The following is a 144179-nucleotide window of genomic DNA, read 5'->3' as shown; positions in this document are numbered from 1 at the left end:
AACCAAAAGTCTAACAGTAAATTATATGAAGCACAGTTCTCTCACTGCACTCTTAGGAACACAGATGTACAGCCTGTTTCTCCTCTTGGACACTTGGTGGCAGGGCAGTCCTCAGTTCTCTCTCAAGGGGTGTTGTCAGAGCAGGAAAGGGAATGACATCCTGAATCAGCTGGCTCATTGGCTGGGTAGTTAGGGCCTATTCGCCCTGAGGAATTGAATTATGTAGAGGAAGATTCATCCAAGAAATTATGTGGTTGTTGAGGATGGTGCTCTGCAGGGGGCTCCTGAGGTGGAAAATCATTCTGCATGTGGCCCTCTTCCTGGTCTGTGGAAATTTCAGCTCTTGCTACCATTTCTGGGACCTGGAAGAGGAAGGCAGATATTAAGATAGAGGCTTGGTGGGGACATAAATGTCAGCTGTCAGGCTGCTGCCTCCCACTACCTCAGCAGGAAAGTTATCATTGATCTTTGAACTGACACCATTGTTGTTATAACTGCAGGCAGGGCAAAATATTCAGCAACACTCACAAATACATAGGCTGAAAAATGTCACTCAGACTTTTATCAGAGCAAACCAATAAATGGGCAATGGGAAGAGACATCATTGGGTTCCCCCCAAAAAGCAGAAGGACACATGCCACCCTGATCAATTAAAATGAGGAGCACTCAATAATATTTCCATTTGGTTGTTAATCCTTCAAGTTGTTTCCCACCTGGGAAGTCACATGAGCCTTGCATGACCTCTGTCACAGGACCTAGAAGTTGCTAAAAGCTCTGCATGGCATCTCCCCTATAATGAGTACATGTAGGAATGTGTGTGGTTATTCATCTGTCACCCTTATTGTACTGTAGTTTCAAGCAGAGCAGCAAAGTACACTCAACAATAATTCAGTATCTCACAAGAGCCTAACATCCCAGAATACTTGCACATAGACAAAGCAATGTACAACTACATTCCAGGAGGTCAGTGACTGCTTGAGCATGTGGATTAGAAAGGTGCTAGATGAAAGCAAAGATGGATCCAAGGAAAAATGGTATAAAACAGTATTAGCCTGATTGAGCTGCTTGTCCCTACCTGATGTTGGGTTTGGAGGTTGCTGGTCTTCTCATGTTTGTCTTTATCATTCATGTTCAAGCCAACCAAGTATTTCTCTATGAGAGACCAGTCAAGAAGTACTTCCTTGCTCTCCCGCATCAGCATGACCCTTCTCTTCTTCACAAGCATCTTCTCCATGAGGAGTCGGCTATGCAGGTTGCTGGAAGCACACTCTGTATAGTAAGATCCTCCTCCCCTTCATACTTACAGGTCCCATTAAGCCCACCAGGACCCAGGTTGCCATGAAGACCTAATACAATACATCTTAATACATCCATCACAGGTGCACAAATAGCAGAGAGCAACTTGAGGTAGTAAGGATTGCTGCAGCCCAAATACCAATATGTGTCCACGTCTCTCCAAATGAAAGGGGGATATCCGACTATCCATGGCAGCCCAAAGCAATGGGGCAACATCTATTAGTAGGAGGCAAATACCATCAAAGAAGGTCGGTAGAACCAAGAGGAAGGCATTCTGTCATGGTATTATATCACAGTCAGGTCTATAAAACCCTGCCTGAGTACCAGAGACCTAGTACTGCATAATAACCCTCTCATGAACTAAATCACTTTTCTATCTAGAGACTTCTGAGTATGCCTTCATAATACTGGGAGGGGTAACAGTCTCTTACAGACTTATAAAAGGTGAATCTAAAATCCCAAGGCACACTGTTGGCTAAACATCAGAAGGGACAGAACCAGACCTGCAGACTCTCCAGTCCAGAAAGAAAGGAAGGCAGAAATGGCCTTTCCACAGCTGGTGGCCTCCCTCACTGGTACTTACCTATAGAAGTTAATCTCCTTCTTGAGATCCTGGATGTTCTCTTGGGCCTCAATCTTCTCCATCTCTAAGTTGTGAAGAAATGATCTCCTCTTGATCTCCTTTTCCTTTAACTTCAATTGTTCATACATTGGATTCAGCCTCTGGAAGGTCCAGTTACCAGGAACAGAGAACTCCATGAATGTGGATGGTTAAGAATACATCATCTCAGGCTGGGTCCTGTACTACCCCAGGCCCAGAAAACCACATTCTAGATTCTATATACTGGGATATTCTTCAGCTTTGGAAACTTGTTTTCCTGTCTCCAGGGTAGCAGAAGCTAGGCATCCAGGTGGAGGGTGCCATGGCTCCCTGTGTTCGCTCAGTAGGGCTGGAGATGCAGTCTAAGCAGCTATATTGTTAAGAGCCCAGGCCACAGATCTTTGCCCATTAGAAACCTGTGGTTGAATATTTCCCATTTTCACGTCAGGAATTCTAAATCGTGAATAACTTATACCTTAGAGACGGACATTACACATAATTGTGGAGATGAGACCAGACATCACCACATCTTTATAGTCTGCTCAGGAGATACAAATGTATGAACAATTGTGACCCCAGAGCCAAAGAACTGTGTTGATGGGGGCTCCTAGAGTTCAGCGCTAACATATACTTGAAACTGTCTTACAGACAGTAAGACAACACAGACTCCTAGATTCCAAAGTGTGAAGGGAGATATAACCATACAATGTGCATGCACAGGTAGGTGCATGTAAACACACAGAGACAAACAGATTTGGACACACACATACAAGGAGAAATGGAAACAGTTAGAGAATGAGATATAGAAACTGAAAGAGCACAGTGAGATGCAGAAGAATTGCATGCAACATTACTGTCTCAGAGTATAAGGCCCACAAAGAGGAACAGGCAGAGCATCAGGCATCTAGTCAAACACTGAGTTGAACTATGCAGACCAGGCCTCTCCAGCTGCTTCCAGGAGTTCCAGCACTCAGTCCTCTGCCAGACAATTACAAACACTCAGCACAAACTCACAGCTCCTACAAACTCACAAATCCACCTCATGTCAAGGGCTTTCCAAATGCACTATGGGAACTCATTTTCCACTATTTCTATCCCCGAATTCTTTATTCCCACAACAAGTCCCTCTTTTCCATTGGAGGGATCAGAAGAGTCCATTTCCCACACCACTCCAAAGCAAGCTTTAGGTTCTGCCGGTCTTCTAAAGAAGTATTTTAGGACATGACGTTTGGCACAGGGACGTTATGATGGTACAGCTTCCTAGAAAACCCCTCCTTAAAAGGGTAAGATGAGGGTGTCATTGCTGATCCCAGACTGACACCACTGTGTTTGGAGTAATGCATACCTCTTGTTCATGGCTCCTTCTGTGATGGAGATCAGGTGATCATTCACCTCATTTCTCTCCTGGGTAACAAGCTGCAGCTCTGTGGTCAGCTTCTCCTCTTCCTTCTTGGCCTTCTTCTTGCTTAGGACAGTTTCAGAGGATGATGTCTGCCTGCCAGCCCCTGTAGGTAGAATAACACAAGTGAACTTGCATGGTGGGGACACAGAGTAGAGACAGATGACCCTGAGACCCGTACAGAAGCAAAACAGGCCAAGAACCCAGTGACACCACACAGGGTTTGGTTCAGGCTTGAGATGCCTCATCAGTGGATCTCAGTTCTACCATCACCGTATAGAGACCAGGAGATATGAACAGACAGGTGAGTCCTCTGCCTCTCCACACATGCTTATGATGAGCAGAGAGATGGCTTCTCTTGGCTTATTGACAACTACTCAGGGTGCATCTTGGCTTCAGAACCCTCAGTCCTGTAGTTTCACAAATCAGATGATAAATTCACGGTCCAAAAGTATATAAGTATGTGGAGATGTTCAAATCTCCTACCCTGTTACTTGATGCCCGGGACATGGGATTATAACATCATGCAGCATGAGAACATGCTCAACACACTGATCAGATCCCCCTACTGAAACACCAAACACCCCAGAAGTATCAATTGAATCACATCTCTGTCTGGGTGTATCCCCTGTTACAGGTTTTTGTATGTAGTACAGAAATGCCTGCCACCTACAGCTGGTGATATAGAAAGTTAGGGTGGGAAATGTCAGGGAGAGGAGAACATAAGGTCATGGCCTGGAGCACAATTCTTTCCCTGCTACTACTGTCAGATAGCCACTGGTGCTAAACGAAACCATGAGAGTGAAGTGCAGTGATGCCCTGCCCTAAATTTGCATAGGTTAGACACTCTGTGACTCCTGATGCTCTCATTCTGTCCCCTGTAACACCCACTATGCCCACTGAAAGTAAAGACTTGGAGTTCACAGAATAACAGCTTTGACCTTGCCATCTCCTGCCTTAAGGACTAGAGACAATAATGTTCTGAAATCCTTGAATTTCAAGAATTGTGATAATCATGAAAGTTCTTTTCCTACCCAGACACTGCAGTTCCTGTGCCTCATTGTTAGAAAGGCTAGCTCAGGCCACCCCTGCACATCCACTTCCCCGAACTTACTTTGCATTCCCCAAGACCATCTCCTTCGTCCTTCATTACTCTCAGAAGAAAGAGCAGTTTCCTTCCTCCTCTCTCTAGTCTCTCTCCCATCTTCCCTTGCTCTTCCAAAAAGGTTTCTCAGTCGGGCAAACATGTCTATGGAAGTATCCTCTAGACACTGACTGAGAAACCTTAGTGTACGTGTTGTTGCTACAACACTGGTGATATCACAGAGGATGCCAAAACTCTCCAGGAGATAATAGAATGTTCAAGAAGGGAATGCTGATGTCATGGGGTACAGCCTTTGGCTCCCTGCTAATGTTCTTCCTGTACCAACTGGAAGCTGAAGTGCCCTTTCCTGGAGACTCTCCTGGGGCATAGCCATTGAGCCCATCCTCCTTCCAAAGCCAGGGTTTGCTCTAGGCTTGATTGGCACAACCTAAATCAAATCCCGATGTATCTCTCTGAGTGTTTACTTTCCATAACATTATCAGAAATGTCTCATCGTACCTCACATTTCCCTCAATCAGCAATATGAGCCATTACCATCCACTGAGAAATCACTCCAGTTTTAATATGCAGTCAAATGCTCTTCTGTCTCATCATGTACAGGTGGTCGAAATCACATCCAGGCAGTTCCTGCAGGGCAGGTTGTAATGTGTGTGTGTGTTAGGGGTATCAGTCATGATGTCCTGTTCTTAACATTTTGAAATTTCTCCAAGATGCCTTAGGAGAGAGAGAGAGATGCAGTCTTCATAGTGCTGGCAATAGTTTTGAGATCTGTTGTTAGGGGAAACTAGAATATTGGAGCCACCAATGGAAAGGCCCTCAGGCTGAGTATGAGGCTTTCATCACTTCACCACTGTCACCAAAGGAGGATTGCTTACAGCCCTCTGTAAGCTACAAAATGAGATTCTGTCAGAAAAAAATAAAATAGTAACAGCAATAAGGGCGTGCAGGCAGAAGGTATACGGAAATATGATAGATACAGGCGAGTGCCCAGAGCAAGGGCCTAGCATCTCTGTTTGGGTTCATAATTGGCCCCATAAACCACACAAACACTTTTCAGACAGTTCAGGTTTATTGAATTCAGACCTTAATATTGATCGATCAAAATGGTAGCTCAGGTTTTAGTTGCTAAGCAATCACCCCAATCATCTGTCTTTGTAAAGTTATAAATTCAAAACAAAACAAAACAAAATAAAAAAGCACAAGTAGCTCATATGAAGTGCTCAGTTCTGCTCAGGCCATTTCAGTTATAAGAGTGCATATGGATCTTAATTTGATGGGTCCCATGGAAAGGTTTCAGAACATTGTAAGTTTAACAAACATCATACTAAACATAACAGGATGTGATCACCATGACCTTGCTGAGACAAGTTTGTTTTTCTGTGTCAATGATTGGCTGGCATATTGCAGCAACAAACTGAAATAGGGCTCAGACATGGAATAAAATGGCTGTAGCTATACTGGTGGGTACAGGCCTCAGCATTAGAAAACCCAGGTCTCTTTCAGTGACTAGTGCTGACCTAAGAGTCCTAAGAGCCCTGCTTGTAAGCCTATATATTAGAAAGTGGAAGTAGGAATATCTGAGCTGAAGGTTAACCTGGCAAGCCAGGTAGAGGACGACATGGAATATTTGAGACCCTGTTTCAGAAAACAACACTGAAAAATACCACACATCCAAGGCCTCACCTAACAATCCTTGTCTGTTATAAAGCACTTACCATTCTCTCCTTATGTGTCTTTCATTCTTGGAAGATGGAGAAGTATAAATGATCTTTTTATTCTGAAGATTTTGCTTTCTCTTTCCCTGGGTCCACATTAAGAACAATGAAAGTGGGTATCACCTTCTGAACAACTGTCATATGTACTGCTGCTAGCTTGATACTGTGCCAATGACAATCTCCAGCTTCCCTGAGTGCTGGTGCCCCAATATGAAGTATCAAGTGCTGTGGCTAAAGACCATTGAATCTTTCAAGGGGCCAGATAGAAGCCATCAAAGATACTCTACCTCTGTGTCCTGAGATTAAATCAGGCAGACATTTGTGAACTTAGTGGGTTATTTAACCATACATCTTTCTCCCATGCCCACATTTCTTAGTTCAGTACAGGGCAGAGTTCATGTACCTCCATCTCAGATTTATCTTGATATATTTTCCCTGCGTCCTGATTTTTTTATATAATTGGGTGTAGACAAGAAATTGCTGCTCTCAGTAAGATGTGAAGGGTATCAATAACTAGTGAGCACACTGTATGTGCTTACACATGTACAATCATGGACAATGGAGGATAAGTGAGGAGTGGGTCACCAACACTGCGTCCTGGAATTTGTGTGCTTAGACCTGGTTCACAGGAAATGTGGAAGCACACTTGGGGATCCCCTGCAGGGACAGAGTGAGGTGGAATGGGCACTGAGAAGGCTGAGCAGCACTGCTCAGGCCCCTCCTTTCAGGTAAAAAACACAGTCTCTATTCTCCTTCTTAGGAGCTCCTGTTGAGGCCCCGAACTTGTCTAAACATGGTAAGGTCATGCTGTTATTTTCCCTAATGATACAATTCTTCTTGATAAGGCTTGCCCCCTTCCATATCTGTAGCAAACTTGTCATATCACAGCCATCTATATCATGTAATATGCCTCTCATTCATGGATATAAAACAAAAGAAAAATCTTGATTCAGAGCAGAGTCATGCTGACCATGTACCATGGAATGTTCTGTACGTTGTGAGGTTTGTTAATCTTATTAATTTCTACATCTATATACTTCCCATAGCCCCATGAAATTCAAGGTCAGTATTACTATTATGTCTAAAATAGCATGAGTTGGGGTCCATATAGGGCAGCATTTCCAGCCCTTGTGCATGAGCTCTTGTGGTTTTTACACGGAGCTGGCCCTGAGAAATAGGTAGTGCATATTATTGATCTGTTGCCCTGATTGGTCAGTCTTGAGGTATGCATTCAATAAACCATCCCTGTTTAGCTGGATTCAGGGTTTTTTTTTTTATTTTTAGTTATTGTTTTTTTTGAGTGAACCTTGCACAAGAACCCTTCCATTTCGCAGCACTTAGGAGTGTGAGCCAAGGTCAGGAATGGTGACATCTTGCAATATATTATGTGACAGTAGGATGGGTGATCCCTTGTGATAAGGATCAGGGGTGTCCTTGGTGCTTTTTAGATCCCTATCAGCCTTGAGCAACACCTTCAAGAGCCCGGTTCTGATTTTCCTTGGGACCATTTTGTTCCCATGATGATGCACTCAGACATGCCTGGGAACAACCAGAACAATTGACAGAAAGCTGGATTTCTATAATGAAGGTAACATTGCCAACTTATGTTGCAGGATATTTGTTTTGATTGCAAACTATAAGATTGTGTTATTTACTGAAAACAAACAAACAAAACATTGTACAGTTTAGTCCAGCCCTAGCACAGACCTTTAACCCAAGAGCTTTTGGTTCATTTTACTTTCTTGTCCTGTGGCTCAACACTAACACACACCTGTATTGTAAAGCAAAAGAAAGTCATCTCCAGGTCAAGACGCAGAGCAAGTAACCTTTGAAAGGGAATGGATATAAGTAAACCAAAGGAAGGTCTTTAAGTTGAAAGATATTGAGGACTGAGTGGAGTAGGAGGGTCAGGTGAGGGCTTGACCTCTCTGACCTGGCAGGTTTTCACCCCAGCATCTGGCTCCTGAGTCTTCATTGTTAAAATTAAATGACTGGCATATGTGTATTTTTTAAATGTATTTATTAATTATTCCATTTGATTCCATCTTAAATAATATACCACTTCCTGCTTACCCCTCCAACAACCCCTCAAACAGCATCTGCCCTTTCTCACTCCCCTGTGCCTGTATGAGGGCGCTCCCCCACTCACCCACCCTCTCCTGACCTAAGGCTTTGGCATCATACCCTAGGGCATCAAACTTCCACAGTACTAAGTGCCTCTCCTCCATTGCTGTCAGGCAAGGCCACCCTCTGCTACAATGTATCTAGAGGTAAAGATCCCTCCCTGAACACTTCTCAGTTTGTAGTCTAGTCATTGTGATCACGAGGTGGTCCTGGCTGCAGATGTTGTTCTTCCAACAGTGTTTCCATTCCCCTCTGCTGCTCCAGCTTTTCTCTCAGCTCCCCTCCAGATTCCCTGAGCTCAGTCTAATGGTTGGCTCCAGTGGTCAGCTGCTAGCCAACCTTCTGTAAGAACCTTCACAAGAGGATCCTGTCAGCAAGCACCTCTTTACCACAGCAACAGTGTCTGGTTTGGTGTCTGCAGACATGATGGATCCCCAGGTAGGGCAGTCCCTGGATGGCCCTTCCTTCCGTCTCTGGACTATTACCAGTCCCTGTTCTTTTGCTCAGGAACATTTCTGAGTTGCAAATTTTGAAATGAGTTGGTGGGACCATCCCTTGAAGGAGGGTGGTCCCTGGGGATCGTGGGAGTGTGGGGAGGTGTTCCTATCACTGGAGGAGGTCTCTACAAGTTCTATCTCTCCCTTCTCTGTGCATTTCAGCTAAAGTCATCCCCTTTGGGTCCTGGGAGCCTCATGTTTATCTGTTTTCTGTGTCCCTCAGGTGGCTATCCCCAGTTCCTCACCCTCCCTGCTATATATTTTGTTCTATTTCCAGACACTCTACCTACCTCCTATCCTCACCAGTACCTGAGACTGCCCCCTTATATCCTCCCCCTACTCTCTCCCTCCCAGGTCTCCTCTACCTCCACATCCCAACATCATCCTGTTATGTCCACAATGCAGGACTGAAGCAGCCATGCCCTGGTCTTCCTTCCTTCTAAGCTCCATAGTGTCTGTGGGTTGTATCATGGGCATTGTGAAGTTTAGAGCAAATATCCACTTATCAGTAAACACATAACATGTGAGTTACTTTGTGTCTGGGTTTCCTCACTCAGGATGATATTTTCTAGTTCTATTCATTTGCCTGCATATTGTATAAAGGCATTGTTTTTTTTTTATTGCTTAGTAGTACTCCATTCTGTAACCATATTTTCTGTATCTACTCTTCTGTAGAGGGACATCTGAGTTCTTTTTAGCTTCTGGCTATTATAAATAAGTCTGCTATGAAGACAGTAGAAAATGTGTCCTTGTTATGTGTTGGAATATTTTTTTGGGTATATGCCCAGTATTGGTATAGCTAGGTCTTCAGGTAAAACTATTTCTAATATTGTTAGGCACTGCCAGATTGATTTCTAAAGTTGTTTTACTCGCTTGTAGTCCCATCAAAAATGGAGGATTGTTCCTTTTTATCCACAGCCTGGCTATCATCTGCTGTCACCTGTGGGGTGGATTATCAAAGTTGTTTTGATTTGTATTTCCCTGTTAAGCAAGGATGTTGAACATTTCTTTAAGTACTTCTCAGGCATTCTCTGAGATTTTTCTGTTTAACTCAGTACTCTTTTTTCATAGGGCTATTTGGTTCTCTGGAGTCTAACTTGTTGAGTTCTCTGTATATTTTAGATATGTACCCTCTATCAGATATAGGATTGGTAAAAAAAAAATACTCAATCTGTAGGTTGCTGTTTTGTCTTATTGACAGTGTCCTTTGCCTTACAGAAGTTTTGCAATTTTGTGAGGTGCCATTTGTCTGTATTTGATCTTAAAGCATAAGGCATTGGTATTCTGTCCAGGATAGTTTTCCTTTTGCCTTTGTGTTCAAGGCTCTTCTCCACTTTCTCTTCTATTAGAATAGATTGGGAAAGGATCTTCACCTACCCTACATCCGACAGATGGTGGAATCTTGAATGCAACAACATTCCAAATAGGCTAGAAGAAATTCAAAAGTGGGTGTGGTCAAGCCCCAAAATTCCTGCCTGTAAACAGCTGTGGACTGCACGACCCTCTAAATATTAGTAGCTCCCAAGCTTCCAGATATACATACCTGTTTAATGATTTGAAATACTCATTAAACAAATATTATCAGGTTAGAACTAGTAAAAAGGACTGTCTGTCCTGATTTCTCATGTTGGTAATTTTCTTCAAATCTGTGCCCCATGTCTTCCTCCTGTCTTCTCCCTCTGTGCATTGGCCTGAAAGATTTTACTAGCCCCCCATAGCTTCAATCACCTAAACAGGCCAGGTTTTTCTCCTATGTTTGAGACATGGTATTGTTTATTAGATGTAGAATTACCTCAAACATCTCAGGTCCAGCACTTCACTCTATCATTATTCTTAGTTCCTGTTCAGGTGTTGATCATTTGCAGATTAAATTCAGATACTCACAGAAATTAGAGGCCATTACAGGAAAGTCATCTGTGTTTAAGTAACACCTAAAGCATACTTGAAGGAAATGTGTAGACTTGCAGAAAGGCCTCAATGGGTTGACCATTCTAAAACAGCATGACTTGGTGCAAATGCTTAAAGATGTGTGGGAAGAAGGAGAACTGTATACAAGCATGATGACTTGAACCTCAGATCCCAGAATCCACAAAGGCTTGAATGTGCTTGTGGGCATTTGCAGCCCCAGCACTCCTACAGAAAGGAAGCTGGCAGAGACAGGAGAGTCCCTGAAAACTTATGGATCAGCCAGCCTGGCACACAGAGCAGCAGGTGACAAGAGAGCCTGTCTCAAAGAAGGTAGAAGGTGAGACTGAGGTTGTGTCCCATTGTTGTGCCTTCTTTCTTCCACATATGTGTAATGGCACATGTGTGCCTACACTCACATTCACAAATAAAGAATAAAACAAGAAAACAAAAAACTAAGCTATAAGGAGATAATACCAGCTGTGGCCATATGACCATTTACAGAAATGAGGAGTATAAATGTCATGAGTGATTTTGTCCCATTTTGTTAAGGATACATTTGTACATGTATACATAGGATAGATGTCTATGTGTGCCTATGTGTGTCTTCTTGTATATAACATCCATGTTTTCCTTCCTTTCCTTTTATTATATAACATAGCATTGAGTTGATATGAGTACTTAAGTTTTTAATCTATATTAGCATATTTAAACTGTAAACATTCCAAAAGGGACTTCACTATTTTTTCTTGGAGAGTAAGTAATGTGTTTAGGTTGTATGGGGATATTTATATCATGTTAGGTAAAATTACAATACCGTTGTCTTATTGTTTGTTTTAGGACAGGTTCTGATAGATACCCAGTTTGTTTTTATATAAGAAAGGATCAGTAAATATGTAGCTCAGGATAGCTTTGAACTTGTGAACTGCTTAGTGAACATCCCAACTTTAAGCACTACATCTGTGTACCATCATGTCCAACTTATGTGGGGCTGGGACTCAAACCAGGGCTTCATACCTGCCAGGCAACACCTCTCAGTCGTGCTACATTCCAAGCACTTTTATTGTTTTTATTTGGAAATTAAATGTAACATAGGAAGTGGTTGGGTGTCAAAGGGGAAAGTATGTGATGGGTGGTCTCCATTACCAACTTAATGGGATCTAGAATGACCTGAATAATATATTTCTGATTGTGTTTGTGAGAATGTTTCCAGAGATTTGCTGAATGTCCATCCTCAGATTGGGTGGCCTCATCTAATAGGCAGCCCATATGTAGAGAGGGTCAAGGAAAGCCCAATGTGTGCCGGCCAACCTTCAGTTCTTCCTGAGTGCATCTGTCATTACTTTTGCCATGCTCCCCAAATATTATACTCAAGGTTCGGCAGCCTTCCAACATGATCTCAATATAAAGGATCAGAGACTCTTGTGTGGAGTGTGGTGAGAGAGGGAGGAGAGCCTTGTGTCCTGTGTCTTCAGTGCTGAGACATCCAACTCTGTGGACTGAGTAGCCACTGAGTTCTTGTCTGTAAAGTAGTGGTTCTCATAGGGTCCCCAATGGAAAGGACCCAAGGAGCTGAAGGGGTTTGCAGCTCCATAGGAGGAACATCAGTATGAATCAACCAGTGCCCCCAGAGTTCTCAGGGACTAAACCAACAATCCAAGAGTACACATGGCTTCAGCAGTATATGTAGCAGAGGATGGCCTTGTTGGACAGCAGTAGGACAGAATCTTGGATTCCAATGAGTAAAGGTGCTACTCATTGGAATAGTAGTATTTCCATTTTTACTCATGAAAACCTACTTAAGGAAAGCCAGCTGTGCTCCCATGCTAAGTGGCATGAATTCAAACAGGAAAAGTGGCAAGCAAACAGCCAACCAGGACATTCTGTGTACAGAAGTCATTGGTTGATTCCTGAGTTGTGATTGGGCGAGTCCTGGAGCTCTGTGGAAGCTGCCTGGGCATGACTTATGCCCAGCCTCCTGTATCCCTGCCAAGATCACAGCTTCTGACAGGGAGAGCCGCTGGATCCCAGGACTTCATAGCGTGGTAATCTCCATGGAGTAGGAGGCAACAGCAGGCCTCTTTGGAGGAAGACACAGGTCTGGTCCTCTTTACCCTCCCCTGTCCCCAGTCCCATTGTCCTAGGGACCTGCCTAGTGCCAGAAGGTCAGGAAGGCACCATCATCCACTGCTCCCAGACCCTAGTGTAGCTCCCTGCTGCTTCCAGGCTCCTCCCTATCCCTTCAAGTCTCTGTACATCGAGGAGACAGAGGATTCTTGGTGCAATCTTTTGACGTTGTTGACTGCTAACCTCACCCTGGAGAACAAAATCGCATAAAGTAAGTTAAGATTTTACAGCTTTGTGTTTGCCCTGTATTCATAGCTGCTCTCAGCAACATGTTGGACTAGTCTGAGCAGTTAATGATTCAAACTCTTGACCAAGTAATTTATGTCTAATAAAATATTTCGATGAGGGGGGTGGGGCTCAGGGGAGGGAGTGAGGGGAAAAATGGAGCAATTGGCATTCTACTACATTCTTAACTCCACTTGAACCAGCACTATTTCATGGAAATGCTGTCTTTATTCCACTGGATGGTTTTAGCTTCTTTGTCAAAGATCAAGTGACCATAGGTGTGTGGGTTAAATTCTGGATCATCAATTTTATTCCATTGAACTACTGGCCTGTGCCTGTTCCAATGCCATGCAGTTTTTGTCAGTATTGCTCTATAGCATAGTTTGAGGCCAGGGATAGTGATTCCACCAGAAGTTCTTTTATTGTTGGGAATAGTTTTCATTATCTTGTGTGTGTGTGTGTGTGTGTGTGTGTGTGTGTGTATTTGTGTGTGTGTGTGTGTATGTTTGTGTGTGTATTGTGTGTGTGTGTGTGTGTGTGTGTGTGTGTGTGTGTTTGTTATTCCAAATGAATCTGAGAAATTTTCTTTCTAACTCTGAAGAATTGACTTGGAATTTTGATGGGGTTTGCATTAAACCTGTAGATTGCAAGATTGTGAGATGTCATTTTACTCTGTCAATCATGCTGATCCTCAAGCTTGGGACATTTTTCCATCTTTTAGTTCTTTGATTTCTTTCTTCAGGGATTTGAAGTTCTTGCCAAACAGATTTTTCACTTGCTTCATTAGAGGTTTAGAGTCATAACAAGGTATTTTATATTAATTGTGACTATTGTGAAAGGTATAATTTCCATATTATCTTACTCAGCCAATTTATACTTTGAGTAGAGGAATGGCTGATGATTTGGTAGAATTAATTTTACATCCAGCCACTTTGCTGAAGTTGCAGGATCTCTCTGGTAGAAATTTTGGGGTCTCTTTAGTATACTATCATATTAACTGAAAAGAGTGATATTTTGACTTCTTCCTTTCCAATTTGTATCCCTTGTCCTCCTTCTGTTGTCTTATTGCTCTAGCTAGAACTTCAAGTACTATTTTGAATAGGTTGGGCCTTGCCTTGTCCCTGATTTTAATTGGATTGCTTTGAGCTTTTCCCCATTTAGTTTGATGTTGGCTATTGGTTTGCTTTATATTGCTTTTCTTTTTTTTTTTTTTTTGTCTTTTTTTATTCGATATATTTTTTATTTACATTTCAAATGATTTCCCCTTTTCTAGCCCCCCACTCCCCGAAAGTCCCATAAGCCCCCTTTTCTCCCCCTGTCTTCCCACCCACCCCTTCCCACTTCCCCGTTCTGGTTTTGCCCTATACTTCTTCACTGAGTCTTTCTAGAACAAGGGGCCACTCCTCCTTTCTTCTTGTACCTCATTTGATGTATGGATTATGTTTGGGGTATTCCAGTTTTCTAGGTTAATATCCACTTATTAGTGTATTGCTTTTCTTATATTTAGGTATGAAGCTTGAATTCTTGATCTCTCCAATACTTTTAACATGAATGGGTGTTGTCTTTTGTCCAGTGCTTTTCCAGTATTTAATGTGATAATCATGTGGTTATTATCTTTAAGTTTGTTTATAGAGTGGATTACATTGATGGATTCCCATACATTGAATCATCCCTGCATTCCTGGATGAAGCCTACTTAATCAAGGTGAATGATTATTTTGATGTGGTCCTAGATTCAGTTTGTGAGAATTTTATTGAGTATTTTTGCATTGATATTCATAACTGAAATTGGTCTGAAGTTTTCTTTCTTTTTTGGCTCTCTTTATGGTTTTGGAATCAGTATAAATGTGTCTTCATAGACTGAATTCGGTGATGGTCTTTTGTTTCCTTTTGTTTCTGTTTTTTGAAAGCATTTGATAAGTATTGGTAGTAGAGCTTCTTTGAAGTTCTGATAGAATTCTGCACTAAAATCATCTGTCCCTGGATATTTTTGCTTGCAGGACTTCTAATGACTGCTTCTATTCCTTTGGGGGCAGGTATGGTGCTATATAGATGGTTTATCCTGATTTAATTTTCGTAAGTGATATCTGTTGAGAAAAATGATCTATTTCATCCAGATTTTCCACTTTTGTTGAATGCATTCCTTTTTAGTAGAATCTGAATCTGAGTAGAACATTTTTTTGTATTTCCTCAGTTTCTGTTGTTATTTCTTACATTTCTTTTCTTATTTTGTAATTTGGATAGTGTTTCTATGCCCTCTAGTTAGTCTGGATAAGTATTTATCTATCTTGTTGATTTTCTCAAAGAACTAGCTCCTGGTTTTGTTGATTCTTGGTATAATTCTGTTTCTTTCTACTTGGTTGATTTGCATCCTGAATTTCATTATTTCTTGCCATCTACTCCTCTTGAGTGTGTTTGCTTCTTTTTGTTCTAGAGCTTTCAGATGATCAGTTAAGCTGCTAGAGTAAGATCTCTCCAATTTCTTTATGGAGGAACTCAGGGCTATGAATTTTCCTCTTTGTATTTCTTAAAGTCCTTAAAGTTCCTATTCATCCTACTACTAAGTTATAAAAATTCATGTTGGAGTGGGCTACAGGAACAGCTCAGCTGCTAAAACCACAGGTTGGTCTAGTAGAGGACATGAGTTTAGTTCCCAGAACCAGTTTCAGGGAATCTGGTGCCTCTTCTGATCTTTGTGTGCACTAGGCCCCATATGCAGTGTAAATACATACATACATACATACATACATACATACATACATACATACATACAGGTAAACACTCATGCACATCAAAAGTAAACATAGAAATACAACTTGGTGCTGGCCATGGTGGCACATGCCTATGATTTCAGCATTTGTGAGGCAGAGGCAATGGATCTCAGTGTTTCAGGCCAGCCAGGGCTACAGTGTATTGAGACCCTGCCTCCAAAACTAAACAAGTTGGGGATAAAAGGCAATGGGGTGGGGGACAAAAGATGTTCACTGATAATGAGTCTTTTGCTAATTCAAGTGTGATTTTGCCATTTACTCCTCTTGGATGTATTTGCTTCTTTTTATTGTAGAGCTTTCAGGTGTACTGTCAAGCTTCTAGTGAATGCTCTCTTCAGTTTCTTTATGGATACACTCAGAGCTTTGAGTGTTCATCTTAGCACTGCATTCATTGTGTCCCATAAGTCTGAGGATGTTGTGTCTTCATCTTCATTAAATTCTAAAATGTTTTCTTATTTCTTCCTTGACCAAGTTATCATTGAGTAGGGTATAGTTCAGCTTCCATGTGTATGTGGGATTTCTGTTGTTTTTGTTGCCATTGAAGACCAGCCTTAGACTGTGGTGATCTAATGGGATACATGGAATTATTTCAATTTTCTTGTATCAGGTGTAGCTTGTTTTGTGATTGAGAGGATGGTCAACTTTGGAGCAGGTACCATGAGGTGCTGAGAAGATATATTCTTCTGGTTTATGATAAAATATTCTTTTGATATCTGTTATAACGTGGTCAATAACTGCTGTTAGTTTCATTCTGTATCTGTTTAGTTTGGGTTTCTACGATCTGTCCAATGATGTGTGGTGTTGAAGTCTCCCACTATTATTGTGTGAGATGCAATGCATGATTTGAGCTTTAGTAAAGTTTATTTTATGAATGTGGGTGTCTATTCATTTGTAACATAGATGTTCACCCAGGAAAACTTAGAGTTGCAGTTTGAGAAGCTGTGTTTTTGTCTTGCTTTAATCTGGTACTTTCTCAGTATGACATTTTTTAAATGGTGGTATATATATCTTGTGATATTAGATGCCTGTGATTTATATCTTTTGATTTTATAGGGGATTACACTTTAGAGATTGTGTGTATGTAAGAAGAGACTTTGAATTTTGGACTTTTAACATGTTTGAACCTCTTATGATCTATGGGACCTCTGAGTTGGATTAAGAATATTTTCTGTTATGCTATGGATTGGTATGGCCACAATAGACTCATCCATTTGATCAAGCTTATGTTAGCCAGAGAGTGGAATGTGTGGTCTCAATAAGCTTGACCAAGGCAATACCACTGTTAAAAGTTGTGGCCTCCTTGGAGTAGGTGTGTGACAGTGAGATTGGTCTTTGAGACCCTCCATGTAGCTATAAACTAGACAATCTTCTGTTTGCATGCAGAAGAAGTCACAGCTCCTTCTTACAGCTCCTCCAGTTTCATACCATCTTGGACTCTGCCCTACTCTCAATGATGATAATGGACTAATGGACTGAACCTCGGAACCTGTCACCCAGCCCCAATTAAATGTTGCCTCTTATAACAAAGCTGCTTTGTTCGTGTGTCTTTTCACATTAAAGGAAAACCTAACTAAGACACTGGGCTTTTTGTTTATCCATATGAACAGAAGAAGGACTCTATCAAGACCTGTAATTAATTGTGTTGGGATTTTGATTGGAATGTATTGTATCTGTAAGTTGTTTTCCCTCAGATGTCCATTTTCTCTATGGTAATCCTTGTTAACTCTGACCATGGGAGCTCTTTCCTTCTCATGATAAATTTTTCCGTTTTTTTTCTTTGTATGGTTCTCTTTGTTTCTACTTGATTGATTTCAGCCCTGAGTTTGATGATTTCCTGTCTTCTACTGCTCCTGGGTGAATTATCTTTTTTGTTCCAGGCCATTCAGGTGTGTCCTTAAGGTACTAATGTATGCTCTCTTCAGTTTCTTTTTGGAGGCACTCAGGGCTATGAGTTTTCCTCTTAGCACTGCTTTCATTGTGTCCCATAATTTGGGTATGTTGTGCCTCTATTTTCTTTAAATTCTAAGCAGTCTTTGATTTATTTCTTCTTTGACCGAGGTCTCACTGAGTATTGTTCAGCTTCCCTCTGTGTGGGCTTTCTGTTGTTTTTGTTGCTATTGAGGACAACTCTTACTCCATAGTGATCTGATAGGAGGTATGGGATTATTTTGATCCTCTTATATCTGTTGAAATATGTCTTGTGACCAATTATATGGTCGATTTTGGAGAAAGTACCATGAGGTGCTGAGAAAAATATATATTCTTTTGCTTTAGGATAAAATGTTCTCTCTATATAAATCTGTTAAATCCAATTGGTCTAAAACTTCATTTTTTTTCACTGTGTCCCTGTTTAGGTTCTGCTTTCCTGATCAGTTCATTGAGGAGAGTGGGGTGTTGAAGTCACCCACAACTATTGTGTCAGGTGCAATGTGTGATTTGAGCTTTAGTAAAGATTCTTTGACGAATGAGGGTGCACTTGCATTTGGAGCATAGATTTGAAAATCTTGTCTTATAGGTCTTTCATTGCTTGCATAAACTTATACCAAGATACAGTTTTTTTAATTCTGGGTACTGTATGTTGTGGCTTTCCTAATTTTTTTTCAGCTTCTCTATCCTTTCAATAAAAACAGCTACTGACTTTTTTAAGTTCATTATGAATCAAGAGACTTTCCCTGTAGGTGCTTATCAGGTATAGTTCTTTTGTACATCTTTAGGAATCACTTAAATATACTATCATATCATGTGTAAATAGCAATACATTGACATTGTTCCTTACCTTTTGTATGCCCTTGATGTCATTTTGTTGTCTGATTGTTCTAGGTAGAAATTCATGGGCTATATTAAATAGGTAGGAGCTGCAGTCTCCATTCTAATAGAGTTCTACATTTTAGGAGTAGGAGAATACATGACAGCATGGAGAGAGTATGTCAGTGATTACATCCTAAAGTGTGTATCCATGGGAGAAGCGACATTATTCATACAAAAGACCATTGTCTTGTATACCCTAGTGGGCTTTGAAATCAGTCTGTAGCCAGGCTTCCTGGGGCTTACCGAGATCCATCTGTGGTTGTGAGGTCTATGTCTACAGGATAGGACAGAAAACCTGAATAAGTAATATGGTCTCAAAAGTGAGGAATTACAAATAAATTTTTATTCATCAGAAATACATTTCAAAAACAGGCTTTTAAAGATAATTACTATAAACAGTGAAAAGCATAAGAAAAAAAGCAATAACAATAATATATAATATCCAATAACATAACAAGTAACAAAACAGCAGAAAACCAAACAGCAACCAAAACTCTAACAGTAAATTATATGAACCAGAGTTCTCTCAGTACACTTTCAGCAACAGGGACATACAGTCTGTTTCTTCTCTTGGACATGTGGCAGGGCAGTCACCTCAGTTCTCCCCCAAGGGGTGTTGTTTGTGCAGGAAAGGGAATAAATTCCTGAATTGATTGGCTCACTGGCTAGGTAGTTAGTGCCTATTCAACCTGAGGAGTTCAATTATGTGGTAGAAGACTCATCCAAGGAATTTTGTGGCTGTTGAGGATGGAGCTCATCAGGGGCTTCCTGAAGTGGCAACTCATTCTGCAGGAGGCCCTCTTCCTGGGCTGTGGAAATTTCAGCTCTTGCTACACTCTCTGCATCCTAGAAGAGGAAGGCATCAATTAAGACAGAGGCTTGTTGGGAATCTAAATGTCACCTGTCAGGCTGCTGCCTCCCACCCTCTCAACAGGAATGTTATCATTGATCTTTTAACTGACACCAATGCTGTTACAACTGCAGGCACAGCAAAATATCCAGCAACATTAACCTACATTAACAGTAGGGCTGACAAGCTGCTACTCATTTTTATCAGGGCACACCAAGAAATGGGCAATTGGAAGAGACTTCACTGGGTTACAGGAGGAAAGGAAAATGCCACATGCCACACAGATCAAAGAAAAGGAGAATAACATATTTCTTATTAGTGTTTGAATTTTAACCCTGCAAATTGCTAACCACTTTGGAAGTCATATGACCCTTGCATGCCCTCTGTCCCAGGACCCAGAACTTACTCAAAGTTCTGCAAAGCAGCCCACCTATCATGAGCAGGTGTTGGAATGCTGCATGATATTGATGTATCACCCTTATTGGTCTTCAGAATAAAGAGGAGTAGAAAGGTATACTTGCCATATTTCAGCTTATCTCAAGAGGTTCACAACCCAGAATGTGCATAGCCCTAGCAATGGCCCGCTACATTCCATGAGGTGGGTGGCTGCTTGGGACTGTGCATTAGAATGGTGCTGTGTGAAAGCAAAGGTGGATGCAGTAGCAAAATGTTATCAGTCAGTATAAGCCAGGCTGAGCTGCTTGTACCTACCTGATGTTGTTGGCCCTGGAGGATGCTGGTCTTGTCCTGTTCATCTTTAACATTCAGGTTCAAGTCAATCAGGTATTGCTGAATGATGGTCGAATCAGCATGTACTTCCTTGTTCTCCTGCTTCAGTGTAACCAATCTCTTATTCATAATGTTCTTCTGCATCAGGAGCCGGCTGTGCAGGTTGCTAGAGACACAATCTTCATGGTAAGATCCTGCAGGCTCCTCCTCCCATTCCTACATCAAGGTCCCATTAACCCCACCAGGACCTAGGTTCCCAGGAATACCTAATGCAATACATCTCAATACATTCTTGAGAGGTCCACAAACAGCAAATAGCAACTTGAGGGAAGAAATAAATGATTGCTGCAGCCCAAACACCAATAAGGTTGCATGTCTCTCCAAAGAACAAGGTATCTGAAACTATCCATGACAGCCCAAAGCATTTCAGCAACATCAATTAGTAGGTTGCAGATACCCTCAATGCAGTCAGTAGAATCAAGAGGAAGGCATTGTATCCTTTTGTTAGATCACATTTAGCTCTGTAAAACCATGCCTGAGTCCCACAGACCTAGAACTGTACCATAACCCTCTCATGATCTGAATCACTCTTCTAATGAGAGGCTCCTGCTGATGCCTGTACACTGTTAGGATGAGTAACAGTCTCTTACAGACTTTGAAACTGACAGGAGAAGTCCCAAGGCACAGTGATGGCTAAAAGGCAGAAGGGATAGAGTCAGACCTGCAGACTCTCCAGTCCAGAAACAAAGGAAGTCAGAAATGGCCATTCCACACCTGGTGACCTCCATGAACAGTACTTACCGATAGAAGTTAATCTCCTTCTTGAGATCCTGGAAGGTCTGTTTGGCCTCAATGTTCTCCTTCTCTAAGCTGTGTAGAAATGTCATAATCTCCTTCTCCTTTAACTTCAATTTTTCATATAACGGATTTGGTGTGTAGTATGGCCTGTCCCCAGGAAGACAGAACTCTATGAACATGTGCCTTTTTTAAAACACCTTTTTTGAACACATACACATCCAAGTATTATATATATATATATATATATATATATATATATATATATATATATATATATATATATATATATATATATATATTTGTATTTTTGAGACAAGGTTTCTCTGTGTAGCCCTGGCTGTCCTGCAACTCACTCTGTAGACAAGGCTGGCCTCAAACTCAGAAATCCATCTGCCACTGCCTCCCAAATGCTGGGAATACAGGTGTGTGCTACCATGGCCTGGCTGAAAATGTGTTTCTTTTTTTTTTATTCGATATATTTTTTTATTTACATTTCAAATGTTTCCCCCTTGTCTGGCTTACCACTCTCCAAAAATCCCATAAGCCCCCTTCCCTAACCCTACTCCCTCATCCACCCCTTCCCACTTCCCTGTTCTGGTATTGCCCCATTCTGCTACTGCTTTCCATAACCAGGGGCCACTCCTCCTTTCTAAGAACACATGAACATAGACTGGGTCTTGTACTCCCAGCACAGGAAGGTCAATTCCTGGATTCTACATGCTGGGATCTTTTTCATCTTTGGAAACATTTTATCTTTTCCAAGGACAGCATAAGCTATATATCCAGATGGAGGGTGCCCTGGCTCCCTGTGTTTACTCATTAGATCTGGATGGGCAGTCTGGCCCCTTGTGCCCTCAAGAGTATAGGCCACAGGTCGTTGCCAACTAGACACCTGTGATTATATTTTCCCTGTTTTGACAACACGGATTATAATTCCTGGATTCAGAGGCAGAAATTACACATAATTCTTGAGATGAGACCAGACATAACCAATGCTTTATAATCTGCCCAAGAGGTGCAACTGTTTACATAAATGTCCCCATGAAGGGAAGGAACAGTGCTATTTAATGTGGGGGCTCCCAGACATCAGGACTCACATCAACTTGAAACTGCATGTAAATCCTCAGTCCAATACACAGACCACAAGATTCCAAAGTGTGGAGGTAAATATAAACATATGAAACAAAAGCACTTGTATGCACACGTGGAAGCAAATAGACTCATAGACGGGCACTCACAAATTAGGAGAAAAGGACACAGAGCAAGAGAATAAGAAATAAAGACAGAACCAGAGAGAACAGAATGAGAATCATCAGGTGTATATGCAACATTACTGTCTCAAAGTACCCTGGATGTCACAGATCCCTGAATTTAAAAGAGTAGAGAGAAATATAAACATGCAAAAAATTAATTCACAAGAGACACCACAATCATGTGCACACACACATGCATACACACAGAAACAGATATACACACTTGTGTACACACATGTAAGGGAAAAAAGAGACAGAGTAACAGAAAGAAAGAGAGAGTGAATCAGAGACAGAAGCAGAGAGAACCTGAGATGCAGAAGAAATGCATGCAACATTACTGTCTCAGAGTATAAGTCACTCAGAGAAAGAGGAACAGGCAGAGCCTCAGGCGTCTAGTCAAGCGCTGAGATGAACAATGTGGGACCAGGCCCCTCCATCTGCATTTAGCAGTTTCCAGCACTCAGTCACCTGCTAGTCCAGTACAAACACTCACCACAAACTCTCAGGTCCTAAAACCTCACAAAAGCACCTCCTTTCAAGGGCTTTCCAAAAGCACTCTGGGAACTCACTGTCCATTGCCTCTATCCCTGAATTCTTTACTCGGACTGCAAGTCCCACTTTTGACCTGGAGGAAGCAGAAGAGTCCATTTCCCATCTTACTCCTGACCAAGCTTCAGGCTCTGTCTCTCCTCTAAGAAGTATTTAGGGACATGAGGTTTGACCCAGGGATATCATGAAGACACACCTTCCTATAATCAACCACCTTAAAAAGACAAGTGTGGCATTGACTCCAGATGAACACCACAGCATTTGGAGCAATGCATACCTCTTGTTCATGGCTCCCTCTGTGACATAGATCAAGCGATCTCTCAGCTCATTTCTCTCTTGGGTAACAAGCTGCAGCTCTCTGGTCAGCCTCTCCTCTTCCTTCTTGGCCTGCTTCTTGCTTAGGACAGTTGCAGGGGATGATGTCTGCCTGCCAGCCCCTGTAGGTAAAAGAACACAAGTGAACTTACATTTTTGGAATGCATAGAGTATAGACAGTCTACTCTGAGGCCTATAAAGTAGACGACAGGCCTAGAACTCAGTGACACCACACAGAGTTTCGTCCAGGCTTTAGATGCATCCTCAGTGGACCTCAGTTATCCCCTCACTCTATAGAGACTAGGAGATGTAAGCAGCCATGTGTGTCCTCTGTCTCCCTATGTATTCTTATGATGACCACATAGATGGCTTCCCCTGGCTTATTAATAAATACACAGAGTACAACTTGGCTTCAGAGTCCTCAGTCCTGTGGTTTTACAAGTTATACTATAAATTCACAATTCACAAGTACTTGAGTGTTATATGATGTTCAGATCTCCTATTCTGTTTCTCTAGGCCCAGGAAATGGCCTTAAAACATCCTGCAGAGGGAGAACACACTGATTTATTTCCTCTATTGAAACAACAAGCACTCCAGAAGTGGCCACAGGATGGAATCTCTGCTGGGTTTATCAACTCTGATTGGTCTTTGGTTACAGTACAATTATTCCTGCCACCCACAACCAGTGGGAAAGCTAAGGTGGGAACTTTGAGGGAGAGGAGGTCAGAGTAGTTCTGAGAACAAGAGGTTATCAGCAGGGGCACAAATCTCTCCCTGGTACTATTGTCAGAGAAGCTGAAGCTAGAAGCATGGTAGTGAAGGCAGTGATGCCCTTCCCTAAATTGGTGTAGGTTAGATCCTCTGTGACTCCTGATGCTCTCATTCTGTCCCCAAGTAACAACCACAATACTCAGTGAAAGTGAAGAATTGGAATTTGCTAGAAAGGCCAGCTCAGGCCACCCTGATAGGAAGCTCAATATCCACTTCCCAGTACTTACTCCACATTCTCCATGACCACCTCCTTTGTCCTTCATTACTCTCAGATGAAAGGCCAGCTCCCTTCCTCCTCTCTCTAGTCTCTCTCCCATCCACATTGGTTCTCCGAAAGAGTTTTCTGAGTCGAGCAAACATGTCTATCAGTGTATCCTCTAGACACTGACTGAGAAACCTCAATGATTTGCTGTTGCTACAACACTGGTGACATCACAGCTCATGCCAAGAACTCTCTGGAAGATTATAGAATGTTCAAGAAGGGACTACTGATGTCATGGGTTACATACAGCCTTTGGCTCCCTACTAATTTTCCCCCTGTACTGAACAGGAATCTTAAGTGCTCTTTCCTGAAGACTCTCCTGGGGCATGGCCACTGAGCCCATCTTCCTTCCAAGGCCATGGTTTACTCTGGGCTTAATTGCCATCACCTCAGTAATCCCTGTGTTTCTAACTGAGGGTTTCCTTTTCAAACTGTTCTCAGAAATGTCTCATCCTATCTCAAATTTTCCTCAATCAGCAATATGAACCTTTAAAATGTACTGAGAAATAACTCCAGTTTTAATATGAAGTCAAAAGTTCTCCTGTCTTTGGTACAGGTGCATGAAATTACATCCAGGCTGAGCCTGAAGGGCAGGTTAATATGTGGATGTGTTTTAGGAGCTACACTCATGATATCTTGTGCTTAGCTTTTTTAAAGCTGCCCCAAGATGTCTTAACAGAGAGACAGGAGAGAGAGAGAGAGAGAGAGAGAGAGAGAGAGAGAGAGAGAGAGAGAGAGAGAGAGAGAGAGAGAGAGAGAGAGAGAGAGTTGCAGTCCTTATGGTTCTGGCAAGAGTCTGGAGATCAGTTGACAGAGGGAACTAAAATATTGAAGCCACCAATGTAAAGGCCCTAAGGCAGAATCTCATTTCTGCACCAGTGTCACCAAAGGAGGATTGCTTATAGCCCTCTATAATCTATAAATGAGATTATGTCAGAACAAAATAAAATAGTCAAAATTGGTAAGGGTGTATGAAAATATAATAGATGTATGTTAGTGCACAGAGCAAGGGCCTAACATCTTGTGCTTGGGTTCATGATCAGCCCCACAAACCAGAAAAACACCTTTCTCAAATAAATAGGGATGGATTAATGAATGTAGACCATAATACTGATTGAATAGAACCACATATCAGATTTTGGGAGCTGAGCCATGGCTAAAAACATCTATATTCATCAACTTCTAAAGCAAAAAACAAGAACAAACAAACAGAAAACCCAAAATACATGTAGCTTTTATGAAGTTGTAGGAAGTGTCCAGTGCTCATTTCTGATTAGGTCATTTTAGATATAAGAGTGTATATTGACCATTAATTTGATGGATCCTATGTAAATTTTGTTGAACATGACAAGTTTAACAAAGGTCATAAAGAACATAAGAGTATGTGTCAACATCCCCTCTTCTGAGACAAGTTACTTTTCTGTGTCAGTGATTTTGCAGGCACATTATAGCAATAATCTGAACTAGGGAGCTGACATAGAACAAAATGTCTGTAGCTACACTGGTGGGTACACACCTCAGCATTAAAAAACCCAGGTCTCTGTCAGTGACTAGTCCTGTCCTACCATTCCTAGGAGCCCCACTTGTAAGCCTAACAACAGTAAAGTGGAAGCAGGATTATCTGAGGTGAAGGTTAGCCTGAGAGGCCAGGTAGAGGATGAAATGGAATTTTTAAGACTTGGTTTCAGAGAAAACACTGAAACACACCCTCCATTCAAGGTGTCACCTACCATCTTTGTCTATTTTAATGAACTTACCATTTTCTCTCTGCAAGTGTTTCTAGCTGGGAAGATGGAGAAGGGGAAATGTTCTTTCTTTTCTAAGGATTTTGTTCTCTCTTTCCCTGGGTTCACATTAAGAAATGAAGAAGGTTTATGAGACCAATGGGGAGGGGGGATCTGGGAAAGGGGAAATCATTTGGAATGTAAACAAAGAATATAGAAAATAAAAATATTTTAAAAAAAGAAATAATGAGAGTGGGTATCACCATCTGGACAACTGAGTATTATCCAATGCTGCTAGCATGATACAGTGCCAGTTACAAACTCCAGCTTTCCTGAGTGCCACTGCCACATCACCACATATCAAGTGCTGAGGACAAAACCCAGTGAACTTTTCAAGGGACTTGACAGACACCATCAGAGATACTACCCTTCCTTGCCCTGAGAGTAAATTAAGCAGACACAATGTGAACTTAGTGGGATATTTAACCATACATGTTTCTCCCATGCCCACATTTCTGCATTCAATCCAGGGCAGAGTTCATGCACCTCTCTCCTAGCTTTATCTTGATATACTTCCCTAGTGCCCACATATTTTATAGATTTGGGTGTAGTCAAGCAATTGCTGCCCTCAGCAAGATGTGAAGAGTATCAATGTCAAGTGGCCACGCTGTATTTGTACAGTGTTGTACATGTACATTGTTGAAAATGGAGCATAAGTGAGGAGTGGGACACCAGCACTGGTTCCTGGCCTTTGTGTGCCTAGACTGGTTCACAGGGAAGTTGGAAGGACACTTTGGGATCCCCTGCAGGGACAGAGTGAGGTGCAATTGTCACTGAGAAGGCTGAACAACACTGCTCAGGCCCCTCCTTTCAGGTAACAAACACCTTTTCTGTTCTACCTCTAAGGAGCTCCTTTTGAGGCCACAGAACTTGTCTAAACTGTAAGGTCATGCAGAAATTTTTCATAATGATACATTTTTTTCCGATAATTTTTTGTGCCATAGCATAACTGTAGCAAATTTGTGACTTGCTAGCCATCTATTTCATACTGCTGTTGTAAAATGCCTACATGACCTTCATGCAAAACAAAAGAAAAAAATCTTGATTCAGACCAGGGTCATGCTGTCCATGTACCATGTCATGTACTGCATGTTTTGAGGATTTTAATCAGGAAATTTCAGATCTATATCCTTCACCTACTACCCATCAAATTCAAAGTCAATATGCACTATTATGTCTAAAATGGCTTGAGTCGGGGCCCTTTGCTTGTATGATGGTTCTCCCCCACCTATGCACCTTCTCCTCTCCTACTGCTTCAGCACTCCACTCCACTGGGGCATCAATCTTCCATGGGACTAAGGGCCTCCCACCTGTTGAGGCAAGGCCATTCCCTGCTACAATGTCTCCTGCTCAGGTTTGAGCTGTTGCCCTCATTGGTCCATCGTGAGGTGTGTATTCATCAAACCATCCCTGTTTAACTTAATTCAGTGTTTCTGTGGTTTGTTGGGTGACCCCTGGACACCAACCATTCCCTTCAGCAGCACCTAGGACAATGAGCCAAGGCCAGGAATGGTGATATCTTGGCCTAAAATATGTGACAAAAGGAATGGATAATTTATCCCTTGTGATAAGGATCAAGAGTCTCCTTGGTGCTCTTTATGTCCTTGTTGGTCATGTGCAAAAGCTTCAAGAGTCCAGTTCTGATTTTCTTTAGGATCATGGTGTTCCCATCATGATTTCTATAGCAGAGAGAACATTGTTTACTTATGTTGCAGTGTATTCATTATCATTGTAAACCCCAAGATTGCGTTGTTTACCGAATACATTTTGTATGGTGTAGCTCAGACATAGCACAGACCTTTAATCTAAGAGCTTTCTGTTTACTGTAAACAAGTACTTTATTGTCCTTTGGCTTAGCCCAAGTACACACCTTTATTGCAGGGCAAACAAATGTTAATTCCAGGGCATGAGGCAGAGCAAGGAACCAATTGAAATGGAATCAATATAACTAAACAAAAGGAAGGTTTTTAAGTTGAAAGATATTTAAAACAGTGTGGAGAGGGATAAAGAATGCTTTCCTTCTGGGAGGTCAGCAGGGTAGCAAAGTCAGCTGAGGGCTTTCCCTGACTCTCTGACCTGGCAGGTTTTCACCCCAGCATCTGGCTCCTGAATCTTCATTCTTAAAATTAAATGGCTGGCATATGTGTATTGTTTTAAATGTATTTATTAATCATTCCATTTGAATAAATCTCAAATGATATACCACTTCCTGGTTATGCCTCCAACGACCCCTCAAACCACATCATCCCTTTCTCCCTCCCCTTTGCCTGTATGAGGGTCTCCCCCACTCACCCTTTCCTGCCCTACAGGTTCAGCATCCCACTACCCTGGGGCATCAATCCTCCACAGGACTAAGGGCCTCTCCTCCCATTGCTGTCAGGCAGGGCCATCTTCTGCTACAATGTATCTGGAGCTAAAGAGCCCTCCCTGTACACTTCTCTGTTTATGGTCTACTCACTGGGAACATTGGGTGATCCTGGCAATAGATGTTGTTCTTCCAGTGAGGTTACAATTCCCCTTGACCCTTCAGCTTTTCCCCTAACTTCCCCACCAGTTTTCCAGACCTCAGTCTAATGGATGGCACCAAGGGTAAGTTGCCTGCTGGACTTCCCTAAGAACCTTCACAAGAGGTTCCTGTCTGCAAACATCTTTTGACCACACCATCAGTGTCTGGTTTGGTGTCTGCAATTATGATGAATCCCAATGTAGGGCAGCCCCTGGATGTCCCTTCCTTCTGTCTCTGCTCCATTTGTTGTCCCTGTTCTTACTTTACTGAGGAACATTTATGGATTAAAATTTGGAAATGAGTGTGTGGTATCATCCCTTTAAGGAGGGGGGTCACAGGGTTGTTTAAGTGTGGAGGTATACCTATCCCATTGATGTGGTCTCTACAGGTTCTATTTTCCCTTTCTCTGCACATTTGGGCTAAAATCCTCCCCCTTGGGTCCTGGGAACCTCATGTTTCCCTGGTGCCTGGGTCCCTCACGTGGCTAACCCAGTTCCGCATCCCCCCTGCTACATATTTTTGTTCCATTTCCAGACCCTCTTTCCTTCTCTCCTATCCTCTCCAGTACCTAATACTGCCCCTTATTTCCTCCCTCACCTCTATCTCTCCCAGGTCTCCTCTACCTCCACCTCCCACCATCATCCTGTTACCCCTTCACTGCAGGACTGAAGCAGCCATGCCCTGGTCTCCCTTCCTTCTAAGATCCATAGTGTCTGTGGGGTATATCATGGACATTGTGAACTTTAGGACAAATATCAACTTTTCAGGAGATACATACAATGTGTGTTCATTTGTGTAGGTTACCACACTCAGGATATTTTCTATATTGTCCATTTGCCTGCAAATTGTATGAAGTCATTGGTTTTTTAATTGCTTAGTAGTACTCCATTCAGTAACCGTACATTCTGTATCCATTCTTCCATAGGGACATCTGGGTTCTTTCTGGCTTCTGATTATTATCAATAAGGCTGCTACGAACATAGGGGACTATGTGTCATTTTTATATGTCAGAACAATTTTGGGTATATGCCCAGAAGTGATATAGCTGGGTGTTCAGGTAAAACCATTTCCAATTTTCATTGGAACCACCAGATTGATTTCTTCTTATTCAGAAGTAGAATCCACTGTTGACTTTGGAAGCATCCTTATGATTTAAGAAGCATGTGTATGCTGCTCAGGAGGAACTTGTGGGAAAGATTACTAGGATGTGCAATATTAGAAACCTGTTTTAGTTGGCCTTAAGCTGTGCATATGATCACACCTTGTTGCATCAGGCTTTTATCTGAGAGCTTCTTTCTCTGACCGCTCTCGAACTATTCTATTGGAGACTTGCATCTCTGACTGGGACCCTCAGATGCATACCCCAGGGTGCTAGGGTGTTACAGTCCACATCTGCCGATGGCCTTCATCCTCCCTGGAAGCCTGTCCTAAAGGAGTGGGATTACACTTCACCAAGGGGATTTGTAACAGGAACAACTTCCTGACTGATGGTTTCCTTCCATAGAATCTTTAAAAATAGACTTGCTTCCTATTTGTCAGTTTTTGTGTCTTTTTTTTTTTAATTGAATGAAAATACATAGGATACATTTTTTCAAGACTCACTTTGTGAATTTATATTTTTGGATTGTTAACAGGAGACAGCTTTTTTACATATTCTAATTACAAACATCTTAGAATGCTTCAATTTTTCCCCCTAACAATTTAGCATACAGCAATGTCTTGCCCTTATCTCTTAAAGGACCCAAAAGTGCTTTAGCAAACTGAAGGAATAAATGAGGAATATTATGTTTATGGGACAACAAATTATTGACCATAAATAATATATTCTCATCATTATCTATTTGAGACAAACCCTGAAGGGCCCAGAATTGAATTTGAAAAGTTAGTCTTCACCTTCCCCTCCGCCCCTCAGCTGGCCAGGCGAGTGAAAGCATCTGGGCAGCAGCGGTGAAGGTGGACACAGCCTGCGGGAGAGGCAGGCAGGGCAGAGTGTGGTCAGGGAGGGCCGTGCCAGCTGAGGGGTGTCCATGGCATGAGGCCCCCAGTGTGGCGTGGCCGAGAACTGAGGAAGGCCATGTCTGGGTTGTGCAGACCCTCAGCCACTGCTTGCTGCCCTTAGAGGCCTTAGACTGTGAGCGCAGGGCAGGCACAGTGCGTGACTCAGAGCGCCAGGCCAGGTGGCACAGCTGAGCAGCTGAGATGTCAATGCTGAGCTGTGGCGGCTGGTCAGGATCCTGCTGCTGGGTGCAGGCTAGAGCGGCAAGTCGACCTTTCTCAAGCAGATGTGTATCAAACATGGCCGGAGTTTGAACAGAAGGCGCTGCTGGAGTTCCTCTACACCATCCATCTTCAACAACTTCCTTAAGATTACTTTGATCTCTGCAGTTCCCCAACTGAGGCTTCCCTCTCAGAAGATTCTAGCTGTGGTCCTGAGACTCGAGACCCTCATGCCAGAACAGACAAGGAGGTATGCACTGGCTGCAAACTTAATGGCGAGGCCCAAGGCTGCTTATAGACCCTCGGGACAAGCTCAGCATTCCCTGGCAGCACTCCGAGAAGGAGAAGCAGGGATGTTTCTGATGGCCTTGAGAACAAGGCAGGCCTGCCTGTGGAACCCGCCACCTTCCAGCTCCTTGTGCCAGTGCTGCGTGCACTCTGGAGAGACTCGGGGATCAGGGAAGCCTTCAGTCGCAGAAGCGAGTTACAGCTGGGTGAATCAGTGAAGTACTTCCTGGATAACTTAGATTGGATTTGCCAACTGAACTACTTCCCCAGTAAACAAGACATCCTGCTGGCTAGAAAGGCCACCAAGGGAATCATTGAACTTGACTTTATTATAAAGAAAATCTCATTTAAGATGATGGATGTGGGCGGCCAGAGGTTGCAGCACCAGAAGTGTTTCCAGTGTTTCCATGGGATCACATCCATCCTGTTCATGGACTCCTTGAGTGACTACGACCAGGTCCTCATGGAGGATAGGTGCACCATCCTGCTGATGGAGTCCATGAACATCTTTGAGACCATTGTCAACAACAAACTCTTCTTCAATGTCTCTTCATCCTCTTCCTCAACAAGATGGACCTCCTGATGGAGAAGGTGAAGTCGGTGAGTATTGAGAAGCACTTTCCAGATTTCAAGGGTGACCCCTCAGGGCTGGAGGATGTCCAGCACTACCTAGTACAGTGCTTTGACAGGAAGCACATGAACTAATCAAGCCCCCATTCCACCACTTCACCACTACCATAGACACCTGTCACCTGCATGGACCTGCAGTGGGAGAATCAAATCCACACCATCCAATCAATACCTGGCCCAAGAATGCTGGACTACCAGCCACACCAGCGAACTCCGGGCAAGAGGACATTGGAGTGTCAGTGCTAGCTACTGAATCCTGAACTGTGAAACTACTGAATCCAAGCCATCATTCTGGTGTTGATCTGTAAAACCTGAGAACACAGCTTTCTCCCTCCCTCCAGAAACTCCTCCTTGCTGACACAACTTAACCAGGGTTTAGATGTTTACAGACACACACCTGTGCTCCCATTAATGACAGAAACACAACCCCAGCTGATCTGTCTTGCAGATGACTCTTCCCTCTGTCATGCAGGTTATCACTGAGTCCCTCTTCCGACTCTAAGTCAGAAGCTTGGCCTCACATTAGGCTGTAGAGGGGCAAACGATGCAGCTAAACTCAGAGTGGCCAAGCTCAGTCCTCAGTGCCACCTACCAAAGTGTACATACTGCCTTTAAGACCGTTCCAATGCCTTCTGAGTCTCTGTGCTCAGGCATATCAGGATGAGCAAAGAGGCTGGGTCAGGGGTTCACTCTCCCTACTGTAGAGAACAGGTGGGAGCTGTGACCCTGCCTTAGTGCCCCGGCAGCCACTCTCCATGGCTCCATGCCCAGCGTGCCTCGGTGTGGGAAGGTGGCCTCTGAAGCAGCTCTGGCCAGCCTGTGCACACATAGTGGTGCTCTCTACTCCTTCTCCTGTTCATCCACAGCCCATAGCAAAGATGCATAACCAAGTGCCTTGTAGGTTGTCTTACTTGATGATGGCCTGTAGTGTCCCCTGTCCTGGGCTCTGAAAGTGGCCAGAGATGCTCTGTAGGTCTAGAGCATCTTCAGTCTTTTCTTCTTCTTCTTCTTCTTCTTCTTCTTCTTCTTCTTCTTCTTCTTCTTCTTCTTCTTCTTCTTCTTCTTCTTCTTCTTCTTCTTCTTCTTTCTTCTTCTTTCTTTTTCTTCTACTTTCTTCTTTCTTTTTCTTCTTCTACTTCTTTCTTCTTCTTCTTCTTCTTCTTCTTCTTCTTCTTCTTCTTCTTCTTCTTCTTTCTTCTTCTTTCTTTTTCTTCTACTTTCTTCTTTCTTTTTCTTCTTCTACTTCCTTCTTCTTCTTCTTCTTCTTCTTCTTCTTCTTCTTCTTCTTCTTCTTCTTCTTCTTCTTCTTCTTCTTCTTTCTTCTTCTTTCTTTTTCTTCTACTTCTTTCTTTTTCTTCTTCTACTTCTTTCTTCTTCTTCTTCTTCTTCTTCTTCTTCTTCTTCTTCTTCTTCTTCTTCTTCTTCTTTCTTCTTCTTTCTTTTTCTTCTACTTTCTTCTTTCTTTTTCTTCTTCTACTTCCTTCTTCTTCTTCTTCTTCTTCTTCTTCTTCTTCTTCTTCTTCTTCTTCTTCTTCTTCTTCTTCTTCGGTTTTTTGGAGACAGATTTTCTCTGTATATCCCTGGCTGTCCTGGAACCAGTCGGGCCTTGAACTCAGAAATCCACCTGCCTCTGCCTCCCAAAGTGCTGGGATTACAGGTGTGTGCCACCACCAGCTGTCCCCAGTCTTGGCTTCTTGGTGGGCCCCAGCCACTCACCATTCAGGAGCAGCCCTGGGCTCTGCACACTATCCTCACCATTGCCTTCACACAACATGCTCTGCTCACAGAGTGTCTGGCAAGCTGCTTTCTGTCACTGTGCACACAAAGCCAGTTGGCACCATTCTATCCCTGGTCCATGAGTATGCAGAAGGCCATCCTGCCTGCTTCATAAGTCATCATACGCAGTGGGGATGTGGCCAGGTTAGTACGAGGGACCAGCAACCTTTGGGTATTTCGGGTTCACACACAGGGAGCAGCCCTCACCAGGTGCCCCTTGTATCTGTCAGTGCTGAGACTCCAAATAGACACAATCTGTCCAGCTGCTGCTGGGCCACTGTGACGTAGTTGAGTGTGGGGTTGCCAGGGAGCGCGCTGTCCTCTGATAGCCTGCACATATGTACCAGTCTCTGAAAGCCGGCAGCATGTGAGTAGCAAGATGTGAACCGCAGCTGAGCAGAACGCAGGTGAATGGGCAGAGGCTACCACCCCTGGAGCTGATACTGACTGGGTCCTCTCTGGCAGGACACCCCACTCTGTGATCTGTGAAGTGGTGCAATAAGAAGACAAGGTCTTTTACATGTTTCTACATGTGGATTGTAGTCAGGTTTTCTCCCAGACCTTAGGATTTTGTATTATTATTATTATTATTTTAATTTTATTTTAATTTCACTGTTACCCTTCACTATTGTCCTTTTTGTTGCAGTGTTCGAAAACAGAAGTTATTTGTGCCTCATCTATTACTACAAAAAATTAAATAAATGTGGCAATAAATGTCCTAAAATAAAAAAATGAAAAATAAAAAAAAGAAAAAATTAAAAGAAAGAAAAGCTAGTCTTTATGTTACATACAAATTGATGCAACAATTGATGCTCTCTGGTAAATAAAGATAAATATGACGTATCACTGCCCTCTAGTGGCTACGCTGTGTCAACTACACCATTTGAGGCTGCCCTGAATCTCAGCTCTGATCCCAGACATTGTAAACAGTTAAGCAAGCCTGGAATGGTGTGAGTCTGTTCTTCCTGCTTTAGGAGCCAATCAGAGGTTACCAACGAGAGCCAATGAGAGACTGTCAAGCAGATGCTAGTGCTTAGACACTATCCTTTCTCCTTTGTTTCATCTTGAGGAAAGAATGTGATCTGAGTGGTGAATTGCTTTGGAATTTATTGAAACTTCCTTTGTCACAGTTCTGTGGTCACTTGATGAATGTACTATTTTCTTTTTTGTATTCGTGTGTGAAACTTTCCATCTAACTAGGCAAGTTTAAATATTAATTTGGTTGCTCCACCCTCTCATAAGCTTCCTTTATTCCTGACATCGTTTTTCTGACACAGACAACATAGACTTGTCCTCTCTAACTTTGATTCATTGCTTCTTACTGTGCTGACATTTTTGCCCCTGTATTTACAGTGACTGCCGCTGCCTTCAGATCTTGTTTATCAGCTACCAATTTCCCTTTTATCGATTGTTTCAGGAAATAATTTATTTGGTCTGTGTCTCTTTGTTTTTGTCTCATATGCATGCGTGCACACACATGTGAAGACAGAGTCCATGTTGGGCTCCCTCTATGACACCCACTTTCCCTTTAGACACAGGGTCCCACTTTGGAGCTATTGCCTGCCATTTTGGCTAGAATGGCTGGCCAGCGAGCCCTTGGCATCCACAGGGACATTTTCCCCTTGGAGATGTCATCATCATGGGTGTCATGTTAAATCCATGTCTGTTTTAAAAACTATTCTGCCTTCTCTTGTCTGAAACTATATCTCAATAATTTTGCTGCTTCCTATTTGTTCTTTAGCAAACAGGATACATAGCATTGTGTTACTATTGGGTTTGACATTCATGTTGCTTCATGCATCTCTGGTGGATTGCCTTTAGCTAGTGTTTGTGTGTGAGTGAGTGTGTGTGTGTGTGTGTGTGTGTGTGTGTATGTGTGTGTGTGTGTTGAGTGAGTGTATGTGTGTTCCTGTGAGCATTTGCCACATGTGTTCAGTTGTACATGGAGTTCAGAGGAGGGCATCAGCGTCCTCAGAACTGGACTTCATTGTATGCCAACCATGTGTGTGCTAGGAATTGAACTCAGATCCTCTTTATTTGATGCGTCCCAGATAAAGGTTTTTAGAACATTATAAAGTTAACAAACCTCATACAGAGCATAACAGGATGAGATCACCATGACCTTGCTCTGAGTCAAGTTACTTTTTCTGTGTCAATTATTGGATATTACAGCAACAATCTGAAATAAGGCGCAGACATGGAACAAAATGGCTGTAGCTATACTGGTGGGTACAGGCCTCAGCATTAGAAAACCCAGGTCTCTTTCAGTGACTAGTGCTCTCCTAAGAGTGCTAGGAGGTGCAAGTGATATTTTTCCAGATTCATTCTTGAGATACTTGAAAATCTTGTCCTATAGGTCTTTCATTGCTTGCTTAGGCTTATACCAAGATACATTTTTATTAATCCTGGGTATTGTAAGATGTGGCTTTCCTAATTCTTTTCAGCTTTTTATCATTTCCATAAAGACAGTTTTTTACTTTTTTCAGTTCATTGTGTATCTAGAGAGTTTCCTGTAGGTGTTTATCAGCTGTAGTTCTATGGGACATCTTTAGGAATCACTTATGAATACTATCATATTATGTGCAAATAGCAGTTCTTTGACATTTTCCTTTTCCTTTTGTATCCCCTTGATGTAGTTTGGTTTTCTGATTGCTATAGGTAGATATTCATGGATAAAGTTGAATAGATAGGAAGAGAAGCCTTTTCCTGGCCTTGATTTTAGTGAAATACCTTTAAGTTTCTCTCCACTGAATTTGATGTTTTCTATAGACCTGATATTTATTGCTTGTATTATATTCAGTTATGTGTTTTGTATCCCTGTATGACAGTACTTTTAATATAACAGGGAGTTAAACTTTGTCAGTGATCTTTTCGTCATCTAATGAGATGATCATGTGCTTATATATTTCACTGTAGTTTTGATAGATTGAATCAATGGATTTTCCTATATTGTACAACGCTTGTGTTCCTGAAATGAAGACTGCTTGACAATGGGAAAGGATATCTTTAGTGTGTCCCTGGATTCTGTATGCCCGTATTTCATTGACTATTTTTACATCAATGTTCAAAATTTAAAGTGGTCTGGATTCCGCATTCATGTCGAATCTTTGTGTTTTAGGTATCAGCTTACCAAGGCCTCAGAGAATGAGCATGGCAATATTCCTTCTCTTTCTATTCATTGGAATAGGTTGTAGAGTGTTGGCATTAACAGCTTTTTCAAACTGGTAGAATTAGGCACCAAAACCATTTGGCCTTGCCCTGTTTGTATTGGGAGCCTTTTGATGAGAGTTACTATTTCCTTAGGGATTATAGGATTACTTAGTTAATTTACCAGATCTAGGTTAAACTTGGGTAATTGGTATCTGTCTAGAACACCATCTATTTCATTTAGATTTTCCAGATTAATTTATGCATCTGGTAGTGTTTATGAAACAAACCACAAACTGTTGTGAGAACCCATAAGTGAGTGTAAGACCCAGGCCACTTCCAAGTTCTAAGATGTTCACAGAGACCCCACAATAAGATAAAACATGCTAGTGTGACCTAAGTATAGGATCTGCTTGTTTCCTGTGTATTAATGATGACCCTGTCTCCATCAGGATCAGCTCATAAAAGCCAGAGGACCTAAGGTAGAGAGTAACAGAAGCCTCTCTACCCTGATGCTCTATAGGCTGAGCTAAAAGCCCTGGTTTACCTCTAAATGTTTTTGGACCCACTTCACCACTTCCTCCATATTTTAATACTCTGACTAACCTATAGTGTCAGTTAGTTCCATTCAAAAACTAAAACAGTCACCTGGATGAAACTATATTCACTGTACTCACAGATCTTCTATGACAAAAGTGCAGCTTTGCCTGTCCCTCTTAGGTTCCACATTTGTACAATCATGCTCTCCATCAGAAACATGGCCACAGCTGCAGTCTCCACTCACTGTGGCTGCCCTTGAGCTTCCCGCCAAAACTGCTTAGATTAAGATCTGTTTCTTGTTACCAAGATGGATTCATTATCCCATCACAGACTACAGGAGGCTAGTCTCAATTCTGAAGTTTACAGATATGTCTAGTCTACATTGTCATCCTAGATCAGAGGTGAAAACATTTTCAGGAAAATTGAAAAGAAGGGATATTGGGCATAAACCTGAAGACACAAAGAGCAGTGGTCCTATCAGAGACCTGCTTTGATGCCTGGCCGCACAAGACAATGAGCATGTGCAGCTAAATCCCCTGAACCTACACATCTCCTGAGATTTCTCCACTCAGTTGGAGGTGATTTAGTTCACATAATACAGCACAAGTGATGTGGAAGGTAAAAAGCCACCCGCAGGAGATGTGGGGGATGACTCACTGGTTAGAGCATCTACAGCACTCAGAAGAACCACAAGATATCTTATAATCATCTACAACAGGGAAAGTTATTACTTCGTGTGTCATATGAGGGGACTGCACTAAGGAGGGGACACAGAAATACAGGAGTGAATACACCCAATTCCAATAAATAATAAAAGTGAATCTAAACAGCAAAAACAAAAACACAGAAAATGTCTGGTCAATGATAAAATGTCTGGTCATCTACCATAAGTGAATTCTGGGCAAGTGTATTCAAAGGCCATTATCTCTAGTCTTTTATTATCCCTGATTCTCTCTTGCAGCAAAAGCTGAGGCACATGGCTCTGTGATTCCTCATTCTTTATGTACTCCTTTGTGAATGTGGTAATTTTCCCAGCAGCTGTACATCAAGTGATAGTATGTTACACAATAACAGATATACAGGGTCAATAAGAAATGTGTGCAATAGAGTGCTATATTCTAGGAGTAGGAGAATACATGACAACATGGATAAGGTATCACACATCATAAAGTGTTTATCCACGGGGAAAGCCACATTATCCATAAAAAAGACCATTGTCTTGTTTACCCTGATGGGCTTTGAATTCAATCTGTAGCCCAGACATCCTGGAGCTTACAGAGATCCATTTCTGGTTGTGAGGTCTATGTCTACAGAATAGGATAAAAAAAAAAACGTGAATAAGGAACATAGTTTCAAAAGTTATGAGTTTCTAATAATTTTTTATTCATTAGAAATACATAAGAAATGGGGTTTAAATGAAAATTACTATAAAAAGTGAAAAGCATAAACAAAAATTAAAAGCAATAACAATAATTTATAAAATCCATAATATCCATATAATAACATTAATTTATAACATAACAAATAGCAAAGCAACAAAAAGCAAAACATCAACCAAAACTCTAACAGCCTGTTTCTTCTCTTGGACACAGGGTGTCAGGTCAGTTACCTCAGTTTTGTCCCAAAGGGTGGTGTCAGCACAGGAAAGTGAATAAAATACAGAATTGCCTGGCTCACTGGCTAGGGAGTTAGGGCCTATTCTCCCTGAGGAACTGAATTATGTGTAAGAAGATTCCTCCAAATTATTTTGTGGCTGTTGGAGTTGGAGATCAGCAGTGTCTTCCTGAAGTGGCAACTCATTCTGCAGGAGGCCCTCTTCCTGGGCTGTGGAAATTTCAGCTCTTGCTACACTCTCTACATCCTAGAAGAGGAAGGCAGTTATTAAGACAGAGGCTTGTTGGGAACCTAAATGTCAGCTGTCAGGCTGCTGCCTCTCAACATCTCAACAGGAATGTTATCGTTGATCTTTTAACTGACACCATTGCTGTTATAAGTGCAGGCACAGCAAAATATCCAGTAACATTTACCAAATACATGGCCCTGAGAGCTGTTACTCAGACTTCTATCAGTGCACAACAAGAAATGGGCAATGAGAAGAGAGCTCATGGGTTACAGGAAGAAGGGAAAATGCACAGATCAAATACAAGGAGAAGAACATGTTACCTATTAGCATTTGGATTTTAACCCTGCATGATGCTTCCCACTAGGGAAGTCACATGACCCATGCATGACCTCTGTCACAGGACATAGCACTTGCTCAAAGCTCTGCAAAGCAGCCCAGCTAACATGACCATGTGTAGGAATGTGGTGTGTTATTGATCGATCACCCTTACTAGTCTTCAGATTAAAGAGGAGTAGTAAGGTATACTTGCCAATACATCAGCTTATCACAAGGCTAACAACCCCAAATCCTTGTGCAGAGACCACACAATGAACAACTGCATTCTCTGAGGTGGGTGGGAGTGTAGATTAGAAAGGTGCTAGGTGAAAGCAAAGATGGATGCAATGGGAAAATGTTATCAGTCAGTATAAGCCAGGCTGAGCTGCTTGTACTACCTGATGTTGTAGGTCCTGGAGGATGCTGGGCTTCTCCTGTTCATCTTTATCAATCAGGTTCAAGTCAACCAGGTATTGCTGAATGATGGTCCAATCAGCGTGTACTTCCTTGTTCTCCTGCTTCAGTGTGACCAACCTCATATTCATAAGGTTCTTCTGCATCAGGATCCGGCTGTGCAGGTTGCTAGAAACACAATCTTCATAGTAAGATCCTGCAGGCTCCTCCTCCCATTCCTGCATCAAGGTTCCATTAACCCCACCAGGACCTAGGTTCCCATGAATACCTAATGCAGTACATCTCAATACATTCTTAAGAGGTACACAAACAGAGAATAGCAACTTGAGGGAGGAAAAAGTGATTGCTGCAGTCCAAACACAAATATGGTTGCATGTCTCTCCAAAATAATGGGGTATCTGAAACTATCCATGGCAGCCCAATGCATTTCAGCAACATCAATTAGTAGGTTGCAGATACCCTCAATGCAGGTCAGTAGAACCAAGAGGAAGGCATTGTATCCATTTGTTAGATCACATTTAGCTCTGTAAAACCATGCCTGAGTCCCACAGACTTAGAACTATACCATAACCCTCTCATGATCTGAATCACTCTTCTAATGAGAGTCTCCTGATGATGCCTGGACAATGTTAGGATGAGTAACAGTCTCTTACAGACTTTGAAACTGATAGGAGAAGTCCCAAGGCACAGTGATGGCTAAAAGGCAGAAGGGATAGAATCAGATCTGCAGACTCTCCAGTCCAGGAACAAAGGAAGTCAGAAATGGCCATTGCACACCAGGTGACCTCCATGAACAGTACTTACCGATAGAAGTTAATCTCCTTCCTGAGATCCTGGAAGGTCTGTTTGGCCTCAATGTTCTCCTTCTCTAAGGTGTGTAGAAATGTCATAATCTCCTTCTCCTTTAACTTTAATTTTTCATATAACGGATTTGGTGTGTAGTATGGCCTGTCCCCAGGAAGATAGAACTCCATGAACATGTGCTTTTTTTTAAAACACCTTTTCAGAAACCAAGACACATACACATTTAAGTATTTTAATTTATTTTATTTATTTATTTATTTATTTTGGTTTTTTGAGACAGGGTTTCTCTGTGTAGCCGTGGCTATCCTGGAACTCACTCTGTAGACCAGGCTGGCCTTGAACTCAGAAATCAGTCTGCCACTGCCTCCCAAATGCTAGGATTACAGGCGTGTGCTACCATAGCCCTGCTGAAAATGTGTTTCTTTTTTTGTCCTATTTTTTCTTCGATATATTTTATATTTATATTTCAAATGATTTCCCCTTTTCTGACTTCCACTCTAGGAAATTTCCATAAGCCCTCTTCCCTCCCCCTATTCCCCAATTCACCTCTCCCCACTTCCCTGTTCTGGTATTGCCACATTCTGCTACTGCTTTCCATAACCAGGGGCCACTCCTCCGTTCTAAGAACACATGAACACAGACTGGGTCTTGTACTCCCAGCACAGGAAGGTCAATTCCTGGATTCTATATGCTGGGATCTTTTTCATCTTTGGAAACTTTTTATCCTTTCCCAAGGACGGCATAAGCTATGTATCCAGATGGAGGGTGCCCTGGCTCCCTGTGTTTACTCATTAGCTCTGGAGGGGCAGTCTAGTTCCTTGTGCTCTCAAGAGCCTAGGCCACAGGTTGTTGCCAACTAGACACCTGTGATTATATTTTCTCTGTTTTGACAATAAGTATTGTAATTCCTGGATAACTAATACTTTAGAGGCAGACATTAGACATAATTCTTGAGGTGATACCATACATAATGACCTCTTTATAATCTGCCCAAGAGATGCAGCTGTATGCATAAGTGTGCCCATGAAGGGAAGGATCAATGCTATTTAATTTGATTCCTACTTTAACCACAAGAATCTCTGTCTCCTCTCCCCTCTGCTCCCCTCCTCTCCCCTCCCCTCCTCTCCTCTCCTTTCCTTCCCTCCCCTCCTCCCCCATCCCCTCCCTTCTTCTCCCCTTTTCACCCCTCCCCTCTTCTCTCCTCCTCTCTTCTCTTCTCTTCTCTTCTCTCTCTCTCTCTCTCTCTCTCTCTCTCTCTCTCTCTCTCTCTCTCTCTCTCTCTTTCTCTCTCTTGATTTTTCCCCCCGAGGCAGGGTTTCTCTGTGTAGCCCTTGCTGTCCTGGATATCACTCTGTAGACCAGGCTGGCCTCGAATTCAGAAATCTTCCTGCTTTTCCCTCCCAAGTGATGGGATTAAAGCCATATGCTAACTCTGCCTGGCCTGACCAGAACTATTTAAAGTAGGGGCTCCCAGACATCAGCACTCAGCTCACCTTGAAACAGCATTTAAATTCTCAGTCCAAAACACAGAGCCCAAGATTCCTAAGTGTGGGGGTAAATATAAACACATAAAACAGAAGCACATGTATGTACATGTAGAAGTAAACAGACTCATAGACTGGCACACACAAATTAGGCGAAAAGGACAGAGAGCCACAGAATGAGAAATAAAGAGAGACAGAATGAGAGAGAATAGGATGAGATTCAGAAGAAGTGTATGCAACATTACTGTCTCAGAGTACCCTGGATGCCACAGTTCCCTGAATTTAGAAGAGTAGAGAGGAATATAAACATTCAAAAATTCATTCCCAGGAGATAACACAATCTTGTGCACCCCCACACATGTACACACAAAAAACAGACATACAGTCATATATACACACATGAGAAGGAGAAAATTAGACACAGTCATAGAATGGGAAAGAGTGAATCTGAGACAGAATCAGAGAGAACACAATGATATGCAGAAGAAATACAACATTACTGTCTCAAAGTATAAGACACACAGGAAAGAGGAACAGGCAGATCCTCAGGCGGCTAGTCAAGAACTGAGATGAACAATGTGGGACCAGGCCCCGCCTTCTGCATCTAGCAGTTTCCAGCAGTCAGTCACCTACCAGTCCAGTACAAACACTCACAGCAAACTCTCAGCTCCTAAAACCTCACAAAGCTCCTCCTTTCAAGGGCTTTCCAAATGCTTTCTGGGAACTCACTCTCCATTTTCTGTATCCCTGAATCAGACCACAAGTCCCACTTTTGACCTGGAGGATACAGAGGACTCCATTTCCCATCTTACTCCTGTGAAAACTGCAGGTTCTGCCTCTCCTCTGATTAGGGTTTAGGGACACGAGGTTTTGCCCAAGGATATCATGAAAATACTTCTTCCTATGATTCACCATCTTAAAAAGACAAGTGTGGCATTTTGGACTCCATACAAACACCACATCATTTGGAGGGATGCATACCTCTTGTTCATGGCTCCCTCTATGACATAGATCAAGGGATCTCTCAGCTCATTTCTTTCCTGGGTAATGAGCTGCAGCTCTCTGGTCAGCCTCTCCTCTTCCTCCTTGGCCTGCTTCTTGCTCAGGAGAGTTACAGGGGATGATGTCTGCCTGCCAGCCCCTATAGGTAAAAGAACACAAGTGAACTTAAATGTTGGGAATGCATAGAGTGTAGACAGACTACTCTGAGTTTCGTCCAGGCTTTAGATGCATCCTCAGTGGACCTCAGTTCTCCCATCACTCTATAGAGACTAGGAGATGTAAGCAGCCATGTGTGTCCTCTGTCTCCCTATGTTTTCTTATGATGACCACAGAGATGGCTTCTCCTGGCTTATTAACAAATGCACAGAGTGAAACGTGGCCTCAGAGTACTCAGTTCTTTGGTTTCTCAAGTCACATGATGAATTCATGATGTTCAGATCTCCTACCCTGTTACTATTGACCCAGGACATGGCCTTAAAATGTCCTGCATGGGGAGAACATGGCTAACACACTGACCAATTATTTCCTCTACTGACACACCAAACACTCCAGCAGTGCCCAGAGGGTGGAGTCTCTGTCTGGGTGTAGTTACAGTACAATAATACCTGCTGCTCACAACCAATGATAAGCTAAGGGGAACATTGAGGGAGAGGAAATCAGAGTAGTTCTGAGAATAAGAGGTGATGGCCATGGGTCATAACTCTCTTCCTTGTACTACTGTCAGAGAGAAACTGAAGCTAAAAGAAGCATGGTAGTGAAGGCATTGATGGCCTGCACCTAAATTAGTGTAGGTTAGATCCTCTGTGACTCCTGATGGTCTCATTCCGTCCCCAATTAACAACCATAATACCCAGTGAAAGAGAAAAATTGGAGTTCACATCATTACAGCTTTGATCTTGCCATATCCTGCTTTAAGAGATGAAAAAATAATGTTCTGATATACCTAATGTTCAAGAGTTGTGAAAATCCTGGAATCTCTTTTGCTTCCAAGAAGCTTCAATTCCTTTGTCACTTTGCTAGAAAGGCCAGCTCATGCCACCCTGGTAGGAAGCTCAATATCCACTTCCCAGTACTTACTCCACATTCTCCATGACCTCCTTTGTCCTTTATTACTCTCAGATGAAAGGCCAGCTTCCTTCTTCCTCTTTCTTATCTCTCTGCATCCACATTGGTTCTCCGAAAAAGTTGTCTAATTCGGGCAAACATATCTATCAATGTATGCTCTAGACACTGACTGAGAAACCTCAGGGCTTGTGCTGTTGCTGCAACACTGGTGACATCATAGCTCATGCCAAGATCTCTCCAGGAGACAATAGAATGCTCAAGAAGGGACTGCTGATGTCATGGGTTACAGCCTTCTGCTCCCTGCTAATTTTCTTCCTTAACAAGAAGCTGAGGTGCCCTTTCCTGGAGACTCTCCTGGGACATAGCCTTTGAGCCCATCATCCTTACAAAGCCAGGGTTTGCTCTAGGCTTGATTGACATAACCTCAGGAATCCCTGTGCATTTAACTGAGGGTTTTCTTTTCAAACCCTTCTCAGAAATGTATCATCCTACCTCACATTTCCCTCCATCAGCAATATGAGACATTAACATCTCAGATTATCTACTGAGATATCACTCAAGTTTTAATATGCAGTCAAAACGTTTCCTGTCTTATGTACAGGTGCATGAAATCACATCCAGAGCCTGCAGGGGAAATTAATATGTGGATGTATGTTAGCGGCTACACTCATGAAGTCTTCTTCTTAGCATTTGAAGTTGCCTCAAGATGTCTTAGCAGAGAAAGAGTTGCACACATCATAGTGTTGGCAAGAGTCTGGAAATCAGTTGGCAGAGGAAACTAAAAAAAAAAAACGTTCCTGCTTCCTCCCTCCCCATAAATTCCATAAGCACTCTTCCCTCCACCCATTCCCTAAACAACCCCCTCCCACTCCATTCGATATATAAATATATCGAATAAAAAAAAAGAATTCAAATAGGCTGTCAATCTCACATTGCATAGAGGTTGTTTATCAGCTGTATTCCCCTGATAGACACTCCCTGCACTAGAATGTGCATATTCTTTCTGTGTGACCCTAGTGCCTCACATATTCTTGGCACCTATTGAATAAAAAGAAAAACGAGATAAAAAGAAAAAAAAAAGAAGATGTAGATCACATATGTCTAAAATGACAGGATATATACTGCCATTTAAAAATGTCATACTGAGAAAGTTCCAGACTAAAGGAAGGAAAAATCACAGCTTCTCAAATTGCAACTCTTAAGTTTCCATGTCTGAACATCTATGTTCCAAAGGCAAGGGCACCCACATTCATAAAATAAACTTTACTAAAGCAAAAAGCATGCATAATAGTGGGAGACTTCAACACCACATTCTAATCATTGAACAGTCCATGGAAACCCAAAGTTAACAGAGACAGAATGAAACTAACAGCTGTTACTGACAATGGAATAACAGATATCGAAAGAATATTTCATCCTAAAACAGAAGAATATACCTTCTTCTCTGTACCTCATGGTACCTACTACAAAGTTTACCATCCTCTTGATCACAAAAAAAAAAGCTTGAACTGATACAAGAAAATTGAAATAATCTGATGCATCCTATTAGATCTCCATGGACTAAGGCTGGTCTTCAATAGCAACAAAAACAACAGAAAACCCACATACACATGGAAGCAGAACAATACCCTATTCAATGCAAGGTGGTCAAGGAAGAAATAAGATGACATTTTAGAATTTAATGAAGATGAAGGTACAACATATTCAAATTTATGGTACACAATGAAAGCAGTGCTAAGTATAAAATTCATAGTTCTGAGAGCCTCCAAAAAGAAACTGGAGACAGCATACACTTGCAGCTTAATAGCACACCTGAGAGCTTTAGAACAGTAAGAAGCTAATACACCCTGTGGATTGCATGAGGAGTAGAATGCAGGAAATCATCAAAATCAGGGCTGAAATCAACCAAGTTGAAACATAAAGACCTATTCAAAAAATAAAAAAAAATCTAGGAGCTGGTTCTTTGAGAAAATCAACATGATAGATTAACTTTAGCCAGACTAATCGGAGGGTACAGAGACAGTATCCAAATTAACAAAATCAGAAATGAAAGGGGAAAAATAAGAACAGAAACTGAAGAAATTCAAAAAATTATATTTCTGTGTATCTTAAGATGTTGCAATCCCAATTTATTTTTCAGCCAATACCGTTTCAATAAAGATGTCTACTGACTTTTATAATTCATTTTGTATCTAGATACTTTGCTGTAGTTGTTTATCAGCTGTAGTTCTCTGGTACAGCTTTGGAATCACATCATTTTCGAATTCAGTACTTTAACGTTTTCCTTTACCTTTTCTATCCTCTTGATGTCGTTTTGGTTTATGATTGCTCTCACTAGAAATTAAAGGACTCTAATGAATATATTGTGAGAGAGTGAGTAGCCATTCCTTGTCTTGATTTTAGTGAAAGAGCTTTAAGTTTCTCTCCATTGAATTTGATGATCTCTATAGACTTGGTGTTTATTAATTTTATTATGTTTAGTTATTTGCCTTTTATCCCTGCACTACAGGACTTTTAACATGAAGATGAGTTTGATCTTGTCAATGATATTTTATCCATCTAATGATCATGTGGTTATATTTCTTTCATTGTGGTTAATTTGTAGATTGCATTGCAGTGTTTTCCTATATTGTACCATACTTGCATTCTTGAAAAGAAGCCTACTTGATCAAGGTAGAGAATGTCTTTTGTATGTCCTTGGATTCAGTTTGCAAATATTTTATGGAATATTTTTACCTCAATGTTCATAATGGACATTGTTCTGAATACCTTTTTCATGATGAATATTTGTGTGCTTTATCAGTTTGACTGTGGCCTCAGAGATTGAGTTTGGCAATACTTCATCTATTTTTATTCACTGGAAGTCTTTGAAGATTGTTGGTTTAGCACTTTTTTAAAACTCTGGAAGAGTTCCACACTAAAATTATTTGAACTTTTGCTATTTGTTTTGGGGAGTATTTTGATGACTGTTTCTATTTCCTTAGGGGTTATAAGATTACTTTATCACTTTTCAGATCTGGATTGAAGTTTGATAATTGATGTCTGTTTAGAAAGTCATTTAGATTATCCATTTTTTTGGAGTATAGGCTTCTGAAATTAGAACTACTGATTGTTTTCATGCCCCCAGTGTCTATCGTTATATCCCCCTTTTCATTATTGATTTTGATAATTTGGGTGTTTTCGTTCTGCCTTTTGATTAGTTTAGAGCAAGTATTGTCTACTTTGTTGATTTTATCAAAGTACCAGCTCTTCATTTCCTTGACTATTTATATTATTCTCTTTTTTCAGCCCAGATTTTATTTCCTGCCATCAAATCCTATCTCTCAGTGGTTTCAGGTTTTGCCTGACATTGGGAACTGGATCATGCAATAAATGAAGCTCTTGCTGTTTTGTGTGTGGTTGATGTATACCACACCTTTACTGAACACATTATACAGCCAGCATTTAGAATGTATTTAGCTATTCCATCATGTCAGTGTTATCTGCAAGTTGCCATGAGACATTAACAGAGCCCTATACAAACCTCTGTTTGTCAGACGTCAGTCAGAGTGGATGACAGAATGCTTTTAAGCCTGGGAACGGTTCAGATAGCTGGGAGAGAAAATATAGCAGGGTATTTCACATTGTACATTGAGGACAATTTAGTCTGGTTAGAACTGACATGAAATCTCATCTCATGTCACAAGCGTCAGTTGAAAAATCCATGTTAATGTATGCATTTGCTAGTGTCTATCAATCAAACCAAAAACTGTGATATCCCATATGTGAGTAGGCTTATAAAGACACAGACAACTTACATGTTCTAAGATGCTCAAGGAAACCCCACAAATACAATAGTAACCTGGTAGTTTGTTCCAAATCATGTCTCACCTTGTTCCCATTGTGCTACCGATGACTCTTTCTCCATAAGAATCAGCTCGTAAAAGCCAGAGGACCTAAGGTAGAGAGTAACCAAAGCCTCTCTACCCTGATGCTCTGGAGGCTGAGCTAAATGCCCTGGTTTTCCAGTAGCTGTTTGTGGACCCACTGGCTTACTTCCTTGACATTTTTAACACTCTGACTATCCTAAGATGTCAGTTAGTCAGTTCTATTCAAAAAGTAAGAGTCACTAGGAAGGAACTATCCATATCCTCTCAGAACTTCTTTGGCAAAAGAGCAGCTCTACCTGTCCCTCCTAGGTTCCACACTTGCACAGTCATGCTTTGCAGTGGACACATGTGCTCACAGCTGCAGGCTCCCTTCTCTGTGGCTGCTCTTGAGCTTCCTCTCAAATCTCCTTAGATCAGCAGTCATTTTTTTTTGTTAGCAAGAGTGATTCATTTTCCCAGCACAGCCTATAGGAGGCTAGTCTCCATTCTGAATTTCACATATATGCCTAGTTTACAGTGTCATCCCATATGAGAGGGGAAAAATCTGCACTAAAAGTGAAAATAAGATTACTTGGGCAAAACCTAAATGCCCACAGAGCAGTGGTAATATCAGAGACCTGTACTGATGCCTGGCAGCATAAAACCATGAGCATGTGCAGCTCAAGTAGTGGTACCTAAAAGTCTCCTGAGATGTCTGCACTCAATTTTATGTGATACAGTCCACATAACATATCACATGATCTGGAAGAACAAGGGCCAAGTGTAGGAGATGTGATTAAGACTAACAGGTTAGAAAATCTAATGCTGACAGAAGACCAACATGGTACCTAACAATCATCTACTGCAACTGCCTGCAGTTATATCGAATGCATTACCTGGAAGGGAAGCTGGGGATGAATGGGAAGGCAATGAGAAAGGAAGGAGACCATGACCACAGATTGCTGATCAAGGTCCAAGTTTTAATTGGTGAGTGAGAATTTAAGGTTGGGGGCAAGATTCTTTCCCCCAAGGTTTGAGAGTCTGCTCAGCCTGTGTTGGCTTCACCTCTCCACTGCTAGTTGGGCAGCCTGCTTAAATCAGGGAATTGTAGATCTGGAAGAACACTGGACTTCACCTTGGTCTGAGCACTCCACTCTATGTGTAGGAGATTGTGGCAAGCACTGAGGTCTGGAATTCCTGCTAAAATGGCCGCTGGGGGTAGGGGTAGGGCAAAATCTACAACAGAAGAAATTATTCCTTCTTCCTGCTTCTGAGGCAACTGCACACAGGCAGTCACATACATACAGTAGGAAAACACACAATTGTCATTAATAATAAATATGAATCTAAACAGCCACCAAACCAAACCAAACCAAACAAAACAAAAAACAGAAAATGCATGATCAATGACAATAACACCTGTACATGAGAATACACGACAGCATGGATCTATTATGGCAGTAATTAAATCATAAACTGTGTATCATTGGGGGAAACCACAATATTCATACAGAAAGACATTGCCTTATATAACCTAGTTGAGTCTGAATTCACTCTGCATCCCAGGCTGCCTAGAGCTTACAGAGATCCATCTCTGACTGTGAGATCTAGGTCTACATAAGAAGACAGAACACATGAATAAGAAACATTGTCTTAAGAGTCCCGAGTCACAAATAAATTTTTATTCCTCAGAAATACAATTTAAAGAAAATAGGCTTCAAATGACAATTTCTATATGAAGCAAAAATCTCTCACTGTGCTTTTAGCAACACAGATGTACAGCCTGTTTCTCCTCTTGTACATATTGTGGCAGGGCAGTCACCTCAGATATCTCTCAAGGGGTGTTTTCAGAACAGCAAAGGGAATAACTTATGAATTGGGTGGCTCACTGGCTAGGTATTTAGGGTCTATTGACCATGAGGAATTGAATTATGTAGAAGAAGATTCCTCCAAGGAGTTTTTTGGCTGTTGAGAATGGAGCTCAGCAGGGGGCTCCTGAGGTGGCAACTCATTCTGCAGTAGGCCCTCTTCCTGGGCTGTGGAAATTTCAGCTTTTGCTACAGTTTTGGAGACCTAGAAGAGGAAGGGTCTTATTAAGACAGAAGCTTGGTCAGGAAGTAAATGTCAGCTGTCAGGCTGCTGCTTCCCACCAACTCAACAGGAATGTTCTCATTGACCGTTTAACTGACACCATTGGTGTTGTAAGTTGAGGCAGGGCAAAATATACAGTAACATTTACCAAATACACAGACTGACAAGCTGCTACTCAGACCTCTATCAGTGCATAACATGAAATGGGCAATTGGAAGAGACCTCATTATGTTGCAGGAAGTAAGGAAATTGCCACAGGGCACCCAGATCAATGACAATGAGCAGCAAATATTTTGTATTTTCATTTGCATTTTAACCCTGTAAGATGTTTCCATTTTGGAAGTCACATGATCCTTTCATGACTTCTGTTGCAGGACCTAGAACTAACTTGTTCTAAGCTCTGCAAAGCATCCCACCTATCATTACCACATGGAGGAAACTGGCATGTTATTGATCTTTCACCCTTACTAGTCTTCACATTAAAGAGGAGTAGCTAGGTATACTTGCCAATACTTCAGTTTCTCACAAGGGACTAACATCTCAGAATACTTGTGCATAGACTGAGCAATGAACAACTACATTCCATGAGGTAGGTGGCTACTTGGGGGTGTGGATTAGAAAATGCTCTGTGAAAGCAAAAATGGATGCAGTGGGCAAATGTTCTCAGTCAGTAATAGCCAAGCTGAGCTGCTTAAACTTACCTGATGTTGTTGGTCCTGGAGAATTCTGGCCTTCTCCTTTTCGAATTTATCATTCAGATTCAAGTCAATCAGGTATTGCTGAATGATGGTCCAATCAGCATGTACTTCCTTGTTCTCCTGCTTCAGTTCGTCCAATCTCTTATTCATAATGTCTTTCTGTATCAGGAGGCAGCTCTCCAGGTTCCTAGAAACACAATCTGCATGGTAAGATCCTGCAGGCTCTTTCTCCCATTCCTACATCAAGGTCCCATTAACCCAACTAGGCTACAGGTTCCCATGGAGACCTAATATTTCCATGAGAGCTGCACAAAGTGAAAATAGCAAATTGAGGAAAGAAAAAAATTATTGCTGCAGACCCAACACCAAAGGGTTGCATGTCTCAGCAAAAGAAAGAGGGACCTCCAACTATTCATGACACTGCAATGCATTTCAGCAATATCACTTTGTAGTTTGCAAATCCCCTCAACATAGGTCAGTAGAACCAAGAGGAGGACATTCTATTCTTGGGTTGCATCACATTCGGCTCTGTAAAACCATACCTGAGCCCCACAGACCTAGTAATGTATAATAAATTTCTCATCATATATATCACTCTTCTATTGAGAGGCTCCTGTGGATGCCTGGACAATGCTTGTAGAAGTAATGGAGTAAGGAGTCTCTTAGAGATTTTCAAAACTGATTCCAAATGTCCCAATGCACACTGATTACTAAAAAGCAGAACAGATAGTACCAGTCCTGCAGACTCTCCAGTCCAGAATCAAGGAAGGCAGAAACATACATTCTTTACCAGGTGGAATCCCTAAATAATACTTACCGATAGAAGTTGATCTCCTTCTTGTGCTCCTCGAATTTCTGTCGGGCCTCAATGTTCTCCATCTCTAAGTTTTGTAGAAATGACATGATCTCCTTCTCTTTTAACTTCAATTTTTCATAGAATGGATTTGGTGTATAGTAGGGCCTGTCCACAGGAAGACAGAGCTCCATGAACTTTTGCTTTTAGGAACACATGAACTCAGACTGGGTCTTGTATTACCCCAGCCCAGGAAGGTCAATTCCTGGGTTCTACATGCTGGGATCTTCTTCATCTTTGGAAACTTTTATTCTGTCCTAAGCACAGCAGAAATTAGGCATCCAGATGGATGGTGCCGGGGCTCCATGTGTTCACTCAGTAGTGCTGGAAGGGCAGTCTAGTACCTTGTACTCTCAGTAGCCTAGGCCACAGGTCTTTTCCTACTACATACCTGTGATTATATTTTCCCTGTTTTGACAAAAGGATTCTAAATCCTAGATAATTACTTCTTCAGAGGCAGACATTATACATAATTCTAGAGATTAAACTATACATCTCAAATGTTTTATAATGGACCAGCATAAGCACATATATGTACAGGTGCACACACACACAGAATGCCACACAGAAAGAAGAAGGGTAAAGGGACACACAGCCAGAGAATGAGAAACAGAGACAGAGACAGAGACAGAAACAGAGATATCAAATTAAGAACCAGTAGAACCAGTACTGTCGCAGAATATACAGTTTTTCACAGATCCCTGAATTTCAAATTGGAGAGAAATTCATGCACAGGAGAAAACACAATCATATGCACACACACACAAGTGTACACACACATGGACACAGAAACACACACACACAATCTTAGGTATACACTTTAGAAAAGGAGACAGAGTCAAAGAATGAGAGAGAACATGATTCAGAGACAGAAGCATCAAGAACAATAGCATCTTGAACTCTCAGAGTATAAGGCATACAGAAAAATAGGAACAGGCATGAACCTCAGGTGTCTAATCAAGCACTGAGATGAACAATGTGGGACAAGGGCCTTCCAGGTGCATCCAGGAGCTTCCTTCACTCACTTTACTGCCAGGCATGTACAAAAACTCACCACAAACTCTCAAGTCCTAGTGCCTCACAAAGCCACCTCCTCTCAAGGTCTTTCCAAGCACACTCTGGAAACTCCCTTTCTATAGCCTCTATCCCTGAATTCTCTTTTCAATTGGAGAGATCAGGAGGGATTATTTCCCATCTCAGTCCTGACCCAGTTTCAGGTTCTCTCTCTCTTCTAAGATGTATTTAGGCACATGAGATTGGGTACAGGGACATTATGAAGATATATCTTTCTAGGATGAATCACCTTAAAAAGATTGTCATGACACTGGTGATCCCAGACAAATAACACAGAATTTGGAGGGATGCATACCTCTTATTCATGGCTCCCTCTGTGACATACATGAGGCGTTCTCTCAGCTCATTTCTCTCTTGGGTAATGAGCTGCAGCTCTTTGGTCAGCCTCTCCTCTTCCTTCTTGGCCTGCTTCTTGCTTAGGATTGTTGCATGGCATGGTGTGTTCATGCCAGCCTCTGTAGAGAGAATAACACAAGTGAACTTACATGGTGGCAATGCACAAAGTATATACAGATGACACTGAGGCCCATAAGAAGGACAACATGCCTAGAACCCAGTGACAACACAGAGTATGGTCCAGGCTTGTGATGCCTCCTCAGTGGATCTCAGCTCTCCCATCACTGTACAGAGACCAGGAGATGTAAGCAGACAGGTGTGTACTCTGTCTCCCTACACATGCTTATGATGACCAGAGAGATGACTTCTCTTGGCATATTGACAACTGCTAGGGGTATATATTGGCTTGAGAGCCCTCAGTCCTGTGGTTTCACATGTCAGATGATAAATTCACTATCCCCATTTACTTCAGTGCTTGGAGATGCTCAGATCTCCTGCCCTATTACTTTAGTCCCAGGACATGGCCTTCAAAGTCATGCAGGGGGAGAACATGGCCAACACACTGATTAATTTCCTCTACTGAAGCAACAAACACCCAGGGATGGCCACAGGATCTAGTCTCTGACTGAGTGTATCAACACTTACAGGTCTTTGGTTACAGGACAGAAATGCCTGCCACACACAACTAGTGATAAAAATAGCTATGGTGGAAACTCTGTTAGGGAGTGGAGGTCAGAGGAGTCCTGAGATCAAAACGTTATTCCCAGGAGCACATCTCTTTCCCTGGTACTACTGTCAGAGAAAAGCTGAAGCTAAAAGAACCCATGGGAGGGGAAGCAGTGATTCCCTGCCCTAAATTGGCATAGGTAAGTCCCTCTGTGACTCCTGATGGTCTCTTTCTGTCCCCATGTAATAACCAGAATTCCCAGAGAAAGTAAAGACTTGGAGTTCTCAGCATTAAAGCTTTGACCTGGCCTCTCCTGCTTTAAGGGATGTAGAAAATAATGTTCTGACATCCTTGATGTTCAAGAGTTGTGACAATCATGGAAATTATTTTGTTTCCAAGAAGCTCCAATTCCTTTGCCCCTTTGCTAGAAAGGCCAGGTCAGCCACTCTGCCAGGAAGCTCAACTTCCTTTCCCAGTACTTAATCCACATTCCACCCAAACACATTCTTAGTCCTTCATTACTCTCAGATGAAAGGCCAACTTCCTTCCTCCTCTCTCTAGTCTCTCTTCCATCCACATTGACTCTCCCAAAATGTTTGCAGAGTTTGGCAAACATGTTCATCGAAGTATCCTCTACAAACTGAGTAATTCCAGGGTTTCTCCTGTTGCTACAACACTGGTGAGATCACAGCTAATGCCAAGAACTCTCCAGGAGACAATAGAATGTTCAAGAATGGAATGCTGATGTCATGGGTTATGGCATTGGCTTCATGCTAATTTTTTCCCTATATTGACAGGAAACTAAGGTGTTCTTTCTTGGAGACTCCCCTAGATCATAACCATTGAGGACATCCACTTTCTAAAGACAGGGTTTGCTCTAGGCCTGATTGGCAACACATAAATCATCCCTGTGTATCTGAGTGTTTCTTCTTCAAACACTTCGAAGGAATGTCTCATACTACCTCAGATTTCCCTCAGTCAGCAATATGAGACATTAAAACCTACTAAGATTTCATACCAGTTTGACTATGAAGCCACAAATTTCTCCTGTCTTATTAGGTACAGTAGCATGAAATCACATCCAGGCAGAGGGTGCAGAACAGGTTGCTATATGAGTGTGCTTTACAGGTTATATTCATGAAGTATTGTGCTTAACATTTGAAACTTGTCCCAAGATGCCTTAGGAGAGATAGAGTTGTAATCTTTGTTGTGGGGGCAAAAGTCTTGAGATCAGTTGGCAGAGGATAGTAAAATATTGGAGCTGCCAATGAAAAGACCCTCAGACTGAGTATGAGGCTCTCATCTGTGGACCAGAGTCACCAAAGGATGATTGCTTACAGACCTCTGTAAGCTATAAAATGAGATTTTTGTCAGAAAAAATAATATAGTCAACAGAGTTAAGAGTGTATGAAAATGCAATAGATATAGGTAAGTGAACAGAGCAAGGACCTAACATCTTGTTTTTGGCTTCATGATTGGCCCCCAAAACCAGATAAGCATATATATCTGTGCAAAATGGATGATTTAATGAATGCAGATCCTTATACTGATTGAATAGAACCATAGCTAAGATTTTGGGAGGTGAGCCATGACCCCAGAAATCTTTCTCAATTTATAAAGCAAAAAATAAAAACATTACAAACAAACAAAGATAAAGTACAAGTAGCTCATGTGAATTTACAGAAAGTGTCCAATACTGAGTTCTGATAAGGCCATTTAAATATAACAGTGTACATTTGCCGTTCATTTGATGGGTCCTATGTAAAGCTTTGTGGAACATTGTTAGATTAACAAATGTCATAAAGAACATAAGAGTATGTGATCAACATGACCTTTCTCTAAGACAAATTATTTTTTTGTGCCAGTGATTGGCAAGCACATTACAGCAACAAGGTGAACTAGGGAGCAGACATAAAACAAACTGGCTGATCCTACACTGGTGGGTCCACACCTCAGCTTTAGAAAACCCAGTTCTCTGTCACTGACTAGTGCTTTCCTAACATTCCTATGAACCCCATTTGTAAGCCTAGGAATAGGAAAGTGGAAACAGGATTATCTGAGGTGAATGTTTACCTGGACAGCTAGGTAGAAGACAACATGGAATATTTGAGACCCTTTTTCAGAAAACAACACTGAAACTCACCCTACATCCAAGGCCGTACCTACCAATTTTTGTCTATTATAAAGAACTTACCAGTCTCTCTCTACAAGTATTTCTTGCTGAGAAGACAGAGAAGTGCAAATGATCTTTCTGTTCTACAGACCTTGTTCTCTCTTTACCTGGGTTCATATTAAGAACAAATGAGAATGGGTATCACCTTCTGAATAACTGAGTAATACCCTCTGCTGCTAGCATGATACTGTGCCAATGACAATCTCTAGTTTCACTGAGTGCTGTTGTCTCATCATGAAGTATCAAGTGCTGAGGCTACAGCATAGTGAACCTTTCAAGGGTGTAGACAGAAGCCATCAGAGATAGTACACTTCCTTGTCCCGAGATTAAATCAAGCAGACACAATGTGAACTGAGTGTGTTATTTAACATTACATCATTCTCCCACCTCACATTTGTGAGTTTTATCCAGGGTAGAGTTCATATACCACAAGCCCAGATTTGTCTTGATATACTTCCTCAGGGCCCAGATCTTGTTAGCCTTAATCTTGATTCAAATCACGGTTATGCTGACCATTGTCCCATGTTATGTTCTTTATGTTGTCAGGATTTTAAACTTATGAAATTCCACATCTATAAGCTTCACCAAGGATCCATCTAATCCAAGGTCAATATGTACTATTATGTCTAAGATGGGTTGAGTCAAGGCGCTCTTAGGGATAAAAGTATGGAGAGGGAAAAGAATGCTTTCCTTCTGGGAGATCTGAGAAATAGGAAGGTCAGCTGAGGGCTTTCCCTGCCTCTCTGACCATCCAGGTTGTCACACCAGCATCTGGCTCCTGAGTTTTCATTGTTAAAATTAAATGCCTGGCACATGTGTATTGTTTTAAATTTATTCAGTAATCATTCCATCAATTACATCTCAATTGATATTCTGCTTCCTGGATATCATTTCAACCTCCCCTCAACTCACATCTGCCCTTTCCTTTCCCCTTTGCCTGTATGAGGCCACTTCGCCAACCACCCACCTTCTTCTTCCCTACTGTTTCTGCATCCCACTACACTGGGGCATCAAACCTCCACAGGATGAATGGCCTTCCTACCCTTGCTGTCAGGCAAGGCTATCATCTACTACAATGTATCTGGAGCTATAGATCTCTCCCTTAACACTCCTGGGTTTGTGGTCTAGTAACTGGGAGCACTAGGTGTTCCTGGAAGCATATGTTGTTCTTCCAATGGAGTGGAATCCCCATCTGCTCCTCTAGGTTTTTCCCAAGCTCCCCCACCAGGTTCCCTGATCTCAGTCTAATGTTTGGCTCCAAGGGTCAGTTTTTGGAAGGATTTCCCTAAGAACCTTCTCACGTGGTTCCTGGTCGGAAGCAACTCTTGACTACACCAACAGTGTCTGGTTTGGTGTCTGCAGACTTGATGGATTCCAACATAGGGCAGTCCCTGGATGGCCCTTTCTTCAGTCTCTGCTCCATTTGCTTTCTCTGCTCTTATTTTGCTTAGGAAAATTTCTGGTTTACAAACTTTATGAAAGATGGATGGCACCATCCCTCGACTGAGGGCTTTCAGGAGGGTTATGTTGGTGGTGGATGGAAATGCACCTATTCACTGAAGGTGGTCTCTACAGTTTCTCTTTCCCCCTTCTCTGCACAGTTCGGCTAAAGTCACAACACTTTGTGTCCTTACATTTCCCTGGTGCCAAGTTCCCTCACGTGGTTATCCCCAGTTCCTCTTCTCCCTGCTACATAATTTTGTTCCTTTTCCAGACCCTCTGTACCTCTCTTCCATCCTCTCCAGTACCTGATACTGCCGCTTATATCCTTCTTCTCCTCTCTCCCTCCCAGATCTCCTCTACCTCCACCTCCCAAGATCATCCTGTCTGCCCCTCAATGCAGGACTGAAGCATTGACCATAACCAGGTCTCCCTTCCTTAGGAGCTCCATAACATCTGCAGGTTGTATCATGTGCATTGTGAACGTTAGGGTAAATATCCCCTTATCAGCAAACATATACCCTGTATGTTCTTTCTGTCTGGGTTACCTCACTCATGATGATATTTTCTGTTTCCATCCATTTGCCTACAAATTTTAAGAAGTTATTGTTTTTAATTGCTTAGTAGTATTCCATTCTGTAACCATATTTTCTGTATCCATTCTTCTATAGAAGGACATCTGGGTTCTTCCCAGCTTCTGACTATTATCAATAATGGTGCTATAAACTTAGTGGAATATATATACTTTTTATGTGTAGGAACATTTTTTGGATATATGCCCAGTAGTGATGTATTTGTGTCTTCAGGTAAAAACATTTCCAATTTTCTTACAAACCACCAGATTGATTTATTTTTAAAAATTTTTTATTAGATATATTCTTTATTTACATTTCAAATGTTTCCCCCTTTCCTGCTTCCCCCCTGAAAATCCCCTAACCCATCTCCCTTCCCCTGCTCACCAATCCACCCATTCCAGTTTCCCTTTCCAGGCATTCACATATACTGGGACATGGAACATTCTCAGGACCAAGGGCCTCTCCTCCTTTGATGTCCAACAAGGCAGTCCTCTGTATTTGTTGTGCAATAGCAGAGTCTCCCGTGTGAAATGTATATCAGGCTCCTGTCTCCAAGCACTTTTTGGAATCCACAATAGTGTCTGGGTTTATAACTGTATATGGAATGGATGCCTAGGTGGGACAGTCTCTGGACTGTCTTTCCCTCAGTCTCTGTTCCACACTTTGTCTTTGTATCTCTTCCTCTGGGTATTTTGTTCCCCTTTCTAAGAATGATAAGAAGGAGAATCTGTACATGAATGCAAGCACAAATGGTAGCTTTTTTTTAAAAAAAAAATATGACAATGTAAAATATACTAGGATAATCACCCAGACCTCCCTTTTATTTGAGGCTGACTATGTTAACATGTTCAGTGTTCTTCAGTGCTTCTTATGCAATCTGAGCAACTGTTATTTCAATCATACAGGCTTAAGGACCCACAGGAAAGTTATTTCTCTGATGTACCAGAGGCTGGCCTGGACTGTCATCTTAATCTACAAACATGCCAGGCTATAGCCCAGTGCAGGTGCTTAGTCTGAAGCAGCGAAGTTCAATTACATTCTCACTAACTTGAACATTGATGGCAACCTGTCTAGGATTAGAGTTCTTGACTTTTATGAAATTGCCTAATTAGTCCTACCATATTTGGAAGCAGAAACTGCTGTAGACTTTGTAAGGATCCTTGTGATTTAAGAACATATGCTGCTCAGAAGGAATTAATGGGAAAGATTACTAGGATGACCAATACTAGAAACACATTTTAGTTGGACTTATAACACACCCTATGATTATTCCTTCTCCTTACATAGGTTCATAATCAGTGGATCTGGTTACAGTTAATAGGGCATTACCTTCCTTTAACCACTGTTCCTCTGGAGAAGTACCCCTTTTTCCCAATACAACAACAACAACAACAACAACAACAACAACAACAACAACACACACACACAAGTTGTTAGGTACTTTGAGGTAGAGAGGGCAATGGTTTTCCGATCACTTTGGGAGGAACCCAGGACCCGGGTTAATTTGTCTCCTGACTGCAGACCCCTGTGTGATTCTGTTATCTCCAGAGTCTGTTCAGCCTTTGCAATCAGTCTCATGATATTCTAACCAATTTTAATGATCTAAATCTTGTAAAAGTTGATTTAAAACTTCATAGCAAAGAACAACTTTGCAGACGGTTAGGCTCTGCAACCAAACAGCCATTGATTCTTAGGGATATGTTCATGCCCACAAGCTGATAATAGTTATTCCTTACATTTGTTGAGTTGAACATACACGGCTTAAATACCATCACATACATCTTGGAATTGGACATAAGACATGACCTCCCTGACCACTAAATCCCTTGAATGAGTGCATTTTCTCCTCTGTGAGTGTTTCCATCTTAGCCATTGTCTGTCTTCTTGTCATGCCTGTCAGGTGGTGGCCATGACTTTGCACATAGAAAGGTCAGTGGCCCAGCAGAGAGGTCAGACCCTGCAGTAGGCATACTGATAAAGCACCAGAATGCACACTAAATATGGTAACTCTCTACCTCACTCCCAGGGCAGGCTACAATTTTTTCCTGGCATGGCATTCCCCCAGATCTCTAAGGTATGGACCATTCCATCCAGGATTCTCCAGCCTACAGAATAAACACCTCCAACTCCCCATGCCATTGAAAATTTTCATTTAGCATTCCTTCCCTTGATGAGTTCAGTGCTCATCAAAATGAAAGCAATCCTGTTTGATCTCATTTCCATAAATGATATGGGAGGTTCTTAGGGATTATTTACCATGTAGATGGTTAACCACACCATCCTGACTTGTTTAGTTGGTAAAGTGTTTGCTGGGCCAGCGTGAGAACTTGAGTTTACGTGAGAACTTGAGTTTAATTCCCAGAACCCATATAAAGAAGTGAGAGATGGTACCATGAGCCTGTAATCCCAGTATTCGGAGGCAGAGACAGGCACATCCCTGTGGTTTACCTGCCAGGCAGCCTAGCCCAATCAGCTCGCAAAGCACAGGAAAAGATGCCCTTTGAAGTCACAAAACAAACAAAGAAACAAACAAAGAAACAAACAAAGAAACAAACAAACAATGTGTCTGGGACCCCAGGAACAACACTCGAGGCAGATCTCTAATTTTGATATATCCATGTACACATAGGCAAGTGCTTCTGAAAAACAAGTAAAATGTGTATGAGCCTTGGTTCCTACCTCATGTGATATCAGCATACAAAGTCTAATTCTACAATCAGATGATTGTAGAATTCACTGTAGATTGTCCTTGAGACTCAGGACAGTCTGGTATGGAATCCACTTAGTAGAAGACACGTGACATGTGAGATGTGGGCAGGCAAAGACCTCACTGTAGTGTGGGGAGTGACATCCTGCAGAAGGTGTGCTGAGAAAGCTTTCCAGTGCTCACTGAATCTGTCAGTGCCCAGGGAAGGCTACACTTGTTTCCTGTGTCACATGGAGACCACCCAGAACTCTAAGTATGCACCATTCCAACCAGAAATCCCCAAGCTGCAGTCCACAGAGAAACACCTTGAACTTCCCAAGTCACTTAATTATTTTACCTGACATTTCTTCCTAGATTAGTGTAGTCATCAAAGTGGGATCGTGACTGTGCAGGCCTTGCCTGCTGGCCATGTGTCATGTGGCTTTCTGTTAACTGGATTCCATGCAAGGTGGTCCTGAGTTTCCAGTGGGACAGTTTAAATGGCTATCAGGGGAAAATGTTCAACCAATCGTATAGACCCTCCCCAAATATCTCTCGGGAATGTTTGCTTGCTTTTTATTTTTTGAGGCAGGATCTCTCTGTGTAGTCAAGGTTAGCCCCAAACTCTTGGCAATCCTGTTCCTAGGGTTACAGACATGAGGGCATGTCTGTGTTCATGAAGTACAAAGAGCAGCTAGGTGAAAACACATTCAGTCCCTGGGATGCTGGTCTCACATAGTGCAAAGGTTAAAACATTGCACTCCATGCTTTAGTGTGAGAGACAGACTGCAGCGCAGAGCATGCAGAACTGCCCCAGGCATGTGGACACTACTCTCTTCTCTTTCCTTCTCTGCTCCTGTCCTTCCATTATCTCTGAGGATGCATGGGAATGCCCCAAGAGAGACACAGGAAAAAACCATTTTGGTGCCCATGGTCACTGCCTAGCCAGAGGCAGCAGCAAGGTTTTAACTTTTTCATTTTGTTAGACCAGTATTGCTTGATTTTTTTTTCTCGAGGATGGAGTGGTTGTGATGTTTTAAAAAAAGATGGAAGGAAGCAGGAAAAAGGAAGGCGGGAAGGTCTGGGAATGTTGCTTAGGGATAGGGAGGAAGAGGAGATGGGGTGGGGAGAAGAGAGAGAGGAGGGATGGGACAGCAGGAAAGGCCTGCCCAATCACAGTCCTAATCTTGAAAGTGCACCATAGGCCTGGGTACAAGGAAGTGTCTGGTCCAGGCCCTGACTTCTGCATCCTGCCTCTCTTAATGTTTTTAGTATTTATTTAGAAAGACAGAGTAGTAGATTCCAGACCATCCGCTGTTAGCTCTTTTCAGTACCTTTATCTCTTTACCTTAAGGTTCTATCTTTGAACGTCAAGGTTTGATCTCTTTGTATGTATGTATGTATGTATGTATGTTTGTATGTATGTATGTATGTATGTTTGTATGTATGTATGTATGTATGTATGTATGTATGTATGTAATATGGTTATGCACTCACACGAATGTGCACATGCTCACACCTTTGTGAATCAGGCTTTTATTTTAGAGCTTCTTTCTCGTACAGCACTGGAACTATTCTATTGGTTTACCTGAGAGGGCTTGCACCTCTCTGACTGGGAGCCTCAGTTGCACAACCCAGGATGCCAGGGTGTTACAGTCCACATCTGCAGATTGCCTTCATCCTCCCTGGAAGCCTGTCCTAAAGGAAATGGGATTACACTTCACCAGGGGGATTTGGAACAGGAGCAACTTCCTGACTGATGGTTTCCTCCAATAGAATCTTTAAAAATAGAGTTGCTTCCTATTTGTCAGTTTTTGTGTCTGTTTTTTTTTTTTTTAATTGAATGAAAATACACAGGATAGATTTTTTCAAGACTCTTTTCATGAATTTATATGCTTGTGTTGTTAAACAGAGACAGTTTATTGCATATTTAGAGACAACTTAAAATGCTTCAATTTTTTCCCTAACAATTTAGCATACAGCAAAGGTCTTGCTCTTATCTCTTAAAGGATCTCAAAAGTGCTTTAGAAAAATAATAAGCAGGAAATATTATGCTTATGGGACAATAAATGATTGAACATAAATAATATTACTTTCTCATTATTAGCTATTTGAGACAAACCCTGAAAAACCCATAATTGAATTTCAAAAGCAAGCCTTTATTTTGCTTATGGATTGATGGATGCTCTAGGAAGCTGGCAAATGAAGATAAATATGAAGTGTCATTTCCATCTAGTGGCCACTTTGTGTCACTGCCACCATTTTAGTCAGAGCTGAGCCTCAACTCTGATCCTAGGCTCAGAGCAGATAAGCAGCTGGAATGGGCAGAGTCCATTCTTCCTGCTTTAGGAGCCAATCAGAGGTTACCAACAAGAGCCAATGAGAGACTCTCAGACAGATGCTAGTGCTTAGACAGTATCCTTTCACTTTTTGTTTACTAATTGAATTTCATCTTGGTGACAGAATGTGATCCCACTGATAAACCGCTTTGGAATTTATTAAAACTTCTTTTTGAAGTGAGTTTTTGTGACATTCTGTGGACACTTGATGAACTTACTATTTTTCTTTTTACATTTGTGTGAGCGTGTAAATTTCCAGCTAACACAGCAAGTTTAAATATTGGGTTTCTCCACCTTCTCATAAGCTTCCTTTATTCCTCACATCATTTTGCTGACACAGGCAACATAGACAGACTTGGCCTCTCTAACTTTGATTCATTGCTTCTTTCTGTGCTGATATTTTTGCCCCTGTATTTGCAGTGACTCCCACTGCCCTCAAGTCTCATTTATCTACTACCAATTCCCTTTTATTGTTTCAGGAAAGAATTTGTTTGGTCTCTGTCTGTATCTGTCTCATATGCATGTGTGCACACACAGGTGAATGTAGAGTCCATGTTGGGTTCCCTCTATTACCCACACTTTCCTTTTTGATACAGGGTCTCCCTTTGGAGCTATAGCCTGCCGATTTGGCTATACTGTCTAGCCAGTGAGCGGTTGGTATCCACAGTGTCTCTTCTTTGGAGATGTCATCATCATGGGTGCCATGTTAAATCCATGCCTGTTTTAAAAAATTATTCTGCCTTCTCTAGTCAGAAACTACATCTCAATAGTTTTGCTGCTTCCTATTTGTTCTTTAGCAAACAGGATACTTACTGTTGTTACTGGTGGGTTTGATAATCATGTTGCTTCATGCATCTCTGGTGGATCACTTTAGCTTGTGTGTGTGTGTGTGTGTGTGTGTTTGTGTTTCCCTATGTGCACATGCACACGTGTGCAGTTGTACATGGAGGAGGGTGTCAGACTCCTCAGAGCTGGATATCATTGTGAGCTAGCCATGTGAGTGCTGGGAACTGAACTCAGGTCCTCTGGAAGAACAGCAAACATTCTCAACTGCTAAGCCATTACTTCAGACAGGCAAAAGCTTTATGATTTTTGAGTATGTGAACTCCACATAATCTCCTGTCAATAGATACTTAGTTCTTATTTCAAGTGAGGCTAGACTCCACTCTTTTACTTGTTTATTTACACAGTGTCAGCTTGGATTGCACAGGTTTTTGAGCTATTCTGACTTACATCCCAGGCCTATGTCCCTTGTTACTTGATGTTTCTCCTGGCCAAGTGCTCATGGTCCGTCTCTCATGGTGGCTCCCTCCTCCTTTGGTCTCTCCTCTCTTCTCTCTCTCCTGTTTACACTTGTAGCCCCAAGTCAGATAACTAAAAACACACCTACCTCTATCTATTGCCCAATGCCAGGCTTAGCCTTTTATTTGCCAATTAACTTGTGGAGCAAGGTAACACAGCATCCCTTGGTGTAAATGAGAATCTCCTCATGGGGCAACCAGATCTTGAGGTATAAACATTATCATTTGATAACAAACAGCACCAGACCAACCTCCTACTGCTATGAAATTGATCAAAGCCATGTGATTATTTTCATGAACACTTCTTAGATATTAAAATTTTGGAAACACATCAGGATGAAGTATCTCTGAAGTGTATTTGGACATCCATGTGGTTAGTGCTACGAAGAAGGGAGCATGGGCCCATTCCACTCCTGCTGCTGAATGCAGCTGAAGCTCCTAAGAACTCCTGTTGGCGTGACTGGGCATGGAATACATATGTCTGCTATGTTTTGTCAGTGGTTTGAGCTCATGATAAGTAATATTGTTAAGATGTAATGTGTCATGTGACTTGAAATGCTGTGAAGAAAGCACCCATTGTCTCTGGGACCAATCATCTTGTCGTCGCTGCGGCTTGTGCAAGAAATTGGCCAAGGAAAAGAGTTAGGCAAGGAAAATTTTATGTTGTATATCTTCCATCATCAATTAATATAATTATGATTACTTTCTGTTTGCAAAAGCACTTCGTCATATGGACAGCACATTGATTTTCTGTCTTGGTTTCCAGGAATACCCAAGACACAATTCACATATCAAATGATACTCAAGAAGGAAGAACAAAGTATAAATACTCTAGTTCTTCTTAGAAGGGGGAACAAAATTCCCACAAAGTGTGGAGCAGAGACTGAGGGAAAGACCATCCAGAGACTACCCCACCTAGTGATCCATCCCATATACAGTTACAAAACCCAGACACTATTATCAATGCCCACAAGTACTTGCTGACTGGAGCCAGATATAGGATATAGCTGTCACCTGGGAGGCTCTGCTAGTACATGCCAAATACAAAGGGGGGCAGTATCAGCAAGCCACTAAAGAGGATCACCAATAGCGGAGGAAGAGAAAGGATCCAAGTATCTGAAGGGTTTGCAGCACCATAGGAGGAACAACAATATGAGCCACCCAGTACTCCCAGAGCTCACAGGGACAAACCCATCAACCAGAGAGTGCACTCACAAAAAAGGACCAAGCATGGCAGGACTCTGAAAGACCCAACAAACATCTGAAACAGTGGATGCAGATATGTGCACCCAATCAATGACAGAAGCACCTGATCCCTGTTAATGAGCTAGGGAAGGCTGAAAGAAGCTGAGGGCAATCCAGGAGGAGGACCAGCAGTCTCAATTACTCTGGACATCCAGGATCTCTCAAACACTGGCCCACCAAACAGGCGGCCTGCACCAGCTGATATGAGGCCCCCAGCACACATACACTAGAGGTCTGCCAGGCCTGTGTTCATTTAGAGATGGTTTACCTAACCCTCAAGCAATAAGAGGTTCCAGGGAATTTAGAGGTCAGGTGGGGGTGGGGTGGGGACATCCACGTGGAGATGGGGGAGAGGAGGAGGTATGGGATATGGATCCGTTGGAGGGTGTACAGGAGGTGGTAGGGTGGGGTATAAAATATGGAGTGTATAAAAATAACATTAATTAACTAATGCACAAAGTGGCTTCGAACGAAAGAGTCAGGATTTACAAACCAAATTTTCATTCATAAATAAATAAAAAAACAGGCTTTAAATGACAGTTAATAAAAACAGTAAAAAGCATGAGCAAAAATGAAAAGTAATAATAAGAACAAATAACATCCCAATAACATAACAAATAGCAAAACAATAAAAAACAAAACTTCAACCAAAAGTCTAACAGTAAATTATGTGAAGCACAGTTCTCTCACTGTACTCTTAGGAACACAGATGTACAGCCTGTTTCTCCTCTTGGACACTTGGTGGCAGGGCAGTCACCTCAGTTCTTTCTCAAGGGGTGTTGTCAGAGCAGGAAAGGGAATGACATCCTGAATCAGCTGAATCATTGGCTGGGTAGTTAGGGCCTATTCACCCTGAGGAATTGAATTATGTAGAGGAAGATTCATCCAAGGAATTTTGTGGTTGTTGAGGATGGAGCTCAGCAGGAGGCTCCTGAGGTGGGAAATCATTCTGCATGAGGCCCTCTTCCTGGTCTGTGGAAATTTCAGCTCTTGCTACCATTTCTGGAACCTGGAAGAGGAAGGCAGCTATTAAGACAGAGGCTTGGTGGGGACATAAATGTCAGCTGTCAGGCTGCTGCCTCCCATCAACTCAGCAGGAATGTTATCATTGATCTTTGAACTGACACCATTGCTGTTATAACTGCAGGCAGGGCAAAATATTCAGCAGCACTCACAAATACATAGGCTGACAAGCTGCCACTCAGACTTCTATCAGAGCAAACCAATAAATGGGCAATGGGTAGAGACTTCATTGGGTTCCCCCCCCCCCCCAAAAAAAGCAGAAGGCCACATGCCACCCTGATCAATTAAAATGAGAAGCACGCAATGATATTTCCATTTGGCTTTTATTCCTGCAAGTTGTTTCCCACCTGGGAAGTCATACGTCCCTTGCATGACCTCTATTACACGACCTATAATTTTTTTCCTTTTTTAAAATTATGTATTTTTATTTTCTATATTCTTTGTTTATATTCCAAATGATTTCCCCTTTCCCCTTTCCCCTCTCCCCATATGTCCCATAAACCTTCTTCTCTCCACTCATTCTCCAATCACCTCTCTCCTTTTTTTCTCTGTTCTGATAGTTCCTTCCAATGCTACATCAAGCCTTTCCAGGATCAGGACCCTCCCCTTACTTCTTCATGGGAGTCATTTGTTATGCTAATTGTGCCTTGGGTATTCAGAGCTTCTGGGCTAATTAATATCCACTTATCAGAGATTGCATTCCATGTGTATTCTTTTGTGATTGGGTTGCCTCACTTAGGATGATATTTTCCAGATCCAACCATTTGCCCAAATATTTCGTGAATTCATTATTTTTAATTGCTGAGTAGTATTCCATTGTGTACATATACCACATTTTCTGTATCCATTCTTCCATTGAGGGAATGTGACAGGTTATTCACCTGTCACCCTTATTGTACTGTAGTTTCAAGCAGAGCAGCAAAATACACTTGACATTAATTCAGTATCTCACAAGAGCCTAACATCCCAGAATACTTGCACATAGACAGAACAATGTACAACTACATTCCATGAGGTTAGTGACTACTTGAGCATGTGGATTAGAAAGGTGCTAGGTGAAAGCAAAGATGGATCCAATGGAAAAATGGTATAAAACAGTATTAGCCTGATTGAGTTGCTTGTCCCTACCTGATGTTGGGTTTGGAGGTTGCTGGTCTTCTCCTGTTTGTCTTTACCATTCATGTTCAAGCCAACCAAGTATTTCTCTATGAGAGACCAGTCAAGAAGTACTTCCTTGCTCTCCCGCATCAGCATGACCCTTCTCTTCTTCACAAGCATCTTCTCCATGAGGAGCCGGCTATGCAGGTTGCTGGAAGCACACTCTGTATAGTAAGATCCTCCTCCCCTTCATACTTACAGGTCCCAATAAGCCCACCAGGACCCAGGTTGCCATGAAGACCTAATACAATACATCTCAATACATCCATCAGAGCTGCACAAATAGCAAACAGCAACTTGAGGGAGTAAGGATTGCTGCAGCCCAAATACCAATAAGGGTCCACGTCTCTCCAAAAGAAAGGGGGATCTTCAACTATCCATGACAGCCCAATGCAATGGGGCAACATCTATTAGTAGGGGGCAAATCCCATCAAAGAAGGTCAGTAGAACCAAGAGGAAGGCATTCTGTCCTTGTATTATATCACAGTCAGGTCTGTAAAACCCTGCCAAAGTACCAGAGGCCTAGCACTGCATAATAACCCTCTCATGAACTAAATCACTTTTATATCTAGAGACTCCTAAGTATGCCTTGATAATACTGGGAGGGGTAACAGTCTCTTACAGACTTATAAAAGGTGAGTCCAAAATCCCAAGGCACACTGTCAGCTAAACATCAGAAGGGATAGAACCAGACCTGCAGACTCTCCAGTCCAGAAAGAAAGGAAGGCAGAAATGGCCTTTCCACAACTGGTGCCCTCCCTCACTGGTACTTACCTATAGAAGTTTATCTCCTTCTTGAGCTCCTGGGTGTTCTCTCGGGCCTCACTCTTCTCCATCTCTAAGTTGTGAAAAATGACTTGATCTCCTTCTCCTTTAACTTCAATTGTTCATACATTGGATTCAGCCTCTGGAATGTCCTGTTCCCAGGAGCACAGAACTCCATGAATGTGGATGGTTAAGAATACATCATCTCAGGCTGGGTCCTGTCCTACCCCAGGCCCAGAAAACCACATTCTAGATTCTATATACTGGGATATTCTTCCGCTTTGGAAACTTGTTTTCCTGTCTCCGGGGTAGCAGAAGCTAGGCATCCAGGTGGAGGGTGCCAGGTCTCCCTGTGTTCGCTCAGTAGGGCTGGAGATGCAGTCTAAGCAGCTATAATCTCATGAGTCTAGGCCACAGATCTTTGCCCATCAGAAACCTGGGATATATTTCCTGTTTTCACAACAGGGATTCTAAATCCTGAGAAACTTATACCTTAGAGACGGACATTACACATAATTGTGGAGATGAGACCAGACATCATCACATCTTTATAATCTGCCCAGGAGATACAAATGTAAGAACAATTGTGATCCCAGAGCCAAAGAACAGTGTTGACGGGGGCTCCCAGAGTTCAGCACTAACGAATACTTGAAACTGTCTTATAGGTAAATCATCAAGACAAAACACAGACCCCTAGTTTCCAAAGTGTGAAGGGAAATATAAACATACAAAGTGCATGCACAGGTAGGTGCATGTGCACACACACAGACACACAGAATTGGACACAAATACAAGGAGAAATGGAAACAGAGTCAGAGAATGAGAGAGACAGAGATAGAAACTGAAGGAGCACAATGAGATGCAGAAGAAATGCATGCAACATTACTGTCTCAGAGTATAAGGTCCAAAAAGAGGAACAGGCAGAGCATCAGGCGTCTAGTCAAGCACTGAGATGAACAATGTAGACCAGGCCTCTCCGGCTGCTTCCAGGAGCTTCCAGCACTCAGTTACCTGCCAGGCAATTACAAACACTCAGCACAAACTCACAGCTCCTACAAACTCACAAACCCACCTCATACCAAGGGCTTTCCAAATGTATTCTGGGACTCATTTTCTACTATTTCTATCCCTGAGTTCCTCATTCCCACAACAAGTCCCTCTTTTCCACTGGAGGGATCAGAAGAGGCCATTTACCACATCGCTCCTGAGCAAGCTTCAGGTTCTGCCTTTCCTCTAAGAAGTATTTTGGGACATGAGGTTGGGCATAGGGACATTCTGGTGGTACAGTTTCCTAGAAAACCCCTCCTTAAAGGGTAAGATGAGGGTGACATTGCTGACCCCAGACTGACACCACTGTGTTTGGAGCAATGCATACCTCTTGTTCATGGCTCCCTCTGTGATGGAGATCAGGCGATCATTCACCTAATTTCTCTCCTGGGTAATGAGCTGCAGCTCTGTGGTCAGCTTCTCCTCTTCCTTCTTGGCCTGCTTCTTGCTTAGGACAGTTTCAGGGGATGATGTCTGCCTGCCAGCCCCTGTAGGTAGAATAACACAAGTGAACTTGCATGGTGGGGACACAGAGTATAGACAGACGACCCTGAGACCTGTATAGAAGGACAACAGGCCTAGAACCCAGTGACACCACACAGGGTTTGGTTCAGGCTTGAGATGCCTCCTCAGTGCATCTCAGATCTCCCATCACTGTATAGAGACCTGGAGATGTAAGCAGACAGGTGTGTCCTGTCTCCCTACACATGCTTAAGATGACCACAGAGATGGCTTTCATGGCTTATTAACATCTGCACGGGTGCATCTTGGCTTCAGAGTCCTCAGTCCTGTGGTTATACAAGTCAGATGATAAATTCATGGTCCACACTATATGAGTACTTGGAGATGTTCACATCTCCTACCCTGTTACTTGATGCCAGGGACATGGGATTATAACATCATGCAGCGTGAGAACATGCTCAATACACTGATCAGATCCCTGTACTAAAACCCCAAACACCCCAGAAGTATCAATTGAATCACATCTCTGTCTGGGTCTATCCCCTGCTACAGATTTTTGTATGTAGTACAGAAATGCTTCCTACCCACAGCTGGTGATAAAGAAAGGTAGGGTGGGAAATGTCAGGGAGAGGAGAACATAAGGTCATGGCCTGGAGCACAATTCTCTCCCTGCTACTACTGTCAGATAGCCACTGAAGCTAAATGAAGCCATGAGAGTGAAGTGCAGTGATGCCCTGCCCTAAATTTGCATAGGTTAGACCCTCTGTGACTCCTGATGGTCTCATTCTGTCCCCTGTAACACCCACTATACCCACTGAAAGTAAAGACTTGGAGTTCACAGAATAACAGCTTTGACCTTGCCATCTCCTGCCTTAAGGACTAGAGAAAATAATGTTCTGAAATTCTTGATTTTCAAGAATTGTGATAATCATGAAAGTTCTGTTCCTACCCAGACACTGCAGTTCCTGTGCCTCATTGTTAGAAAGGCCAGCTCAGGCCACCCCTGCACATCCACTTCCCCGAACTTACTCCGCATTCCCCAAGACCATCTCCTTCGTCCTTCATCACTCTCAGAAGAAAGAGCAGTTTCCTTCCTCCTCTCTCTAGTCTCTCTCCCATCTACCCTCACTGTCCCAGAAAGTTTTCTCTGTCAGGCAAACATGTATAGAGGAAGTATCCTCTATACACTGACTGAGAAACCTCAGTGTACATGTTGTTGCTACAACACTGGTGACATCACAGAGGATGCCAAGAACTCTCTAGGAAACAATAGAATGTCCAAGAAGGGACTGCTGATGTCATGGGGTACAGCCACTGGCTGCTAATGTTCTCCCTATACTGATAGAAAGCTGAGCTGCCCTTTCCTGGAGTCTTCCCTGGGGCTTAGCCATTGAGCCCATCCTCATTCCAAAGCCAGGGTTTGCTCTAGGCTTGATTGGCAACACCCAAGTCACCCCAATGTATCTTTCTGAGTGTTTACTTTTCAAAACCTTCTCAGAAATGTCTCATCCTACCTCAGAATTTTTGCAATCAGCTATATGAACTATTAAAATCTGATGAGAACTCACTCCAGTTTTAATATGCAGTCAAAAGTTCTTCTTTCTCATCATGTACAGGTTCATGAAATCACATCCAGGCAGTTCCTGCAGGGCAGGTTGCAATGTCGGTGTGTGTTAGGGGGGACAGTCATGAAGCCCTGTGTTTAGCATTTCAAAATTGCCCCAAGATGTCTTAGGAGATAGAGAGAGTAACAGTATCTTTGTGTTGGCAATAATTTGAGATCTGTTGTTAGGGGAAACTAGAATATTTGAGCCACCAATGGAAAGGCCCTCAGGCTGAGTTGAGGCTCTCATCTCTGCACCAGAGTCACCAAAAGAGGATTGCTTACAGCCCTCTGTAAGCTACAAAATGAGATTCTGTCAGAACAAAATAAAATAGTCAACAGCAATAAAGTGTGTAGGATAAAATAATAGATATAGGTTAGTGCACAGAGCATCTCTGTTTGGGTTCATGATTGGCCCCGTAAACCACACAAATACTTTTCTAAGGAAGATAGGGCACTTTTATTGAATTCAGACCTTAATACTGATTGATCAGAATGATAGCTAATGTTTTGGTTGTTAAGCAATGACCTCAAACATTTGTCTTTGTCAACTTATAAATTCAAAACAAGACAAAACAAAACTAAACAAAACAAAACAACCACAAGTAGCTCATATGAAGTGGTCAGTTCTAATCAGGCCATTTCAGATATAAGAGTGCATAGTGGATCTTAATTTGATGGGTCTCATGTAAATGTTTTAGAACCTTGTAAGTTTAACAAACATCATACTAAACACAACAGGATTTGATCACCATGACTTTGCTCTGAGACATGTTTGTTTTTCTGTGTCAATGATGGGCAGGCATATTATAGCAACAATCTGAAATTGTTGGGGTAGACATAGAAAAAAATGGCTGTAGTTATGCTGGTGTGTACATGCCTCAGCATTAGAAAATCCAGTTCTCTTCCAGTGACTAGTACTGACCTAAGAGTCCTAGGAGCCCCACTTGTAAGCCTAGCTACGAGAAAGTGGAAGCAGGAATGTTTGAGCTGAAGGTTAACCTGGAAAGCCAGGTAGAGAACAACATGGAATATTTGAGACACTGTTTCAGGAAACAACACTGAAAAATATTATATACCCACGGCCTCAGCTACAAATCCTTGTTTATTATAAAGAACTTACCATTCTCTCATTACCAGTCTTTCATTCTGGGAAGATGGAGAAGTAGAGATGATTTTTCTTTTCTAAAGATTTTGTTCTATTGTTCCCTGGGTCCAGATTAATAACAAATGAAAGTGGTTATGACTTTTTGAACTACTGAGTATTATCCACTGCTGCTGGCATGATACTGTGCCAATGACAATCTCTAGCTTCCCTGAGTGCTGCTGCCCCATTATGAAATATCAAGTGCTGAGGCTAAAGCCCAGTGAACCTTTCAAGGGGATAGACAGAAGTCATCAGAGATACTCCACTTCCATGTCCTGAGATTAAATCAAGCAGACACAATGGGGACCTAGTAGTCTAATTAGCCGTACATCCTTCTCCCACTCCCATGTTTCTTAGTTCAGTACAGGACAGAGTTCATGCATCTTTATCCCAGATTTATCTTGATTTATTTCCCCAGAGCCCAGACCTTTTAGAAAATTGTGTGTAGTCAAGCAATTGCTGCCCTCAATAAGATTTGAAGATCATTGCCCTGCGGTCTGAGGTCACCACCATCTTGGCTCCTGTGACCAAGCAGCCAGCTCAGCCAGAAATGCAGGGAAGACGAGAGTGAAAGATTGCTTGGGGCACAGCCCTCCTGGGTTACTTATGAACGTAGGAGCTGGGCAGCTCTACAGGTGTTTGGCCACATATCCTGCAAGAGAGCATCTGACTTGCATGGAGTCCTGCACTTAGAGGGAGAGAGCCCTGCTTTCAGAGACCTGTGCCACATCTGACAAGGGGAAGATCTCACTTCCTGACACTCTCTAGAGAACTGGCAGGAGCAGGTTAATCGCCACTGCCCTGTTCCATTAGATGTGGTAGACGTGTGCCACATCTGACAAGGAGAAGATCTTACCTCCTGATACTCTCCCGAGAACTGGCAGGAGCAAGTCATTTGGTAAGAATCATCCAGCACCCATAGAGGCCCAGAGCCGCTCCCTCACTACCTGGGCACTGAGAAAGCTGAGCAGCACTGCTCAGGCCCCTACTTTCAGGTAAAAAGCACAGTCTCTGTTCTCCTTCTTAGGTGCTCCTGTTGAGGCCTCGAACTTGTCTAAACATGGTAAGGTCATGCTGTTATTTTACCTAATGATACAATTCTTCTTGATAAGGCTTGCCTCCTTCCATATCTGTAGCAAACTTGTCATATCACAGCCATCTATATCATGTAATATGCCTCTCAGTCATGGATATAAAACAAAAGAAAAATCTTGATTCAGAGCAGAGTCATGCTGACCATGTACCATGGAATGTTCTGTACATTGTGGGGTTTGTTAATCTTATTAATTTCTACATCTATATACTTCTAATAGCCCCATGAAATTCAAGGTCAGTATTACTATTATGTCTAAAATAGCTTGAGTCAGGGTCCACATAGGGCAGCATTTACAGCCCTTGTGCATGAGCTCTTGTGGTTTTTACACAGAGCTGGCCCTGAGAAATAGGTAGTGCATATTATTGATCTGTTGCCCTGATTGGTCAGTCTTGAGGTATGCATTCAATAAACCATCCCTGTTTAGCTGGATTCAGGGCTTTTTTTATTTTTAGTTATTGGTTTTTTGAGTGAACCCTGGACAAGAACCCTTCCATTTCGCAGCACTTAGGAGTGTGAGCCAAGGTCAGGAATGGTGATATCTTGCAATACATTATGTGACAGTAGGATGGGTGATTTATCCTTTGTGATAAGGATCAGGGGTGTCCTTGGTGCTTTTTAGGTCCCTATTGGCCTTGTGCAACACCTTCAAGAGCCCGGTTCTGATTTTCCTTGGGACCATTTTGTTCCCATGATGATGCACTCAGACATGCCTGGGAACAACCAGAACAATTAATTGACAGAGAGCTGGATTTCTATAATGAAGGTAACATTGCCAACTTATGTTGCAGAAGATTTGTTTTGATTGCAAACTATAAGATTGTGTTATTTACTGAAAAAAAACAAACAAAACATTTTACAGTTTAGCCCAGCCCTAGCACAGATCTTTAACCCAAGAGCTTTCGGTTCATTTTACTTTCTTGTCCTGTGACTCAACACTAGAACACACCTGTATTGTAAAGCAAAAAAAAGACAACTCCAGGTCAAGACTCAGAGCAAGTAACCCTTGAAAGGGAATGAATATAAGTAAACCAAAGGAAGGTCTTTAAGTTGAAAGATATTGAGGACAGAGTGGAGTAGGAGGGTCAGGTGAGGGCTTGACCTCTCTGACCTGGCAGGTTTTCACCCCAGCATCTGGCTCCTGAGTCTTCATTGTTAAAATTAAATGACTGGCGTATGTGTATTTTTTAAATGTATTTATTAATTATTCAATTTGGTTACATCTTAAATAATATACCACTTCCTGCTTACTCCTCCAACAACCCCTCAAACAACATCTGCCCTTTCCCACTGCCCTGTGCCTGTATGAGGGCGCTCCCCCACTCACCCACCCTCTCCTGATCTACTGCTTCTGCATCATACCCTAGGGCATCAAACTTCCACAGTACTAAGTGCCTCTCCTCCATTGCTGTCAGGCAAGGCCATCCTCTGCTACAATGTATCTAGAGGTAAAGATCCCTCCCTGAACACTTCTCAGTTTATAGTCTAGTCATTGGGATCACAAGGTAGTCCTGGCTGCAGATGTTGCTCTTCCAACAGTGTTTCCATTCCCCTCTGCTGCTCCAGCTTTTCTCTCAGCTCCCCACCAGATTCCCTGAGCTCAGTCTAATGGTTGGCTCCAGTGGTCAGCTGCTAGCCAACCTTCTGTAAGAACCTTCACAAGAGGATCCTGTCAGCAAGCACCTCTTTACCACAGCAACAGTGTCTGGTTTGGTGTCTGCAGACATGATGGATCCCCAGGTAGGGCAGTGCCTGGATGGCCCTTCCTTCCGTCTCTGGACTATTAGCAGTCCCTGCTCTTTTGCTCAGGAACATTTCTGGGTTACAAATTTTGAAATGAGTTGGTGGGACCATCCCTTGAAGGAGGGTGGTCCCTGGGGTTTGTGGGAGTGTGGGGAGGTGGCTATGCCCCAGGAGCGTCTTCAGGAAAGAGCACTTAAGCTTCATGTTCAGTACAGGGAGAACATTAGCAGGGAGCCAAGGGCTGTATGTAACCCATGACATCAGCAGTCCCTTCTTGAACATTCTTTTTTTTTATTGTTATTTTTTTTATTCGATATAATTTATTTACATTTCAAATGATTTCCCTTTTTCTAGCCCCCCCCCACTCCCCGAAAGTCCCGTAAGCCCCCTTCTCTTCCCCTGTCCTCCCTCCCACCCTTTCCCAGTTCCCCCTTCTGGTTTTGCCAAATACTGTTTCACTGAGTCTTTCCAGAACCAGGGACCACTCCTGCTTTCTTCTTGTATCTCATTTGATGTGTGGATTATGTTTTGGGTATTCCAGTTTTCTAGGTTAATAACCACTTATTAGTGAGTGCATACCATGATTCACCTTTTGAGTCTGGGTTACCTCACTTAGTATGATGTTCTCTAGCTCCATCCATTTGCCTAAGAATTTCATGAATTCATTGTTTCTAATGGCTGAATAGTACTACTCCATTGTGTAGATATACCACATTTTTTGCATCCACTCTTCTGTTGAGGGATACCTGGGTTCTTTCCAGCATCTGGCAATTATAAATAGGGCTGCTATGAACATAGTAGAGCATGTATCCTTATTACATGGTGGGGAATCCTCTGGGTATATGCCCAGGAGTGGTATAGCAGGATCTTCTGGAAGTGAGGTGCCCAGTTTTCAGAGGAACCGCCAGACTGCTTTCCAGAGTGGTTGTACCAATTTGCAACCCCACCAGCAGTGGAGGAGTGTTCCTCTTTCTCTGCACCCTCTCCAACACCTGCTGTCTCCTGAATTTTTAATCTTAGCCATTCTGACTGGTGTAAGATGAAATCTTAGGGTTGTTTTGATTTGCATTTCCCTAATGACTAATGAAGTTGAGCATTTTTTAAGATGCTTCTCCGCCATCCGAAGTTCTTCAGGTGAGAATTCTTTGTTTAACTCTGTACCCCATTTTTTAATAGGGTTGTTTGGTTTTCTGGAGTCTAACTTCTTGAGTTCTTTATATATATTGGATATTAGCCCTCTATCTGATGTAGGATTGGTGAAGATCTTTTCCCAATTTGTTGGTTGCCGATCTGTCCTCTTGATGGTGTCCTTTGCCTTACAGAAACTCTGTAACCTTATGAGGTCCCATTTGTCAATTCTTGCTCTTAGAGCATACGCTATTGGTGTTCTGTTCAGAAACTTTCTCCCTGTACCGATGTCCTCAAGGGTCTTCCCCAGTTTCTTTTCTATTAGCTTCAGAGTGTCTGGCTTTATGTGGAGGTCCTTGATCCATTTGGATTTGAGCTTAGTACAAGGAGACAAGGATGGATCAATTCACATTCTTCTGCATGCTGACCTCCAGTTGAACCAGCACCATTTGTTGAAAAGGCTATCTTTTTTCCATTGGATGTTTTCAGCCTCTTTGTCGAGGATCAAGTGGCCATAGGTGTGTGGGTTCATTTCTGGATCTTCAATCCTGTTCCATTGATCCTCCTGCCTGTCACTGTACCAATACCATGCAGTTTTTAACACTATTGCTCTGTAGTATTGCTTGAGGTAAGTGATACTGATTCCCCCAGATTTCCTTTTGTTGCTGAGAATAGTTTTAGCTATCCTGGGTTTTTTGTTGTTCCAGATGAATTTGATAATTGCTCTTTCTAGCTCTGTGAAGAATTGAGTTGGGATTTTGATGGGTATTGCATTGAATCTGTATAGTGCTTTAGGCAAAATGGCCATTTTAACTATATTGATTCTACCGATCCATGAGCATGGGAGGTTTTCCCATTTTTTGAGGTCTTCTTCCATTTCCTTCTTCAGAGTCTTGAAGTTCTTGTCATACAGATCTTTCACATGTTTGGTAAGAGTCACCCCAAGATACTTTATACTGTTTGTGGCTATTGTGAAGGGGGTCATTTCCCTAATTTCTTTCTCAGCCTGCTTATCCTTTGAGTATAGGAAGGCCACTGATTTGCTTGAGTTGATTTTATAACCTGCCACTTTGCTGAAGTTGTTTATCAGCTGTAGGAGCTCTCTAGTGGAGTTCTTTGTCTCCTGAATTTTTTTTTCATTCTTTTTTTTTATTCGATATAATTTATTTACATTTCAAATGATTTCCCCTTTTCTAGCCCCCCCCCACTCCCCGAAAGTCCCGTAAGCCCCCTTCTCTTCCCCTGTCCTCCCTCCCACCCCTTCCCAGTTCCCCGTTCTGGTTTTGCCAAATACTGTTTCACTGAGTCTTTCCAGAACCAGAGACCACTCCTGCTTTCTTCTTGTATCTCATTTGATGTGTGGATTATGTTTTGGGTATTCCAGTTTTCTAGGTTAATAACCACTTATTAGTGAGTGCATACCATGATTCACCTTTTGAGTCTGGGTTACCTCACTTAGTATGATGTTCTCTAGCTCCATCCATTTGCCTAAGAATTTCATGAATTCATTGTTTCTAATGGCTGAATAGTACTCCATTGTGTAGATATACCACATTTTTTGTATCCACTCTTCTGTTGAGGGATACCTGGGTTCTTTCCAGCATCTGGCAATTATAAATAGGGCTGCTATGAACATAGTAGAGCATGTATCCTTATTACATGGTGGGGAATCCTCTGGGTATATGCCCAGGAGTGGTATAGCAGGATCTTCTGGAAGTGAGGTGCCCAGTTTTTGGAGGAAACGCCAGACTGCTTTCCAGAGTGGTTGTACCAATTTGCAACCCCACCAGCAGTGGAGGAGTGTTCCTCTTTCTCCACACCCTCTCCAACACCTGCTGTCTCCTGAATTTTTAATCTTAGCCATTCTGACTGGTGTAAGATGAAATCTTAGGGTTGTTTTGATTTGCATTTCCCTAATGACTAATGAAGTTGAGCATTTTTTAAGATGCTTCTCCGCCATCCGAAGTTCTTCAGGTGAGAATTCTTTGTTTAACTCTGTACCCCATTTTTTAATAGGGTTGTTTGGTTTTCTGGAGTCTAACTTCTTGAGTTCTTTATATATATTGGATATTAGCCCTCTATCTGATGTAGGATTGGTGAAGATCTTTTCCCAATTTGTTGGTTGCCGATCTGTCCTCTTGATGGTGTCCTTTGCCTTACAGAAACTCTGTAACCTTATGAGGTCCCATTTGTCAATTCTTGCTCTTAGAGCATACGCTATTGGTGTTCTGTTCAGAAACTTTCTCCCTGTACCGATGTCCTCAAGGGTCTTCCCCAGTTTCTTTTCTATTAGCTTCAGAGTGTCTGGCTTTATGTGGAGGTCCTTGATCCATTTGGATTTGAGCTTAGTACAAGGAGACAAGGATGGATCAATTCGCATTCTTCTGCATGCTGACCTCCAGTTGAACCAGCACCATTTGTTGAAAAGGCTATCTTTTTTCCATTGGATGTTTTCAGCCTCTTTGTCGAGGATCAAGTGGCCATAGGTGTGTGGGTTCATTTCTGGATCTTCAATCCTGTTCCATTGATCCTCCTGCCTGTCACTGTACCAATACCATGCAGTTTTTAACACTATTGCTCTGTAGTATTGCTTGAGGTCAGGGATACTGATTCCCCCAGATTTTCTTTTGTTGCTGAGAATAGTTTTAGCTATCCTGGGTTTTTTGTTGTTCCAGATGAATTTGATAATTGCTCTTTCTAACTTTGTGAAGAATTGAGTTGGGATTTTGATGGGTATTGCATTGAATCTGTATAGTGCTTTAGGCAAAATGGCCATTTTAACTATATTGATTCTACCGATCCATGAGCATGGGAGGTTTTCCCATTTTTTGAGGTCTTCTTCCATTTCCTTCTTCAGAGTCTTGAAGTTCTTGTCATACAGATCTTTCACATGTTTGGTAAGAGTCACCCCAAGATACTTTATACTGTTTGTGGCTATTGTGAAGGGGGTCATTTCCCTAATTTCTTTCTCAGCCTGCTTATCCTTTGAGTATAGGAAGGCCACTGATTTGCTTGAGTTGATTTTATAACCTGCCACTTTGCTGAAGTTGTTTATCAGCTGTAGGAGCTCTCTAGTGGAGTTCTTTGGGTCACTTAGGTAGACGATCATGTCGTCTGCAAATAATGATAGTTTGACTTCTTCCTTTCCAATTTGTATCCCTTTGACCTCCTTATGTTGTCGAATTGCCCGAGCTAGTACCTCAAGTACAATATTGAAAAGATAAGGAGAAAGGGGGCAGCCTTGTCTGGTCCCTGATTTCAGTGGGATTGCTTCAAGTTTCTCTCCATTTAGTTTGATGCTGGCTACCGGTTTGCTGTATATTGCTTTTACTATGTTTAGGTATGGGCCTTGAATTCCTGTTCTCTCCAAGACTTTAAGCATGAAAGGATGCTGAATTTTGTCAAATGCTTTTTCAGCATCCAATGAAATGACCATGTGGTTTTGTTCTTTGAGTTTGTTTATGTAGTGGATTGTATTGATGGATTTCCGTATATTGAACCAACCCTGCATTCCCGGGATAAAGCCTACTTGATCGTGGTGGATGATCGTTTTGATGTGTTCTTGGATTCGGTTGGCAAGAATTTTTTTGAGTATTTTTGCATCGATGTTCATAAGGGAAATTGGTCTGAAGTTCTCTTTCTTTGTTGGATCTTTTTGTGGCTTTGGTATCAGCGTAATTGTAGCTTCGTAGAAGGAATTGGGTAGTGTTCCTTCTGTTTCTATTTTGTGGAATAGTTTGAAGAGTATTGGTGTTAACTCTTCTTTGAAGGTCTGGTAGAATTCTGCACTGAAGCCATCTGGTCCTGTGCTTTTTTTTGGTTGGAAGACTTTCTATGACTCCTTCTATTTCTTTAGGCATTATGGGACTGTTTAGATGGTCTAGTTGGTCCTGATTTAATTTTGGTATTTGTTATCTTTCAAGGAAATTGTCCATTTCCTCCAGATTCTCCAGTTGTGTTGAGTACAGGCTCTTGTAGTAGGATCTGATGATTTTTTGGATTTCCTCAGTTTCCGTTGTTATATCTCCCTTTTCATTTCTAAGTTTGTTAATTTGGATACTTTCTCTGTGCACTTTGGTCAGTCTGGCTAAGGGTTTATCTATCTTGTTGATTTTCTCAAAGAACCAGCTCCTGGTTTTGTTAATTTTTTGTATGGTTCTCTTTGTTTCTACTTGATTGATTTCGGCCCTGAGTTTGATGATTTCCTGCCTTCTACTCCTCCTGGGCGAAATAGCTTCTTTTTGTTCTAGGACTTTCAGGTATGTCATTAAGTTGGTAATGTATGCTCTCTCCATTTTCTTTTTGGAGGCACTCAGGGCTATGAGTTTTCCTCTTAGCACTGCTTTTATTGTGTCCCATAGATTTGGGTATGTTGTGTTTTCATTTTCATTGTGTTCTAAAAAGTCTTTAATTTCTTTCTTTATTTCTTCCTTGACCAAGGTATCATTGAGTAGAGTATTGTTCAGTTTCCACGTGTATGTGGGTTTTCTGTTGTTTCTGTTGCTATTGAAGACCACTTTTAGTCCATAGTGATCAGATAGGAGGCATGGGATTAGTTCTATCTTCTTATATTTGTTGAGGTCTGTCTTGTGACCAATTATATGGTCGATTTTGGAGAAGGTACCATGAGGTGCTGAGAAAAAGGTATATCCTATTGTTTTAGGATAGAATGTTCTATATATGTCTGTTAAATCTAATTGGTCCAAAGCTTCAATTAGTTTCATTGTGTCCCTGTTTAGTTTTTGTTTTCCTGATCGGTCCATTGAGGAAAGTGCAGTGTTGAAGTCACCCACAATTATTGTGTTAGGTGCAATGTGTGCTTTTAGTTTTAATAAAGTTTCTTTTATGAAAGAGGGTGCCCTTGCATTTGGGGCATAGATGTTCAGGATTGACAGTTCTTCTTTTTGTATTTTTCCTTTGACCAGCAAGAAGTGTCCCTCAGGGTCTCTTTTGACGACTTTGGGTTGAAAGTCAATTTTATCTGATATTAAAATGGCTACTCCAGCTTGTTTCCTGAGACCATTTGCTTGTAAAATTGTCTCCCAGCCTTTTACTCTAAGGTAGTGTTTGTCTTTGACCCTGAGGTGTGTTTCCTGTAAGCAGCAAAATGTAGGGTCCTGTTTACGTATCCATTCAGTTAGTCTGTGTCTTTTTATTGGGGCAGTAAGTCCATTGATGTTAAGAGATATTAAGGAATAGTGATTGTTACTTCCTATCATTTTTGACGTTATTTTTTAAATTTGAATGCTTAACTTCTTTTGGGTTTGATGAAAGGTTACTATCTTGCTTTTTCCAGGGTGAAGTTTCCCTCCTTGTATTGGTGTTGTCCTCCTATTATCCTTTTTAGGGCAGGGTTTGTGGATAGATATTGGGTAAACTTGGTTTTGTCATGAAATATCTTAGTTTCTCCATCTATGGTGATTGAGAGTTTTGCTGGATATAGTAGTTTTGGTTGGCATTTGTGTTCTCTTAGAGTCTGTATGAGATCTGCCCAGGACCTTCTAGCCTTCATAGTCTCAGGTGAAAAGTCTGCTGTGATTCTGATAGGTCTTCCTTTATATGTTACTTGGCCTTTTTCTCTTACTGCCTTTAGTATTCTTTCTTTGTTTAGAACATTTGGTGTTTTGATTATTATGTGACGGGAAGTATTTCTGTTCTGGTCCATTCTGTTTGGAGTTCTGTAGGCTTCTTGTATATTCATGGGCATCTCTCTCTTTAGGTTAGGGAAGTTTTCTTCCATAATTTTATTGAAGATATTTGCTGGCCCTTTAAGTTGTAAATCTTCACTCTCATCTATGCCTATAATCCTTAGGTTTGGTCTTCTCATTGTGTCCTGGATTTCCTGGATATTTTGGGTTACAAGCTTTTTGCATTTTGCATTTTCTTTAACTGTTGAGTCCATGGTTTCTATGGAATCTTCAGCATCTGAGATTCTTTCTTCTATCTCTTGTATTCTGTTGTTGATATTTGCATCTCTGTCCCCTGATTTCTTCCCAAGGCTTTCTATCTCCAAAGTTGTCTCCCTTTGAGTTTTCTTAGTTGTTTCTACTTCTGATTTTAGATCCTGGATGGTTTTGCTTAGCTCCTTCACTTGCATGTTTGTGTTTTCCTGTAATTCTTTAAGAGATTTTTGTGTTTCCTCTTTCATGAGCTCAGCCTGTTGACCAAAGTTCTCCTGTATTTCTTTAAGAAATTTTTGTGTTTCGTCTTTTATGACCTCAGCCTGTTGACCAAAGTTCTCCTGTATTTCTTTAAGTGTTTTTTGCATTTCCTCCTTGTTGGCTTTTGTATTCTCCTGGATTTCTTTCAATGATTTTTGTGTTTCCTTTGCAAGGGCTTCTAACTTTTGATCCATTTTCTCCTGAATTTCTTTAAGTGTGTCCTTCATGTGTTCCTGTACCAGCATCATGACCAGTGATTTTAAATCCAAATCTTGTTTTACTGGTGTGATGGGGTATCCAGGACATGTTGGTAGAGGAGAATTGGGTTCAGATGTTGCCATATTGCCTTGATTTCTGTTAGTGACGTTCCTGCGTTTGCCTTTTGCCATCTAGTTCTCACTGGTGTTAGTTTGTCTTGTCAGTGCTGGACTCACCAGTGCAAGCTGCCCCTTCCCAGTTGGCCTCTGGTGCACAGCTTACCTCCTGCACTGCTTGTAGACAGGGTGCTGCTGCCCAGGCTGTTCAGATCCCAAAGCAGGCACCCGAAGGCTCCCGCTGGGGTCTGCTGGATTCACTGGGGCACACTGACTTCTCCCAGCTGGCCGCCTGGAAACCCAGCTAGCCACTTGCAGGACTTGGAGATGTGGTGCTGCCGCCCAGGCTGATCTGGGCAGCAGAACTCCCAACCGGGTTGGTGCACACAAGGCTAGCCTAGCTGCTCAGGCCCTGAGTCTAGGCAAAAGCCTGGCAGGCCAATGTCGGTGCAAAGTTCCCCTCAGCTGTGGGTGTTAATTGGGTGTGTCAGGTGGCTAGGATGGTGGCGTGCGCGAGTTCCCTGAGAGTGTTGGGAGAGTCTACTGGGCTAACAACCTCCTGGCTGGGTCAGCACACAGATGGCCCAACGAGCAGCCCAGGGCCTGACCGTCTGAGACCCCTGCTATGTCCGCCTTGGGCTATGCCTGTTAGCTGGTTTGGTTTTGCCTGCTAGTCTCTCTGGCTTCCTGTAGGCAAAATGGCGGCGGTGCGCGCCGTCCCTGGCAAACAAGCTCCTGGCTGGGTCGGCACACAGATGGCCCACCGAGCAGCCCAGGACCTGGGGGCAGACCAGGGTCTGACCGTCTGAGACCCCTGCTATGTCCGCCTAGGGCTATGCCTGTTAGCCGGTTTGGTTTTGCCTGCTAGGTCTCTCTGGCTTTCTGTAGGCAAAATGGTGGTGGTACGCAAACAGCCCCGATAAACAACCTCCTGGCTGGGTCGGCACACAGATGGCCCACCGAGCAGCCCAGGGCCTGGGGGCAGTCCAGGGCCTGACCGTCTGAGACCCCTGCTATGTCCGCCTTGGGCTATGCCTGTTAGCTGGTTTGGTTTTGCCTGCTAGGTCTCTCTGGCTTCCCGTAGGCAAAATGGCGGAGGCGCGCGCTGTCCCAGGCAAACAAGCTCCTGGCTGGGTCAGCACACAGATGGCTCGCCGAGCAGCCCAGGACCTGGGGGCAGTCCAGGGCCTGACCGTCTGAGACCCCTGCTATGTCCGCTTCGGGCTATGCCTGTTAGCCGGTTTGGTTTTGCCTGCTAGGTCTCCCTGGCTTCCCTTAGGCAAAATGGTGGTGGTGCGCACACCGGCCCGGGAGGAAAAAAACCTCCTGGCCGGGTTTGCACCCCGGTGGCCCCCTCCCGATCAGCCCAGGGCCTGGGTGCAGGCCAACGCCCGTCGGGCTTAGACCCCCGCGATGTTGGTCTCGGGTTATATTTGCGTACCTCAGTCTGATTTCTCTGGCGACCGAGAACCAATATGGAGCCCTCGTAACTGACTGGCGGGAGGCAGAGTTCTGATCTACACACTGCCTTTAAGACCATTCCAATGCCTTCTGAGTTCCTGTGCTCAGGCATATCAGGATGAGCAAAGAGGCTGGGTCAGGGGTTCATACTTCCTACTGTAGAGAACAGGTGGGAGCTGTGACCCTGCCTTAGTGCCCCGGCAGCCACTCTCCATGGCTCCATGCCCAGCGTGCCGTGGTGTGGGAAGGTGGCCTCTGAAGCAGCTCTGGCCAGCCTGTGCACACATAGTGGTGCTCTCTACTCCTTCACCTGTCCCTCCACAGCAAAGATGCATAACGAAGTGGGCTTGTAGGTTGTCTTACTTGATGGTGGCCTGTAGTGTCCCCTGTCCTGGGCTCTGAAAGTGGCCAGAGATGCTCTGTAGGTCTAGAGCATCTTCAGTCTTGGCTTCTTTTTTTTTCTTAGTTTTTCTGAGACAGGGTTTCTCTGTGTAGCCCTGGCTGTCCTGGAATTCACTCTGTAGATTAGGCTGGCCTTGAACTCAGAAATCCACCTGCCTCTGCCTCCCAAAATGCTGGGATTACAGGCATGCACCACCACTGGCTGGCCCCAGTCTTGTCTCCTTAGTGGGCCCCAGCCACTCACCATTCAGGAGCAGCCCTGGGCTCTGCACACCATCCTCACCATTGCCTTCACACAGCATGCTCTGCTCACAGAGTGTCTGGCAAGCTGCTTTCTGTCACTGTGCACACAAAGCCAGTTGGCACCCTTCTAGCCCTGGTCCATGAGTGTGCAGAAGGCCATGCTACCTGCTTCACAAGTCGTCACAAGCCGAAGGGATGTTGCCAGATTATTATGATTGACCAGCAACCTTCGGGGATCCTTGGGGGTTTCAAGTCCACACACAGGGAGCAGCCCTCACCAGGTGCCCCTTGTATCTCTCAGTGCTGAGGCTCAAAACAGACACAACTTGTTCCCAGCTGCTGCTGGGTCACAGCGACCTAGGGGAGTGTGGGGTTGCCAGGGAGAGCGCTGTCCTCTGATAGCCTGCACATATGTACCAGTCTCTGAAAGCTGACAGCATGTGAGTAGCAAGATGTGAACCTGCTTTAGGAGCCAATCAGAGGTTACCAACGAGAGCCAATGAGAGACTGTCAGGCAGATGCTAGTGCTTAGACACTATCCTTTCACCTTTCTTTCATCTTGATGAAAGAATGTGATCTGAGTTATAAATCGCTTTGGAATTTATTGAAACTTCCTTTGTCACAGTTCTATCGTCACTAGATGAATGTACTATTTTCTTTTTTATATCCATGTGAGTGTGAAATTTCCTTCTAACTAGGCACGTTTAAATATTAATTGGGTTTCTCCACCTTCTCATAAGCTTCCTTTATTCCTGACATCGTTTTTCTGACACAGACAACATAGACTTGTCCTCTCTAACTTTCATTCATTGCTTCTTACTGTGCTGACATTTTTGCCCCTGTATTTACAGTGACTGCCACTGCCTTCAGATCTTGTTTATCTGCTACCAATTTCCCTTTTATCGATTGTTTTCAGGAAATAATTTATTTGGTCTGTGTCTCTTTGTTTCTGTCTCATATGCATGTGCGCACACACATGTGAAGACAGAGTCCATGTTGGGCTCCCTCTATAACGCCCACTTTCACTTTAGACGCAGGGTCCCATTTTGGAGCTGTAGCCTGCCATTTTAGCTAGAATGGCTGGCCAGAGAGCCCTTGGCATCCACAGTGTCTTTTTCTCCGTGGAGATGTCATCATCATGGGTGTCATGTTAAATCCATGCCTGTTTTAAAAATTATTCTGCCTTCTCTTGTCAGAAACTATATCTCAATAGTTTTGCTGCTTCCTATTTGTTCTTTAGCAAACAGGATACTTAGTGTTGTGTTACTGTTGGGTTTGATATTCATGTTGCTTCATGCATCTCTGGTGGATTGCTTTTAGCTTGTGTTTGTGTGTGTGTGTGTGTGTGTGCACGCGTGTGTATGTGTGTGTTTTGAGTGTATGTATGTGTGTCCCTGTGAGTATTTGCCACATGTGTTCAGTTGTACATGGAGTTCAGAGGAGGGCATCAGCCTCCTCAGAGCTGGACTTCGTTGTAAGCCAGCCATGTGTGTGCTGGCAACTGAACTCAGGTCCTCTTTATTTGATGGGTCCCAGGTAAAGGTTTTTAGAACATTATAAAGTTAACAAACATCATACAGAGCACAACAGGATGAGATCACCATGACCTTGCTCTGAGTCAAGTTACTTTTTCTGTGTCAATTATTGCATATTTCAGCAACAATCTGAAATAGGGGGCTGGCATGGAACAAAATGGCTGTAGCTATACTGGTAGGTACAGGCCTCAGCATTAGAAAACCCAGGTCTCTTTCAGTGACTAGTGATGACCTAAGAGTCCTAGGAGGCCCTTGTGTAAGATTAGCCACATGTTATTTTTTCCATATTCATTCTTGAGATATTTGAACATCTTGTCATATAGGTCTTTTATTGCTTGCTTAGACTTAAACCAAGATACATTTTTATTAATCCTAGGTATTGTAAGATGTGGCTTTCCTAATTCTTTTTAGCTTTTTATCATTTCAATAAAGACAGCTTCTTACATTTTTAAGTTCATTGTGTATCTAGAGAGTTTCCTGTAGGTGTTTATCAGCTGTAGTTCTATGGGACATCTTTAGGAATCACTTATGAATATTATCATATGTGCAAATAGCAGTTTTTTGACATTTTCCTTTATCTTTTGTATCCCCCTGATGTAGTTTGGTTTTCTGATTGCTATAGGTAGATATTCATGGATTAAGTTGAATAGATAGGAGGAGAAACCTTTTCCTGGCCTTGATTTTAGTGAAATAGCTTTAAGTTTCTCTCCACTGAATTTGATGTTTTCTATAGACTTGATGATTATTGCTTGTATTATGTAGTTATGTGACTTGTATCCCTGTACTATAGGACTTTTAATATAACAGGGAGTTCAACTTTGTCAGTGATCTTTTCACCATCTAATGAGATGATCATGTACTTATATATTTCAGTGTAGTTTTGTTAAATTGAATTGATGGATTTTACTATATTGTACAATGCTCGCATTCTTGAAATGAAGACTACTTGACAATGGGAAGGGATATCTTTAGTGTGTTCCTGGATTCTGTATGCCTGTATTTCATTGACTATTTTTGTATCAATGTTCAAAATATAAAGTGGTCTGAATTCCCCATTCATGTTGAATCTTTGTGTTTTAGGTATCAGCTTACCATAGCTTCAGAGAATGAGGATGGCAATATTCCTTCTCTTTGGGTTCATTGGAATAGGTTGAAGAGTGTTGGCATTAACAGCTTTTTCAAACTGGTAGAATTAGGCGCAAAATTCATTTGGCCTTGCCCTGTTTGTATTGGGAGCCTTTTGATGACAGTTACTATTTCCTTAGGGATTATAGGATTACTTAGTTCATTTTGCAGATCTAGGTTAAACTTGGGTAATTGGTATCTGTCTAGAACACTATTTCATTTATATTTTCCAGATTAATGTATGCGTCTGATAGTGTTTATCAAACAAACCACAAATTGTTGTGAGAACCCATAAGTGATTTTGAGACCCAGGCCACTTCCAAGTTCTAAGATGTTCAAAGAAACCCCACAATAAGATAAAACATGTTAGTGTGACCTAAGTCTAGGATATGCTTGTTTCCAGTGTACTACTGATGACCCTGTCTCCATCAGGATTAGCTCATAAAAGCCAGAGGACCTAAGGTAGAGAGTAACTTAAGCCTCTCTACCCTGATGCTCTATAGGCTGAGCTAAAAGCCCTGGTTTACCTCTAAATGTTTGTGGACCCACTTCACCACTTCCTCCATATTTTAATACTCTGACTAACCTATAGTGTCAGTTAGTCAGTTCCATTCAAAAACTAAAACAGTCACCTGGATGAAACTATATTCACTGTACTCACAGATCTTCTATGACAAACGTGCAGCTTTGCCTGTCCCTCTTAGGTTCCACATTTGCACAGTCATGCTCTCTATCAGAAACATGGCCACAGCAGCAGTCTCTACTCACTCTGGCTTCCCTTGAGCTTCCCACCAAAACTGCTGAGATTAAGATCTGTTTCAGGTTACCAAGATGTATTCATTATCCCATCACAGACTACAGGAGGCTAGTCTCAATTCTGAAGTTTACAGATATGTCTAGTCTACATTGTCATCCTAGATTAGAGGTGAAAACATTTTCAGTAAAATTGAAAAGAAGGGATATTGGGGCATAAACCTGAAGACACAAAGAGCAGTGGTCCTATCAGAGACCAGCTTTGATACTTGGCCCCACAAGACAATGAGCATGTGCAGCTAAATCCCCTGAACCTAAACATCTCCTGAGATTTCTCCACTCATTTGACCGTGATCCAGTCCATATAATACAGCACAAGTGATGTGGAAGGTAAAAAGCCACCCGCAGGAGATGTGGGGATGACTCACTGGTTAGAGCATCTACTGTATTCAGAAGACCCACAAGATATCTAACAATCATCTACAACATGGAAAGTTATTACTTCTTGTGTCATCTGACTGGACTTCACTAAGGAACGGACACAGACCTACAGAAGTAAAAACACCCAATTCTAATAAATAATAAAAAGGAATCTAAACAGCAACAACAAAAACACAGAAAATATCTGGTCAATGATAAAATGTCTCTGGTCATCTATCATAAGTTACTTGCGGGCAAGTGTATACAAAGGCCACTATCTCTATTCTGTGATTATCACTTATGCTCTACTGCAACAAAAGCTAAGGCACATGGCTCTGTGATTCCTCATTCCTTATGTATTCATTTGTGAATGTGGTAATTTTCCCAGCAGTTGTACATCAAGTGATAGTACATTACTCAATAACAGATACAGAGGGCCAATAAGAAATGTGTGCAATAGAATGCTATATTTTAGGAGTAGAATACATGACAACAAGGATAAAGTATCACACATCATAAAGTGTTTATCCATGGGGGAAGCCACATTATCCATAAAAAAGACCATTGTCTTGTATACCAAGGTAGGCTTTGAATTCAATCTGTAGCCCAGAAGTCCTGGAACTTACAGAGATTCATTTCTTCTTTTGAGTTCTGTGTCTCCAGGACAGGATAGTATAAAAACTTGAATAAGGAACATGGTTTCAAAAACGATGACTATCTAAAAAATTTTTATTCATCAGAAATACATAAGAAAATGGGTTTTAAATGAAAATTACTATAAAAAGTGAAAAGCATAAACAAAAATTAAAAGCAATAACAATAATTTGTAATATCCATAATATCAATATAATAATATTAATTTATAACATAACAAATAGCAAAGCAACAAAAAGCAAAACATCAACCAAAACTAACAGCCTGTTTCTTCTCTTGGATACAGACTGGCAGGTCAGTCACCTCAGTTCTCTCCCAAAGGGTGGTGTCAGCACAGGAAGTGAATAACATACTGAATTGCCTGGCTCACTGGCTAGGGAGTTAGGGCCTATTCTCCCTGAGGAACTAAATTATGTGTAAGAAGATTCCTCCAATTTATTTTGTGGCTGTTGGAGTTGGAGATCAGCAGTGTCTTCCTGAAGTGGCAACTCATTCTGCAGGAGACCCTTTTCCTGGGCTGTGGAAATTTCAGCTCTTGCTACACTCTCTGCATCCTAGAAGAGGAAGGTAGTTATTAAGACAGAGGCTTGTTGGGAACCTAAATGTTAGCTGTCAGGCTGCTGCCTCTCAACATCTCAACAGGAATGTTATCGATGATCTTTTAACTGACACCATTGCTGTTATAAGTGCAGGCACAGCAAAACATCCAGCAGCATTCACCAAATACATGGGCCTGAGAGCTGTTACTCAGACTTCTATCAGTGCATAACAAGAAATGGGCAATGAGAAGAGAGCTCACTGGGTTACAGGAAGAAGGGAAAATGCACAGATCAAAGACAAGAAGAAGAACATATTTTGTATTAGCATTTGGATTTTAACCCTACAAGATGCTTCCCACTGGGGAAGTCACATGACCCATGCATGACCTCTGTCACAGGACATAGAACTTGCTCAAAGCTCTGCAAAGCAGCCCAACTAACATGAGCATGTGTAGGAATGTGGTGTGTTATTGATCTATTACCCTTACTACTCTTCAGATTAAAGAGGAGTAGTAAGTTATACTTGCCAATACATCAGCTTATCACAAGGCTAACAACCCGGAATCTTTGTGCAGAGACTACCCAATGAACAATTGCATTCTCTGAGGTGGGTGGGAGTGTGGATTAGAAAGGTGCTAGGTGAAAGCAAAGGTGGCTGCAATGGGAAAACGTTATCAGTCAGAATAAGCCAGGCTGAGCTGCTTGTACCTACCTGATGTTGTAGGTCCTGGAAGATGCTGGGCTTCTGTTCACCTTTATCAATCAGGTTCAAGTCAACCAGGTATTGCTGAATGATGGTCCAATCAGCGTGTACTTCCTTGTTCTCCTGCTTCAGTATGACCAATCTCTTATTCATAAGGTTCTTCTGCATCAGGAGCCGGCTGTGCAGGTTGCTAGAACCACAATATTAATGGTAAAATCCTGCAGGCTCCTCCTCCAATTTCTACATCAAGGTTCCATTAACCCCACCAGGAGCTAGGTTCCCATGAATACCTAATGCAGTACATCTCAATACATTCTTGAGTGGTACACAAACAGAGAATAGCAACTTGAGGGAAGAAAAAGTGATTGCTGCAGTCCAAACACCAATATGGTTGCATGTCTCTCCAAAAGAACAAGGTATCTGAAACTATCCATGACAGCCCAATGCATTTCAGCAACATCAATTAGTAGGTTGTAGATACCCTCAATGCAGGTCAGTAGAACCAAGAGGAAGGCATTGTATCCATTTGTTAGATCACATTTAGCTCTGTAACACCATCCCTGAGCCACACAGATCTAGAACTGTACTATAACCCTCTCATGATCTGAATCACTCTTCTAATGAGAGGCTCCTGATGATGCCTGGACAATGTTAGGATGAGTAACAGTCTCTTACAGACTTTGAAACTGACAGAAGTCCCAAGGCACAGTGATGGCTAAAAGGCAGAAGGGATAGAATCAGACCTGCAGACTCTCCAGTCCAGGAATAAAGGAAGTCAGAAATGACCATTCCACACTTGGTGACCTCCATGAACAGTACTTACCGATAGAAGTTAATCTCCTTCCTGAGATCCTGGAAGTTCTGTTTGGCTTCAATATTCTCCTTCTCTAAGGTGTGTAGAAATGTCATAATCTCCTTCTCCTTTAACTTTAATTTTTCATATAACGGATTTGGTGTGTAGTATGGCCTGTCCCCAGGAAGATAGAACTCCATGAACATATGCTTTTTTTTTTTTTAAAACACCTTTTCAGAAACCAAGACACATACACATTTAAGTATTTTAATTTATTTTTATTTATTTATTTATTTTGGTTTTTTGAGACGGGGTTTCTCTGTGTAGCCATGGCTATCCTGTAACTCACTCTGTAGACCAGGCTGGCCTCGAACTCAGAAATCTGTCTGCCACTGCCTCCCAAGTGCTAAGACTACAGGCGTGTGCTACCATGGCCAAGCTGAAAATGTGTTTCTTTTTTTTTTTCCTATTTTTTCTTCGATATATTTTTTATTTACATTTCAAATGATTTCCCCTTTTCTGACTTCCACTCTACGAAATTTCCATAAGCCCTCTTCCCTCCACCTATTCCACAATCCACACCTCCCCACTTCCCTGTTGTGGTATTGCCAAATTCTGCTACTGCTTTCCATAACCAGGGGCCACTCCTCTGTTCTAAGAACACATGAACACAGACTGGGTCTTGTACTTCCAGCACAAGAAGATCAATTCCTGGATTCTGCATGCTGGGATCTTTTTCATCTTTGGAAACTTTTTATCCTTTCCCAAGGACAGCATAAGCTATGTATCCAGATGGAGGGTGCCCTGGCTCCCTGTGTTTACTCATTAGCTCTGGAGGGGCAATCTAGCCCCTTGTGCCCTCAATAGCCTAGGCCACAGGTTGTTGCCAACTAGACACCTGTGATTATATTTTCCCTGTTTTGACAAAAGGGATTGTAATTCCTGGATAACTAATACTTCAGAGGCAGACATTACACATAATTCTTAAGGTCTTGAGGTGATACCATACATAATGACCTCTTTGTAATCTGCCCAAGAGATGCAACTGTATGCATAAGTGTGCCCATGAAGGGAAGGATCAATGCTATTTAATTTGATTCCTACTTTAACCACAAGAATCTCTGTCTCCTCTCCTCTCCTCTCCTCTCCTCTCCTCTCCTCTCCTCTCCTCTCCTCTCCTCTCCTCTTCTCTCTCTCTCTCTCTCTCTCTCTCTCTCTCTCTCTCTCTCTCTCTCTCTCTCTCTCTCTCTCTTGTTGTTTTTTTCTGAGGCAGGGTTTCTCTGTGTAGCCCCCGCTGTCCTGGATATCACTCTGTAGACCAGGCTGGCCTCGAATTCAGAAATCTGCCTGCCTCTGCCTCCCAAGTGATGGGATTAAAGGCATATGCTACCTCTGCCTGGACTGAACAGAACTATTTAAAGTAGGGTCTCCCAGACATCAGGACTCAGATCACCTTGAAACAGCATTTAACTCCTCAGTCCAAAGCAGAGCCCAAGATTCCTAAGTGTGGAGGTAAATATAAACACACAAAACAGAAGCACATGTATGTACATGTAGAAGCAAACAGACTCATAGACTGGCACACACAAATTAGGCAAAAAGGACAGAGAGCCAGAGTATGAAAAATAAAGACAGAGACAGAACCAGAGAGCATAGGATGAGATTCAGAAGAAGTGTATGCAACATTACTGTCTCAGAGTATCCTGGATTTCACAGATCCCTGAATTTCAAAGAGTAGAGAGGAATATAAACATTCAAAAATTCATTCCCAGGAGATAACACAATCATGTGCACCCCCACACATGTACACACAAAAAACAGACATGTATATACATGAGAGGGAGAAAATTACACACAGTCACAGAATGAGAGAGAGTGAATCTGAGATAGAAGCAGAGAGAACACAATGATATGCAGAATAAATACAACATTACAGTCTCAGAGTATAAGACACACAGAAAAAGAGGAACAGGCAGATCCTCAGGCGACTAGTCAAGAACTGAGATGAACAATGTGGGACTAGGCCCCGCCTTCTGCATCTAGCAGTTTCCAGCACTCAGTCACCTACCAGTCCAGTACAAACACTCACAGCAAACTCTCACCTCCTAAAACCTCACAAAAGCACCTCCTTTCAAGGGCTTTCAAAATGCTTTCTGGGCACTCACTCTCCATTTCCTGTATTCCTGAATCTTTACTCAGACCACAAGTCCCACTTTTGACCTGAAGGATGCAGAAGACTCCATTTCCCATCTTACTCCTGTGAAAACTGCAGGTTCTGCCTCTCCTCTAATAAGGGTTTAGGGACATGAGGTTTTGCCCAGGGATATCATGAAAATACATCTTCCTATGATTCACCATCTTAAAAAGACAAGTGTGGCATTTTGGACTCCATACAAACACCACAGCATTTGGAGGGGTGCATACCTCTTGTTCATGGCTCCCTCTGTGACATAGATCAAGCGATCTCTCAGATCATTTCTCTCTTGGGTAATGAGCTGCAGCTCTCTGGTCAGCCTCTCCTCTTCCTCCTTGGCCTGCTTCTTGCTCAGGAGAGTTGCAGGGGATGATGTCTGCCTGCCAGCCCCTATAGGTAAAAGAACACAAGTGAACTTAAATGTTGGGAATGCATAGAGTGTAGACAGTCTACTCTGAGGCCTATCAAGTAGACCACAGGCCTAGAACCCAGTGACACCACACAGAGTTTCGTCCAGGCTTTAGATGCATCCTCAGTGGACCTCAGTTCTCTCATCACTCTATAGAGACTAGGAGATGTAAGCAGCCAGGTGTGTCCTCTGTCTCCCTATGTATTCTTATGATGACCACAGAGATGGCTTCTCCTGGCTTATTAACAAATACACAGAGTGCAACTTGTCCTCAGAGTCCTCAGTTCTGTGGTTTCTCAAGTCACATGATGAATTCATGATGTTCAGATCTCCTACCCTGTTATTCTTGGCCCAGGACATGGCCTTAAAATGTCCTGCATGGGGAGAACATGGCTAACACACTGTCCAATTATTTCCTCTACTGAAACACCAAACACTCCAGCAGTGGCCAGAGGGTGGAGTCTCTGTCTGGGTGTAGTTACAGTACAATAATACCTGCCACTCACAACCAATGATACGCTAAGGGGAACTTTGAGGGAGAGGATGTCAGAGTAGTTCTGAGAAGAAGAGGTGATGGCCAGGGGGCACAACTCTCTTCCTTATACTACTGTCAGAGAGAAACTGAAGCTAAAAGAAGCATGGTAGTGAATGCATTGATGCGTGCCCTAAATTGGTGTAGGTTAGATCTTCTGTGACTCCTGATGGTCTCATTGTGTCCCCAAGGAACAACCACAATACCCAGTGAAAGAGAAAAATTGGAGTTGACACCATTACAGTTTTGATCTTGCCATCTCCTGCTTTAAGAGTTGAAAAAATAATGTCCTGATATCCTTGATGTTCAAGAGTTGTGAAAATCCTGGAATCTCTTTTGCTTTCAAGAACCTTCAATTCCTTTGTCACTTTGCTAGAAAGGCCAGCTCAGGCCACCCTGGCAGGAAGCTCAATATCCACTTCCCAGTACTTACTCCACATTCTCCAAGACCTCCTCCTTTGTCCTTTATTACTCTCAGATGAAAGGCCAGCTTCCTTCCTCCTCTCTCTTATCTCTCTCACATCCACATTGGTTCTCCGAAAAAGTTTTCTGATTCGGGCAAACATGTCTATCAATGTATGCTCTAGACACTGACTGAGAAACCACAGGGCTTGTGCTGTTGCTACAACACTGGTGACATCACAGCTCATGCCAAGAACTCTCTAGGAGACAATAGAATGTCCAAGAAGGGACTGCTGATGTCATGGGTTACAGCCTTCTGCTCCCTGCTAATTTACTTCCTTTCCTTAACAGGAAGCTGAGGTTCCTTTTCCTGGAGACTCTCCTGGGGCATAGCCATTGAGCCCATCATCCTTACAAAGCCAGGGTTTGCTCTAGGCTTGATTGACATAACCTCAGGAATCCCTGTGCATTTAACTGAGGGTTTTCTTTTCAAACCCTTCTCAGAAATGTATCATCCTGCCTCACATTTCCCTCAATCAGCAATATGAGACATTAACATCTCAGATTATCTACTGAGATATCACTCAAGTTTTTTTTAATTTTTTTATTCGATATAATTTATTTACATTTCAAATGATTTCCCCTTTTCTAGCCCCCCACTCCCCGAAAGTTCCATAAGCCCCCTTCTCTTCCCCTGTCCTCTCACCCACCCCTTCCCACTTCCCCGTTATGGTTTTGCCTAATACTGCTTCACTGAGTCTTTCCATAACCAGGGGCCACTCCTCCTTTCTTCTTGTACCTCATTTGATGTGTGGATTATGTTTTAGGTATTCCAGTTTTCTAGGTTAATATCCACTTATTAGTGAGTGCATACCATGATTCATCTTTTGAGTCTGGGTTACCTCACTTAGTATGATGTTCTCTAGCTCCATCCATTTGCCTAAGAATTTCATGAATGGATGCAAAAAATGTGGTATATCTACACAATGGAGTACTATTCAGCCATTAGAAACAATGAATTCATGAAATTCTTTCACTCAAGTTTTAATATGCAGTCAAAACGTTTCCTGTCTTATGTACAGGTGCATGAAATCACATCCAGAGCCTGCAGGGCAAATCAATATGTGGATGAATGTTAGGGGCTACACTCATGAAGTCTTCTTCTTAGCATTTTAAGTTGCCTCATGATGTCTTAGCAGAGAAAGAGTTGCACACATCATAGTGTTGGCAAGAGTCTGGAAATCAGTTGGCAGAGGAAATTAAAAAAACACTTTTCTTGTTCTCCCCCCCCCCCATAAATTCCATAAGCCCTCTTCCCTCCACCCATTCCCTAAACAACCCCATCCCACCCCTCTGTACAAGTAATCCCCTACATTTCTTCATCAAGGCTTTCCAGGACCATGGCCCTCTCCTTCCTTATCCTTGGGAATCATTTGATATGTGAATGTGTCTTGGAATTCAGAGCTTCTGAGCTATTTAATATACACTTATCAGTGACAGCATTTCATGTCTTAGGATGATATTTTCCAATTCCAACCATTTGCCTAAGAATTTCATGAATGTATTGTTTTTAATTGCTGAGTAGTATTCTATGTGTAAATATACCACATTGTTTGTATGCATTCCTCCATACAGGGGCATCTGGGTTCTTTCCAGCTTCTGGCTATTATAAATAAGGCTGCTATATACATAGTGAAGCATGTGTCCTTATTGCATGCCAGAGAATTCTCTGGGTATATGCCCAGGAGTGGTATAACAGTGTCCTCTGGAAGTATCATGCCCAGTTTTCTGAGGAACAGCCAGACTGATTTCCAAAGTGGTTGTACCAGCTTGCAATCCCATCAGCAGTGGAGGAGTGTTCCTCTTTCTTCACATCCTCACCAACACCTCCTGTCTCCTGAGTTTTTAACCTTAGCCATTCTGAGTGGTGTGAGGTGAAATCTCAGGGTCGTTTTGATTTGCATTTCCCAAATGACTAATCATGTTGAACATTTAAGGTGCTTCTCAGCCATTCGAAATTCTTCAGGTGAAAATTCTTTGTTTAGCTCTGTACCCCATTTTTAATAGGATTATTTGGCTCTCTGGAGTCTAACTTCTTGAGTTCTTTGTATATATTGAATATTAGCCCTCTGTCAGATATAGGGTTGGTGAAGATCTTTTCCCAATTGTTGGTTGCCATTTTCTCCAATTGACAGTGTCATTTGCCTTACAGAAACTTTGTAATTTTATGAGGTCCCATTTGTCAATTCTTCATCTTAGAGCATAAGCTCTTGGTGTTCTGTTTAGGATATTTTCCCCTGTGCCTATGTGCTCATTGCTCTTCCCCAGTTTCTTTTCTATTAATTTCAGTGTGTCTGGTTTTTTTGGAGGTCCTTTACCCACGTGGAGTTGAGCTTAGTATAAAGAAATAAGAATGGATCATTTTGCATTCCCCTGCATGCTGACTTCCAGATGAACCAGCACCATTTGCTGAAAAGGCTACCCTTTTTCCACTTGATGGCTTTAGCATTTTTGTGGAATATCAAGTGACCATAGGTGTGTGGGTTCATTTCTGGGACTTCAATTCTATTCCATTGATCTACCTGCCTGTCACTGTACCAATGCCATGCAGCTTTTAACACTATTTCTCTGTAGTACTGCTTGAGGTCTGGGATACTGTTTACCACAGAAGTTTTTTAACTGTGGAGAATAGTTACATTCTCTCTCTACAAGTTTTTCTTGCTGGAAAGTAGGAGAAGTAGAAATGGTCTTCCACATTCGTGAAAAATGGAGCATAAATGAGGACTGGGACACCAGCAGTGTCTCCTGGTCTTTGTATGCTTAGACCGGGTTCACAGGGAAGGTGGAGTGACAATTTTGCATCACCTGCAGGGACAGAGCGAGGTGGAATGGGCACTGAGAAGGCTGTGCAACACAGCTCTAGCACCTCCATTCAGGTAGAAAACACAATTTCTTTTCTGTGTCCAGGAGCCATTGTTGAGGCCACAGAACTTGTGGAAACATAGTAAGGTAACACAAATACATTTTTCTAATGATAAAATTTTTCTTGATGAGGTTTGCCCCATAACATAACTGTAGCATATTTATCACACAGCAGACATCAATTTCATACTGTTACTGTAATATACCTCCTAGTCATGGATATAAATCAAAAGAAAAACATCTTAATTTGAACAGGGTCATCATGACCATGTTATGTTCTTTATGTTGTGAGGTTTGTTAATCTTATGAAATTCTACATCTATATGCTTTCCATAGAACCCATCAAATTCAAGGCCAGTATATAATATTATGTCTAAAATAACTTGAGTCAAGGTCCTCATAGGGTAGCATTTCCAGTACCTTTGCATGAGCTCTTTGTAGTTTATACACAAAGCTGTAGCTGAGAAATATCTAGTGCAGTTTTGATCTGTTGTCCTGATTGGTCAAACTTGTGGTGTGCCTTAGATAAACCGTCCATGTATAACTGAATTCCATGTTTCTGTTGTTTGTTGGGTAACCCCTGAACATAAACCCTTCCATGCTGCAGCACTTAGGACAATGAGCCAAGGACAGGAATGGTAACATCGTGGAATAAATTATGTGAGAAGAGGGATGGATAGTTTATCCCTTGTGATAATGATCAGGGGTGTCCTTGGTGCTTTTTTGGTTCCTATTGGCCTTGTGCAACAGCTTCAAGAGCCCAGTTCTGATCTTCCTTTGGATTATTGTGTCCTCATGAATATGCACTCAGACATGCCTAGAAACAAGCAGAACAATTGACAGAGAGCTTGATTTCTGTAGTGGAGGGAACATTGCTAACTTATGTTGCAGGATATTTGTTCACACTGTAAACCCCAAGATTGTGTTATTTACTGAAAAGAAAAAATATTTGTGTAGCTCAGCCCTAGCACAGACCTTTAACCAAGAGCTTTCTGTTTACTGTACTTTCTTGTTCTGTGGCTCAGCCCTAGCACACACCTGTGTTGCAAACCAAAAGAAGGTCAACTCCAGGTCAAGAGGCAGAGCAAGTAAGCAGTTGGAAGAGAATGAATATAAATAAAAAAGCAGGAAGAACTAGGAAGTTTTCTAAGTTGAATGATGTTTAAGACAGTGTAGGGAGGGATAAAGAATGCTCTCCCTCTGGGAGGTCAGGGGAGTAGGAAGGTCAGCTGGGTGCTTTCCCTGTCTCTCTGAGTTGACAGGTTTTCACCCCAGCATCTGGCTCCTATGTCTTCATTGTTAAAGTTTAATGGCTGGCATATGTGTATTGTTTTAAATTTATTTATAAATTATTCATTGTAATACATCTCAAATGATAAACCACTTCCTAGATAACCCACACAGACCCCACAAATTTCATTTTTCCTCTCACCCTCCCCTTTGCCTGAATGAGGGTGCTTCCCTACCCACCTACTCTCTCCTGCCCTACTGCTTCTGCATCCCACTATACTGGGCATCAAACCTCCACAGGACAAAGTGCCTCCCCTCCTATTGCTGTCAGGCAAGACCATCATCTGCTACAATTTATCTAGATCTATAGATCCCTCCCTGTACCTTGCTCAGTTTGCTGACTAGCTTCTGGGAGCAATGGTTGACCCTGCCAGCAGATGTTGTTCTTCCTGTAGGGTTGCAATTCCCCTCTGTCCCTCCAGATTTTCTGCAAACTCACCCACTAGGATCCCTGAGCTCAGTCTACTGACTGGCTCCAATTGTCAGATGCTGGGCAGACCTTCCAAGGTGCCATGCCTGAGGATTCTGTCAGCAAGGGGTTCTTGACCAGAGCAACAGTGTCTGTTTTGGTGTCTGCAGACATGATGGATTCCCAGGTAGGGAAGTCCCTGAATGACCCTTCCCTCAGTCTCTGTTCCATTTGTTTTTCCTGTTCTTCCTTTGCTCAGGAACATTTATGGGTGAAAACCTATAAGAGGGTGAGTGGCACCCTCCCTTAATGGAGGTGGTGACATGTGGATTCATGGGAGCCTTACCTATCAACTGGAGGTGGTCTCTACCGGTTCTATCTCCCCCTTCTCTAAGCACTTTGGCTAAAGTCATCCCTTTCAGGCTCAGGGAGTTTTTCCTTTCCCAGAGGGAAAACTCATATAGCGATCCCCAGTTCATCATCACCCCTACATATTTTTCTTCAATTTCCTGACCTTCTCCATTACATGATACTGCTCCCTTATTTCCTCCCCCTCCTCTCTCCCTCCACCACCCATGATCATCCTGTTCCCCCTCAATGCAGGACTGGAGCATCCATACCCTCCTCTCCCTTCCTTATAAGCTCCATATGGGCTGTGGGCTGTATTATGGGCATTGTGAAATTTAGGGCAAATATCTATTATCACTAAACACATATCATGTGTGCTCCCTTTTTTGTCTGGGTTACTTCAGTCAAGATGAACATTTCCAGTTCCATCCATTGGCCTGTGAATTGTATCAAGTCATTGTTTTTAATTTGTGAGTAGTACTCCATATGTAACCACATTTTCTACATCCATTCTTCTGTTGAGGGACATCTAGGTTCTAGCCAGCTTCTGGGTTTAATAAATAAGGCTGCTATGAACATAGTGGATCATGTGCTCTTGTTATATGTTGGAATATTTTTTGGGCATATGCCCAGTTGTGGTATAGCTTGGCCTTCAGGTAAAACTATTCCCCTTTTCTCAGAAACTCCCAGATCGATTTCCAAAGTGGTTTTACCAGCTTGCAGTCCCACAAGCAATGGAAGAGAATTACCTTTTACCCACAACCTGGCCAACATCTGCTGTCACCTGCATTTTTGATCTTAGCCATTGTGATTTGTGTGAGATGGAATCTCAATGTTTTTTTAATTTGCATTTCTCTGATGACTTAGGATGTTGAACATTTCTTTAAATGCTTCTCAACCATTCATTCGAGATTTCTTCGTTGAGATTCTCTGTTTAGTTCTGTACTCCGGTTTTTTTTTTCTATTTTTTTATTCGATATATTTTTTATTTAAATTTCCAATGGTTTCCTCTTTTCTAGCCCCCCCACTCCCCAAAAGTCCCATAAGCCCCCTTCTCTCCCCCTGTCCTCCCACCCACCCCTTCCTACTTCCCCGTTCTTGTTTGCCCTATACTGCTTCATTGAGTCTTTCCAGAACAAGGGGCCACTCCTCCGTTCTTCTTGTGCCTCATTTGATGTTTGGATTATGTTTTGGGTATTCCAGTTTTCTAGGTTAATACCCACTTATTAGTGAGTGCATAATATGATTCATCTTTTGCATCTGGGTTACCTCACTTAGTATGATGTTCTCCAGCTCCATCCATTTACCTACGAATTTCATGAATTCATTGTTTCTAATGGCTGAATAGTACTCCATTATGTATATATACCACATTTTTTGCATCCACTCTTCTACCCTTGAGGACATCGGTAGAGGGAGAAAGTTTCTGAACAGAACACCAATAGCGTATGCTCTAAGATCAAGAATTGACAAATGGGACCTCATAAAATTACAAAGTTTCTGTAAGGCAATGGACACTATCAAAAGGATAAATCAGCAACCAACAAATTGGGAAAAGATCTTCACCAATCCTACATCAGATAGAGGGCTAATATCCAATATATATAAAGAACTCAAGAAGTTAGACTCCAGAAAACCAAACAACACTATTAAAAAATGGGGTACAGAGTTAAACAAAGAATTCTCACCTGTAGAACTTCAGATGGCAGAGAAACATCTTAAAAAATGCTCAACTTCATTAGTCATTAGGGGAACGCAAATCAAAACAGCCCTGAGATTTCACCTTATACCAGTCAGAATGGCTAAGATTAAAAATGCAGGAGACAGCAGGTGTTGGCAAGGATGTGGAGAAAGAGGAACATTTCTTCACTGGTGGTGGGGTTGCAAATTGCTACAATGACTCTGGAAATCAGTCTGGCTGTTCCTCTGAAAACTGGGCACCTCACTTCCAGAAGATCCAGCTATGCCACTCCTTGGCATATACCCAAAAGATTCCCCAGTAGGTAATAAGGATACATGCTCCACTATGTTCATAGCAGCCCTATTTGTAATTGTACTCCAGTTTTTAATAGGGTTTTTTGGTCTTTTGAAGTCTAACTTCTTGATAGTATATTTTAGCTATGAGCCCTCTAACAGATGTGTGGTTAGTAAAGATCTTTTTCAATCATTAGTTTATCATATTGTCCTGTTGAAAATGTCCTCTGCTTACAGAAGCCTTGCAGCTTTATGAGCTTCCATTTGTTGATAGTTGATCTTAAAACATAAGGTATGGATATTCTATTCTAGAATTTTGCCCTGTGTTCAGGTTTGCGAAGCTCTTCCCAATTTTCTCCCTTATAAGATTCAACATATCTGATTTTATGTGGATGTACTTGATCCTCTTAGACTTGAGTTTTGTATAAGGAGAAAGGAATGGATCAATTAGCATTCTTCTACATGCTGACTGCCAGTTGAACCAGCACCATATGTTGAAAATGCTGCCTTTTTCCACTGGATGGGCTTAACTTCTTTGTCAAAGATCAAGTGACCACAGATGTGTGGATTCATTCCTGGGTCTTCAATTCTATTCCACTGATCTACCTGAGTGTCCCCATACCAATACCATTTAGATTTTTATGTTGATTCAGCCAGAATTTCTTTTATTGTTGAGAGAATTTGTTGCTATATTGGGTGTTTTTGTTATTCCAAATGAATTTGACAATGGCTCTTTCTAATTTCATTGTGTTGGAATTTTGATGGTAATTGCATTCAATCTTTAGACTGCAAGATTTTTAGATGGCCATTTTTACTCTGTTAATCATGCTGATCCATGAGCTTTGGAGATTTTTTCCATCTTCTGTGTTCTATTTTTTACTTTAGGGATTTGAAGTTCTAGTCATGTAGAAGATTTTTTCACTTGCTTGGTTGGACTCACAGCAAGATATTTTATAGAATTTGTGACTATTGTGAAGGGTGTTGTTTCCCTTACATCATTCCCAGCCTATTTGTACTTTGAGTAGAGTATAAATAGGATACTGATTTATTCTGTTAATTTTATATCTAGCTACTTTGCTGATCATGTTTTTCAGTGGTAGGACCTTCGTGGTTGAAGTTTTAGGGTCAATTATGTATACTATCATATCATCTGAAAATAATGTTATTTTGACTTCTTCCTTTCCAATAGGTATCATTTTGACTTCCTTTTGTTTTCTTATTTTTCTAAGTAGAACTTCGAGTACTATTTTTCATAGGTAGGTCCTTGTCTTTTAACAGGATTGATTTGAGTTTCTCTGCATTTAGTTTGATATTAACTATTGTTTTGCTATATGGTGCTTTTCTTATATTTAGGCATAAAGCGTGAATTCCTGATCTCTCTGATAATTTTAACATCAATTGGTTTTGTCTTTTGTCCAGTACTTTTTCAGGATGTAATGGGATGTTCATGTAGTTATCATCTTTGAGTTTGTTTATAGAGTGGACGACAGTGATCGAATTCCATACTTTGAAAAATCTCTGTATTCCTGGATAAAACCTACTTGATCATGGTGATTTAACATATTTTTGGGTTCAGTTTGCAAGTATTTAATTGAATATATTTGAGGTGATATTTGTAAGGTAATTTGGTCTGAAGTTCTCTTTCATTGTTGTTTTTATGATTTAGCTATCAATATACTTCTGAGTGCATAGATAGATCTGAGTAGTGTTTCTGTTTCTATTTTATGAAAGACTTTGAGGTATATTGTTATTAGATCTTTGAGGCCTGATAGAATCCTGCCCTAAATGTATCTGGCCCTTGGCTTTTCTTGCTTTGGAGAGTTCTAATGACTGCTTCTATTTCCCTAGAAGTTATGGGGTTATTTAGTTGGTCTATCTGATTCTGATTTTGCTTTAGTCCCTGATATATGTCTAGAAAAATCATCTATTTTTATCTATATTTTCCAATTTTGTTAAATATATTATTTTGTAGTAGCATCTGATTTTTTCAATGTCTTCACTTTCTGTTGTTTCTGTTTCTGTTGTTATGTTATGTCATGATTTTTTTCAATTTGGATACAGTCTCTGTGCCTTCTGGTTAGACTTGGTAAGTGATTATCTATCTTGTCAATTTTCTCAAAGAACCAACTCCTAGTTTTGATGATTTTTTTTGTCTAGTTCTCTTTGCTTCTACTTGATTGATTTCAGCCCTGAGTGTGATGATTTCCTACCATCTACTATTCATCTATGAATATTCTTCTTTTTCTTCAAGAGCTTTCAGAAGAGCAGTTGAGCTCCTAGTGTTAGATTTCTCCAATTTCTTTATGAATGCACTCAGGACTATGAGATTTCCTCTTAGCAAGCACTGCTTTCATTGTGTCCCATAAGTTTGGATATGTTGTATCTTCATTTTTATTAAACTTTAAAAAATCTTTAATTTATTTCTTTATTTCTTCCCTGATCAAGTTCTCATTGAGTAGGAAGTTGTTCAGCTTCACTGTGCATGTTGTTCTTGTTGTTCCTTTTGTTTTTGAAGACTTGTCTGAATCTGTGGTGGTTCAATAGAATTCATGGAATTAATTCAATGTTCTGGTATCTGTTGAGGTTTGTTTTGTGTCCGTCTACATTTTCAGGCGAAGTGTTCTTTAGATATCTGTTAAATCCATTGGCTTTATAACTTCTTTTAATTTCATTGTGTCTCTTGTTTCTGTTTCCATGATCTTTCCATTGGTGAGAAAGGGGTGTTGAGCTCTCCTCTTCTTATTGTTATAAGAAGTCTTATTTTTATCTTGTGAGGATTGTGCATTTAATTACAGTATTACTGTTTGCTGCATAGATGTTTAAAAATGAGTTAATCTTGGTGTATTTTTCCTTTGATGAATACATAGTATCCTTCCTCATTATTTTTTGATAACTTCTGGTTAAAAGTTGATTTTATTTAATATTAATTGTTTTCCAACCTTTTACTCTGAGGTAGTATCTGTCTTTGTCATTGAGTTGTATTTCCTGTATGCATCAAAATGCTGAGACCTATTTATGTATCCAGTCTGTTGGTCTATGTCTTTTTATTGGGGAAATTTTTTTTAATTGGTGTTAAGACGTATTAAGGAAAAGTGATTTTTACTTGCTGTTATTTTTGTTGTTAGAATTGGGATAATATTTGTTTGGCTATTTGGGTTTGTTTAAAGATTACCTTCTTCCTTTTTCTAGGTTGTAGTTCCCTCCAAGTGTTGCTGTATTTCTAATAATATCCTTTGTAGAGCTGGGTTTGTGGAAAGTTATTGTGTAAATTTGGTTTTGTCATGGACTATTTTGTTTTCCCCATCTATGGTAATTGAGAATTTTTCTGGGTATTTTAGCCTGGGCTCTCATTTCTTTTCTCTAATGGTCTTTATGAAATCTTCCCAGGATCTTCCAGCTTTCCTAGTTTCTGGTGAGAAGTCTGGTATAATTTAGATATGTCTGCCTTTATATGTTACATGATATTTTCCCCTTACTGCTTTTAATGTTTTATTTTGTTAAATGAATTTGGTGTTTTGATTATTATTCGACAGGAGAAATTTCTGTTCTAGTCCAGTCTATTTGGAGTACTGTTGGCTTCTTATGGTTTATGGGTATCTCTTTCTTTAGTTTAGGGAGGTTTCATTGATAACTTTGTTTTAGATAGTTATTGGTCCATTAAGGTGGGCATCTTCATTCTTTTTTATAACTATTATCCTTAGGTTTGCTCTACTCATTATATCCTAAATTTTCTGCATGTTTTGGGTTAGGGCCTTTTTTTCTTTTGCATTTCTTTGACTGTTGTGTCAATGTTTTGTATGGTAACTTCTGCTCCTGAAAGTCTCTCTTCTATCTCTTGTATTCTGTTGACAACTCCTGATCTCTTTCCTAGGTTTTCTAACTCCAGGTTTGTCTCCCTTTTTGATTTCTTTATTGTTTCTATTTCCATTTTTAGATCTTGGATTGTTTTGTTCATTTTGTTTGCCTGTTTGATTGTGTTTTCCTATAATTCTTTAATGGAATTTTACGATTCCTCTTAAATGGCAGCTGCCTGTTTACCTGTGTTCTCCTGTACTTTTTATGGAAGTCGTTCTTGTCCTTCTTAGGTCCTCCATTGTCATCATGAAAAATGATTTTATATCTGAATCTTGCTTTTCCAGTGTAATGCTTATGCTCACAACTTAATATGGTAGGAGAATTGGGTTCTGGTGATGCCAAGTTCCCATGGTATCTGTTACTTATGGTCTTTTGATTGTTTCCTGTCATCAGATTATTTCTAGTGCTACCTGCCCTGACTAAATGTGACTGGAGCCTGTTATCCTGGTTGTGTCAGAATTCATGAGAGTCTAGCTGTCTCTGTGGTTCTGTTTCTGAGATTTTGTGATCCTGAAATACTGGATGTGTCAGAGCTCCTGGGAGTCAAGTTGCCTCTGGGATCTTGTAATCTTTGTGTGACCAAGCTCCTGGGATCTTGGGACCCAGGAATACTGTGATTCTGATCATGTTAGAGCACCTAGGATTATAGTTTCCTCTTGGTGTTGCTGGACTGCCTTCAGAGTTAGCAACCAAGGTAAACCAGCCAAGACTGAAATGTACCCATGCCACTGATCGGGCATGTATCCTGTATTTCTGGATCCCACTAGTCCCAGTGATGTCCAGTGGTGTTAGGACAGATGTTTTGTCCTCCTTATGTCTCATCCTATGATCCTGGGTGTCTTAGAGCTCCTAGAAGTGGAACTTCTGGATGTTACAAGTCTGTCAACAGAGTTCATGACCAAGGTAAACCAGCCAGTCTAGTGCCCTAATCATTTAAGAGAGATATTAATAAGTAAAAACTTGATAAATGGGAAATCACCCCCTCTAATAAATCTCTCAATGGAAAAGTTATCAAACAAAATTCTTTACAAAAAAACTTGAAACTTGGTTTTTTTTGGAATCTGTTTTGGACAACAATTACATTCTAGAAAACAGGGTATTACTTCTGACAGTGTGTTACTTCATATATTCCTGGGCAAAACTGACACAGTTATATAATGACCTCAAATATGAATGAGTAATTAAATTAAGCAAAGTTTTCTTTGTTTTTTTTTAGTATTTTTATTTTCTATATTCTTTGTTTACATTCCAAATGGTTTCCCCTTTCCCGGATCCCCCCTCCCCATATGTCCCATAAACCTTCTTCTCTCCATTCATTCTCCAATGACCTCCCTCCTTTTTTTCCCTGTCTTTATATTCCCCTCCAATGCTAGATCAGTCCTTTCCAGGATCAGGATCATCCCAATAATTCTTCATGGGAGTCATTTGTTAAGCGATTTGTGCCTTGGGTATTCAGGGCTAAGAATCGATCCATTCTTATCTCCTTGTACTAAGCTCAACTCCAAATGGATCAAGGACCTCCACATAAAACCTGACACACTGAAACTAATAGAAAAGAAACTGGGGAATACCCTTGAGGATATGGGCCCAGGGGAAAAGTTCCTCAATAGAACACCAATAGCTTATACTCTAAGATCAAGAATTCGCAAATGGGACCTCATAAAAGTACAAAGTTTCTGTAAGGCAAAGAACACTGTCAAAAGGACAAAACATCAACCAACAGATTGGGAAAGGATCTTCACCAACCCTAAATCTGACAGAGGGCTAATGTCTAATATATACAGAGAACTCAAGAAGGTAGAACCTAGAGAACCAAATAAACCCATTAGTGGGGTACTGAACTAAACAAAGATTTTTCACATGAAGAACTTCAGAGGGCTGAGAAACACCTTAAGAAATGTTCAACATCATTAATCATTAGGGAAATGCAAATCAAAACAACCCTGAAATTTCACTTCATACCAGTCAGAATGGCTAAGGTCAAAAACTCAGGAGACAGCAGGTGCTGGCAAGGATGAGGAGAAAGAGGAACACTCCTCCACTGCTGGTGGGATTGTAAGATGGTGCAACCACTTTGGAAATCAGTCTGGCGGTTCCTCAGAAAACTGGGCATGACACTTCTGGAGGACCCTGCTATACCACTCCTGGGCATATACCCAGAGGATTTCCCAGCATGTAATAAGGACACATGCTCCACTATGTTCATAGCAGCCCTATTTGTAGTAGCCAGAAGCTGGAAACAACCCAGGTGTTCCTCAACAGAGGAATGGATACAAAAAATGTGGTATATTTACACAATGGAGTACTATTTAGTCATTGGAAACAATGAATTCATGAAATTCGTATACAAATGGATAGAGCTGGAGAACATCATACTAAGTGAGGTAACCCAGTCTCAAAAGATCAATCATGGTATGCACTCACTGATAAGTGGATAATAACCTAGAAACTTGGAATACCCAAGAAATAATCCACATATTAAATGATGTCCAGAAAGAACAGAGGAGTGGCCCCTGGTTCTGGAAGGACTCAATGCAACAGTAAATGGGAATACCAGAACAGGGAAGTGGGAAGGAGTTGATGGAGGAACAGGGAAGAGGGCTTATGGGACTTGTGGGAGTGGGGACCCAGAAAATGGGAAATCATTTGAAATGTAAATAAAGAATACATCGAATAAAAAAAATAAAATAAAATAATAAGAAAAATGCTTTTCAATGTACACAGTTGGTTGTTTTTCAGTTTATTCCAGGTGTATTCAAGTTGACACTAAAAATAGAGATCACACTAATTAGAAACAAAATAAACTAAGCAATAATGTGCCTGTGTTTGTGTGTGTGTGTGTGTGTGTGTGTGTGTAAGTGCTTCATTGAGATGTATTGGATTTCACGAAATGCTTGCTCAAGTATATAAAGTAATCCAGTTGTGTGATTTCTTTTTATTTTCAATTCATCCTTCAAAAAATATGCATTTTTTTCAAAAGTGAAAGCAAGAAATTAATCTCCTCTCAACAAACCCAATAGAAGATAGCAACACAAACCTCATTTTTCCTTAATACCTCTTAATATTAATCAATTCAATTTCCCCATAAAAGACATAGACTAGCAGACTGGATACATAACCAGAACCCAGTATTTTGCTGTATACAGGAAACACACATCAGTTACAAAAAGAGACACTACCTCAAAATAAAAGGCAGGGAAACAATTTTCCAAGAAAATGGTCCCCCAAACAAGCTGCAGTAGCCATTCTACTATTGATTAAAATCAACATTCAACCAAAATTTTTAAAAAAGGAAAGGAAAGAAACTTCGTACTAGTCTAAGGAAACATTTACCATTATGAACTCTCAATTCTGAACATCTATGCTCCAAATGCAAAAACCAACATTCATAAAAGAAACTTTATTAAAGCTCAAAGAATACACTGCACCTCATACAATAATATGAGATTTCAACACCCCACTCTCATTAGTGGGCAGACCATGGAAACAGAAACTAAACAGAGACACATTGAAACTTATAGAAGTTAATTGGGGATGTCTTACAAGTTCAGAGGTTCAGTCCATTATAGTCATGGCAGGGAGCATGACAGCATCCAGGCAGGCATGGTGCTGAAAGATCCAAGAGTTCTACATCTTGTTCTGAAGGCAAACAGGAGAGGTCTGATGTCTTCAGAAGCTAGAAAGATGCTCTCAAAGGCCACCCCCATAATGACTTACTTTTTCAACAAGGCCATACCTACTCCAACAAGACCAAACCTCCAATTGTGTCAATCCCTGGGCCAAACATATACAAAAAAAAAAAACCCCACACAAGTATAAAAGTTAGCCACCACTAATAAAACTTCCAGGTTTGTATCATCTTGGTTTCTAAATTTCTCATGACTCAATTTTATAATATCTTTAGCAACAGGGTTGACTATCGAACTCTGGATGTTGACCAAGAGCAATAGCCAGTCTGTAATGTGTATGGATGGAAAGGTATCTATGGAAAACCACTGAACAACAATTTCAAAAGAAGTAACATCAATCTGGTGATAGAATTTGTATTTCCTAGACCGGGTGTCTTTAAATTTATTGTTCTCCTGCTGCAGGTTAACTCCATTTAAAATGCAAGGGTTCTCAGCCTTCATAATGATTCAACCCTTTAATACACTTGTTTGCCTTGTGGTGACCAATCTCCAACTACAAAATTATTTTGTTGCTTTTATTTATAGTTATGACATAAAGTCATAACTGTAATTTTGCTACAGTTATGAATTGTAATGTTAATATCTGATATATAATATATCTGATATATGAGCTCCCCCCAAAGAAGTTGCAACACACAGGTTGAAAACAGCTACTCGTGTGTGTGTGTGTGTGTGTGTGTGTGTGTGTGTGTGTGTGTGTGATTTGTTTGTTTGTTTTGCCTCTTTGTCAAAACCCAGATGAATGTAAGAGCATAGCCTAATATCAGGGTTCTCACTATTACTCCATTAGTCAATTTGTCTGTTCTTATGATATTAACATGTCGTTTTTAATACTATGACTTGTAATCAACTAGAAATTATGAATGGTAATGGGTCCACCTCTGTTTTACTGTTTTATTATTTAAGATTATCTGGACTACCCTGCTCATTTGTGATTCTGTATTAGTTTTTAGATTCTTTTTCCCTTATACTATGAAGCTTTTTATTGGAATTATGATGGGATGCATTTAAACCTTTATATTGATTATAGTAGGATTCCATATAGCAATATTAATCCTATTATATTTGAACATGGAATGGCATTCCATTTTCTGGTTTCTATTCAATTTTTTTCTGTGTCTTAAAGTTTTCATTGTATCAGATTCAATGCATTCCCATCAAAAGTTTAAAACAATTAATTACAGTTTTTGAAGAACCCTTCTTACATTCATATGGAAAAGCAAAACAGTGTGTTATTTACATTTACCATTACTGTGAAAAGATACAATGACCAAAGCAAACTTGTTATAAGGGACAACATTTAATTGGGACTGACCGACATGTTCTGAAGTTCAGTCCATTATCATCATTGAAAGTACAAAGTTTCTGTAAGGCAAAGGACACCATCAAGAGGACAAATCGGCAACCAACAAATTGGGAAAAGATCTTCACCAATCCTACATCAGATAGAGGGCTAATATCCAATATATATAAAGAACTCAAGAAGTTAGACTCCAGAAAACCAAACAACCCTATTAAAAAATGGGGTACAGAGTTAAACAAAGAATTCTCACCTGAAGAACTTCGGATGGCGGAGAAGCATCTTAAAAAATGCTCAACTTCATTAGTCATTAGGGAAATGCAAATCAAAACAACCCTAAGATTTCATCTTACACCAGTCAGAATGGCTAAGATTAAAAATTCAGGAGACAGCAGGTGTTGGAGAGGGTGTGGAGAAAGAGGAACACTCCTCCACTGCTGGTGGGGTTGCAAATTGGTACAACCACTCTGGAAATCAGTCTGGCGGTTCCTCCGAAAACTGGGCACCTTACTTCCAGAAGATCCTGCTATACCACTCCTGGGCATATACCCAGAAGACTCCCCACCATGTAATAAGGATACATGTTCTACTATGTTCATAGCAGCCCTATTTGTAATTGCCAGATGCTGGAAAGAACCCAGGTATCCCTCAACAGAAGAGTGGATGCAAAAAATGTGGTATATCTACACAATGGAGTACTATTCAGCCATTAGAAACAATGAATTCATGAAATTCTTAGGCAAATGGATGGAGCTAGAGAATATCATACTAAGTGAGGTAACCCAGACTCAAAAGGTGAATCATGGTATGCACTCACTAATAAGTGGATATTAACCTAGAAAACTGGAATACCCAAAACATAATCCACACATCAAAGGAGGTACAAGAAGAAAGGAGGAGTGGCCCCTGGTTCTGGAAAGACTCAGTGAAACAGTATTCAGCAAAACCAGAACGGGGAAGTGGGAAGGGGTGGGTGGGAGGACAGGGGAAGAGAAGGGGGTTTGCGGGACTTTCGGGGAGTGGGGGGGCTAGAAAAGGGGAAATCATTTGAAATGTAAATAAATTATATCGAATAATAAAAAAAAAAAGACAAAAAAAAAATAAAATGCTAATAGGAAAAAAAAAAAAAAAAAAAAAAAAAGAAAGTAGAGCAGAAGAGGTGTATCCATCTTGGTTCTGGACTCCGGGGATCAGACAGACTGAGGTACACAAACATAATCCCAGGCCAACACCGCGGTGGTCTGAGCCCGACGGGTGTTGGCCTGCACCCAGGCCCTGGGCTGGTAGGGGGACCCCCTGGGTGCCAACCCAGCCAGGGGTTTTTTTGCCCAGGCCTGCGCGCGCCCCGCCATTTTGCCTGCAGGACGACAGAGAGCTCTGGCGGGCAGACCTGTAACAGGCATAGCCTAAGGCTAACAAAGCGGGGGTCCAGGCCCCAAAAGGCACAGGACTGACCCCAAGGACTGGGCGGTTTGGTGGGCCATCTGTGAGTCAATCTGCCCAGGGGATTGTTAGCACAGCAGACTCTCCCAGCGCTTTCAGGGAGCGCGGGCGCCCACGCCCGCCATCCTAGTCACCTGGCGGACCCAATTAACAGTCATAGCCCTAGGGGAACTTTGCTAGGACCTTGGCCTCCCAGGCTTTTGCCTGGACTCAGGGATTGGGCGGCCAGGCTAACCTTGTGTGCGACAGCCCGGTTGGCGGATCAGCTGCCCAGCAGAGTGAGCAGAACACAGGGGAGATCACAGCAGCATACACCATCGGCACTCCCTGCGGGTGCACACTGGCTCCATCTGCTCCACAGACACAATCTGGGGCAAGGCCTCAGGCGGAAGCCCTCAGCTCTACTCCCTCCGCTTCCGGATCCAGATCAGCCTGGGCGGCAGCACCACATCTCCAAGTCCTGCAAGTGGCTAGCTGGGCTTCCGGGAGACAAGCTGGGAGAAGTCAGTGTGCTCCAGTGAATCCAGCAGACCCCAGCGGGAGCCTTCGGGTGCCTGCTTTGGGATCTGAACAGCCTGGGCAGCAGCACCCTGTCTACAAGCAGTGCAGGAGGTAAGCTGTGCACCAGAGGCCAACTGGGAAGGGCCAGCTTGCACTGGTGAGTTCAGCACTGACAAGACAAACTAACACCAGTGAGAACTAGATGGCAAAAGGCAAACGCAGGAACGTCACTAACAGAAATCAAGGCAATATGGCAACATCTGAACCCAATTCTCCTCTACCAACATGTCCTGGATACCCCATCACACCAGTAAAACAAGATTTGGATTTAAAATCACTGGTCATGATGCTGGTACAGGAACACATGAAGGACATACTTAAAGAAATTCAGGAGAAAATGGATCAAAAGTTAGAAGCCCTTGAAAGGGAAACACAAAAATCATTGAAAGAAATCCAGGAGAATACAAAAGCCAACAAGGAGGAAATGCAAAAAACACTTAAAGAAATACAGGAGAACTTTGGTCAACAGGCTGAGGTCATGAAAGACGAAACACAAAAATCTCTTAAAGAAACACAGGAGAACTTTGGTCAACAGGCTGAGGTCATGAAAAAGGAAACACAAAAATCTCTTAAAGAATTACAGGAAAACACAAACATGCAAGTGAAGGAGCTAAGCAAAACCATCCAGGATCTAAAATCAGAAGTAGAAACAACTAAGAAAACTCAAAGGGAGACAACTTTGGAGATAGAAAGCCTTGGGAAGAAATCGGGGGACAGAGATGCAAATATCAACAACAGAATACAAGAGATAGAAGAAAGAATCTCAGATGCTGAAGATTCCATAGAAACCATGGACTCAACAGTTAAAGAAAATGCAAAATACAAAAAGCTTGTAACCCAAAATATCCAGGAAATCCAGGACACAATGAGAAGACCAAACCTAAGGATTATAGGCATAGATGAGAGTGAAGATTTACAACTTAAAGGGCCAGCAAATATCTTCAATAAAATTATGGAAGAAAACTTCCCTAACCTAAAGAGAGAGATGCCCATGAATATACAAGAAGCCTACAGAACTCCAAACAGACTGGACCAGAACAGAAATACTTCCCGTCACTTAATAATCAAAACACCAAATGTTCTAAACAAAGAAAGAATACTAAAGGCAGTAAGAGAAAAAGGCCAAGTAACATATAAAGGAAGACCTATCAGAATCACAGCAGACTTTTCACCTGAGACTATGAAGGCTAGAAGGTCCTGGGCAGATCTCATGCAGACTCTAAGAGAACACAAATGCCAACCAAAACTACTATATCCAGCAAAACTCTCAATCACCATAGATGGAGAAACTAAGATATTTCATGACAAAACCAAGTTTACCCAATATCTATCCACAAACCCGGCCCTAAAAAGAATAATAGGAGGACAACACCAATACAAGGAGGGAAACTTCACCCTGGAAAAAGCAAGATAGTAACCTTTCATCAAACCCAAAAGAAGTTAAGCATTCAAATTTAAAAAATACCGTCAAAAATGATAGGAAGTAACAATCACTATTCCTTAATATCTCTTAACATCAATGGACTTAATGCCCCAATAAAAAGACACAGACTAACTGACTGGATACGTAAACAGGACCCTACATTTTGCTGCTTACAGGAAACACACCTCAGGGTCAAAGACAAACACTACCTCAGAGTAAAAGGCTAGAAGACAATTTTACAAGCAAATGGTCTCAGGAAACAAGCTGGAGTAGCCATCTTAATATCAGATAAAATTGACTTTCAACCCAAAGTCATCAAAAGGGACCCTGAGGGACACTGCTTGCTGGTCAAAGGAAAAATACAAAAAGAAGAACTGTCAATCCTGAACATCTATGCCCCAAATGCAAGGGCACCCTCTTTCATAAAAGAAACTTTATTAAAACTAAAAGCGCACATTGCACCTAACACAATAATTGTGGGTGACTTCAACACTGCACTTTCCTCAATGGACCGATCAGGAAAACAGAAACTAAACAGGGACACAATGAAACTAATTGAAGCTTTGGACCAATTAGATTTAACAGATATATATAGAACATTCTATCCTAAAACAAAAGAATATACCTTTTTCTCAGCACCTCATGGTACCTTCTCCAAAATCGACCATATAATTGGTCACAAGACAGACCTCAACAAATATAAGAAGATAGAACTAATCCCATGCCTCCTATTTGATCACTATGGAATAAAAGTGGTCTTCAATAGCAACAGAAACAACAGAAAACCCACATACACGTGGAAACTGAACAATACTCTACTCAATGATACCTTGGTCAAGGAAGAAATAAAGAAAGAAATTAAAGACTTTTTAGAACATAATGAAAATGAAAACACAACATACCCAAATCTATGGGACACAATGAAAGCAGTGCTAAGAGGAAAACTCATAGCCCTGAGTGCCTCCAAAAAGAAAATGGAGAGAGCATACATTACCAGCTTAATGACACACCTGAAAGCCCTAGAACAAAAAGACGCTATTTCGCCCAGGAGAAGTATAAGGCAGAAATCATCAAACTTAGGGCCGAAATCAATCAAGTAGAAACAAAGAGAACCATACAAAAAATCAACAAAACCAGGAGCTGGTTCTTTGAGAAAATAAACAAGATAGATAAACCCTTAGCCAGACTGACCAAAGTGCACAGAGAAAGTATCCAAATTAACAAACTTAGAAATGAAAAGGGAGATATAACAACGGAAACTGAGGAAATCCAAAAAATCATCAGATCCTACTACAAGAGCCTGTACTCAACACAACTGGAGAATCTGGAGGAAATGGACAATTTCCTTGACAGATACCAAATACCAAAATTAAATCAGGACCAACTAGACCATCTAAACAGTCACATAAAGCCTAAAGAAATAGAAGGAGTCATAGAAAGTCTTCCAACCAAAAAAAGCACAGGACCAGATGGCTTTAGTGCAGAATTCTACCAGACCTTCAAAGAAGAGTTAACACCAATACTCTTCAAACTATTCCACAAAATAGAAACAGAAGGAACACTACCCAATTCCTTCAACGAAGCCACAATTACGCTGATACCAAAGCCACAAAAAGATCCAACAAAGAAAGAGAACTTCAGACCAATTTCCCTTATGAACATCGATGCAAAAATACTCAATAAAATTCTTGCCAACCGAATCCAAGAACACATCAAAACGATAATCCACCATGATCAAGTAGGCTTTATCCCAGGAATGCAGGGTTGGTTCAATATACGGAAATCCATCAATACAATCCACTACATAAAGAAACTCAAAGAACAAAACCACATGGTCATTTCATTGGATGCTGAAAAAGCATTTGACAAAATTCAGCATCCCTTCATGCTTAAAGTCTTGGAGAGAACAGGAATCCAAGGCCCATACCTAAACATAGTAAAAGCAATATACAGCAAACCGGTAGCCAGCATCAAACTAAATGGAGAGAAACTTGAAGCAATCCCACTGAAATCAGGGACCAGACAAGGCTGCCCCATTTCTCCTTATCTTTTCAATATTGTACTTGAGGTACTAGCTCGGGCAATTCGACAACATAAGGAGGTCAAAGGGATACAAATTGGAAAGGAAGAAGTCAAACTATCATTATTTGCAGACGACATGATCTTCTACCTAAGTGACCCAAAGAACTCCACTAGAGAGCTCCTACAGCTGATAAACAACTTAAGCAAAGTGGCAGGTTATAAAATCAACTCCAGCAAATCAGTGGCTTTCCTATACTCAAAGGATAAGCAGGCTGAGAAAGAAATTAGGGAAATGACCTTCTTCACAATAGCCACAAACAGTATAAAGTATCTTGGGGTGACTCTTACCAAACATGTGAAAGATCTGTATGACAAGAACTTCAAGACTCTGAAGAAGGAAATGGAAGAAGACCTCAAAAAATGGGAAAACCTCCCATGCTCATGGATCGGTAGAATCAATATAGTTAAAATGGCCATTTTGCCTAAAGCACTATACAGATTCAATGCAATACCCATCAAAATCCCAACTCAATTCTTCACAGAGTTAGAAAGAGCAATTATCAAATTCATCTGGAACAACAAAAAACCCAGGATAGCTAAAACTATTCTCAGCAACAAAAGAAAATCTGGGGGAATCAGTATCCCTGACCTCAAGCAATACTACAGAGCAATAGTGTTAAAAACTGCATGGTATTGGTACAGTGACAGGCATGAGGATCAATGGAACAGGATTGAAGATCCAGAAATGAACCCACACACCTATGGCCACTTGATCCTCGACAAAGAGGCTGAAAACATCCAATGGAAAAAAGATAGCCTTTTCAACAATTGGTGCTGGTTCAACTGGAGGTCACCATGCAGAAGAATGCGAATTGATCCATCCTTGTCTCCTTGTACTAAGCTCAAATCCAAATGGATCAAGGACCTCCACATAAAGCCAGACACTCTGAAGCTAATAGAAAAGAAACTGGGGAAGACCCTTGAGGACATCGGTACAGGGAGAAAGTTTCTGAACAGAACACCAATAGCGTATGCTCTAAGAGCAAGAATTGACAAATGGGACCTCATAAAATTACAGAGTTTCTGTAAGGCAAAGGACACCATCAAGAGGACAAATCAGCAACCAACAAATTGGGAAAAGATCTTCACCAATCCTACATCAGATAGAGGGCTAATATCCAATATATATAAAGAACTCAAGAAGTTAGACTCCAGAAAACCAAACAACCCTATTAAAAAATCGGGTACAGAGTTAAACAAAGAATTCTCACCTGAAGAACTTCGGATGGTGGAGAAGCATCTTAATAAATGCTCAACTTCATTAGTCATTAGGGAAATGCAAATCAAAACAACCCTAAGATTTCATCTTACACCAGTCAGAATGGCTAAGATTAAAAATTCAGGAGACAGCAGGTGTTGGAGAGGGTGTGGAGAAAGAGGAACACTCCTCCACTGCTGGTGGGGTTGCAAATTCGTACAACCACTCTGGAAAGCAGTCTGGCGGTTCCTCTGAAAACTGGGCACCTCACTTCCAGAAGATCCTGCTATACCACTCCTGGGCATATACCCAGAAGACTCCCCACCATGTAATAAGGATACATGTTCTACTATGTTCATAGCGGCCCTATTTATAATTGCCAGATGCTGGAAAGAACCCAGGCATCCCTCAACAGAAGAGTGGATGCAAAAAATGTGGTATATCTACACAATGGAGTACTATTCAGCCATTAGAAACAATGAATTCATGAAATTCTTAGGCAAATGGATGGAGCTAGAGAATATCATACTAAGTGAGGTAACCCAGACTCAAAAGGTGAATCATGGTATGCACTCACTAATAAGTGGATATTAACCTAGAAAACTGGAATACTCAAAACATAATCCACACATCAAATGAGGTACAAGAAGAAAGGAGGAGTGGCCCCTGGTTCTGGAAAGACTCAGTGAAACAGTATTCGGCAAAACCAGAACGGGGAAGTGGGAAGGGGTGGGTGGGAGGACAGGGGAAGAGAAGGGGGCTTACGGGACTTTCGGGGAGTGGGGGGGGGCTAGAAAAGGGGAAGTCATTTGAAATGTAAATAAATTATATCGAATAAAAAAAAAAGAAAGTAGAGCAGAGTACAAGATGGAGGCACTGGAGGAACTGTGGAAGGAGGGGTGTCTTCTGCATGCAAACAGGTGAAGGCTATCTAGCATATAGCCACAAGGAGGTCCTCAAAGCCCAACCCCACTGTCACACATCTACTCCAAGGAGGTCACACCTTTTAACTGTGCTATTGCTTTAGTCAAGTATATTGAAACCACACATTCCACTCCCTGGCTAATATAAGTTTGTTCAAATGGATGAGTCTATGGTGGCCATACCTATCGATACCATAACAGAAAATATACTTAATCAAACTCAGATGTCCCATAGACCTTAGGAGGTTCAAGAATATTAAAAGTCCAAATTCATTGTCTATTCTTGCATATACACATTCTCTAAAGTATAATCCCCTATAAAATCAAAAGAAGATGTAGATCACATATGTCTAAAAATCACAGGATATCTACTGTCATTTAAAAGTGTCATACTGAGAAAGTACCAGACTAAAGCAAGACAAAAACACAGCTTCTCAAACTGCAACTCTAAGTTTCCATTTCTGAACATCTATGTTCCAAATGCCAGGGCACCCACATTCATAAAATAAATTTTACTAAAGGTAAAAGCATGCATTGCATCTCACACAATAATGGTGTGGAGACTTCAACACCACATTTTAATCACTGGACAGTCCATGGAAACCCAAAGTTAACAGAGACAGAATGAAACTAAGAGCTGTTACTGACAATGGAATAATAGATATTGAAAGAATATTTCATCCTAACATAGAAGAATATACCTTCTTCTCATCACCTCATGGTACATGCTACAAAGTTCACCATCCTCTTGATCACAAAAAAGCTTGAACTGACACAAGAAAATTGAAATAATCTGATGCATCCTATTAGATCTCCATGGACTAAGGCTGGTCTTCAATAGCAACAAAAACAACAGAAAGCCCACATACACATGGAAGCAGAACAATATCCTACTCAATGTAAGTTGGTCAAGGAAGAAATAAGACATTTTAGAATTTAATGAAGATGAAGGCACAACATATTCAAATTTATGGTACACAATGAAAGCAGTGCTGAGTGTAAAATTCATAGTTCTGAGAGCTTCCAAAAAGAAACTGGAGACAGCATACACTAGCAGCTTAATAGCATACCTGAGAGCTTTAGAACAGAAAGAAGCTAATACACCCTGTGTATTGCATGAGGAGTAGAATGCAGGAAATCATCAAAATCAGGGCTGAAATCAACCACGTTGAAACAGAAAGAACTATACTAATAATCAAGAAAACCAGGAGCTGTTTCTTTGAGAAAATCAACAAGATAGATAAACTTTAGCCAGACTAACCAGTAATGAAAGGGGAAAAATAAGAACAGAAGCTGAGGAAATTAAAAAAAATTATATTTCTGTGTATCTTAAGATGTTGCAATCCCAATTTATTTTTCAGCCTATACCATTTCAATAAAGATGTCTACTGACTTTTATAATTCATTTGGTATCTAGATACTTTGCTGTAGTTGTTTATCAGCTGTACTTCTCTGGTACATCTTTGGAATCACATCATTTGCAAATTCAGTACTTTAACGTTTTCCTTTACCTTTTCTATCCTCTTGATGTCGTTTTGGTTTATGATTGCTCTCACTACAAATTAAAGGACTCTAATGAATATATTGTGAGAGAGTGAGTAGCCATTCCTTGGCCTTGATTTTAGTGAAAGAGCTTTAAGTTTCTCTCCATTGAATTTGATGATCTCTATAGACCTGATGTTTATTAATTTTATTATGTTTAGTTATTTGCCTTTTATCCCTGTACTACAGGACTTTTAACATGAAGGTGAGTTTGATCTTGCCAGTGATATTTTATCCATCTAATGATCATATGGTTATATTTCTTTCATTGTGGTTAATTGGTAGATTGCATTGCAGTGTTTTCCTATATTGTACCATGCTTGCATTCTTGAAAAGAAGCCTACTTGATCAAGGTAGAGAATGTCTTTTGTATGTCCTTGGATTCTGTTTGCAAATATTTTATGGAATAGTTTTACCTCAATGTTCATCATGGAAATTGTTCTGAATACCTTTTTCATGATGAATATTTGTGTGCTTTATCAGTTTGACTGTGGCCTCAGAGATTGAGTTTGGCAAGATTTCATCTATTTTTATTCACTGGCACTCTTTGAAGATTGTTGGTATTAGCACTTTTTTAAAATTCTGGAAGAGTTCTACATTAAAATCATTTGGACTTTTGCTATTTATTTTGGGAGTCTTTTGATGACTATTTCTATTTGCTTAGGAGTTATAAGATTACTTTATCACTTTTCAGATCTGGATTGAGGTTGGATAATTGATATCTGTCTAGAAAGTCATTTAGATTATCCATTTTTTTTTGGAGTTTAGGCTTCTGAAATTAGAACTACTGATTTTTTTCATGCCCCCAGTGTCTATCATTATATCCCCCTTTTCATTACTGATTTTGATAATTTGGGTGTTTTCGTTCTGCCTTTTGATTAGTTTAGAGAAGGTGTTGTCTGCTTTGCTGATTTTATCAAGTACCAGCTCTTCATTTCCTTGATTATTTATATTATTCTCTTTTTTCAGCCCAGAAAATCCTGCCATCAAATCCTATCTCTCAGTGGTTTCAGGTTTTGCCTGACACCAGGAACTGGATCATGCAATAAATGAAGCTCTTGCTGTTTTGTGTGTGGATGATGTATACCACACCATTACTGGACACATTATACAGCCAGCATTTAGAATGTTTTTAGCTATTCCATCATGTCAGTGTTATCTGCAAGTTGCCATGAGACATTAACAGAGCCCTGTACAAACCTCTGTTTGTCAGAGGTCAGTCAGAATGGATGACAGAATGATTTTAAGCCTGGGAGCGGTTCAGTTAGCAGGGAGAGAAAATACAGCAGGGTATTTCACATTGTACATTGAGGACAATTTAGTCTTGTTAGAACTGACATGAAATATCATCTCATAATGTATGCATCTGCTAGTGTCTATCAACCAAACCAAAAACAATGATAACCCATATGTGAGTAGGCTTATCAAGACCCATACCACTTATGTGTTCTACGATGCTCAAGGAAACCCCACAAATACAATAGCAACCTGGTAGTTTGTTCTAAATCATGTCTTACCTTGTTCCCATTGTGCTACTGATGACTCTTTCTCCATAAGAATCAGCTCGTAAAAGCCAGAGGACCTAAGGTAGAGAGTAACCAAAGCCTCTCTACCCTGATGCTCTGGAGGCTGAGGTAAATGCTCTGGTTTTCCAGTAGCTGTTTGTGGACCCACTGGCTTACTTCCTTGACATTTTTAACACTCTGACTATCCTAAGATGTCAGTTAGTCAGTTCCATTCAAAAAGTAAGAGTCACTAGGAAGGAACTATCCATATCTTCTCAGAAATTCTTTGGCAAAAGAGCAGCTCTACCTGTCCCTCCTAGGTTCCACACTTGCACAGTCATGCTTTCCAGTGGACACATGTGCTCACAGCTGCAGGCTCCCTTCTCTGTGGCTGCTCTTGAGCTTCCTCTCAAAGCTCCTTAGATCAGCAGTCATTTTTTTTTTTTGTTAGCAAGAGTGATTCATTATCCCAGCACAGCCTATAGGAGGCTAGTCTCCATTCTGAATTTCACATATATGCCTAGTTTACAGTGTCATCCCATATGAGAGGGGAAAAATCTGCACTAAAATTGAAAATAAGATTACTGGGGCAAAACCTAAATGCCCACAGAGCAGTGGTAATATCAGAGACCTGTACTGATGCCTGGCAACATAAAACCATGAGCATGTGCAGCTCAAGTAGTGGTACCTAAAAGTCTCCTGAGATGTCTGCACTCAATTTTATGTGATACAGTCCACATAACATATCACATGATCTGGAAGGACAAGGGCCAAGTGTAGGAGATGTGATTAAGACTAACAGGTTAGAAAATCTAATGCTGACAGAAGACTAACATGGTACCTAACAATCATCTACTGCAACTGCCTGCAGTTATATCCAATGCATTACCTGGAAGGGAAACTGGGGATGAATGGGAAGGCAGTGAGAAAGGAAGGAGACCATGACCACAGATTGCTGATCAAGGTCCTAGTTTTAATCGGTGACTAAGAATTTAAAGTTGGGGGCAAGATTCTTTACCCCAAGGTTTGAGAGTCTGCTCAGCCTGTGTTGGCTCCACCTCTCCACTGCTAGGTGGGTAGACTGCTTAAATTAGGGAATTGCAGATCTGGAAGAACACTGGACTTCACCTTGATCTGAGCACTCCACTCTATGTGTAGGAGATTGTGGCAAGCACTGAGGCCTGGAATTCCTGCTAAAATGGCCACTGGGGGTAGGGGTAGGGCAAAATATACAACAGAAGAAATTATTGCTTCTTCCTGCTTCTGAGGCAACTGCACACAGGCAGGTCACATACATACAGTAGGAAAACACACAATTGTCATTAATAATAAATATGAATCTAAACAGCCACCAAACCAAACCAAACCAAACCAAACCAAACCAAACCAAACCAAACGAAACCAAACCAAACAAAAAACAGAAAATGCATGATCAATGACAATATCACCTGTACATGAGAATACACGACAGCATGGATCTATTATGGCAGTAATTAAATCATAAACTGTGTATCATTGGGGGAAACCACAATATTCATACAGAAAGACATTGCCTTATATAACCTAGTTGAGTTTGAATTCACTCTGCATCCCAGGCTGCCTAGAGCTTACAGAGATCCATCTCTGACTGTGAGATCTAGGTCTACAGAAGAGGACAGAACACATGAATAAGAAACATTGTCTTAAGAGTCCTGAGTCACAAATAAATTTTTATTCCTCAGAAATACAATTTAAAGAAAATAGGCTTCAAATGACAATTACTATATGAAACAAAGATCTCTCACTGTGCTTTTAGCAACACATATGTACAGCCTGTTTCTCCTCTTGTACATATTGTAGCAGGGCAGTCACCTCAGTTATCTCTCAAGGGGTGTTTTCAGAACAGGAAAGGGAATAACTTATGAATTGGGTGGCTCACTGGCTAGGTATTTAGGGCCTATTCATCATGAGGAATTGAATTATGTAGAAGAAGATTCCTCCAAGGTGTTTTTTGGCTGTTGAGAATGGAGCTCAGCAGGGGGCTCCTGAGGTGACAACTAATTCTGCAGTAGGCCCTCTTCCTGGGCTGTGGAAATTTCAGCTTTTGCTACAGTTTTGGAGACCTAGAAGAGGAAGGGTCTTATTAAGACAGAAGCTTGGTCAGGAACTAAATGTCACCTGTCAGGCTGCTGCTTCCCACCAACTCAACAGGAATGTTATCATTGACCTTTAACTGACACCGTTAGTGTTGTAAGTTGAGGCAGGGCAAAATATCCAGTAACATTTACCAAATACATGGGCTGACAAGCTGCTACTCAGACTTCTAGCAGTGCATAACATGAAGTGGGCAATTGGAAGAGACCTCATTATGTTGCAGGAAGTAAGGAAAATGCCACAGGGCACCCAGATCAATGACAATGAGCAGCAAATAGTTTGTATTTTCATTTGCATTTTAACCCTGTAAGATGTTTCCATTTTGGAAGTCACATGATCCTTTCATGACTTCTGTTGCAGGACCTAGAACTAACTTGTTCTAAGCTCTGCAAAGCATCCCACCTATCATTACCACATGGAGGAAACTGGCATTTTATTGATCTTTCATCCTTACTAGTCTTCACATTAAAGAGGAGTAGCAAGGTATACTTGCCAATACTTCAGTTTCTCACAAGGGACTAACATCTCAGAATACTTGTGCATAGACTTAGCAATGAACAACTGCATTCCATGAGGTAGGTGGCTACTTAGGGTTGTGGATTAGAAAATGCTGGGTGAAAGCAAAAATGGATGTAGTGGGCAAATGTTCTCAGTCAGTAATAGCCAAGCTGAGCTGCTTAAACTTACCTGATGTTGTTGGTCCTGGAGAATTCTGGCCTTCTCCTTTTTCGAATTTATCATTCAGATTCAAGTCAATCAGGTATTGCTGAATGATGGTCCAATCAGCATGTACTTCCTTGTTCTCCTGCTTCAGTTCGGCCAACCTCTTATTCATAATGTCTTTCTGTATCAGGAGGCAGCTCTCCAGGTTCCTGGAAACACAATCTGCATGGTAAGATCCTGCAGGCTCTTTCTCCCATTCCTACATCAAGGTCCCATTAACCCCACTAGGATACAGGTTCCCATGGAGAACTAATATTTCCATGAGAGCTGCACAAAGTGAAAATAGCAAATTGAGGAAAGAAAAAAATTACTGCTGCAGACCCAACACCAAAGGGTTGCATATCTCAGCAAAAGAAAGAGGGATCTCCGACTATTCATGACACTGCAATGCATTTCAGCAATATCACTTTGTAGTTTGCAAATCCCCTCAACATCGGTCAGTAGAACCAAGAGGAGGACATTCTATTCTTGTGTTGCATCACATTCGGCTCTGTAAAACCATACCTGTGCCCCACAGACCTAGTAATGTATAATACATTTGTCATCATATGTATCACTCTTCTATTGAGAGGCTCCTGTGGATGCCTGGACAATGCCTGTAGGAGTAATGGAGTAAGGAGTCTCTTAGAGATTTTGAAAACTGATTCCAAAAGTCCCAATGCACACTGATTACTAAAAAGCAGAACAGATAGTACCAGTCCTGCAGACTCTCCAGTCCAGAATCAAGGAAGGCAGAAACATACATTCCATACCCGGTGGAATCCCAAAACAATACTTACCGATAGAAGTTGATCTCCTTCTTGTGTTCCTCAAATTTCTGCCGGGCTTCAATGTTCTCCATCTCTAAGTTTTGTAGAAATGCCATGATCTCCTTCTCTTTTAACTTCAATTTTTCATAAAATGGATTGGGTTTATAGTAGGGCCTGTCCCCAGGAAGACAGAACTCCATGAACTTTTGCTTTTTTGAACACATGAACTGAGACTGGGTCTTGTATTACCCCAGCCCAGGAAGGTCAATTCCTGGGTTCTACATGCTGGGATCTTCTTCATCTTTGGAAACTTTTATTCTGTCCTAAGGACAGCAGAAATTAGGCATCCAGATGGATGTTGCCTGGGCTCCATGTGTTCACTCAGTAGTGCTGGAAGGGCAGTCTAGTGCCTTGTGCTCTCAGTAGCCTTGGCCACAGGTCTTTTCCTACTATATACCTGTGATTATATTTTCCCTGTTTTGACAAAAGGATTCTAAATCCTAGATAATTACTTCTTCAGAGGCCGACATTATACATAATTCTAGAGATTAGACCATACATCTCAAATGTTTTATAATGGACCAGCATAAGCACATATATGTATAGGTGCACACACACACAGAATGCCACACAGAAAGAAGAAGGGTAAAGGAACACACAGCCAGAGAATGAGAAACAGAGACAGAGACAGAAACAGAGATATCAAATTAAGAACCAGTAGAACCAGTACTGTCTCAGAATATACTGTATTTCACAGATCCCTGAATTTCAGAGTGGAGAGAAATATAAACAAGAAAAATTCATGCACAGGAGAAAACACAATCATATGCACACACACAAGTGTACACACACATGGACACAGAAACACACACACACAATCTTAGGTATACACTTGAGAATTAGAAAAGGAGACAGAGTCAAAGAATTAGCGAGAACATGATTCAGAGACAGAAGCATCAAGAACAATAGCATCTTGAACTCTCAGAGTATAAGGCATACAGAAAAATAGGAACAGGCATGAACCACAGGTGTCTAATCAAGCACTGAGATGAACAATGTGGGACAAGGGCCCTCCAGGTGCATCCAGGAGCTTCCTTCACTCACTTAACTGCCAGGCATGTACAAAAACTCACCACAAACTCTCAAGTCCTAGTGCCTCACAAAGCCACCTCCTCTCAAAGTCTTTCCATGCACACTCTGGAAACTCACTTTCTATAGCCTCTATCCCTGAATTCTCTTTTCAATTGGAGGGATCAGAAGGGACTATTTCCCATCTCAGTCCTGACCCTGTTTCAGGTTCTCTCACTCTCCTAAGATGTATTTAGGCACATGAGATTGGGTACAGGGACATTATGAAGATATATCTTTCTAGGATGAATCACCTTAAAAAGATTGTCATGACACTGGTGATCCCAGACAAATAACACAGAATTTGGAGGAATGCATACCTCTTATTCATGGCTCCCTCTGTGACATACATCAGGCGTTCTCTTAGAAGATTTCTCTCTTGGGTAACAAGCTGCAGCTCTCTGGTCAGCATCTTCTCTTCCTTCTTGGCCTGCTTCTTGCTTAGGATTGTTGCATGGCATGATGTGTTCATGTCAGCCTCTGTAGAGAGAATAACACAAGTGAACTTACATGGTGGCAATGCACAAAGTGTATACAGATGACCCTGAGGCCCATAAGAAGGACAACATGCCTAGAACCCAGTGACAACACAGAGTATGGTCCAGGCTTGAGATGCCTCCTCAGTTGATCTCAGCTCTCCCATCACTGTACAGAGACCAGGAGATGTAAGCAGACAGGTGTGTACTCTGTCTCCCTACACATGCTTATAGTGACCAGAGAGGTGACTTCTCTTGGCTTATTGACAACTGCTACCAGTATATCTTGGTTTCAGAGCTCTCAATCCTGTGGTTTCACATGTCAGATGATAAATTCACTATCCCCATTTACTTCAGTGCTTGGAGATGCTCAGATCTCCTGCCCTGTTACTTTAGTCCCAGGACATGGCCTTCAAATATCATGCAGGGGGAGCACATGGCCAACACACTGATTAATTTCCTCTACTGAAACAACAAACACCCCAGAGATGGCCAGAGGATCTAGTCTCTGACTGAGTGTATCAACACTTACAGGTCTTTGGTTATAGTACAGAAATGCCTGCCACACACAACTAGTGATAAAAATAGCTATGGTGGAAACTCTGTTAGGGAGTGGAGGTCAGAGGAGTTCTGAGATCAAAATGTTATTCCCAGGAGCACAACTCTTTCCTGGTACTACTCTCAGAGAAAAGCTGAAGCTAAAAGAACCCATGGGAGGGGAAGCAGTAATGCCCTGCCCTAAATTGGCATAGGTAAGTCCCTCTGTGACTCCTGATGGTCTTGTTCTGTCCCCATGTAATAACCAGAATACCCAGAGAAAGTAAAGACTTGGAGTTCTCATCATTAAAGCTTTGACCTGGCCTCTCCTGCTTTAAGGGATGTAGAAAATAATGTTCTGACATCCTTGATGTTCAAGAGTTGTGACAATCATGGAAATTATTTTGTTTCCAAGAAGCTCCAATTCCTTTGCCCCTTTGCTAGAAAGGCCAGGTCAGCCACTCTGCCAGGAAGCTCAACTTCCTTTCCCAGTACTTAATCCTCATTCCACCCAAACACATTCTTAGTTCTTCATTACTCTCAGATGAAAGGCCAACTTCCTTCCTCCTCTCTCTAGTCTCTCTTCCATCCACATTGGCTCTCCCAAAATGTTTGCAGAGTTTGGCAAACATGTTCATCTAAGTATCCTCTACAAACTGAGTAACTCCAGTGCTTCTGCTGTTGCTACAACACTGGTGAGATCACAGCTAATGCCAAGAACTCTCCAGGAGACAATAGAATGTTCAAGAATGGAATGCTGATGTCATGGGTTATGGCATTGGCTTCTTGCTAATTTTTTCCCTATACTGACAGGAAACTAAGGTGTGCTTTCTTGGAGACTCTCCTAGGTCATAGCCATTGAGCACATCCACTTTCTAAGGACAGGGTTTGCTCTAGGCCTGATTGGCAACACATAAATCATCCCTGTTTATCTGAGTGTTTCTTCTTCAAACACTTCAGAGGAATGTCTCATACTACCTCAGATTTCCCTCAGTAAGCAATATGAGACATTAAAACCTACTAAGATTTCATACCAGTTTGACTATGAAGCCACAAATTTCTCCTGTCTTATTAGGTACAGTAGCATGAAATCACATCCAGGCAGAGGGTGCAGAACAGGTTGCTATGTGAGTGTGCTTTAGAGGTTATATTCATGAAGTATTGTGCTTAACATTTGAAACTTGTCCCAAGATGCCTTAGGAGTGATAGAGTTGTAATCTTTGTTGTGGGGGGAAAAGTCTTGAGATCAGTTGGCAGAGGATAGTAAAATATTGGAGCTGCCAATGAAAAGACCCTCAGACTGAGTATGAGGCTCTCATCTGTGGACCAGAGTCACTAAAGGATGATTGCTTACAGACCTCTGTAAGCTATAAAATGAGATTTTTGTCAGAAAAAATTAATATAGTCAACAGAGTTAAGTGTGTATGGAGATGCAATAGATATAGGTAAGTGAACAGAGCAAGGGCCTAACGTTTTGTTTTTGGTTTCATTATTGGGCCCCAAAACCATATATATATATATATATATATATATATATATATATATATATATATATATATATATATATATATATATATATGTGTGTGTGTGTGTGTGTGTGTGTGTGTGTGTGTGTGTGTGTGTGTGTGTGTGCAAAATGGATGATTTAATGAATGCAGATCCTTATACTGAGTGAATAGAACCATAGCTAAGATTTTGGGAGGTGAGCCATGGCCCCAGAAATCTTTCTCAATTTATAAAGCAAAAAATAAAAACATTACAAACAAACAAAGATAAAGTACAAGTAGCTCATGTGAATTTACAGAAAGTGTCCAATACTGAGTTCTGAACAGGCCATTTAAATATAACAGTGTACATTTGCCATTAATTTGATGGGTCCTATGTAAAGCTTTGTGGAACATTGTTAGATTAACAAATGTCAAAAAGAACATCAGAATATGTGATCAACATGACCTTGCTCTGAGACAAGTTATTTTTCTGTGCCAGTGATTGGTAAGCACATTACAGCAACAAGGTGAACTAGGGAGCAGACATAGAACAAATTAGCTGTAACTACACTGGTGGGTACACACCTCAGCTTTAGAAAATCCAGGTCTCTATCACTGACTAGTGCTTTCCTAACATTCCTATGAACCCCATTTGTAAGACTAGGAATAGGAAAGTGGAAACAGGATTATCTGAGGTGAATGTTTGCCTGGGCAGCCAGGTAGAAGACAACATGAAATATTTGAGACCCTGTTTCAGAAAACAACACTGAAACTCACCCTATATCCAAGGCCTTACTTACCAATTTTTGTCTATAATAAAGAACTTACCAGTCTCTCTCTACAAGTATTTCTTGCTGGGAAGACAGAGAAGTGCAAATGATCTTTCTGTTCTACAGACCTTGTTCTCTCTTTACCTGGGTTCATATTAAGAACAAATGAGAATATGTATCACCTTCTGAATAACTGAGTAATACCCTCTGCTGCTAGCATGATACTGTGCCAATGACAATCTCTAGCTTGCCCGAGTGCTGTTGTCCCATCATGAAGTATCAAGTGCTGAGGCTACAGCATAGTGAACCTTTCAAGGGGCTAGACAGAAGCCATCAGAGATACTACACTTCCTTGTCCTGAGATTAAATCAAGCAGACACAATGTGAACTGAGTGTGCTATTTAACAATACATCATTCTCCCACCTCACATTTGTGAGTTTTATCCAGGCTAGAGTTCATATACCACTATCCCAGATTTGTCTTGATATACTTCCTCAGGGCCCAGATCTTGCTAGCCTTAATCTTGATTCAAATCACGGTTATGCTGACCATTGTCACATGTTATGTTCTTTATGTTGTCAGGATTTTAAACTTATGAAATTCCACATCTTTAAGCTTCACCAAGGATCCATCTAATCCAAGGTCAATATGCACTATTATGTCTAAGATGGGTTGAGTCAAGGCGCTCTTAGGGATAAAAGTATGGAGAGGGATAAAGAATGCTTTCCTTCTGGGAAATCAAAGGAATAGGAAGGTCAGCTGAGGGCTTTCCCTGCCTCTATGACCTTCCAGGTTGTCACACCAGCATCGGGCTCCTGAGTCTTCATTGTTAAAATTAAATGCCTGGCACATGTGCATTGTTTTAAATTTATTCTTTAATCATTGCATCAATTACATCTCAAATGATATTCTGCTTGCTGGATATCATTTCAACCTCCCCTCATCTCACATCTGCCTTTTCCTTTCCCCTTTGCCTGTATGAGGCCACTTCGCCACCCACCCACCTTCTCATGCCGTACTGCTTCTGCATCCCACTACACTGGGGCATCAAACCTCCATAGGATGAATGGCCTTCCTACCCTTGCAGTCAGGCAAGGCTATCCTCTGCTACAATGTATCTGGAGCTATAGATCTCTCCCTTAACACTCCTGGGCTTGTGGTCTAGTAACTGGGAGCACTAGGTCATCCTGGCAACATATGTTGTTCTTCCAATGGATTTGGAATCCCCATCTGCTCCTCTTGGTTTTCCCCAAGCTACCCCACCAGGTTCCCTGATCTCAGTCTAATGTTTGGCTCCAATTTCAGTTTTTGGAAGGATTTCCCTAAGAACCTTCTCAAGTGGTTCCTAGGCAGAAGCACCTCTTGACTACACCAACAGTGTCTGGTTTGGTGTCTGCAGACTTGATGGATTCCAACATAGGGCAGTCCATGGATGGCCCTTTTTTCAGGCTCTGCTCCATATGCTTTCTCTGCTCTTATTTTGCTTAGGAAAATTTCTGTTTACAAACTTTATGAAAGATGGATGGAGTGTTATGTTGGTGTTGGGTGGAAATGCACCTATTCACTGAAGGTGGTCTCTACAGTTTCTTTTTCCACTTATTCTGCACAATTCGGCTAAAGTTACAACGCTTTGTGTCCTTACATTTCCCTGGTGCAGTGTTCCCTCACATGGTTATTCCCAGTCCCTCTTTTCCATGCTACATATTTTTGTTCATTTTCCAGACCCTCTGTACCTCTCTTCCATCCTCTCCAGTACCTGATACTGCCGCTTATATCCTTCTTCTCCTCTCTCCCTCCCAGATCCCCTCTACCTCCACATCCCAAGATCATTCTGTCTTCCCCTCAATGCAGGACTGAAGCATTGACCATAACCAGGTCTCCCTTCCTTAGGAGCTCCATAACGTCAGCAGGTTGTATCATATGCATTGTGAACTTTAGGGCAAATATCCCCTTCTTAGTAAACACAGACCCTGTATGTTCCTTCCGTCTGTGTTACCTCACTCAGGATGATATTTTCTGGTTCCATCCATTTGCCCTCAAATTTTAAGAAGTTATTGTTTTTAATTGCTTAGTAGTATTCCATTCTGTAACCATATTTTCTGTATGCATTCTTTTGTAGAAGGACATCTGGGTTCTTCCCAGCTTCTGACTATTATCAATAAGGGTGCTATAAACTTAGTGGAATATATGTACTTTTAATATGTAGGAACATTTTTTGGATATATGCCCAGTAGTGATGTATTTGTGTCTTCATGTAAAATCATTTCCAATTTTCTTACAATCCACCAGATTGATTTATTTTTTTAAAAAAAAATTTATTAGATATATTCTTTATTTACATTTCAAATGTTTCACCCTTTCCTGATTTCCCCCTGAAAATCCCCTAACCCATCTCCCTTCCCCTGCTTACCAATCCACCCACTCTAGTTTCCCTGTCTAGGAATTCCCGTATACTGGGGCATGGAATATTCTCAGGACCAAGGGCCTCTCCTCCCTTTCATGTCCAACAAGGCAGTCCTCTGTATTTGTCATGCAGTAGCAGAGTCTCCCATGTGAAATGTATATCAGGCTCCTGTCGGCAAGCACTTTTTGGAATCCACAATAGTGTCTGGGTTTATAACTGTATATGGAATGGATGCCTAGGTGAGCCAGTCTCTGGATTGTCTTTCCCTCGGTCTCTGTTCCATACTTTGTCTCTGTATCTCTCCCTCTGGGTATTTTGTTCCCCTTTCTAAGAAGGAGAAGAAGAAGGATCCATACATGAATGCAAGAACGAATGGTAGGTTGTTTTTTTTTTAAATGTGACAATGAAAAATATCCTAGGATAATCACCCAGACCCCCCCTTTTATTTGAGGCTGACTATGTTAACATGTTCAGTGTTCTCCAGTGCTTCTTATGATGTCCCAGCAACTGTTATTTCAATCATACAGGCTTAAGCACTCACAAGAAAGTATTTGTCTGATGTACCAGATGATTGCCTACCTTGTTACTTTAATCTACAAACATGCCAGGCTATAGCCCAGTGGAGGTGCTTAGTCTGAACCAGAGAAGTTCAATTACATACTCATTAACTTGAACATTGATGGCAACCTGTCTAGGATTAAAGTTCTTGACTTTTATGAAATTGCCTAATTAGTACTACCATATTCACAAGCATAAACTATTGTAGACTTTGTAAGGATCCTTGTGATTTAGAGAAGCATACATATGCTAATCAGAAGAAACCAGTGGAAAAGATTACTAGGATGACCAATACTAGAAACATGCTTTAGTTGGACTTATAACACACCCTATTATTATTCCTTCTCCTTACCTAGGTTCATAATCATAGTGGATCTGGTTATAGTTAAAATGGCATTACCTTCCTTTAACCACTGTTCCTCTGGAGAAGGTACCCTCTTTCCCCGATACAACAACAACAGCAACAACAACAATACCCACAAGTTGTTAGGTAATTTGAGGTTGGCACCACTTTTGAGAGGCCAAATGTTTTTAAACCACTTTGGGAGGAACCCAGGACTCAGGTTACTTTGTCTCCTGAGTGCAGACCCCTGTGTGATTCTGTTATCTCAAGAGTCTCTTCAATCTTTGCATTCAGTCTCATGACATTCTAACCAACTTTAATGATCTAAAGCTTGTAAAAGTTGATTTAAAACTCTGTAGCAGAAAAAGCTTTGTATATGTTAGGCTCTGCAACCAGCCATTGATTCTTAGGAATATGTTTATACCCCAAGTTGATAATAGCCATTCCTTACATTTGTTGTTAAATATGCATGACTTAAAAACTACCCCATGCATCCTGGAATTGGACATAAGACATGACATCCCTGACCACTAAATGCCTTGAATGAGTGCATTTTCTCCTCTGTGAGTGTTTCCTTCTTGGCCATTGTCTGTCTTCTTGTCATGCCTGTCAGGTGGTGGCCATGACTGTGCACTTAGAAAGGACAGTGGCCCAGCAGACAGGTCAGGCCCTGCAGTAGGCATGCTGATAAAGCACCACAATGAACACTGAATATGGTAACTCTCTACCTCACTCCCAGGGCAGACTACAATTTTTTCCTGGCATGGCATTCCCCCAGATCTCTAAGGTATGGACCATTCCATCCAGGATTCTCCAGCCTACAAAATAAACACCTCCAACTCTCCATGCCACTGAAATTGTCGTTTGGCATTGCTTCCCTTCATTACTTCAGTGCTCACCAAAGTGAAAGCAAAACTGATTTCTCTCATTTCCATAAATGATATGGGAGGTTCTTAGGGATTATTTATCATGTAGATGGTAAACCACCCCATCCTGGCTTGTTCAGGTGGTAAAGTGTTTGCCTGGCCAACAGGAGAACTTTAGTTCTCAGAACCCATATAAAGAAGTGAGGAATGATACCATGAGCCAGTAAGCCCTGAGTAGGGAGGCAGAGACAGGCACATCCCTGTGGTTTACTTGCCAGGCAGCCTAGCCTAATCAGCTAGCAAAGGACAGGAAAAGATGCCTTCTGTAGTAACAAAACAAACAAAGTAATGTGTCTGGTACCTGAGGAACAACACTTGAGGCAGACCTCTTACTTTGATATACCCGTGTACACATAGGCAAGTGCTGCAGAAAAAAGAAGTAAAATGTGTATGAGCCTTTGTTTCTACCTCATGTGATATCACCATACAAAGGCTAATCAGATGACTGTAGAATTGACTGTAGATTGTCCATGAGGCTCAGGACAAGCTGGTATGGAATCCACTTAGCAGAAAACATATGTCATGTGAGGCTGGGGCAGGCAAAGTCCTCACTGTAGTGTGGGGAGTGACATCCTGCAGAAGGTGTGCTGAGAAAGCTTTCCAGAGCCCACTGAATATGTCAGTGCCCAGGGAAGGCTACATTGTTTCCTGTGTGGCATGGAGCCCACCCAGTACTCTAAGGTGTGGACCAATCCAACCAGAAATCTCTAAGCCTCAGTCCACAGAGAAACACCTTGAACTTCCCAAGTCACTGAATTCTTTTACCTGACATTCCTCCCTTGATTAGTGTAGTCATCAAAATGAGATTGTGATTGTGCTGGCCTTGCATGCTGGCCATGTGTCACATGGCTTTCTGTTAACTGGATTCCATGCAAGGTTGTCCTGAGTTCCCAGTGGGACAGTTTAAACAGCTCTGAGGGGAAAATATTCAACCAATCATATTGACCCTCCCCAAATATCTCTCGGGAATGTTTGCTTGCTTTATGATTTTGAGGTAGGATCTCTCTGTGTAGTCAAGGCTAGCCCCAAACTCTTGGCAATCCTGTTGCTGGGATTACAGACATGGGGGCATGTCTGTGTTCATGAAGTACAAAGAGCAGCTAAGTGAAAACACATTCAGTCCCTGGGATGCTGGTTTCACAGAGTGCAAAGGTTAAAACATTGCACTCCATGCTTTATTGTGAGAGACAGACTGCAGGGCAGAGCATGCAGAACTGCCCCAGGCATGTGGACACTACTCTCTTCTCTTTCCTTCTCTGCTCCTGTTCTTCCATTATCTCTGAGGATGCATGGGAATGCCCCAAGAGAGACACAGGAAACAACCATTTTGGTGCCCATGGTCACTGCCTAGCCAGAGGCAGCAGCAAGGTTTTAGCTTTTTCATTTTGTTAGACCAGTATTGCTTGATTTTTTTTCTCGAGGATGGAGTGGTTGTGATGTTTAAAAAAAAGATGGAAGGAAGCAGGAAAAAGGAAGGCGGGAAGGTCTCGGAATGTTGCTGAGGGACAGGGAGGAAGAGGAGATGAAGTGGGGAGAAGAGAGAGAGGAGGGGGGACAGCAGGAAAGGCCTGCACAATCACAGTCCTAATCTTGAAAGTGCACCATAGGCCTGGGTGCAAGGAACTGTCTGGTCCAGGCCTTGACTTCTGCATCCTGCCTCCCTTAATGTTTGTTAGTATTTATTTAGAAAGACAGAGTAGTAGATTCCAGAACATCCACTGTTAGCTCTTTTGAATAACTTTATCGCATTACTTTAAGGTTCTATCTTTGAACGTCAAGGTTTGATCTCTTTGTATGTATGTATGTACGTATGTATGTTTGTGTGTAAGCATGTATGTATGCCTGCATGTATGTACATATGTATGTATGTACATATGTATGCATATATGTATGTATGTATGTATGTACATATGTATGTATGCATGTATATATGTATGCAGGTGTGAATATCTGTGTACTTGCATGTGCACACCAGCGTGTACAGGCATGAGCGCTTACCTCTGTGAATCAGGCTTTTATCTGAGAGCTTCTTTCTCTGTCAGCACTGGAGCTATTCTATTGGTTTACCTGAGAGGGCTTGCACCTCTCTGACTGGGAGCGTCTGTTGCACACCCCCAGGATGCCAGGGTGTTACAGTCCACATCTGCAGATGGCCTTCATCCTCCCTGGAAGCCTGTCCTAAAGGAAATGGGATCACACTTCACCAGGGGGATTTGGAACAGGAGCAACTTCCTGACTGATGGTTTCCTCCCATAGAATTTTTAAAAATAGAGTTTCTTCCTATTTGTCAGTTTTGGTTTCTGTTTTTTTTTTTTAATTGAATGAAAATACACAAGGTAGATTTTTTAAGACTCATTTCATGAATTTATATGCTTGTGTTGTTAAGCAGAGACAGTTTATTGCTTATTCAAGAAACAACTTAGAATGCTTCAATTTTTTCCCTAACAATTTAGCATACAGCAAAGGTATCCAAAAGTGCTTTAGCAAGATAAGAAATAAACATGAAATATTATGTTTATGGGACAATAACTGACTGAACATAAGTAATATTATTTTCTCATTATTAGCTATTTGAGACAAACCCTGAATGGCCGAGAATTGAATTAGAAAAGCCAGTGTTTATGTTGCTTATGGATTGATGGATGCTATGTTGCTGGCATATTAAGATAAATATGAAGTGTCATTGTCATCTAGTGGCCACTTTGAGTCACTGTCACCATTTTAGTCAGAGCTGAGCCTCAACTCTGATCCTAGGCTCAGAGCAGATAAGCAGCTGGAATGGGCAGAGTCCATTTTTCCTGCTTTAGGAGCCAATCAGAGGTTACCAACGAGAGCCAATGAGAGACTGTCAGACAGATGCTAGTGCTTAGACAGTATCCTTTCACTTTTTGTTTACTAATTGAATTTCAATTTGGTGACAGAATGGAATCCCAGTGATAAATAACTTTGGAATTTATTAAAACTTCTTTTTGAAGTGTGGTTTTGTCACAGTTCAGTGGGCACTTGATGAACTTACTATTTATCTTTTTATATTTGTGTGAGCATGTAAATTTTCATCTAAAAAAAGCAAGTTTAAATATTGGGTTGCTCTACCTTCTCATAAGCTTCCTTTATTTCTGACATATTTCTGACACAGGCAACATAGACTTGTCCTCTATAACTTTGATTCATTGCTTCTTTCTGTGCTGACATTTTTGCCCTGTTGTTTACAGTGACTGCCCCTGCATTGAGGTCTAATTTATCCACTACAAATTCCCTTTTATGAATTGTTTCAGGAAAGAATTTGTTTGGTCTCTGTCTGTTTCTGTCTCATATTCATGTGTGCACACACAGGTGAATGGAGAGTCCATGTTGGGTTCCCTCTATTACCTGCACTTTCCCTTTTGATACAGGGTCTCTCTTTGGAACTGTAGCCTGCCAATATGGCTAGACTGGCTAGCCAGCAAGCCCTTGGCATCCACAGTGTCTCTTCTTCCGTGGAGCTGTCATCATCATGCATGCCATGTTAAATCCATGCCTGTTCTAAAAAATTATTCTGCCTTCTCTTGTCAGAAACTATATCTCAATAGCTTTGCTGCTTCCTATTTGTTCTTTAGCAAACAGGATACGTAGTATTGTGTTACTGTTGGGTTTGATAATCATGTTCCTTCATGCATCTCTGGGGGATCAATTTTAGCTCAGTGTGTGTGTGTGTGTGTGTGTGTGTGTGTGTGTGTGTGTATGTGTTTCCCTGTGTGCATTTGCCACATGTGTGCAGATTGTACATGGAGTTCAGAGGAGGGTGTCAGGCTCCTCAGAGCTGGATTTCGTTGTGCGCCAGCCATGTGGGTGTTGGAAACTGAACTCAGATCTTCTGGAAGAGCAGCAAACATTCTTTTTTGCTAAGCTATTATTTCAGGCAGGCATATGCTTTATGATTTTTGAGTATGTGAACTCTACTCACTCTCTTGTCAATAGATACTTAGTTCTTATTTCAAGTGAGGCTAGACTCCACTCTTTTATACACTCTCAGCCTAGATTGCACAGGTTTTGGAGCTATTCTAACTTACATCACAGTCCTATGTCCCTTGTTACTTGCTGTTTCTCCTGGCCAAGTGCTCATGGTCCATCTCTCATGGCGGCTCCCTCCTCCTCTGGTCTCCTCTCTTCTCTCTCTCCTGTTTATACTTGTAGCCCCAAGTCAGATAACTAAAAACCCAGCTACCTCTATCTATTGCCCACTGCCAGGCTTTAGCCTTTTATTGACAAATTAACTTGTGGAGCAAGGTAACACAGCATCCCTTGGTGTAAATGAGAATCTCCTGATGGGGCAACCAGATCTTGAGGTATAAACTTTAGCATTTGGGAACAAGCAGCACCAGACCAACCCCCAACTGCTATGAAATTGATCACACTCATGTGATTATTTTCATGAACACTTCTTAGATATTAAAAATTTGGAAACATGTCAGGATGAAGTATTTCTGAGCTGACATTTGGGCATCCATGTGGCTATGAAGAAAGGACCATGGGCCCATTCCACTCCTGCTGCTGAATGCAGCTGAAGCTCCTAAGAACTCCTGTTGGCGTGACTGGGGATGGAATGCACATGTCTGCTATGTTTTGTCAGTGATTTGAGCTCATGATAAGTAATACTGTTCAGATGTAATGTGTCATGTGACTTGAAATGCTGTGAAGAAAGCACCCATTGTCTCTGGGACCAATCATTGTGTGGTTGCTGCAGCTTGCACTAGAGATTGACCGAGGAAAATAGCTGGACAAGGAAAATTTTATGTCATAAAATTTCTATCATCAATAAATATAATTAAGATTACTTTTGTTTTACTATCAGTAAATATTTAGAAGCAATATTACATGCAAAAGCACTTCATGGTATGGACAGCACAGTGATTTTCTGTCTTGGTTTCCAGGAATACTCAAGACATAATTCATATATCAAATAATGCTCAAGAAGAAGGAAGAACAAAGTATGGATACTCTGTTCCTTCTTAGAAAGGGGAACAAAATATCCACAGTAGGAGACAAAGTGTGGAGCAGAGACTGAGGGAAAGACCATACAGAGACTACCCAAACTAGTGATCCATGCCATCTATAGTTACAAAACCAAGACACTATTATTGGTGCCCACAAGTACTTGATGACTGGAGCCGGATATAGGATATAACTGTCACCTGGGAGGCTCTGCTAGTACATGACAAATACAAAGGGGAATACTCTAAGCAAGCCACTGAACTGAGAACAGGATCTCCAGTGGAGGAGCTAGAGAAAGGATCCAAGGATCTGAAGGGTTTTACAGCACCATAGGAGGAACAACAATATGAGACACCCAGTACTTCCAGAGCTCACAGGGACAAATCCATCAACCAGACAGTGCACATGGAGTTTCCTATGGCTCCAAACACATAGGCAGCAGATGATGGCCTTATTGGACATCAAAGGGAGGAGAGTCCCTTGTTCCTCGATGCTGCAATGTGGGTGAATACTGGGACAGGGAAGCAGGAGAGGGTTGATTGGGGAACAGGGGAAGTGGAGATGGAGTATGAGAGTTTGGGGGACCAGGAAAGGGGACAACAATTGAAATGTAAATGAAGAATATATCTAATAAAGAAAAGAAAAAAATAGAATTGAAGGCATGAAAGTGGAGAGGAGGCCAAGGAAAAGAAGGTTCAGTGACAGGCCCAAAGTGAGATCCAGGTCAAGTGGAGGCCCCAAAGCCTGACAATATTACTGAGGCTATGGAGCACTCACAAAAAAAGGACCTAGCGTGGCAGCACTCTGAAAGATACAACAAACAGCTGAAACAGTAGATGCAGGGCAACCCAGGAGGATGACCAGCAGTCTCAACCAATCTGGACCTCCAGGATCTCTCAAACACTGGCTCACCAAACAGGCAGCATACACCAGGTGATATGATGCCCCTAGCACATGTACAGTGGAGGTCTGCCAGGTCTGTGTTCATTTAGAGATGATTTACCTAACCCTCAAGAGATAAGAGGTTCCAGGGAATTTAGAGGTCAGGTGGCGTGTTTGGTGGAGACATCCAACTGGAAATAGGGGAGACGAGGAGGTATGGGTTATGGATCAGTTGGAGGGTGTACAGGGGGTGGTGGGGTGGGGAATAAAATATGGAGTGTATAAAAATAACTCATTAATTAAAAATGCACGAAGGGGCTTCAAAGAAAAGGAGTAAAGAGTTACAAATCAATCTTTCATTCATAAATAAATAAAAATGAAGATTTAAAATGACATTTAAAAAAAAGGTAAAAAGCATTAGCAAAAATGAAAATGTAATAACAACATATAACATCCCAATAACCTAACAAATAGCAAAACAATAAAAAACAGAACTTCAACCAAAAGTCTAACAGTAAATTATATGAAGCACAGTTCTCTCACTGCACTCTTAGGAACACAGAGGTACAGCCTGTTTCTCCTCTTGGACACTTGGTGGCAGGGCAGTCCTCAGTTCTCTCTCAAGGGGTGTTGTCAGAGCAGGAAAGGGAATGACATCCTGAATCAGCTGGCTCATTGGCTGGGTAGTTAGGGCCTATTCGCCCTGAGGAATTGAATTATGTAGAGGAAGATTCATCCAGGAAATTATGTGGTTGTTGAGGATGGTGCTCTGCAGGGGGCTCCTGAGGTGGAAAATCATTCTGCATGAGGCGCTCATCCTGGTCTGTGGAAATTTCAGCTCTTGCTACCATTTCTGGGACCTGGAAGAGGAAGGCAGATATTAAGATAGAGGCTTGGTGGGGACATAAATATCAGCTGTCAGGCTGCTGCCTCCCACTACCTCAGCAGGAAAGTTATCATTGATCTTTGAACTGACACCATTGTTGTTATAACTGCAGGCAGGGCAAAATATTCAGAAATACTCACAAATACATAGGCTGACAAGATGTCACTCAGACTTCTATCAGAGCAAACCAATAAATGGGCAATGGGAAGAGACGTCATTTTGTTCCCCCAAAAAAGCAGAAGGTCACATGCCACCCTGATCAATTAAAATGAGGAGCACTCAATGATATTTCCATTCGGTTGTTAATCCTTCAAGTTGTTTCCCACCTGGGAAGTCACATGACCATTTCATGACCTTGTCACAGGACCTAGAAGTTGCTAAAAGCTCTGCATGGTATCTCACCTATAATGAGCACATGTAGGAATGTGTCTGATTATTCATCTGTCACCCTTATTGTACTGTAGTTTCAAGCAGAGCACCAAAGTACACTCAACAATAATTCAGTATCTCACAAGAGCCTAACATCCCAGAACACTTGCACATAGACAGAGCAATGTACAACTACACTCCAGGAGGTCAGTGACTGCTTGAGCATGTGGATTAGAAAGGTGCTAGGTGAAAGCAAAGATGGATCCAATGGAAAAATGGTATCAAACAGTATTAGCCTGATTGAGTTGCTTGTCCCTACCTGATGTTGGGTTTGGAGGTTGCTGGTCTTCTCATGTTTGTCTTTATCATTCATGTTCAAGCCAACCAAGTATTTCTCTATGAGAGACCAGTCAAGAAGTACTTCCTTGCTCTCCTGCATCAGCATGACCCTTCTCTTCTTCACAAGCATCTTCTCTATGAGGAGCCGGCTATGCAGGTTGCTGGAAGCACACTCTGTATAGTAAGATCCTCCTCCATTCATACTTACAGGTCCCATTAAGCCCACCAGGACCCAGGTTGCCATGAAGACCTAATACAATATATCTTAATACATCCATTGCTGCAGCCCAAATACCAGTAAGTATCCACATCTCTCCAAAAGAAAGTGGGATCTCCAACTATCCATGACAGCCCAAAGCAATGGGGCAACATCTATTAATAGGGGGCAAATACCATCAAAGAAGGTCAGTAGAACCAAGAGGAAGGCATTCTGTCATGGTATTATATCACAGTCATGTCTATAAAACCCTGCCTGAGTACCAGAGACCTAGTACTGCATAATAACCCTCTCTTGAACTAAATCACTTTTCTATCTAGTGACTTCTGAGTCAGCCTTCATAATATTTGGAGGGGTAACAGTCTCTTACAGACTTATAAAAGGTGAGTCTAAAATCCCAAGGCACACTGTTGGCTAAACATCAGAAGGGATAGAACCAGACCTGCAGACTCTCCAGTCCAGAAAGAAAGGAAGGCAGAAATGGCCTTTCCACAACTGGTGGCCTCCCTCACTGGTACTTACCTATAGAAGTTAATCTCCTTCTTGAGCTCCTGGATGTTCTCTTGGGCCTCAGTCTTCTCCATCTCTAAGTTGTGAAGAAATGACTTGATCTCCTTCTCCTTTAACTTCATTTGTTCATACATTGGATTCAGCCTCTGGAATGTCCTGTTCCCAGGAACACAGAACTCCATGAATGTGGATTGTTAAGAATACATCATCTCACGATGGGTCCTGTACTACCCCAGGCCCAGAAAACCACATTCTAGGTTCTATATACTGGGATATTCTTCAGCTTTGGAAACTTGTTTTCCTGTCTCCGGGGTAGCAGAATCTAGGCATCCAGATGGACAGTGCCATGGCTCCCTGTGTTCGCTCAGTAGGGCTGGAGATGCAGTCTAAGCAGCTATAATCTCAAGAGTTTAGGACACACATCTTCGCCCACCAGAAACCTGTGATTATATATTTCCTATTTTCACAACAGGAATTCTAAATCCTGAATAACTTATACCTTAGAGACAGACATTGCACATAATTGTGGAGATAAGACCAGACATCACCACATCTTTATAATCTGCTCAGGAGATACAAATGTATAAACAATTGTGACCCCAGAGCCAAAGAACAGTGTTGATGGGGGCTCCCAGAGTTCATCACTAACATATACCTGAAACTGTCTTACAGGTAAATCATCAAGACAAAACACAGACCCCTAGATTCCAAAGTGTGAAGGGAGATATAACCATACAATGTGCATGCACAGGTAGGTGCATGTGAACACACAGAGACACACAGATTTGGACACACACATACAAGGAGAAATGGAAACAGTTAGAGAATGAGATATAGATAGAAACTGAAAGAGCACAATGAGATGCAGAAGAATTGCATGCGACATTACTGTCTCAGAGTATAAGGTCCACAAAGGGGAACAGGCAGAGCATCAGGAATCTAGTCAAACACTGAGTTGAACTATGTAGACCAGGCCTCTCCAGCTGCTTCCAGGTGTTCCAGCACTCAGTCCTCTGCCAGGCAATTACAAACACTCAGCACAAACTCACAGCTCCTACAAACTCACAAATCCACCTCATGTCAAGGGCTTTCCAAATGCACTATGGGAACTCATTTTCCACTAATTCTATCCCTGAATTCTTCATTCCCACAAGTCTTCTTTTCCACTGGAGGGATCAGAAGAGTCCATTTCCCACATCACTGCTGAGCACGCTTTAGGTTCTGCCTCTCCTCTAAGAAGTATTTCGGGGCCTGACGTTGGGCACAGGGACATTCTGGTGGTACAGCTTCCTAGAAAACCCCTCCTTAAAAGGGTAAGATGAGGGTGACATTGCTGACCCCAGACTGACACCACTGTGTTTGTAGCAATGCATACCTCTTGTTCATGACTCCCTCTGTGATGGAGATCAGGCGATCATTCACCTCGTTTCTCTCCTGGGTAATGAGCTGCAGCTCTGTGGTCAGCTTCTCCTCTTCCTTCTTGGCCTGCTTCTTGCTTAGGACAGTTTCAGGGGATGATGTCTGCCTGCCAGCCCCTGTAGGTAGAATAACACAGGTGAACTGCATGATGGGGACACAGAGTATAGACAGATGACCCTGAGACCCGTACAGAAGGACAACAGGCATAGAACCCAGTGACACCACACAGGGTTTGGGGTTCAGACTTGAGATGCCTCCTCAGTGGATCTCTGCTCTACCATCCCCGTATAGAGACCAGGAAATATGAACAGACAGGTGTGTCCTCTCCACACATGCTTATGATGAGCAGAGAGATGGCTTCTCTTGGCTTATTGGCAACTGCCTCTCCACACATGCTTATGATGAGCAGAGAGATGGCTTCTCTTGGCTTATTGGCAACTGCTCATGGTGCATCTTGGCTTCAGAGCCCTCAATCCTGTAGTTTCACAAATCAGATGATAAATTCACAGTCCAAAATTATATAAGTATGTGGAGATGTTCAAATATCCTACCCTGTTACTTGATGCCCAGGACCTGGGATTATAACATAATGCAGAATGAGAACATGGTCAACACACTGATCAGATCCCCTTACTGAAACACCAAACACCCCAGAAGTATCAATTGAATCACATCTCTGTCTGGGTGTATCCCCTGTTACAGGTTTTTGAATGTAGTACAGAAATGCCTGCCACCTACAGCTGGTCATATAGAAAGGTAGGGTGGGAACTGTCATGGAGAGAACATAAGGTCATGGCCTGGAGCACAATTCTCTCCCTGCTACTACTGTCAGATAGCC

General features: G+C 41.7%; 5 protein-coding genes and 1 pseudogene across 5 annotated transcripts in view; 1 reads left to right on the top strand and 5 right to left on the bottom strand.

Annotated features, from left to right (window-relative positions):
• Positions 1-218: 218 nt before the first annotated feature.
• Positions 219-4543, bottom strand: LOC127677818 (disks large homolog 5-like). The gene is made up of 6 exons (XM_052172807.1): positions 4411-4543; positions 3243-3402; positions 2078-2095; positions 1880-2017; positions 1076-1256; positions 219-362 (listed from the first exon to the last, which is right to left on the bottom strand). Exons 1-6 carry the CDS (start codon positions 4541-4543, stop codon positions 219-221), a joined length of 774 nt encoding a protein of 257 aa, XP_052028767.1.
• A 14731-nt stretch (positions 4544-19274) lies between these two features.
• Positions 19275-24427, bottom strand: LOC127677817 (disks large homolog 5-like). Its single transcript, XM_052172806.1, has 6 exons — positions 24347-24427; positions 24065-24260; positions 23029-23188; positions 20953-21096; positions 20134-20317; positions 19275-19418 (listed from the first exon to the last, which is right to left on the bottom strand). Exons 1-6 carry the CDS (start codon positions 24425-24427, stop codon positions 19275-19277), a joined length of 909 nt encoding a protein of 302 aa, XP_052028766.1.
• A 4029-nt stretch (positions 24428-28456) lies between these two features.
• LOC127677816 (guanine nucleotide-binding protein subunit alpha-12-like) lies at positions 28457-31784 on the top strand (annotated as a pseudogene).
• Positions 31785-38704: 6920 nt separating this feature from the next.
• On the bottom strand, positions 38705-54103 carry LOC127677814 (disks large homolog 5-like). Its single transcript, XM_052172805.1, has 6 exons — positions 53985-54103; positions 43927-43946; positions 42829-42988; positions 40364-40507; positions 39522-39727; positions 38705-38826 (listed from the first exon to the last, which is right to left on the bottom strand). Exons 1-6 carry the CDS (start codon positions 54101-54103, stop codon positions 38705-38707), a joined length of 771 nt encoding a protein of 256 aa, XP_052028765.1.
• A 12002-nt stretch (positions 54104-66105) lies between these two features.
• LOC127677813 (uncharacterized) lies at positions 66106-126718 on the bottom strand. Its single transcript, XM_052172804.1, has 9 exons — positions 126567-126718; positions 125149-125292; positions 124334-124518; positions 106031-106122; positions 95081-95309; positions 93937-94096; positions 91543-91686; positions 90729-90909; positions 66106-66249 (listed from the first exon to the last, which is right to left on the bottom strand). Exons 1-9 carry the CDS (start codon positions 126716-126718, stop codon positions 66106-66108), a joined length of 1431 nt encoding a protein of 476 aa, XP_052028764.1.
• Positions 126719-140317: 13599 nt separating this feature from the next.
• Positions 140318-144179, bottom strand: part of LOC127677812 (disks large homolog 5-like) — a 4333-nt gene continuing 471 nt past the window's right edge. The window contains exons 2-5 of the mRNA XM_052172803.1: positions 143298-143457; positions 141935-142078; positions 141176-141356; positions 140318-140461 (exon numbers count right to left, since the gene is read on the bottom strand). Of these exons, the coding sequence (XP_052028763.1) occupies positions 140318-140461; positions 141176-141356; positions 141935-142078; positions 143298-143457 (629 nt within the window). The remainder of the gene's footprint in view (positions 140462-141175; positions 141357-141934; positions 142079-143297; positions 143458-144179) is intronic.

This window comes from Apodemus sylvaticus, chromosome 2, assembly GCF_947179515.1.
Source record: "Apodemus sylvaticus chromosome 2, mApoSyl1.1, whole genome shotgun sequence".
NCBI lineage: Eukaryota > Metazoa > Chordata > Mammalia > Rodentia > Muridae > Apodemus > Apodemus sylvaticus.
The sequence above is the reverse complement of the archived record's forward strand: the minus strand, read 5'-3'. Positions and strand labels throughout refer to the sequence as shown.

What these genes read in the sequence shown, in the direction of transcription:
- LOC127677814 (XM_052172805.1), bottom strand. Translation starts at nt 54,103, where the DNA reads ATGAACATGTTTGCCAAACTCTGCAAACATTTTGGGAGAGTCAATGTG. An exon ending in GAGGTCATGGAGAATGTGGA is followed by an intron (nt 42,989 to 43,926) that starts GTAAGTACTGGG and finishes TTTTACCTATAG; the next exon opens with GGGCTGGCAGGCAGACATCA. An exon ending in AAGGAGATTAACTTCTATCG is followed by an intron (nt 39,728 to 40,363) that starts GTAAGTACTGTT and finishes TTGTGTTTCTAG; the next exon opens with CAACCTGCACAGCCGGATCC.
- LOC127677817 (XM_052172806.1), bottom strand. Translation starts at nt 24,427, where the DNA reads ATGCCCCAGGAGAGTCTTCAGGAAAGAGCACTTAAGATTCCTGTTCAG. An exon ending in GTGGTCATGGAGAATGTGGA is followed by an intron (nt 23,189 to 24,064) that starts GTAAGTACTGGG and finishes TTTTACCTACAG; the next exon opens with GGGCTGGCAGGCAGACATCA. An exon ending in TCCAGGGCCAACAACATCAG is followed by an intron (nt 19,419 to 20,133) that starts GTAGGTACAAGC and finishes TTCCTCTTCTAG; the next exon opens with GATGCAGAGAGTGTAGCAAG.
- LOC127677813 (XM_052172804.1), bottom strand. Translation starts at nt 126,718, where the DNA reads ATGAACACATCATGCCATGCAACAATCCTAAGCAAGAAGCAGGCCAAG. An exon ending in AAGGAGATCAACTTCTATCG is followed by an intron (nt 124,519 to 125,148) that starts GTAAGTATTGTT and finishes TTGTGTTTCCAG; the next exon opens with GAACCTGGAGAGCTGCCTCC. An exon ending in TCCAGGACCAACAACATCAG is followed by an intron (nt 106,123 to 124,333) that starts GTAAGTTTAAGC and finishes ACACTGGAAAAG; the next exon opens with CAAGATTCAGATATAAAATC.
- LOC127677818 (XM_052172807.1), bottom strand. Translation starts at nt 4,543, where the DNA reads ATGTTTGCCCGACTGAGAAACCTTTTTGGAAGAGCAAGGGAAGATGGG. An exon ending in ATGGTCTTGGGGAATGCAAA is followed by an intron (nt 3,403 to 4,410) that starts GTAAGTTCGGGG and finishes TTCTACCTACAG; the next exon opens with GGGCTGGCAGGCAGACATCA. An exon ending in AAGGAGATTAACTTCTATAG is followed by an intron (nt 1,257 to 1,879) that starts GTAAGTACCAGT and finishes GTGTGCTTCCAG; the next exon opens with CAACCTGCATAGCCGACTCC.